The 121,067-nt window shown below is 53.2% G+C and overlaps 19 protein-coding genes and 1 non-coding gene across 20 annotated transcripts in view; 8 read left to right on the top strand and 12 right to left on the bottom strand.

Moving 5' to 3' along the window:
• The window catches only part of LOC34618985 (T-complex protein 1 subunit delta), a 5,071-nt gene extending 426 nt beyond the window's left edge, over positions 1-4,645 (top strand). The window contains exons 2-13 of the mRNA XM_026337698.1: positions 101-214; positions 447-499; positions 728-817; positions 1,069-1,227; positions 1,459-1,599; positions 2,061-2,235; positions 2,420-2,610; positions 2,921-3,088; positions 3,248-3,334; positions 3,675-3,802; positions 4,081-4,172; positions 4,434-4,645. Of these exons, the coding sequence (XP_026193483.1) occupies positions 101-214; positions 447-499; positions 728-817; positions 1,069-1,227; positions 1,459-1,599; positions 2,061-2,235; positions 2,420-2,610; positions 2,921-3,088; positions 3,248-3,334; positions 3,675-3,802; positions 4,081-4,172; positions 4,434-4,645 (1,610 nt within the window). The remainder of the gene's footprint in view (positions 1-100; positions 215-446; positions 500-727; positions 818-1,068; positions 1,228-1,458; positions 1,600-2,060; positions 2,236-2,419; positions 2,611-2,920; positions 3,089-3,247; positions 3,335-3,674; positions 3,803-4,080; positions 4,173-4,433) is intronic.
• A 1,079-nt stretch (positions 4,646-5,724) lies between these two features.
• LOC34618986 (deoxycytidylate deaminase) lies at positions 5,725-10,177 on the bottom strand. The gene is made up of 11 exons (XM_026337702.1): positions 9,783-10,177; positions 9,240-9,356; positions 8,788-8,893; positions 8,309-8,357; positions 8,069-8,137; positions 7,678-7,780; positions 7,283-7,313; positions 6,861-7,014; positions 6,548-6,627; positions 6,018-6,086; positions 5,725-5,799 (listed from the first exon to the last, which is right to left on the bottom strand). The coding sequence occupies exons 1-11, from the start codon at positions 10,175-10,177 to the stop codon at positions 5,725-5,727; spliced, it is 1,248 nt and encodes a 415-aa protein (XP_026193487.1).
• Positions 10,178-12,764: 2,587 nt separating this feature from the next.
• On the bottom strand, positions 12,765-18,471 carry LOC34618987. The gene is made up of 8 exons (XM_026337703.1): positions 18,268-18,471; positions 17,903-18,032; positions 16,949-17,060; positions 16,288-16,388; positions 15,894-16,005; positions 14,843-15,137; positions 14,132-14,586; positions 12,765-13,758 (listed from the first exon to the last, which is right to left on the bottom strand). The coding sequence occupies exons 1-8, from the start codon at positions 18,469-18,471 to the stop codon at positions 12,765-12,767; spliced, it is 2,403 nt and encodes an 800-aa protein (XP_026193488.1).
• Positions 18,472-26,148: 7,677 nt separating this feature from the next.
• LOC34621838 (tRNA (guanine-N(7)-)-methyltransferase) lies at positions 26,149-29,149 on the top strand. Its single transcript, XM_026337704.1, has 12 exons — positions 26,149-26,220; positions 26,456-26,576; positions 26,775-26,810; positions 26,975-27,049; positions 27,321-27,379; positions 27,501-27,563; positions 27,737-27,805; positions 28,020-28,090; positions 28,203-28,261; positions 28,494-28,637; positions 28,739-28,818; positions 28,931-29,149. Exons 1-12 carry the CDS (start codon positions 26,149-26,151, stop codon positions 29,147-29,149), a joined length of 1,068 nt encoding a protein of 355 aa, XP_026193489.1.
• Positions 29,150-34,306: 5,157 nt separating this feature from the next.
• On the top strand, positions 34,307-34,378 carry Trnap-agg. The gene has a single exon. It is a non-coding gene; the product is annotated as a tRNA-Pro (tRNA).
• A 230-nt stretch (positions 34,379-34,608) lies between these two features.
• Positions 34,609-36,883, bottom strand: LOC34621842. The gene is made up of 5 exons (XM_026337705.1): positions 36,661-36,883; positions 36,475-36,543; positions 35,790-35,890; positions 35,318-35,583; positions 34,609-35,017 (listed from the first exon to the last, which is right to left on the bottom strand). The coding sequence occupies exons 1-5, from the start codon at positions 36,881-36,883 to the stop codon at positions 34,609-34,611; spliced, it is 1,068 nt and encodes a 355-aa protein (XP_026193490.1).
• A 2,400-nt stretch (positions 36,884-39,283) lies between these two features.
• LOC113147375 lies at positions 39,284-40,909 on the bottom strand. The gene is made up of 4 exons (XM_026337706.1): positions 40,844-40,909; positions 40,143-40,487; positions 39,646-39,723; positions 39,284-39,448 (listed from the first exon to the last, which is right to left on the bottom strand). The coding sequence occupies exons 1-4, from the start codon at positions 40,907-40,909 to the stop codon at positions 39,284-39,286; spliced, it is 654 nt and encodes a 217-aa protein (XP_026193491.1).
• A 2,110-nt stretch (positions 40,910-43,019) lies between these two features.
• On the bottom strand, positions 43,020-46,757 carry LOC34624578 (lipoate-protein ligase A). Its single transcript, XM_026337707.1, has 10 exons — positions 46,657-46,757; positions 46,180-46,284; positions 45,710-46,061; positions 45,216-45,365; positions 45,024-45,072; positions 44,660-44,805; positions 43,647-43,928; positions 43,430-43,529; positions 43,223-43,273; positions 43,020-43,090 (listed from the first exon to the last, which is right to left on the bottom strand). Exons 1-10 carry the CDS (start codon positions 46,755-46,757, stop codon positions 43,020-43,022), a joined length of 1,407 nt encoding a protein of 468 aa, XP_026193492.1.
• A 122-nt stretch (positions 46,758-46,879) lies between these two features.
• Positions 46,880-52,692, top strand: LOC34624577. Its single transcript, XM_026337709.1, has 12 exons — positions 46,880-47,016; positions 47,299-48,112; positions 48,308-48,550; positions 48,858-48,920; positions 49,478-49,522; positions 49,887-49,972; positions 50,078-50,217; positions 50,861-51,019; positions 51,128-51,612; positions 51,772-51,946; positions 52,116-52,238; positions 52,610-52,692. The coding sequence occupies exons 1-12, from the start codon at positions 46,880-46,882 to the stop codon at positions 52,690-52,692; spliced, it is 2,553 nt and encodes an 850-aa protein (XP_026193494.1).
• Positions 52,693-53,538: 846 nt separating this feature from the next.
• On the top strand, positions 53,539-56,633 carry LOC113147376 (putative uncharacterized protein DDB_G0271606). Its single transcript, XM_026337710.1, has 4 exons — positions 53,539-54,263; positions 54,473-54,611; positions 54,781-54,905; positions 56,309-56,633. Exons 1-4 carry the CDS (start codon positions 53,539-53,541, stop codon positions 56,631-56,633), a joined length of 1,314 nt encoding a protein of 437 aa, XP_026193495.1.
• A 3,280-nt stretch (positions 56,634-59,913) lies between these two features.
• Positions 59,914-62,554, bottom strand: LOC113147377 (the record flags this gene model as incomplete). The annotated part of the gene is made up of 6 exons (XM_026337711.1): positions 62,489-62,554; positions 62,188-62,390; positions 61,993-62,105; positions 60,427-60,476; positions 60,128-60,195; positions 59,914-59,992 (listed from the first exon to the last, which is right to left on the bottom strand). Coding segments are annotated over exons 1-6 (579 nt in total), but the record flags the coding sequence as incomplete, so codon positions are not given.
• Positions 62,555-63,586: 1,032 nt separating this feature from the next.
• Positions 63,587-72,101, bottom strand: LOC34624397. Its single transcript, XM_026337712.1, has 14 exons — positions 71,808-72,101; positions 70,917-70,964; positions 70,538-70,687; positions 69,507-69,582; positions 69,178-69,232; positions 68,869-68,975; positions 68,240-68,321; positions 66,973-67,868; positions 65,651-65,695; positions 65,292-65,544; positions 64,982-65,084; positions 64,815-64,897; positions 64,002-64,697; positions 63,587-63,935 (listed from the first exon to the last, which is right to left on the bottom strand). The coding sequence occupies exons 1-14, from the start codon at positions 72,099-72,101 to the stop codon at positions 63,587-63,589; spliced, it is 3,237 nt and encodes a 1,078-aa protein (XP_026193497.1).
• A 4,148-nt stretch (positions 72,102-76,249) lies between these two features.
• Positions 76,250-81,441, top strand: LOC34617674 (DEAD-box ATP-dependent RNA helicase 53). Its single transcript, XM_026337713.1, has 12 exons — positions 76,250-76,424; positions 76,628-76,952; positions 77,215-77,332; positions 77,555-77,789; positions 77,952-78,237; positions 78,898-79,191; positions 79,373-79,626; positions 80,103-80,170; positions 80,535-80,686; positions 80,818-80,866; positions 81,033-81,188; positions 81,337-81,441. The coding sequence occupies exons 1-12, from the start codon at positions 76,250-76,252 to the stop codon at positions 81,439-81,441; spliced, it is 2,217 nt and encodes a 738-aa protein (XP_026193498.1).
• A 1,495-nt stretch (positions 81,442-82,936) lies between these two features.
• On the bottom strand, positions 82,937-83,533 carry LOC34617673. The gene has a single exon (XM_022731033.1). The coding sequence runs from the start codon at positions 83,531-83,533 to the stop codon at positions 82,937-82,939; it is 597 nt and encodes a 198-aa protein (XP_022591900.1).
• Positions 83,534-84,636: 1,103 nt separating this feature from the next.
• On the top strand, positions 84,637-87,999 carry LOC34617672 (histone deacetylase 1). Its single transcript, XM_026337714.1, has 11 exons — positions 84,637-84,664; positions 85,018-85,130; positions 85,371-85,840; positions 86,012-86,182; positions 86,323-86,476; positions 86,593-86,701; positions 86,828-86,968; positions 87,128-87,239; positions 87,516-87,577; positions 87,721-87,780; positions 87,929-87,999. Exons 1-11 carry the CDS (start codon positions 84,637-84,639, stop codon positions 87,997-87,999), a joined length of 1,491 nt encoding a protein of 496 aa, XP_026193499.1.
• Positions 88,000-88,717: 718 nt separating this feature from the next.
• On the bottom strand, positions 88,718-91,191 carry LOC113147378. Its single transcript, XM_026337715.1, has 16 exons — positions 91,121-91,191; positions 90,851-90,895; positions 90,759-90,792; positions 90,654-90,702; positions 90,495-90,596; positions 90,294-90,335; positions 90,181-90,239; positions 90,063-90,114; positions 89,855-89,886; positions 89,747-89,796; positions 89,656-89,693; positions 89,488-89,585; positions 89,396-89,434; positions 89,243-89,339; positions 89,113-89,190; positions 88,718-88,995 (listed from the first exon to the last, which is right to left on the bottom strand). The coding sequence occupies exons 1-16, from the start codon at positions 91,189-91,191 to the stop codon at positions 88,718-88,720; spliced, it is 1,164 nt and encodes a 387-aa protein (XP_026193500.1).
• A 569-nt stretch (positions 91,192-91,760) lies between these two features.
• Positions 91,761-93,897, bottom strand: LOC34617671. The gene is made up of 5 exons (XM_026337716.1): positions 93,290-93,897; positions 93,004-93,188; positions 92,577-92,816; positions 92,245-92,385; positions 91,761-92,020 (listed from the first exon to the last, which is right to left on the bottom strand). Exons 1-5 carry the CDS (start codon positions 93,895-93,897, stop codon positions 91,761-91,763), a joined length of 1,434 nt encoding a protein of 477 aa, XP_026193501.1.
• Positions 93,898-97,628: 3,731 nt separating this feature from the next.
• Positions 97,629-102,117, bottom strand: LOC34617670 (3-ketoacyl-CoA thiolase, peroxisomal). Its single transcript, XM_026337717.1, has 12 exons — positions 101,905-102,117; positions 101,410-101,798; positions 100,156-100,218; positions 99,937-100,004; positions 99,657-99,758; positions 99,378-99,515; positions 99,074-99,237; positions 98,819-98,947; positions 98,553-98,682; positions 98,217-98,387; positions 97,997-98,116; positions 97,629-97,792 (listed from the first exon to the last, which is right to left on the bottom strand). The coding sequence occupies exons 1-12, from the start codon at positions 102,115-102,117 to the stop codon at positions 97,629-97,631; spliced, it is 1,851 nt and encodes a 616-aa protein (XP_026193502.1).
• Positions 102,118-108,932: 6,815 nt separating this feature from the next.
• LOC34617668 lies at positions 108,933-111,304 on the top strand. Its single transcript, XM_026337719.1, has 4 exons — positions 108,933-109,109; positions 109,543-109,680; positions 109,921-110,035; positions 110,370-111,304. The coding sequence occupies exons 1-4, from the start codon at positions 108,933-108,935 to the stop codon at positions 111,302-111,304; spliced, it is 1,365 nt and encodes a 454-aa protein (XP_026193504.1).
• A 2,098-nt stretch (positions 111,305-113,402) lies between these two features.
• On the bottom strand, positions 113,403-118,269 carry LOC34617667 (coiled-coil domain-containing protein 61). Its single transcript, XM_026337720.1, has 12 exons — positions 118,171-118,269; positions 117,531-117,841; positions 117,043-117,344; positions 116,693-116,817; positions 116,415-116,504; positions 116,081-116,203; positions 115,884-115,933; positions 115,551-115,748; positions 114,971-115,125; positions 114,235-114,604; positions 113,579-113,970; positions 113,403-113,425 (listed from the first exon to the last, which is right to left on the bottom strand). The coding sequence occupies exons 1-12, from the start codon at positions 118,267-118,269 to the stop codon at positions 113,403-113,405; spliced, it is 2,238 nt and encodes a 745-aa protein (XP_026193505.1).
• Between the last annotated feature and the right edge of the window lie 2,798 nt (positions 118,270-121,067).

A 121,067-nucleotide genomic window follows, 5' to 3' on the forward strand; every position in this document is an offset into this window, starting at 1 on the left:
CAAGCCCCAGCGGCCTTGGATGAGTGAATAAAGTGTGCTCTTAGATCCTTAGCAGGTGTAGTTGAACGGCCGCGTTTTTTTTGTTTTGGGTGTATTGTAGGGCCCAGCGCCGCTGCGCCGAGAGCTGGTGGCATAGCGAGTCAGGAGAAGTCGTCTTGGCAGCATGACGAGAAGCAGCAAGATGTACGGAGGCAAAATATCTGCGCTGCAAGAGGTATGTATGGCCAGTAGAGCTACGGCGGCTTCTGGTGTAGCTGCATCCTAGGAGATACATGTCTAACTCACTGTGCTTCAGCCCCTCTCCTCTCGGCCTTCACAACCGACAGAAGCCTCACCAGAGGTTTCTATCCAAACGCTTCGGAAATGACGATGTGCGCTACTGCGCTTGCCGCGTTCCCCCACCTGGCAGTTGTTCGCACGCAAATGTGTTCTATGCTTTGCTGCAGCGGTCAGCGACGCCATTCGCACCAGTCTTGGCCCTCGTGGAATGGACAAGATGGTCAGTTGGTAGTCGCTGTCGGCGCTTGTTTTCTGCTCCCTAGCTTGCCTGGTTTGCCGCTGCAGCAATGTTGCCTTTATCAGGAGGGTGCAAGAGCACTCCACCGCTACTCCTTCGCAGCGTTAGTGCCCCAGTCTTTTATTAAGCGCAACTTTTTTGTAGGCGCTTCCAGATTATATCAGCGTCCTCTGTGAGCTTTTTCCCCCCCCCCCCCACACACACATACAGATCCAAGACGCGCGAGGAGGCGTGCTGATTACGAATGACGGCGCGACAATTCTTGAGCAGATTTCAGTGATGCACCCGGTTGCCAAAATGGTAATTCTCCTTCTTTTCCTTGAGTCAGAGGACTCTCCCGCAGGAGTTGTGTGCTCTCGTTCATTGCTTGAACTCGCCCTCTCCCCCCTCTCCTCCCATCAGCTTTCGGCTGCCAAGCCGTCGTCGGCGTGTCAACGCTTGGCAGTCCACTGCGTTTCACTCTCTTTGTGCCTCTCAAAGTCTGTGCTTTCCCCCTCCCTCTTTCTCTCAAGGCTTTGGCCCCCCGGGTTCCTGCTTGCGACTCCTCGCAGATGGTGGAGCTGTCGAGAGCTCAAGATGTTGAGGCTGGCGATGGCACAACCTCGGTGGTTGTTCTCTGCGGAGCACTCCTTGACGCCGCACAGCAGCTGCTCGACAAGGGCATTCATCCTCAAACCATTGCCACTGCATTCGTCGATGCTGCTGGGCAGGTGAGGTGCAGTCAGGAAGGAGTCGGGAGCTCCCACCTCTCGATGGACCCTTGCTTTCGTTGAACGGTGGCGTCGTGTCTGCATGAGCATACATGCGAAATATATATACATGTATATGTATATATGCACTGCAACACTGACACAGCGTCCTGGAACGCTTGCGGCGTGCGTCTTTCCCCCCTCCCCGCCTCCAGCGCTGTCTCTTTTGGCATGCGTAAGTGTTGTGCTCAGGCAGAGCCGATTCTGCGCTCGATGGCAGTTCCGGTGAACCTCGCAGATAGGGAGAGCATCATTCAGACGGCATCCACCTCTCTTCAGTCCAAGGTTGTTTCTCAGAGCGCAGCGCTGTTGGCTCCGATTGCGTGTGATGCCGTGATAGAGGCAAGACACACACACACACACACACACCCTGCACCCTGAGTTGCCTCCTAGTCTTTTTTTTCGCTCTTGAACGGGATACGCAATAATATATGATGCTTCTCAGCTGTTTGCATGTGCTGTGGTGGCGGGAAATGGAACGGAGGCATTTTTCTATTGATACTGACAATCTGCCGTTTCGGTCCCTAGTGATGTCTAAAAGTGTGCATTGATAGCTGCGCTTTTGCGAGCAGTGCGGTTAATGTTGATTAGTGGGTATACACACTTCCCTATACTCATGTTATCGCTTGTGCAGTTGTTAGCGATTGTTACAAAGCTTATCTCCCTCTCGGGTAGTGGTATCGGTAGTTGTCTTTCATGCGGGGTGTGGATCTCTTGAAGAAGAGAGCGCATGTCTCACTTTTTCTCGCTCACTTCTCGGTTACTCCTGCGTGTCGCTGTATGTGCTCACTTAGGTGATGCGGCACGACACCGGCTCAGGGCCCCAGGTTCGCCTGCAAGACATTCGCATTGTTAAGAGGTTGGGTGGAACTGTGGAAGACTGCGAGTTGGTGAAGGGAGTTGTGCTTGCACAGCAAAAGGTGGCAAAGCGGGCTAACGGTCCCACCCAAGTGCAAGGCGCCAAGATTGGTACGTGCATGTATCTAGTCGACGCCAGTGCGTTTTGTGCTTCCTCTAAACGGCCTTCCCTTTTGTTGGCGGCGCTTCCCCAAGCCAAACCCGCAGTTGAGAGCCGCCGATTTCTCTGCCCTTCGATGTCAGTGTATGTATATTTTCTTCTGTGTGAGTAATCGCATGCGTCTTCCCCCGCCAGGCCTTATTCAATTCTGCTTGTCTGCGCCCAAAACCGACATGGAAAACAACATCGTCATTACGGATTACACTCAAATGGACCGCATGCTGCGTGAGGAGCGACTGTTGATTGCGAAAATGGTGAAGCAAATCGCAGCAACTGGCTGTAACTGCCTGCTTATCCAGAAGAGCATTCTGAGGGACGCTGTCAACGTACGCCCACGCACAACGCACGTCACGTCTCCTACAGTACTCAGTGCCTGGGGGATTGAAACCGTCTATACTGTGCGCGCGTTTTGCTCGTATCATGAGGCCGTTCGCACTCGGGAAGAATTTTTATGGCAACCGGTGTTTCAATAGGCATGAAGCTCGATTGCACTGCTGATTCTGCATCTTTCACTCCGCCGGAGGGTGGTTCTAGTGGTGGGGTTGTTCTTGGTGAGGGGTTTCAAGTTGCTGCATGAAGTTGTGGCACATTGAAATACCGCTTTCATGCGCTTCTTCTTCCGCCTTCCTCTCTTAGGACCTGTCCCTTGACTACTTGGCGAGAGCGAAGATTCTGGTCATCCGAGACGTGGAGCGGGAAGATATTGAATTCCTGTCCAAAACCTTAGGCTGCTCGCCTGTCGCCTCTCTGGACCACTTCACTGCGGATAAGTTGGGTCGAGCGGACCTTGTACAAGACGAGATGGTGAGGATTGCAGAGGAAACGGGCAGCTGCGTTCAAGAAGCACTGACTGACTCATGAGAACACTTTGGTACACTGACGCGTCGTGTTGCATGCGCATGGGGGGCTCCCGTTTCTCAGTGTTCTTGTTTTCTTCCGCCTTTCACTCTTTGGCTTCCACAGATTCCTGGTGGAGGTCATCTCGTGCGTATTACGGGCGTTCCTGCCCAGACGGCAGTGACGGTTCTGCTCCGCGCGTCCAACCAGCTGGTAACCCTTTTCTTTCACCCTCAAGCATCCTATGGCACCCCAGGGCTCTTAATTTTTGAATTTCTGCGTGGTTTGCTAATTTCTAGTGCACCCGCGCAGTTGACCCTAAATTTCACTGGATGGGGGGAGAAGGCGGGAGCGGGAAAGCGGGGGATCGTTTCCATTATCACAGCGGCCGCATCTCCTCGGCTAATTAAACTGGCTCGATGCAAGGTCTTCACCCTTCATGCATCCCTCATCTCAATTGCTCTACCGTTTATGTTTCATTCCCGGTTTTTTGCATTTGTATCCCATTTTTAACGTGGTGAGTTCTTGTGAATGCGAATACTGGCATGTGCAGATGCTGGACGAGACGGAGCGGTCTCTACACGATGCGCTCTGTGTCGTCCGCTGCCTGGTGAAGAAGCAGTTTCTCCTTCCTGGAGGGGGCGCTCCGGAAGCGGAGTTGTCTCTCAAGCTTCATGAGTGGTGAGAGAGACTCTCAAGATTCCACACGGTTTACCCACGACTCGCCCACCCCCGTATACCCGCCAATCCTAGACGATCAGCACTGACGGCGGGCCTCAAAGACTCACGGCGAGGCTCTTATATCCGCCTCATGTGGTCCTCAGGCCGGCTCCTAGCTATAGCAAACTGTGGCTTCGTGGTTTCTTTTTGTAGCATTCAATGCGTAGCTAGGCTTGGAGCGAGCGGAGGAACACCCGTTCGTGTTGACGCTGCATGCGTTGTCGTTTTGTATTTTTTAGGGCCCGTACTCTTCCGGGTGTCAGTCAGATGTGCGTTAAACGCTTCGCGGAAGCCCTAGAAGTAGTGCCTTATACCCTTGCAGAGAATGCAGGTCAGTCTCCTCTTAATCCTTGTGTTTCCCTTACCCGAGGCGAAAGCGCTATCGTAAACTGTTCAAGGCCCTTGCGTGCGTGCTCTCCGTGAGGCGCTTGTCTGTTACACCCTCGGAGTACAACTCGTATGAGCATATGCAAATGTGCATGCGTTTGTATTCGTGAGTACATTTGCATGCATGTCTACGTATGTGCAACCCGAATTTCCCGGTCGCCTCATTCTCGTTTTCCGTTCTCTTTCCTGCCTGTGATTTTGGCAGGCCTGCAGCCGTTGGAAGTTGTGACGGCGCTGAGGCATCAGCACGCTGCGGGTCAATCTACCAGCGGCATCGACATCCGCAAAGGCTGCTTGTCTGATATGCTGGAGCGCCAGGTGCTGCAGCCTTTGCTGGTCACATTGAGTGCAGTGCAGCTTGCGGCGGAGGCTGTTGCCATGATCTTGAAGATTGACGACATTGTCATGTGCAGATAAATAAGCGGATAAACAACACTTGCTGAGGGGGTAGTCCTAAGGATGGTGGTTCGCGGGCTAGCTCGCTGACGGCTAGGCACGTTACGTAGCGCAAACGATGTTTGGTGTCTTGGCTGCGAGGTCACCGACTTATTCTAAGAAGGAGCCCCTTTCGCAGTGGTGGCTTCTCGCGGTGTCCCCTCCGGCGCCTATAGATGGATCCTGTGGGTGCTGTAGTCGGCCAAGGACGTTGGTTAAATATAAAGGGTGAAGACTAAGTGCGTATTTCTTAAGTAGCGCTGTTGGACGTTGGTTGGCACCGAGACAAACGCGAATGAGTTTTGGGCGCTGTTGGGAGACGTATAGGTGGGGCAGCTGTCCCTGCGCGGGTGGAAAGTCATCGGTCCCTGCCACTGTTTATGCTGGGTATAGAGGGTTGACGTGTTATTGAAAAATAATGGGAATTTTAGCTCTTTCTTGGTAACCGCCTAGAAGGGGAAATCGCCTTCCGATGTCCTATTGGACGGGGGGAAGGGAGGAAGGGGGGGGGGCTGAATACGGCCACTTCATAGGACTTGTAGTAAAAAGTGCTCTTCATTATGTAGGCATACCGGCTAGTGCATGCTGGGTCGCTAGGAGTTCGTGTAGCTGCTGTCTTCTGCACCCCTTTCAAAGCCACTTGGCTCTGCGAGCGTGGCTTCACGTTCTTGTGGCTAGCTGGTGGGGAATTCTCAAGACACGTGCATGGATACAACCCTGATTCTATGTTGACAGACTAATCACGCCCAAGGGGCTACGTGGACCCTTTCCCTTTATAATCACGTGCACGGCCTTTTCGACCCAAGTCCTGTGTAACCAGCTTCCTACTCTCCTCCCATGGAGAGACCGCTAGCACTGCTAATCGGTGAGCGCCTGAAATGGAGGAGGCCGATTGCGCAGCGTCGGGTGCTATGGAATAAATGAGCTGTATGGACCGTGCATGCAGGCGCACGGCAGAAATGCACAGCGACACCTAGGCAATGCATTCCACACCCATACTTGTAGCCCTGGCGTATCGCACGCATGCGCGAGCTCGTGGTGCACTGCCCTCAATAGTCCCACTACTCTGCGAAAGACACAATGGCGTGGGGGATGGAAGGGTGACGATCCGAGAACCTGTAAACCTCTAGGCCCGCCTGCAGAATTCAGCACGCAGCACAATGGTTGGCCAGAACACCTCACAGACCCTCGTGGACCCCTTGTGGGGTGCACTGAAAGTGCTGCAGACACTCTTGTCACCCCGGTCCACACAAGCATGCATACACAACCATTGGTGCTGAGACTGAACAAATAAGTCGCAAAATGGGAGAGGAGGGAGGACTGGACATGGTGCCCGCTAAGGGTAGAACTGTACATTTCTCAAGAGCTCCAAGGAGCCGCTTTGGGTGTCATAGGCCTCGGCATATACCACACGCTTGATGCCCTGAAGTAGCGGAAAGCAGCGCAGCCGGTTCTTTTGCACGATTCGAACATAGGAATCCACGCTACACACTGGTGTCGAGAAAACGCGCAATGCGGTGCACACACATACAAGGAGACCAGAAACAAGGCATATACGCTCAAATGCGTTTCTGCAAACACGGAAACAGGATTCATGTACGTCCGTTTGGCAGAGCGTTCAGAAGAGCTCTCCCCAAAAGCCATCGATTGCGAGAATTTGTGTGGAAAGCAGAGCTTATCTTGGCCCCTGCATGAAAAAGACCAGTGGTTTTATCTCGAAATTCAAGTGCTTGAGAGCCCGTGCACAAAGGAAAGCGGCTGGAACGTTTTGTACATAGAGGTACTCCCTAACACAGCCATCCGCCAACTTCTTCGCACGCGCAACCTCAAGGACTTGTGTTCTAGTTGTACAAATTGAGAAAGCAGCAACGGAAAAGGACTCACAGCTTGAATGGTTAACTTGGCACAGCTCAAACAGGGGAGCAGGGTGACGTAAATAGCGCCCCCTAGGCACCGCTCTCGGCCTGATGGAAAAAGATCGCATGTCATCGAGGCGGTCTTGTAACTTTGTTGTGAGGGCCATGGATCATTACCCATTTAATACAAGGGCTACGGCCGCAGTATCACATGCGTGCATCTTTTCTTGGAAATACGCCTTGCAAACAGCTTGTCTTTCATTCAGCCTGGGCAGTAATTGGGTAGCTGCCAAGAATTCGGGAGCTTCTTAGGGTTCAGCACACAGGGCCTACACCCTCACCTGCTTCTAAGAGGGCGTTTGCTTCTGCGTGAATACAGCTACACGCTTCGAGCTGCCTTCCTGCATGCACTGTCGGGTCACTGCATCTTTCGCAGCCCCCGTCTAAGCAGTTGACTGCAGCAGAGTGCGTTCCATTGTATCCCGTAGACACCAGCTGACCACAAGGAAACCAAGCGCGCAACTGCATTATGATGATCTATAGATGGTTTCTAATATTCTCGCGTGCTGTGCTTCCGGATATAGGGATGACACGCCCAACGCCAATAGCGGTATGCACATATATGCACTGTGCGCAATCACCGGCTGCAGAAAACTCGCGGCTCTTGTACTAGCCAGATCGCTCGATAACACAAGCCCAATGAAGCGGCGAGCACAGAGTTCTCTGCAAGCATAAAGTGCGCTACCGTGGAGTGATGGCTCACTCGGTTGCTGCGGACCACAATTGCACCGACCCTATGCAAGCAGTAACACGCAAGCAAAGAAAGCCACCAGCTGTATGGACACATTTAGAGAGCGTAAACGCAGCTATTGAGTATACAAGAAGCCAAATTGCACCAACCCTAAATAAGCGTCAACATGCATGCAGAGAAAAGACACTCTCTGTATGGACACTTCTCTAAAGAGTACAAACGCAGCCATTGTCTATACAAGAAGCCAAAGGTGAGAACATCGTTAGAAATTGTTTTAGAGCGTTCGCGTGAGTGGCCATCTGGGGTCCACTCTCAGCTTGCATGCATTTCGCGCGCGATATTTGCCAAGACGAATATATATGTTCCTTTCCTGAAGGAATGGAGAGATTGTTGGTTGCAGCTCATACCTTCTTTTAAGACAATTCGCGCGGCTGGCAGCAAGCGAGGCGAGCCGCATGAAGTAAGCATCCCAAGATGGCCGGCGACGCTCTGGGTTAACAATATCCAGAGCTGCAACCAATAATCAGCAACAACCCTGTTGCGCAACTTTGCATTACGTGAGTTTACCAAGTTCAGCGTGGCGTGCTTTTTCAGGCAGCCTAGCACGACCGGTATAACAATAAGCCTACGGGTGTGTGCGCGTAGGGATACATCCACACAGCTATAGAAGACGTTTGCAGGTCGATACGTGAAGGCAGATCGAGGATAAGACTAGCTCATGGTAGTGAGTTGCGCATGTGGACCCTTGCATAAGGGAAGTCTCGAACTTTGAAAGCCAATTTGCTGGGGGTGCCTCACCGGAGAGTTTTTTTTCTAAGGAGGCAAGGTCTCTATCTCCTAAAACGATAGCGTCTGCTTGCCGCATACCTAAAGGCGCAAGACATGAACACCTCAAGACGAATAGAAGAAGGCTAGGGATGCATGCTCTTGCCGCGGCGAGCAGCCTGTAGAGCTCTTCCAGCAGCAGCAAGGTGGCTAAACGATTTGGAAAAGTGGCATAAGGCCCCTCCCCGTTACTGTCCTGGGCAAATGCCGCACAAGCGTAGATGCCGTGACTCTCTTTCTCTGCGTCGCTACCAAACATCAGCTGCAAGCACAAATGCCAAAACACAAAGCCCCAGACTCTCAAGATAGACGCGCCTGAAGCTTTTTTCGCACTCCCCGGCAAGTGCTGCTCTGTCTCGCTGGTGCATGAGCGCCAAGAGACTGCATGTGTCCGAGCGGCTCAGGCGGCAGCGATTTCCAGCCAATTCGAGATGGACTACTACAGCGAATATAGGGCGACAATGCAGAGAAGGTTGCATACGCATGCAGCCTTCGGGCCACCTGAGGTGGAGTAAACCAGCGCAAGGCGCGCGGTGTTCTCTTTGCTGCTATAAACTCCGCACGGCGAACAAGCTCTCGCGATGAGTACCCGCATGCATCTACAGTCTTTGATGAGACTTTAAGGTCCCAAGAACCCCACAAGGCACCGCGTTGCACCGGAGCCAACACCCCAAGAGACTCGCTGTTCTCACTCGATCTTCGTGAGCCAAAAACGCGGAGACGTCTTGCGTCCCAGAGCGCCGCAAACGACAGAGCAGCGGCGCGTCGACAGCTAAAAGAAGAAAGATAGGCCTTTTCCTGTGTACAACATGCACCTCATCCCCATGGTGGAAGGGCAGCAGCTGCAGATGTGCGCATGCATGCATGCACTGGGCGATAGGATGCTCGTGTGCTGTTTGTAAAGATACCCCCACAGTGTCTCTCTATAAGGCCTCTAAGTGTGCGCAGTGGAAGAACATTCAGAAACACGCTGTGTCTACATAGCGGATCTACACGCACAAGAAGCGACACAATGGGCATACATACATACTTGCACATATGTATGTGTGTGTGCTTATGAGTACACCCTCCTCTAGATATTTTACCACAGATACACATGTATACGCGTTCTGGTTTAGGGGTAAAAGACTCAACAGCCTTTTACCGGAAGACTTTGACTTGTTCCAATGTTCGGAAACCCAAAACCAGAAAGTCTTCCCCCCAATGCTGCATGCCTAAAAGCAAATTGCAGGCACCACAGACGCCTCCGCATGTGGGGATACTACCATTTTGACATAAAGATATAAAATTTATACATAAGAATACATAGATAAATACATACATATATGTATATATCCGTACAGGCATTGTTGAACATTCGTGTGTCCCACGGAGTACGTTGCATGTGTATCCCTAAGGGTGTCGTAGGGAGATCTCAACAGATCCAATTAGTCATGTTATATGAATGTGTTTATACATGGGAATATTTGAATTTATTGGGAGGAAGTGGACACTCATGAGTATGCGTACACCTGCGCAAGTATTTTCGAGCGCTGTAAATGTCAAATGGATCGATTCATGCACAGAAATGTACTAGGTTTTCTTCATGGCAAATATATACTGGATGCGTGCGTGCAGCGTGAAATTACTCGAAAACCGTATTAGGTGTCCCAGCTGCTAATTATTGCCCTTGTGCCTTGTGCCTCGCCAGCCAATGGCTGCCAACGAAAGACCGCTTCTTTGAACAGTACGAAAAGCCGAACAAGTGCTCCCCACTGAATGGGTGAAAAGGACAGCAAACTTACAGTAATCCATCACGGCTGTGGCAGCTTCCGTTGCTTTACTTTCTTCATACGGAGCAACTGCCTCTCGGGCACCCGGAGTAGTAGCTGGGGTTGTTTCTGCTGTTGGTGCTGCCGAGAGCCTTGCGTCTGGAGTATTACTGGCTTCCTCAACTTCCTTTTTTGTGCCTCCATGAACGAAAACACCCTGAGGAGTGTTGCCACCTATGGTCAGGATTTTAAAGCCGTGGAGTTTCTGCAGGGTAGCCGCAACGGTCTTCTTGCCGCTCTGTTGAGGCCCCACGATACCCACGACCACCATTGCGCCCAGATGGTGTATAGCAGATACCAGAAAGCTGGAAGGGGGAGGAGAAAGGGGGTTCAATTGGTCAACGTGCGCGGACAGCAGGAGAAGGCCACTCCCTATGCCACAGATTTCATGATAAGGCATGCACCTCCACTGCTCTATGCCACGAGGCTTAGCCGCCGAAGGTCAGGTTTTATTTCAGCAGGCTGCAGTCGACAACCACAAGCCACTGGTGTGGGAGCAGTTGTTGGCGCTAAGCGCGAGCGACCACGATGCCATGGGAGGCCCTCCAGGGAACGAGCGCGAGACACAGAAGTCGAAAAGGCACACACAAGTCTCCAAGAGGAGGCATACTAAAAAGAAATGCTCAAAACACCAGAACCTCAATGTATTTGTGAAGAAGAAGGCCAAAATTCGCGTTAGAAGAAGCACCCTCCTGCGTCGTACTGAGGGGCGTGTCGGCCGCTGGCATGGCTGTACAGCATAGACAGCGGCAAAGAACAGATTGGATGCTGCATCTCTTCCTGGAATTCTCTGCCTGACTCCTATGGAATTCCGTGATTCGGGGCTTGTTCTTCGTCTTCTTTACCATTTTTCCCAAAACGAGTGATGCAGTGGTGCGCACCATTCAGATGCTAGATTGCCAGTGTCTGCCGATGGCAGCAACCCCGCCGTTCCTTGCCACTTCTTGACGAATAAAGGAGCCGGCTGAGGGACTGCGCGATCTAGTGGACAGCGTACCAGGGGCTCACTGCACTTGCTGCACAACTGTGGTCTTTAGAGAGGGGCGGTGGAGAGAGGAGCGAAGGGGCCCCCAAAGCTTACACTTCGGCACTTCCTTATGCACCAGATATACTCAGATTCAGGATAACTTAGCAACTACAGTCTGCTTGGCTTGGCAGCGGCATGGAGGTGTATGCTCTCAGTTGCATAGCATAGTCTAGTAGCTCGATGCGGTAAGCATCCAGCGCCCACCCGTGCGCTGTACACTGCTCCTAAAAAGGTACATGCTCCAAAGTCGTGAGAGGCATTGCCATGGTGCATTTGTCTTGCGGCAACCCGTGTTTCTCGTCCCTCACGCCGGTCCCATATGAGGTGAGGAAACGGGGAGGCAGCTCCTTCAACAGGGCATTTTTCGCTCATCTTCCATCAAACTCTGTACTAAGTTTGATGTTAAGGACGCCTTTCCTTTAAAGACTCTAAGTGGAGCGATACACAAACAGTACCAGTGCCCCCACATTTCCCCTGTGTGGGCAGCACTAGCAACGCGCTCTTAGATGTTACAGTGCAGGCTGCCCTCCCAGGCTTGTATTTACGAGGCCCCTTTTTCTAAACAACAGGCGGTGTGTGGGCGGAGTCCAGGAGACTCAGACATTGGCGGTCGTGCCGTGTCTGCATTGACGCACTCTAATTTTCCGCTTTTTTTTGCGCGTACCGGCCAGAGCTGGTTTCTAATCCGTTAGTTCATAGCTCCTTTGCGCTTGCAGAGAAAGTACGAGCCACAGCCAGCCGCGTCTCCGTTTTGCTGTCACTTAGGCTGGCCGCGAATGGGCTGTCACCCACCTGAGCTATATTTTGACCAGGTGGTGCCCGCTGTTGTGGGCGTCGCAAGCAAGGCAATAATAACGCTGTTTGATGAAGTTGCTTAACTCCTTTTGTGTCGAGATGACGCTTCATCCGGAGCCGGCAGGAAATTTAGGTAAAAGCCAAGCGCTGATGCCTGCTGAAGTCCGTGGCAAAACGGTCTCCTCCGTGACATCCACGAGCGGCTGTTCGTTCTGCATGCCAGCGTTAGTGGCCGTCTTATGCGACCTCGAATAACACGCGCACAAGCTGATGACATGTGGCTGTACACCCGTCGACACGGTTCCCAACCCTGCCCTGAAGCAGTCCACCAAAACGTCCGAGCAACGTAACACGAGGCTAAATACCTAAGAGAGCATCTCTTGTGCTGCTAAAGCAGCCGTTTGAAACCAAAAGACAGAGTTGCCCAAGAGATTAGGTGAGTTCTAGTTCATGAAACTACTCCACCTAATTTATTGGAGCTGGCAACGTGGTTTGTGCGACGCTGCCAATCGTCGCTGCGACTGAAGTGACTCCCGTTTATTCCTCGTTCCAGCTCCCTACTTTGCTATCTAGAAGGAGATATCCCGCAGTCAATATTGAATGCAGCACAATAGCTGGAAATCTTGTACATTGCGCCTAGGCATGGGAGCCCCTATATTCAAACGGCTGTCCTACTGCACAAGACTTTCTGGAGTCGCTCCCCATTCGTGAACGCTGCTGTCCTCCCCCAGCCTTGTTACACCCCTAAAGGGCTTCGAGTGCGCGTACTGTGCACCTAGGCGAGCGCATAATAGAGGCTTGCAATGAGTATGTGTGGTCACTAGGAGCCAGTGGCCGCGTGTTTCCTTGCACTGTCGCCTGTCTACATGCTGCCTTTAAGGCGAACTACTTGTCCACCAGCTAGCGGCAGTCATACGTGCGGCCATGGAGCTATAGGGTGCTCAAAATGAATTTCGAGCTGCAACAGAGGGCGAATGCTTGAGACCCTTGTTGCATGCAATTGAGCGTCCTGAATGAAACATCGACGGGCTGCTCGTCAAGATGGGGGGTGTGGCTCGCTGCTGCCAGGCGCCGAGCTGACAACGGTCACAGCTGGAGAGCCGACAGCGGGGGTCGTCTGCGGAGTCGCTTGTGAAGGAGCACTCGTGCAAGGAGACGCTACAGCTGTGTCCAGACATCCTCCGAGGACCTTTGCACGAGCATTGCCAAGCACCAGCAAGCGCGGCTTGGGAAGGGCTTCAGCTTCCGAAGAACTGATGGCGGCGCCTTCCACGCAAGACAGCCGAGGCTGAGGAGCACCTGCTTCTAGCTTGGAGGTTACTGCGCCTGCCATGGACTGCTCGGAGGGGCGGTAGGCAGCTTGTGGGGAACTGACGGCCTTCGGGAAAGACAGCACCTGCCCGAGCTCAGCTGCCGTAAACAGCACAAACGTTATATAGCCGTCGCTGCTGCTGCACACAAGAAGCCGTCCGTCGGTGCTCCAGCTGCAGTCCGTCATTGGCGCGAGATGCAGACGGTGCAAGACGGCCAAGGGCCTGCAAAGGAACTGTGTGTCGTATAGGAGCACGCTGCCATCGAGCGTACAAATCGAATACACGAATCTTGGGAAGACGCAGTCTTCAGACGCGCCACTATCCCACGTTCCGTCTAATCCGGCAGAACCGCCAAGCTCCGTGTCTAGATTCATGCCTTCCTGCAGCAGACTCTCGAAATCTGGCTGCTTCTGAGGCGAGTCCTTCTGCAATTTCTTCGGAGGGAGATTCTCCTGCCCGTCGAGTTTCTTCCGCGTGCCGCTCAGAGGCACCATGTGCTGCCGATCCTCACTCCTGAATAGCCACGAACGTGTTTTAGTATACTGTTCAGCAAGCGCTTCTGCAGCGGCCGCCTTGTCGCTAGAGGGAGCCCATGGGGAAGCTGAAATCTCTCCTAAAGCCGACGGTGGACACCTCTTTCCCAAAGCTTCAGGCATCGGAAGAGGGGCAAAAAAACACGGATTAAACCGAACGCAGATTGCGGGTCCTGTTTCCAGACTGCAGCACATTATCCCGAAAAACACATTCACATATATATATATATATTCATATATATACACATATGCCCATACACACATACGTATATACACATATGCCCATGCACACATACATATATACATATATGCCCATACACACACACACATACATACATACATACATACATGTATACATCCACACACACATACATATATACATGTATACACATCCACACATAGACACATAATGGCACACATGCACACCAGCATCCAAGGGGACCTTGAACCCAATTTTTCCAAAACAAGGCAGATCGCTCCCTCCCCAACAAAATTATACTCAGGGAAAGATGCTGCAAGGCATTGTTTGTGGATATGTATACCGTGGCTCTGCTTACCGGTGCGTAACAAAGGGAGATGTGCTGTGCTGCAGCAGTCGGCGATGGAAGGCGTATGCAGCATAGAAGGACTCCCCGGCGCTGTTGTTGCTGGTGCTGCTGCTGTTGTTGCTGGTGCTGCAGCCGCCAGCAGCGTCCTGCGCCGACGCGGCTCCCGTGGGGGGGGAGGCATTGAAGGCACGAGGGGAGATGCTTGGAGAGCCACTGCTGCATTCCCCCACAATATCCACAGTGGAGCTTGGACTCGGCTCGCCTTCTGTCCCCGACACCTGTTGCTGCATCCCCGCGGGAGCAACCAGCAGAGATCCGTCGGGAGACCAATCGAGGCGTCTAAAGAAGGAGGGCAGCTGATTCTCCGCGAGAAACAATTGACGCAAAGGAGCGCCTACCCGACCAGGCCCCCCACCTGTAGCCGCTGAGGTGCCTCCGTTCCGCTGCTCGTTTTCTCGATCTTCCTGTGACAGCACGAAGCGAAAAGCGCGTGGAGGCAAATGCAGCAACAACTGCCGACTGCTTACAGCGAACACACCGCCTTTGGCCTGCTGCGCTCAGAAAGCGAGGGAGGCTGTGTAGAGAGAGAGAAAGCTCTGCACGGAGAAAACCCTTGGGTGCAGTCTCCATAATACTGCGCATCATGCATGCGCCAAGGAAAAATATCCCCCTCAATAAACACGCTTGCCACGCCACCCCCCAGCAACCACAAGCTCTCACTTGAAGCGCGTCCACATCCCGCGCTGATCCAGGCTTTGACCAGCTCTTGATGGCCGCTTCGCATCGCCACACTGGAGGACGGCCTTGCGCAGCAGCAGTTGGTGCTGCTGCTGAGGCTGCAGGAAGAGGCGCACTGCCGGAAGAGACTTCTGCAGCAGCAGCAGCAGCAGCAGCAGCAGCAGCAGCAGGCTGCAGCGGCTGCGGCTGCTGCGCTGGGCCTCCTGCCGCAGCTGCCGCTGCTGCAACGGGAACCCCTTGGGTGCCAAGTCCAGCTCTACGGGACCAAAGGCGCACTCTGCAAGAGCAGTGCATGCATGCACACCGCAGCAAAAGTGTCGAGGAACGCAGTGCATGCACGCATGCATACATACACCACAGCAAGAGAGTCACAGACAGTCGATCCTGCGGCAAGGAGCTCTTCAACAAGCCGCTCTGAGGTCTTGGGCGCCCACGCAGCATTCTGTGCCTTCAAGGAGGCCCCATATACATATATATACATATATATAGATAGAAATGTATGCACATATACATATATATACATATATATAGTTAGAAATATATGCATATATACATATATATACATATATATAGATAGAAATATATGCATATATACATATATATAGATAGAAATATATGCATCTATACATATATATACATAGAAATATATGCATATATACATATATATACATGTACATTCATAGAAATAAATGCATATATATATAGATATATATATATATATATATATATATTCATAGAAATATATGCATATATACATATATGTACATATATTTACATAGAAATATATGCAGGGTGATACGGGATATTGTGCTGTCAGCGGCGTTCCTAGGGCCTTTAGATTGCAGCCAGCCGGCGAGACAGACTTTAGAAATGGCAGGGGAAAATGCCGAGACGCACAAGGTGGCCTCTGCGGATCTACAAGCGGCTCTCCATTCCAAGCAAGGCATCCCAAGAACTATATATAATACACTTTGTGGTGTGCATGCACTTGGGAGTGGGCAGGCCATAGCACCTTGGAATTGCAGACACCTACGTTTGATCGCTACTCTGCGAGGCAATGTATTTCCCCAGAGGGTCAAAGGAGATTCCTTGAATGATGTGCGAGTGCCCTTCCAGCACACGAATGGATTTTGTAGCGAGGGTGCCTGCGAGAGCAGTGGACAGCACACGCTTCAGAAGGTGGCCTTTAGGGGGAAAAGGGAGAAGACGCAGACGCACACCGTTTTGCGGGAAAGGCCTAGAGCGCAGGTGAAGATTAAGAAGGACCAAAGTGTGAAAAGCCGGCAATATCGCGTTGATGCCTCCCTGTCAGCCCCCAAGTCGCCACTAGTATGCGACACAGAGGCCTCCTGAAGCCGATAAGCGGCTAAGTTTAGCTCTAAAAGGCTCCCTAAATCGCAAAGAATTAGCCAACAGCGCGATGTTACCTCCAGTAACGTCGCACACAATGACGCGTCCATCCTCGCAGCCGATGGCGAGCTGGTTTCCCGAAGGGGACCAAGAGAGGGTGTTGACTGCATCGCTCCTCCTGCAAAATGCAGAGCGCCACAGGCAGCGCACTGTACGTACAGAGGGTGAGCGAGCGAAGAGACAGGATCTAAGAGGCCTCGCCAGAGCACACATGCAGCCCAAACCCTCGCGCTGCAAAAACTGCACAGATAGCGCCTCAACGCGACGCCTAAGAGGCTACACCCTCCGTCTCCCCGCAGCAGGCAGGAGGGCACAGCGTGACAGCCTGCGCGAACGGCAATTTCCACAAGGCTGCTTTCAAGAAAAATCTTTTTCAAATGTAGAGCAAGTGTGTGAGAGGCCTTTTTGACGCGAGAGTCGCCGCAGTATTGCAGCGGCGACCATCTCGGAGACAGCTACACAGGAGGTTTTTTCAAGGAACTGGACCTCATTCGGCTGCAAGAGGGATTCTCGCCCCACCCGCCATTTATTTGCCTCTCGACAAGTGTCAAAAATAAACATTTGGAGAGCAGCATCAACAAGCGGTTCTGCGGCGGGAAGAGCAGCAGCAGCAGCCAGTCTCCCTCCCAGCTCGGCGAAGGAGGACAGTAGCAGGCTCAATTTCAAGAGACAACACACCTCAAGGAGGACGTGCGTGACCACCATTCATGGTACTGCAGCACTGACGCATCGACGCCAAGAGGCACCGAGTCTGGCTTGTGGCTTTTGACCCACAGACAGACAGCGTTATCTGCATTGCATGCATGCACATACACACACACACACATATACACACATACATACATACATACACACATGCACATATGCATACATCCACATACATCCACATCCACATACATACACATGCACACATACATACACATCCACATACATACACATGCACACATACATACACATCCACATACATACACATACACATACATACACATTCACATACATACACATACGCATACATACACATCCACATACATACACATGCACACATACATACACATACACATACATACACACCCACATACATACGCATACACATGCATACACATCCACATACATACACATACACACATGCACATACACATACATACACATACACACATGCACATACACATACATACATACACATCCACATACATACACATACATATGCGCACATACATGCACATGCACACATGCAGGAAATCCTCGCGTGTCACAGGCTGCTCCCCACGTCTCGCCCCTGTCCTTCCGCCTTCGGTTGCAACGCGCGGGGGAAAGATCTATGGGTTCGCGGCGTGGCTATCACCATGAACGAGCGCGTAACTGAACACGAGGCATCCCCGCGACAGGGAAAGCGAGATGAAACAGACACCAGGAGACAGCCCTTCCCTTCTCTAACTCCCGCGCGGCGTTCTCTTGCACTTGTGGTGGAAAGTGCGTTCGCTGCCGGCTATATAGCTATACAGATATAGATATATATAGATATATATATATATATATATATATATAGATATACGAGGCGTGCCCCCTAAGTCCCTCCCTCCATTTCCTCTTGGATCTGGGAGGGCAGCCGAAAAGCATGTCGCACTAACGCACCACTTCCTCCAGATGCAAGAATGGTTCCCTCAGGATTCCATCGAACGCAGTTCACCTCTTGTTCGTGGCCTACAAGCCGCGAGAGGCACGTCACTGCCAAGGATCCTGTTGAGAAGTCGACGTTCCACAGCTGCAGCACGCCACGAACACAGCCACGCGCGCAGACGCACACGCGTGGGGTTGGAGATCTTTCCTTGGAACCCCCTTCCTGCGCTGTATGCAGTCTTTCGAGCGGCAACAGGCCGTGGTGGGTAGGTAGGGAGGTGGGTGCATGCTCACTGCTACCCTTCTACCCCTGCCACTGCAAGACTGCGTCGGAGCGTCACAGGATGGAAGAACCCAGGAAGCACGCCGCGAAGGCCTACATGAATGAACTCATCTGCTCCTGCAGTGGCGATGCGATAGCACTCCTGCGTCTCTTCTTCTTGGAGATCGCGTCTGAAGGCATCGGCGCTGTCGGCTTTAGCAGGCCGCCTTGCCACAGGCTGTACATCCACCGAGTACACGCGATCCGCGAGGCGGTTATTCTTGCAGTGCCACAAGACTTGGGGGAGGAAAACGCGGGGCATTTTCGTGAGAATCCTCAGGAGGCGGAGAGACGAGCAAGGCGCTGATGGTAGAGGGGAGGTTGCTCCAGCCTGGCAGGCTGCAGAAACGTCACACTGAGCTGGGAGATTCGCGGATGCCAGCTCACTGTAGTGCCCTTGCTAGCATGGTGGTACCATCGCTCGTGCGGCTGCTGGATGGATGTGTGTGCCTGTGTCTGTGTCTGTGTGTATGTGCAGAAATTCGACGTTTGCAGTCGTGGATCGGAGGGGCTGAACACGGATGCTCTCCTAGCATAAGCGGTGGTCGCCACTGCCTTGCTAGGCGCTCTGCATGCCACACTGCACAGGCCGGCGAAGCGAAGCTATCTCGTTAGTTCTAGGGAACCTTCCCGCCGCTTTCGCGGTATAGGTCTCCCTCGGCTGCAGGGGGCAACAGGCACTTCCTTTGCTCCTCCGAAGCTGTTTCAGCTGCCTTCCTTCGCAGATTTCACTTAATTAGGCAAGAGGCGGAAGGGATGCGGCTGCAGACCTCGACCAAACGCCTGCATGTACACGAGGGTCGGGTGGTGTTTCGGAGGGGTTGACGCCCTGACAGCGGACCACACTGTGGGGTGTGTCTGTGAGCGAGATTCGCCGAGACGCAGATACGTCGGCTGTCTTTTTATGAAATTAAGCTGAAACGATTCTCCTGGGATGAAGGTAAATCAATCAAAAGGGGACATGGAGGTGTCAGAATGCGCTACACATGCCATCCCACCAGCCACCCTGTTTCGATACGCAGCAGAGGGAGGAAGCGCATCGTATTTCTTCCTGTGCATAGAGACCAAATGAAAATTGGCAGGCATACCCGGTGCAAGGGAAGCTGCGGTAATATTGCTGCATATAGATTGACGGCGCAGTATCCCTGGGACTGCATCCAGGGTGCCCGAGATGAACTGCCAGATGTCAACACTTTAGGGTGAATGTTATTACCCTTCCATCATTATTCGCATCCTAGCCAAATCTTTGATAGCTTAAAGAGCTGAACAGTCAACAGGCGGCTCGGCATCTTGACGGATTCAACAGAAATGCCCTTTGGATGCACACACTACTGCTACTTTGTGTGTGTACAGCGTGTATCCGTTGTTCAGCAGCAGTGCTCGGAACATTGCAATGCAGTGTTAGCTCTCTTAGGCAAGGTGGAAGGGACTTTGAAAATCGGTGAGCAGGCGGTGGCGTCGCAGTAGAGGAAGAGCGAAGTGTATGAATGCACATCCCACACATCATAGGATTCTGAAAGCAAACACAAACACTTGGACGCTTGTTGCAGACCCTTTACCTTAGCAGAGCACAAACCAAAGAAGTGACACGAGCAGAGAAACTTTTGAGTGTGCGCCCTAGGCAGGCACTTTTAAATCCCCAAATCGAACAACAAAACATAACAGAATGTTACCATGTGTTCCTTCGGTAGAGCTCTTTTTCCCCTCCACCGGCCGTGTCCATAAGGGTCCCAGTATGGTAGGAGTGGGTAGAGGAAAGAAAAAGCTAAGCTGCATGGGTATTGCCACACCCTCGAAGAACTCGAAGTATTCATTTACACCGCTTCCACGTATCGGCCTTGAGCGCACAAACGACAATATCTATGCTTCTAAAGTATCAAGGTAATTTTACTCTACAGCAAGGTGTATTCTAATAGCTAGGCCATATGGCCCATTCTTCAACTAATTCGAAATTCAATTAAGAATGCAAGAAAAAGTGCTGGAGCGTATCATAACCCGCCACAATCACAGTGCAGCGGCTGCATACTTTGGAGTTAAAGCGGCTAATCAGGGCATATTGGCTTCAGCGGCGGATGAAGAGCTAATACAAGCTATAATGCGGAACTGCATGGCTAACGTGCGTGCAAAAACCGCTAATCAAAAATTCAATCGCAGCGGTAGAGCGGATTTGCTTCTTCGTTATGATAGGTAGATTCTGTTCGCACTTGACAATAATTTAGTGTGGTTACATGGGTCAGATTTTTGCTATCAAGCCCACTATGCTTCATATCTGTATGATGAAGGAGCAAGTGCTAATGACCAGTATTTTTTGAGTCCTTGGGCCCTGTTCGGTGGCAGTTGTTGGGATCATTAAGACTAGGAAGCCAGCTTGCAGCCCTTGCGTCTAGCTGCTACTTGGACTCGTGGCAAAAATGACGGAGACTTACGTGTGGGTAGTCGTTTCCCCAAATTCATGCTGGATTACAGCCATTTTTCTATTCCATGGACACGTACATCGGCTGCTTGAGATCCTCATACTTCTTCTTTGCAGTGGAATAATAGTGAAGTGCAGGGAAGCAGATAAGCAATATTATGTTTATCAACTTTATGCCACTGTTTCGCATGGCAACTAGGGAATATTCTTGTGACCGTTGGGCGGTCAGCCCAACATACACCGACTCTTTACAGGTCCAATATATGCCACAGCGCTGCATCGCGCACTCACAACGTGTACGTGTCTGCAAAGAAAGTGTATTTGTTGTCTTAAGCCCGTCGCAGCTGCAACGCAAAGAAGCCCTACATGTCCACAGAATGCCTCCATGGGTGGGCAGTTCTCAGCACTTCCTTACCAACTTGCTTTGCCCATCTGCAACTTTAGCGGGCCTTACTACATGGGGGCGCTGCTCCAGTTATATCTATACGAATCAACCAGAATGATTATCTGGCTTGGCCCGGCAGTTAGGTACTATGCACATTGGCTCATAAACACACAGATTCACTAAATATGTAGCTGGCTGCACCTTGAATGCGCCCGGAGTTCTGAGTGCGCGAGCCATCACACGCTCCAGCTGTCTCTCTATCCTCTCATGCCAGAACCATGTAAAAGGGCGAAGGAGTTCTTCTGAGGTGACATTAACTTTCCGGTAGTTGTACTCGTTTGAAAGCTATAGTTTTCTTCTGATGGGGACCCCTGGTGGCGCGCAAAACGAGGAGAGACGCGCAGGAATTCAGAGGTGCCTTGACTGCAATAGCAGTGGCTGGTTGAGTGCGAGGCTGGAAGTATTATACGAGACCCCGCTCGAAGGCCTTAGCGAATGCAGTGAGAAAGTAAGAATTGGGAACTGCTTCATCAATCTTTCTCCCATGCAGTACTGCCTTCCTGGATCTCTCCTATACTATTATTCCTTCACAGGACAGGGATTTTGGCCGCAAAGAGGATTGGAAGCTTTTTTTATGCGCTCGACACTGGTGCCTGACGAACTGGAAGGCAGCCATCTCACAAACTACCGTACCTTGTACGGACCAAGGCAATGTTTCCCATACAGAATCCTGGCTTGGCGGCAGCATGCCTTGACGCTATCCAAGCGTCAACCCGAAGCTGTCAGCATGTGCCAATAGCGCTACAAAAGTGTGGGGCAGGTTCATGCCGGCAGGCTGTTTGCATTCGACTTTCTTTAGCTTCTATTGGTCTGAGGCACGCTATTTTCACTGCATGGCTGCTACCCAGACTAAGTAAGAAATGCACGAGGAACAAAGGGGAGATCAGGCCAAGCAACGTGTGGAAGTATACTTCCACATGAGTCGCAAAACACAAGACTATGAGAACAGCCGGACCTTACTGCAGTCAGTGCCTAACTAAACTTTGTATGCCGCCTAACAAACCTGGGTACCTACTGTAAGTGCTTATGATATATGGGTCAGTGCGCTGAGTTACCGTTTGTAAGAAAGTCCTCTTAGGGTCCTTAAGGGAGATTTCGCACGATGCAAATTTCTTGCAAGTGCTCTTGTTCTTTGGAGGGTGTCGTTGGAGCATAGCTGACCCCATCCACGACGCTCACCCCAAAGCCTCCGGCGACGGTGATGAGAAGACAGCTGGAGTGCACGCTGCTCCACCCTTGCAGATTTCAAGTGCTCACGCACCTAGCTGCCCAAAGCAATTTACCCCTTAGCGTGTACGAAGTTCATTTTAATGACTATGGAGCTCCCTAACCCTACTTTGCAGCACAGAGCATCCCGACAGCCAAATCAACCAGTCCACCCTTGCCTAACTCTTGCTTAAGTATATCCAATATGGTGGAAGGTTCCTGGCTGTAGCATGCCCCGGCACAGATTGAGGATGTGAGCGCGTGGGGTTCCATTGGAAGCCTCCGTGCGGGCACAAGCCGAGACTCAGTGCAAGCTTTGTAGAAACGTCGATGTGACCTTAAAATAGACCTCCTGCTTCCCCTGCGTGTGCCCGGCACTTCCTGACATGAGAAGAAAGAATTATCGAAAGCCCGCTTCGCTGGACTTTCGAAGCACTTCGAGCGTGTACAGTTGGCTGCATGTTGCATCTCGCGCACACGCACACATTACGGCAGCTTCTTGTGTCAAGCTAACAGGCCTTTGCAATAAGCGAGAAGGGCAAGCACATTACCGAAATAATGATTTTTGTACTAGTCCTTCGTTGCTTGTAGCCCGTGTACAAGCTTAGTTTCCTAAACATACGTCGAGGATTCTGACGGGTGTGGGCAGGGGAAGCAAACGTTCTCTTGAAAAACGCTCATCACGTTTTAGACAGGTTTTGATCGAGTTTGGAGTTGAGTGCCTTTCTGTGAGGCTTTTCGGTGCAGCTCTACCTGTACTCTAACCGGCTACAGCGCATTTGTCCCATAGAGAGCTCAGCCCCCCTTCCCACTTCTGGCTGGAAGCTTGTAGGGTTGGTACATTGAGACAGTGATACCCTAGAAGAAAGCTTCTCATAATGCTTTTTTTTGTTGCCACAGCTGGGCAGTTAGGAACCCTCGTGTGGAGACGTAAAAAGGGCATTGCATCCTCTTTTTTGAAAGCGGGGTAGTGCAGACGTGGTGGTTTGGAGGAAATTGAGCTAGTGCAGAGAGAACAATTATGTACTGTGTTCCTGCAGAGGTGATGCTGACACTTGACTATTTTCCTGTATTCTGTGCTATTGAAGTCTAGTTAATTTCAAACAAAGCACCTATAATAAAGACGGACCCTTCGCTAAGCGCCCCCTTGAAGCAAGCGACTGACTCAGAAATCGAAGTAGTTTATGGCATCGATTTTGCTTGAATGCGAGCTGTGACATACAAATGCTGAGTGACATATGGAAGTGTGCTGCTTCGCGAGGTGGGTAAATATGCGAAGGCCTGAAGCATGAAAGAATAAATCCTTAATTCGGGGAACGTGAAGCCTAGCGCCTGAGTGTGAACCCGCAACGCCAAGTCCGCAAAGCCTAGAGCCTGAAAATGTGGATCCTTACATCCAAGACCACGAAACCTCAAGTCTGAGAGTGCGTAGTTTAACCCAACTAAAGAGAAGCGTACAGTGTTACAGTTGTTCACCCTGAATCCCAACGCTGATAAGTGTAAAGCCTAAGTCTAGACCCTTGGCCCAGACCTTGGAGCCTAGCGCCTTATACTTTAGACTACAAAGCTCTTAACCCACACGCCGTGCATCCTACTGCCTGGGAGTGTACAGCCTGAACCCCAAGACATTATGTCCTTGACCCCAAGTACGTATAACCTAGCGTGAAAAAAGCTGTCATAGCAGGACGATTCTAAGCGCGTCTTCTGTCATTCAAGGTGCTGAAATAGGGAATCAGTGCAGGCTCAATGAAGCGCGGTTCAGCACGACTCCAGCTGAGGGGGCCAGAAGACGGCATATGACTCCAAGCCTTGGCGCGTCGCTCCTAGGGTTTTTATGCATGCCTCGACGTCCCCGGAGGCCCCTACGGATGTCAAGCCATTGCAACTATTAGCCCGGCCAGCCGCAGCAACACTATCAAGGGACAGAGCGGCAGGAGAAGTGCCAAATAAGCGCTGTAGCAGCAAACGAAATACCATTGCGCAGCCGCAGAGATTCAACGGAGTCTTTAACTCCTCAGTCTCCTATCTGAAACCCTCACTGTGCTGGCTGCTGCTCCTACAGTGCACGAAGAGCGGCCACACTCAGCGGCAAGGCCCTTGAGGGTCTCCTTGGCCTAAGGCCTCGCGGGTGGCACTTCAAGACACAGGCTGCTCCCCTCGCGCAGAGCAGGCCTGCATCAAGACAGAGCGTCATGACACCTCGCTTCTCACTTGCTCGCCCCTCTAAGACAGCGCAATATAGGGGGAAGTAGTGCTCGTGTAGGCCAGCGGAACCTGAGCATGCACGCACCCACTGCCCCAATACTTAATTGGCAGCAGCACCCGGAGTCTTATTCACAGCGAATCGCTTTTTTCCGCTTTTCTGGAAAAGCTCAAGACCCACTGTGAAGATGTGACACCCTGAGGCTCCATTATAGATTCCCTCCTGCAACTTACCGCTGCGAGACACTGCTGCCTTAGAGCCTTCTCACAGACCCCCTCTGCTCCAACTGTCCTCTTATACTGCTGCACAACCTGCAGCAGCAGCCGCAGCAGCACTCCCAGCATATAAATCGTTCACCAGGCTTCCTTGTCGATGAGGACACACGTAATGAAGAGCCCCGCCTTAATCTACCGAAACGCCTCTCTCTACTCCAAAGTCCTTACCTCTCTTGCAAGCTGCTTCCAATGCATGCGCTTCTCCGGTTGCTCCTTCAGCAGCGACTTGACGGCTGCAAGCCAGCACCACTCTGAGGGGGGAAGGCCTCCATTGCGTCTTTTCGCTTGCGTCTGCTGTTGCTGCTGGCCCTCTTTCTCGGGGTCTGCGTGCACCTTCCGCTTGCATCCAGCGCCTTGTTGCTGTTGCTGTTGTTGCTGCTGCTGCTGCTTCTGCTGCTGCTGCTGCTGCTGTTTCTGCTGCTGCTGCTTCTGCTGCTGTTTCTTGGAGCCCGCCGCGAATTTGCCATGGAACTTCTGCTCCTCTGCACCCGCAAACAGACCGACACGGCAAAAACCTGCACTCCGATATCCCGCATCCACAATGCGACACCCGAAAGTTTGGAAGTTGCGCCATAGAAGGGCCCCACCTGTGAGGCACTGCGTGTGATGTTTGATGCTTTGATGGGAGAATTGCTGCATGCAGTCCACGCAGCTGAAAGTGGCGCCAAAGCAGCCGTGACATTCGGCTGCCTTCTTCTTTAGGGAGGCTTGGCAACACGAGCAAACGAAGGTCACCATCCTCAGGTTGCCGTGTCCTTGTTTCGATTGTGGCAGTTGTGTTTCGGTTGTTATTGCTGCAAGAAGGGCAGCCAAGCGTGCCAAACGTCTAAACGGAATGTTGCTGCTGTCGCGCGAGGTGCTGGCTTCGCTAAGCAAATGGAGTTGGCTTCCTGCGTAAGGCCCAGCACGATCCTCCTGCCGTCGGACCCTCAAACATTGAGCGCGTGCGCTACAGCCGACAAAAGGCACATCCCAAGACGTTCTGAACTGTTAGAGGGAAGGCTTTTTGTTTAACGAATTTCTCGAGAAGGCGCATGCGGCCAGAAGGCCGGGGGGCCCTTTCCCGCCCCTGGCATCCCCAATGGGGGGGTGTCGGGCAAGTGCCCTCTTTGGCATTAAACGCTCACTCTCTTCCAAAACCTTGATCCTTAATACACAGGCCCTTTGAATAGGCCAACCTGAGCCTCCGATCGAGCACAATTTTCAATGCGAGATCTGTCGTGGCTTGCGTGCCGGATCGATTGAACCGTTATCGGTTCTGCGTGGCCGTGCCGTCGCTCGCACACTCGATTTGAAATTGAAGCCCTGAGACTCGAAGCGAGAAGATATTCTCGAAACACGCACCTGGCTGCGGCGCTGGGGAGTGGTGGTCACGACGCAAAAAGAGGCCCTTAAGAATGGGGGGGGCCTCCACGGCGGAAACTTTGGCGCACAAGAAGCCTAAGAAGGCGGACTACCGACAGAGGGCTGTACGTACAGCAGAAGGCTGCTTTAGGCGCGGGGGTCAGGAAGGGCGGGGGAGCCGCCGTTCCCAACCCCAGGGGTAGAAGCTGAAGGCGTCTCAGTATACGGTGTATCGGCGGGTTGGGGAGGCAGTTGCGGCACAGCAGACGGTAGAAAAAAGGCCTCTCGTGAGTTTTGTGCATAGCCACTGCAGCCCAAACACTGCCGTATGGGTGGGCTGCTGTCTGGACGCTGCTGCAGCACTGCAACCCCTTGGCAGACTCCTTCCTGGCCTATCCACCGTCTCCAGAATTTGTGGATTGGAGCATGCATTTTCCAGGGCCCCTCGGAGTGGCCTCTCCGCCTCGCCTCTGCCTCAACAGTACGAAAAACACCCGACCAGATGGCGTGTGTGGGCGAGTCTTAGGCCAGGGGGAATGCACTTTAAGGATCTGCTGTACAAAAACAGGGTGCAGCGTCGCTGCCACTGCTGCTGCCGCATATCCACAACCAGAGGCTTCTGCCGAGGGGTCTTAATCAACTAGCACGGCTCTACGGTATGCGTTTCTCGTTCGTGCAGCTACAGACTACCCAATCAAGTACGAAGCTCCTGTTGGTACGCTTGGCCACGTGTGTGCTGCTGCCTCTGCAGCCAGCATCACATCTGCTGCTTTTTCGTCGCGCTGCCCTCTTCCAACCCCGCACGGTTTATCACACGTGCTGCCGAGACTGATTCTGCATATTACTCGGATGTTTGCTGGTGCGCTGGCTGCTTTGCAGCGGCAGAAAGAAATGGCGAAAGTGGGAGATCTCCAGACTTTCTCGACGTTGGCTGCGGCTTTGGGGGCCTCTTGAGTGAGCTGCAGCGGCGTTTGATTTGTCTGCTGGTGCATGCACGTCTTGCAATCGCTGCTCTCCCTTAATGTGGCTCCTGCCTCTGAAGCCCTTCATTGTATTGTTTCTGCTACTGCTAATCCTGCTGCTGCTCTTGCTAGTCCTGATCCTGCTGCTCCTGCTCCTGCTCCTGCTGCCATTGCTCAGCGGGCCCTATTGCGGCTGCATGGGCTGCTACAATATCCCCCATTTAGCTGTGGCAATTCGTGCGTTGCATATTATGCTTCTGCAGTCTCTTTGGCTCCCCAGTTCCCCCAGTCCCTCATTATGGGCCTAGAGATCAGAGAAAAGGTCAGAATGCTGGCGCCTCTGTCCACGAGAGGGGTGTGCGGCAGCCGCTCCTAAGGGTGTCATAGTTAGTGCTTCTACTGCTCATGCAGGCTCACGAGCGCGACACTTGCCTGCTGCTCAGGTTACGAATTTTGTTGGCGAGAGGATTCAGGCCTTGAGGGAAGAACACAAGGAGGAAGGATTGGTGAGGATTTGTGGCGGCTGCTGAAGCAACGGCAGCTGCGCTTTTCAACGCGTGCTGGTGATTCTCGCTGTTTTCCATGTAGCAGCTGCCGCAGCGAAAGCACCAAGGCTCAACAGTGCAAAATACCACTGAAGTGTTTGGACACCCGCCTGCTCGCGCGTATGCTGTTGCAGTACCAGAACGTCTCTGTCATCAGAACAAACGCAACAAAGTTCCTTCTCAATTATTTTAGGAAGGGGCAGGTGGGTGCCGGTGCGGTTCGTTCTTGCTGCTGCTGCTCTCACTCCGTGGACACGCGTAGTTTGACTCTGGCTGCCGCTTTCGGCTTATGCGGCGGCTTTGCCGCTGCTTCCACGCCGGCTGAAGTACCGCATCAAGCTGCGCCACCATCGGCGGAACCATTAGTACTGAATTCACGCACTAATAGGCGAGTAAGCGGAGGTGGTGGATTCTCAGATATCGAAGATGTTCTTTTGCTTCCCTGACCCCCACTTCAAGAGGACCAACTGGAGGCGGAGGATCATCAAGTAAAACATGGTGCCCTAAAGATCCTTAGCAGAGGCATTTTACGGAGAGGTGTATTAATCTGAAAATGCGTGGCGCTACACAGCGACTCCTGCAAGTGTGTTGCTGCTGCAGCACCCCTCTGCTTACGCTCTATGGGTACATCATGAAACCGGGGGGACTCCTCTATACCAGTGAGAAAAAACTTAGGTTCCGGCTTTTGTTTAGCTATGAAGAGACAAACGAGGGGCCTCCGTTGTACCTGCTTGTAGAGCTGCTTCTCCTGCCTTTGCTCCAGCTGGTTGCAATGACAAAAGCCACCGGTGCCGCCCCTACGCGGCTTGTGTGGCTGCTGCTACCACCCCTGTTGCGCTTCCTCTTGTGTCTATCTTGATGCGCATGCGAGCTGTTTCTAAATGGTTTCAGTTACGGACGTAGAGGCCGTACACCACTGGATGGTCCACGCGTTGCGGCACCACCCGTTGTTCGCTGAGCAGTCCCTGGAAGCACTTTCGGGGGACCCTTGTCTTGTGGCTATCCAGAACCACACGGAGGAAGGCATGAAGGCAAGTCGCTCTTAGCTTAGAAGGGCCTCTTCGCCCTCCGTCTGCGTTTCTAGCAGTGTGTGCTTACTTACGCTCACGATTACAGCGCCTTTAGCCCCTTCGGAGTCACTTGTGATGCCGTGTGCCTACCTGCGGGGAAGCTCGCCGCATGTCTTGAACCACAGTTTGGATGCGCCTCGAATCAGGTCGCCCTCTTCTACGGGTTTAGGGCAACCGGTCTGCTTCTGCCTTTTTCTGCTCCATGGTTCGCATACAACGCGCAGGCAAAGAGGGAGGGGCGCCTGGCCTTCATTGCAGTCTTCAGGCGGATCTAATGAGATGCGCCTGACAGCCATCCTGAAGGCGCTACTATCACCGACGCTGAGAGGCAGTTCGTGGACAAGGCTCGTCATGGGGAAAAATTTAGGCGCCTTAACGACTGCATGGCCTCAAAAAGTCGAGGCGACCCAGTCTCTCTTCTCTCTAGCCGCCCTTGCCCTTCATGCTGCTTCGTTCAATGCAGCAAGGAAACTATAGCCTAATTGGAGGCCTCTTGCAAAACTAAAGGGGCCCTGAGCAGGCGTGGCCAGCGGTGGCGTGGGGGGACTAGGGGAGCTCTCAGGGGCGAGACGGTAAAGGCGCCACCCTCAGGAGCCGGTTGTTGTCTTGCCGTATGCACTAATTGACTGCCGAGCGAATTAAAAACCTCTCATACTCCCTGAGGGCGCTCAATACCAGAATTAAATGGAATCCAAACGACAAGGCACGCGAAAAGAGTACCCTTCAACCTCAATTTTTTTTCATAAAAGCAAAACCCTAAAAGAACCAGCCGATTCAAGCTTACAGCGTTGGGCCTAGAGTTCTCTGCGCCTCACCTGAGGGCTCCTTCGTCTAAGTGTAACGCTTTGTCAAGGGGCAGGACCCTTGTTGGAGAGACACTACACTATCAGCTGCGCCGTCCACTAGGACAAGGCCGGCCAAGGCCCTGGGAGGGTCTGGAGCCTTCCAGACAGATATACCTCCCCAAATTCGAGCTACCGCTTTCTGATAAGATTCCTCGCAAAACTGTTCAGCGACGCCCCAGAACACAGTTCCTAAAACTCCTTGGTAAGCTTTTCAGAGATCCCTGCATAGAGCGCTCTCGCTGAGGATGCCCAGCACAAGAAGCCCTTTGCAGGGGAGACGAAGGAGGCCTCGACACCCCCGTAAGGAGTCTCTTCGCGAGCCAATCGGTGGTCAAAGCCAAACACAACGCTGAATAAGGAAACCGGTAGAAACTGATTTGCACCCTGCTCCCAATGCTTAGTTGACAGAGGTAAAGGGGGCCTGGGGTCTCCCAAATGGGCTGCAATATTGGCGACTTTAAAGGGCCTTGTGGTGGTGCGGGCGCCGCCTTCACGAGCATCACTGGAGAAAGCCCTCGAGCTTCCTGAGGGGGTGGCTCTCAAAAAGTGCACCAGGGGCCTCTCTCTTCTATTGTGAACACTGCGGTTGTTGACCAGCTCTGGTTGCAGTCTTTTCGGTAAAAAAGATATCAGCAAAAGGACCTCATGGCAGCCCTCGTTGAGGACTCGTCACCTCGCAAGAAGTCCTACTGCGCATGGACGTGGAGCAACTATGCACTAGGGGCCATCCGGCAAAGTCGAAGGAACTGCGGCGCGCCCTACAGGGGTTCTGTGAGTCACTCTTTGTACTGTCCGCCGTTGGAGGGCATGGTCGTGCCAGGGGGTTATGTGAGAGAGGCCCTGGAACCTGCGGCGCTACACGCGAGCTCGGTCCTTTTGGACGCTGGGGTAGAGGAGACCTTGGGTTGTTGAAGCTTGTGGATGGGTTCTTATTCCTTTTAGCGCATGTTGGTGGCTGAAGTGCTGCCAGTAGCACTTCAGGTGGCTAATCTTGGAGATCGCATAAGGCGGTGGACGACCCTGGATGATACCGTAGGAACAGAACCTGCCGTAAGCAGTGCCCTAAGCTTAAAAAACGGGCTTAGTTCTCTGACAGCTCCCGCGGCTATGGGACGAAGCTCTTTGAGCACTGTGAGGCTTTTCTATGCCCTTGTGGGTGACTGAACATAGGAGCGGAAGTTTTCTGGGGCTGCTGAGGGATGGCAAAATGCCTTTCATGAACTCTTCCAGGCCTTGATGCTGACTCGCGGAGCTTCTTGTGAAAGCGGGAGAACCTCCAAGCTCCCATTACACATGTCTCTCCCCGGGGAACCCATATCCGCAGGGGTATACCGAAGAAGCAGTGGAACCGCACGCGGGACTGACAAAGGCTCCCGTTGCCTTGGGGGCTGTTAGGGTTTGCAGCTGAGCTTTCCCAATGGCAGGCCTTGGCAAGTAGTTGAACTCCCGGAAAATCTTCGTGACAGTCCCGCCGGCTTTCCAAAAGGCAATCAAGGCTAACCTGTATGTCGTTGGCGTTAAGGAAGGTGGCCTCCAACAGGGTAGACAAAGGTCCTGCTGGTTTACCTGTGGGCGCTTTTGGCTTGTTTTGCCTGCGTTTGGATGTTGGTTCGTTGCCGTGGCGTTCAGAGGTAACAGAGGACCCCAAGCCTTGCGGATTTGAGGGGCTCTCTGCCCTTCGTTTTGGAATGCATACTAGCGTCGTCTGCTGGGAGCATCTCCTGTACATTGATAAAGTCCTTCTATAGCCTCAAAAAGGGGCCCCTCAAATGGCTTCGGGAGGCTGACGAGCGAGGCTGGAGTGCTCTATAATGCCCTCCAGGTAATTAAGGCATCCATAAATGAGCAGATCTTCAAGATGCATCTAGCCTCTCCCCATGGGGAGACTTAAGGGCTCACCTATGCCCTCTCGGGCTAGAGTAGAGCCCTTTTTCGCTGGCTTCTTCTGAAGAAGCATGTGGCGCTTTGGAAGGCCTTGCTTCTTTTCTGGTTGCTTTCTTTCAAATATTTGGGGTGGCCCGTGAACACAACAGGGGGTTTTTTAGGCCCTTGAGGCGTCTTCGAGTCATTCGGAGGCCCAGAGGTTTGCGGGTGAGGGGAGTGTGCTTTGGAGGAAACCCGGCGTTATACTCTGGCTCTGGCTAGCCTTGATGGGAATCGCCTTATAGAAAGGGGAGACATGACCCAAGGGTGCAGGTAGCTACCTAAAAGCTGCTGGAAAATCAGATGGGTCAGGCAAGTTGTCCTCTTCCTCTGGCTTGGAAAAAGCAGCCCTCCCTCCCCCATCCCCCCATCGGGAGGCCTTGCCACAAGGGCTTTGCGGACTCAAAGATTATGGAGACGTGCCTTTTCTTTAGTGAGCAGCAGCAACTGAGAAGTTCATGAAGGCTTTTCGAAGAGAGTCTAGCAGGCTACAAATGGACCAACACTGAGCAGACCTTCGGGGGAGGCGAGTGTCGCCCCTTCGATGGGGCAGCAGGGAGAGCTTGGGCCTTCCCAGAGGCACACCAACATTCCAGGAAGAAAGACTGCAAAACGGCTTGCTAAAATCCCTGAAGCCGTATACAAGAGAGGAAACGCGGATGTGTAAGGGAAGCCACTGGTGCTAGGTAAGCCTTCTGCAACGAGCGGTCCGACCGATTAAATTTGTTCCTTCTTCAGGACCGTTGCGGCCGGCTTAAGGGCCCTGTCTCTCTTTTGCGGTTTGCTTGTGGGGCGGCCCCTGGGAGCCTTTGCAGTATATTTAGCCTTGGTGATCCCAGGCCCCCGACATTTTTGCGCCCATTGAAATCATAGGCATTGTCACATACGGCCAGATGTGAGTTTCTCGCTGCCATTAGAGGCACGTTTTACGTTTGCTAAAGCGTAGGGAGGCATTCAGACCTTGCACAAGGAACTCAAACACCACTGTCCTGTTTGCTAGCTACGTACATGCCTGGGGCCGAGGGGCTCTAAAATGCGCTGAAATGACTCAGACGGGGTGGATGAACAATAAAACTACCTATTTTTGGAATTGGAGTTTAAGGTTCATGTTTTTGCCGGAATGTTTCCGGTGGGCTCTCGGAGGGTTGAGCACGAGTGACTTTTCGAGGGGGTCTCGAATGCTTTCCTCGCTCTCTAATCCGGCTAAGCACTGTCGAATTGGTCCAGAAAAAATACAGTGGTGCTACACATCTACGCATTCGATTCTCTCTAAAGTTAGTTCTTAGTTGCTGGCGGCAGACGGGAAGTGGATTCAAGGAGAGGGCATACTGAGGGGGGCCCCTGCTCCTGCGGAGGCCAGGAACCCAGTGAGGGGGAGGGGCCCTCCCGCAGCTCCTCATTCGGCACTCTTCCATACTTGCTGCGCCTTACTGCCAGGGTGCGCGGTGTATTCGGGTGAGTACAGAGCTTTGTTGCGCAACAGATTTAACGGCAACCATACGGAGTCTGAGAGGAAGCCCTGAGTTCCCCGGTTCCCTCTGTGTTCGGGGGCCTAACGGGTCCATAGAAGCACCAATGCCATCAGTGTACCTCACAGCGGCACATAGCAACTGCTCCAACAGCAGCAACTGCAGCTAAATCTAATACCACAGACGGCAGCAGTGGCTGGCAGCACCCGGACTCGCGGGGCGGCCATGATACGTGGTTGGAGACATGGGCGTCTTTTGAGCCGTTTTGCACGTTGTACACTCGTATAGGGCTTATCGCACTTTGGAGCTTGTGGGAATGGCGGCGACTCGACGGGTGGAACGGCTTATGGCCTGCGGGGGATGGGCACTCCCGGCCGTAAAAACACTGGCAATACACCTGAAGGGAGAGGCAGCCAGCCACAAATTGTACAGGTCGGTGAGAAATTAGGGTTCAGACTTTGCCACGGGAAGAGACCCCAGTGATTTCGGTGTTGCGGAACGAGGTTTAAGGCTTCCCAGATTGCAGTCACCACATGCGTTTTTCTGTGCAGTGAGTTTTCCAAGGGTTTCCTGCCTGGCCTTCGACTGGCGAATCCGTCGGTGGAATTCGTTGTGTTCGAGGGGGCGCCAACTAACGCGCTTAGCATGACCCTCGGTAAGGCTTTTGAGGGCATTGGAGTGCTGCTGCGAAGGATCAGACACTTCCCATGCTCTGTAGCCAACTTGGGGGACCCAGCTGGTGCTAAATCTGGTGCTGCCTGCGGCAGTAGCTTGTGCGACTGCTCCTAACTCCATGCGCTGCGAAGTGTTGTTCCTTCTATGCTCGTTGCAGACAGGGAGGGGCCCCCAGTGATGCTGAACCTCGATTTGTACCGTCAGCCGCATCAATTGGTGCAGCGCATCCTGGACTTGCAGGCTATCGTCCAGGCTGTGCCATAGTGCAGAGACCGTCGCCTTTTTTGTGGAAACAATCAGCAGCGTCAAGAGCACCAAAACGCTGCATGGACAAGTAAACTTGTGGCAGCTTTATTGGTAGCGCTGCGTTTGCAGGTTGGTCGCTCACTTTTCGGCAGGACTATGGGTAGAGCCATGGGGAAGAAGAGGCAATGCAGGATAGAGTTTACAGGGGTTGTTTGGGCCGAGGCTTCAATTTTAGTTGGAGACTCTAATGCAGCAACAGTGCGACAACAATTTGACAAGGCTCTAGATGCGGTTGGAGTGTACGAGTGGGGCGGCACAAAGAGCGCGCCAGAAAGGATGAAACGGCAACCGGCGAAGGGGGAAATAATGAAGGAGGCAGCGGCAAAATCAACCCCACGAAGAACTCGTGGCACCAAGCGTCGAAGTGACAGCGTGGAGCATTTTATCGTTGCTAATTGGACAGCAGGGATGCGCCAGGCTGTTTAGTCTAGTGGTATGATTCTCGCTTAGGGTGCGAGAGGTCCCGGGTTCAATTCCCGGAACAGCCCCTTTTTAAGCCCTTGCGTCTACTTGACCTTTTATTTTCCAATTAGTGCGAATCTGTGCACGTGCTGGCTAAATATTTTTGCTGTTTCATTGCAAGGGGCTTGGCAGAGGAGGGGGAACAGGGGGGTGTATCTGCTCGCGGTACTGGGGCACGTGTGCGTCACGGCGTTTGCGTGCGAGGACACCTCCACACGGTTCCCTTTATAGTGCAAATAAAATAACATTGCTAATGCTAAGTAATAATGTTTCCAACTTCTGGCGCTCCTTCCTCCTCTCCTCGCTCTACTTTCCGTCCACCCGCCAGCCCCCCCCTGCTCGGGGAGGGCGCGGGCATGTGTTTCTTCGTGTGTCTACGAAACGCATCCCAGGTGAAACGCGAAAATACGAATAAATGCGCATTTAAGGATACAGAGTGGTCACTTTGGCGTTGAGTCGGAATTTCTACCGGCGCAGTAGTCGTAAGCGAAGATTGGCAGTAGGCCTTCCGAGAGGCTATTAAGGTAACCAGAATGGAGGGCAGGGAAGGGACAGGGACGAGGCCTAATCTCCTCTTGGGCATGACTCTGGCGACACCATCATGCACATTCGTGCCGTTGCACGGGGACTCGTCGTGGCTTGGTGCATACAAAACCCCAGCCATGCTGAGGGACGAGACATTGTATGCAGACAGGGCCCCTTGGGAAAAAAACGCGCCATATATTTCATGCCGGAGCTACGGCTTCAGGATTTTGCGTAGCCTCGTGGCCTCCCCCAAGCGTAACAGGTGTTCTTCAGGGGTCTCGGTGTTACTCAGCACAAAGGGAAGAATGTCAGAGTCAACGTCTCTTTGTCACGTGACATCCGGTGGAGTAACAGAAGAAGAGGGAAACAGTGTAGGCTCGTTTGAGAGGCCCTCGAGTATCGTTTGTTGGTAGGTACGGTTATGGGTGCTCGTCACTTGCTTGGCGTCGTCACTGACCGTACACCCCACTGCCTGAATGACGTGGATTGGACCACTCATTTTTTCTTCCCCTAGGAAGGATCCAGTATAGGCCTCCGTTATCTCTACCCCTAGCAGTACGGACTTGTAGGCAAGGCAGTCATCGATCAGCGGCTTAGCTTGCTGCAGCAGGGCAGTCTCCGAACGGGGGATACTCAAGCCCACGCGCCATGGCAGCTCAAACTGCACGTTCGTTCCGTCACGGCCTTCGCTGGCGCATACTTCGAGCTGCGCAGAGCAACCACAATGCGTAGTTCACCAAATCGGGGAGTCACGGAAACACAAGAAACTTCCCCCCCTTCCTAGCTGAGAGCCGGGCAGGGCAACAAAAGAATAGCGTAGCTCCCCCTCCCCCCCTCATTCCCCCCAAAACCTTCCATTCCCCAGTCGCTGCACAGCCAAGATCTCGCCTTTTAGAGCCAACAAAGACCGACCTCGGTGTCTGGTTCCGCGAAGTAGATCCAGGGATTATTTGTAGGCGTGCCGAACTTTTGTCTGTAGCGAAATACGGAGTTCGAAGGGTCCAGCAGTGTGCCTGCACACAGCAAAAGCCGAGCTCACACGCCATACTGCCTTGCGATGACCAACGCGTCCGGAACGAAAACGCTGTCTACAACATCCGTCCTCCGTGCCTATGGCCTTATGCGGGCTTTGGGGGAAGCAGCCTGCGTGCCGTCTTTCAGACACAGAAGTTCTCGCGCACCTCCGTGATACAACAAACACTGCCGAGAGGACCCTATGGGATAATAGTACACGTCAAAGGCGGCCACTCTGAAGGACAGAGTGAAGGAAGAAGAATTGCGCAGATAAAAGGGGAAGAAGAGCTGTCCTCCGAGCTGCAGCGAAGACGTGTCGGTCTTGACGAACAATGTACTGGGCGTAGCTGTACGCAGGCACATCGCAAGCACACCACTCCTGAGGGAGAGATTTTCCCGCGTCTGCGTAGGCAGAAAAAGGTGCAAGCAAGGCTGCGATCCGTGTCTCATATCCAGCAGCGAGGATGCTGCAAAGAGGCAGCGCGAGCCATGCAGCGTGTGAGCAGCACATCGCTGGAGGGGACAGCCGGGATAAAGGCGCTGGCTGGCTACTGCGGTAAAGCGCGTGCGTAGGGCTTTTTACTTGTGGCGTCGACGTCTGCGTCGATGGGCTTCAGCTGGGGCGTTGAAATATATATTCCAAGGAAGCAGCCTGACAGAGGAAATGCGAGGGGAATCACTGCGCCGAAGATTCAGAGCTTGATGCCTGGACCCCTTTATCGTCGCCTCGGGCGAATTGGGCAAACCCCCCTCCCTCCCCCGTACTGACCACCGATCGCGCAGGCCAAGAAGAGCAGAGACAGCGTCGCAGTGTAACAGGAAACGATGATGAGCCTGGAGGCACTTCTTCGCCTGTCGATCACAGCCTCGTCAACCTCAGGGGGTTCAAACACCGCATCGGCAGTGCCCTGGCGCGTCGGTGGATCGAGGCCTTCCTCAGGAGGGCCTCTAGGAGATCCCCCATCCCCTACATTCCGCCTGCGCAGTACCATTGAAGGCGTGAGCAGCGAAGGCTTGATTTGCACCTTGAACTCCCCGCAAAGGCCCTTGCGGATGCCAACTCTGCCGATTGAGGCCAGGGGGTGGTTCTCCGCGCGCTGTGCAGCTGCAGAGAGCTGCCAACCCTCCGATAGGATTTACTGTTTCCGTCCAGCTGGCGCGCCGAAAGACATGTACAAAAGCAACAACACCAGGAGGGGGGTCTATGGGAGAGGAGAGGGCCCCCAGACCGGAAACCCACCCCCCACCTCCTTACATAATGCGGATTTAAAGGACTCGCTTCCACAAAAAAATGCTGAATATAGAAAATTACGATTTTTTTTTCTGGCGGGGCGGTACTGAGCAATTTTCACAGGACTCGACGCAGTGGGAGAGCGAGTAGCAGAACCGCCAGCGTCGGCTGCGCCGTGTATCACCAGCAGACAGCCCGAATCCCCGCGCCGTGCGCTGCGAAACGGCCATTGTGCTTTTTCTCATGCGCGATAGCAGTAATAACGGCATAGAAACTGCGGTGTGTACCCCTGCTCGCGAAGCCCTCATCCCTAGGGAGTTCGTCGTTGGTCTTCGCAGTCAAAGGCGCATTCAGGAATTGTTACTGCGCAGCCTTGCAGCCGCGCAGAGCAGAGGTACCTTTAAAAAGGTGTCACTGAGTTCTCCGCGCCCCCTGGATTCTGTAGACGCCGATTAAACACTAAACTTCGCACTGTAGGCTGTAGGCCTAACCCTAGGAAACGGGGTCAATCGCGTCTGCGCTGCTGCTGAGCCTGGTTGTCACCACATGATGCCATTCTGCATTCTTTATGTAAACACCGGCATCCAGATCAAGCAACGTAAGGGGTTCACAAGGCCTGGCAAATATATGCGTGCTCCTTCCGTAAAGCGTGCCAACGTCTTCCCCGTTCAAAAGCTGCCATACTTCCCTCTGCCCTCCCCCAAGCCCTTAAATTGCCGCTGGTATTGCAATTAAGGTAGAGGGCTATACAGGTACCTCGCGGCCACCACAAAGGCTCTTTCGGCGCGCAGGATAGCCGTCCCGTAGCTAGCCAGACTGCATTGTTCTCGTGCCCGTAGCTAGCCAGACTGCATCGTTCTCGTGCCCGTAGCTCTCGGCCACACAAACCAGTAGAGGCTTTACTGTACCCCAACCAGCTACCCAGTCAGGCGGCTAGCTGCGCATATCCCGTACATGTAGCTGGAGACGTGTGTCGCCTCTACGTAGAGTCCGTTCGTCCCGTTTAACAAGGCAGCCTTTAGGAGGCTCTGTGCCGATTAACTGGCTAACTAGCTGGCTAGTCGAGGATGAGAAAGGTTCCATCATCCAGGGCAACTGTGTCTTGCGTCCTTTCAGACGGGGAACACGGCGGCTCCGTCTCCTGGTGTTGCTGTGGACCCTGCAGCATTGGCAAGAACGGGAGAAGCTCGAAGCGCAAAAGAGGAATTATGAATATCCAAGAGACTCCGCAACGGAAATTGGCACCGCACGCGGCGACAGCTCTATCAAGAGCGAAAAATATTCTACGGCGCAAGCTTCAAGAAACGCACATGTTGATGAGGTAGATGCTTCTGTGGGGAGGGCAGCAGCACGTCAATCTGCGTGCCCTCCTCCAAGTCTAGCGCTGAGCTCCCTGGAGAAAACCGTCATCGCACCAGAGCCATCAGCAGAAGCACAGCGTTTGCGAGCGAAAACAGCAGCCACAGCCTAGGGGGGGTGCTGCTCTCTGCAGGTGACCTCCTCAGAAGTACGACGTGTAGGAAGCCACACTAACCTATTTTGGTGGAGTGGGGATGACGATCGCCATCGACAGAGAATTGTACGAACGGCACGCAGCAAACAGGGAGAGCTAGCTGCTCTGCCAAGGCAGCAGCGAGCTCCCCCAATGACGCCTCCTGCAACAACACCCACAAGCGCACGGCGAAGACGACGCTAAGGGTGGCAGCAGGCCGTCATCACCAGCATCAGCAAGACACGCTGTGCGTGTATCAGCTCCTGTCCTTCAGCTGGCGCTGGCGCTGCTCACAAGAGGCATTTTGACGCGAGAAAACTCCTTTTTCTTGACTTCAGAGCCATCTCGCCGCAACACACCAAGCCGAACGCTGCATCAGCAACAAAAACCAGCAGTTTGCTTCTTCGTGCCGAACGGAAGCTACAGGGCGGGAAAGCCTTCCGAGCCGCCGCGGAGAGAGCAACAGAGAGAGGACAAGCGAGGCAAGAGAAGTGGCAAGAAGGACTAAATTTCGCATAGAAAGGCAGCGACGCACCTTATATGTGGACCTGGAGTGCAGCCAAGTGGCTGCCACCTGCAGGAGCAGCACAACAACAGCCGCAGCAGCGCAGTTGCAATTATTCTAAGGAGAAAGACACACTCAGAAGCAGCAGCGGCCCATTGCAAAGCTCATAAAAGTTCGTTAAAGTCTCCCCACTCGTCTTCCGCTGGAATCTCGGCAGCAGCGGCTGCCGCTGCATCCTGCTGCTGTAGCTGCTGCAACAGCACGGCCTTCCATTGCTGATGCTTGACTTCTTCGCGCTCTTTGAGCTCCTCAGCCTTCAAAACCTCGACCTAGCAGCAAACGCAGCAGCAGAGACGGAGGACGAAACGGAGCATATGTACCTGCTCCTGTGTGTTTTTGCTAAACGATCCGCAAGAGAGGCCACACGCATGAGCGAGGCTTTGCTACACCTCCGCCACGTGCGCGTTGCAAGCAACACAGCAACAAGAGTAACTGGGGACGGCAGCACAGTCGTGAGGGGGTGCACCTGTTTGGCAAGCGTTTCGGCTTCTTTTCGAAGCTGTCTCTTCTTTTTATTAATCTCCAAGCGCCTCTTCGCGCTGAGCTTCGGAGTTCTTGTCACACACACACACACACCCCAAGGCAAAAGAGCGAATTGTGATTTTTAAAGGAGGCGACGGGGTCTTTAAGGCGAGTATCTTAGCTGAAGGCTGCTTTGAAGGCTTACGCAGTGGCATCCTCCACTGACGGAAGACTGCTGCAGCTGCTGCTGAGGGGTTGACTGTTGGTGATTCTGTCGGAAGGAGGAGCTGCTTTACTGGTGGTGTCTTCGCTTGTCTCGGCAGAAGAAGACAATCCTCCCCGAAGCCGCTTACGCTGCCTGCTTCCCCGTGTGCTGGGAAGGATGCGCGGAGCAGCTTCCTCACAAGAGCCTGCTTCTACTGTTGCTGCTTCTGTTGCTGCTGCTTCTGAACCTGCTACTGCTATTTTCCGATGCTTCCGCTGCTGCTGCTTCTGTTTCACTCCGTTTGGTCGAGCGGCTGGAGAGAGGAGGAAAAAAGCATCTAGAGGCACATCTTCATCAAAGGTGTTACTGCAGTCACCTTGTGCCTGTCTGGCAGCCGCAACAGCAGCTCGTGCTGCTGGTGCTGTTGCTGCTGCCTTTTCAGCCTTGTTCTCGTCGTCGTCTGCTACTACTGCCGATTTTGCTGCCGTTCTACTGCCTTTCCGAGGACGCCTTTTTGGAAGCAGTGCAGCCGGTGGAAGCGATGGGGTAGCTTCCCTCTTGCTGCTCTGCCCATTGTTAAGAGGCGTCCCTGGAAGGCTCCCCACAGCCTCCTGTATGCCAAGATCGTCGTCAGAGAGTGACTCCAGTGAAAGTTCATCGCATCCCTGAGACAGGTGCTGTTGTTGCTGCTGTTCTTGCTGTTGCTGCTGTTGTGGCTGTTGCTGCTGTTGTGGCTGTTGCTGCTGTTGTGGCTGTTCGTGTTGTTGTTGTTGCTGTTGCTGTTGCTGCTGCTGCTGTTCTTGCTGTTGCTGCTGTTGTGGCTGTTCGTGTTGTCGGTGCTGTTCGTGTTGTTGGTGTTGTTGTTGCTGTTGCTGCTGCTCATCGGCTCTCACCACGTCTGCGGGGTGGCTGCTGCGGCAGAGCGCCATGCTGATGGATGCTGCTACACCCATTGAACGCCTAGGGGAACGGGGGGGCCCTTGTGCCGACAGCTCACCTCCAAGCACGGGATACCCTGAATGACGGGATTGTGGCAGCTTTTAGTTTGGTTCAGAGCGCTCATTAAAGTCGCGCTCAGCGTCTAATTGTGTTCAGAATCTATGCTGCTGCTAGTGGCTCCCTGCTGCAAGAAACGCCGGCACTTCACACGATGCCCTGGTTCTGCGTCTCGCACCGCAAAAATTCGTCCATAATGAGGCTACAGAGAAAAAAAAGCAAAAGAGACAGGTTTTTCTATGCGTGACTTCGCAAATGCTTCTCAGACATTGCTCGTCAGTGTCTGTGTTACGCGAACGGGGGGCCCCCAAGGCCCCCCCTCCCCCCTTGCGCCTCCTTCCACCGCGCACTTCGCTAACGCGGAGTTGGCCAGCCATTGCTAAAGTGATTTTAGACACTTCTTCATGTCCAAGATCAGGTAGAAACGCAGATCTAGCTTGTTGGGTTGAAGGCTGTAAGCCTGAACATCAAGCGACCCCGTGATCGCCCGCACACCAACGGTATCTTCGTGTCCATAGGGGCCTTCTCGGAGGCTCCGGCTCTTCCAACACATTTCAGCCTGCAAAACATGTGTGTGCTGTGAAGGCGTTTCGCGCGCCACAGGCCTCTTTCTCGCTAGGGATCTAGCAGTAGGGAACTGTTGACCTGTAGGTGATGTGTGGTCGTTGGCTGCTAAGCTTCCAAGGCGGCTCAAGCGTTTAGCAGCTCAGGCAAGTGCACGCTGCCTGTATACGAACAGCATCAGGCATCTGAAACTCCCGAGTGAGTGGGATAGCAACAGGGTGCGGCCAAGGGGCCGCGGCTTGCCGGAACCCCAGCCTCTGTGCTCGATTCTGCCTTTCTTTCCTTCCAGTGCTTCACATACCCCCCACTGGAACGCCGCTTAGACGCCTGGAAAACCGCAGCAAGGCAGCATCTCAGCACAAAATGGGCTGTCGCTTGCAAGCGGACCTACATCCAGCTCCATGACTCCCAACACAGATGGGCATGCGCGTCCGTAGTGTTTTCATATTCACGACAAATTTGCACGCCGTAGCGTTGTTACAGCGTAACTGCAGGAGAGTATTCAGCACTGCCCTTTAGAGGGCTGGTAGAGTGCGGGTTTTGACGCAAACACTCCCTGAAAACAAGTCTGACCCGCCAGTAGATACTTGAAAGTCATTGGTGCTGTCGCTGGTGGTATTGTCGCTGGTATCACGCATGACTTCAAGTCCACTTGCTTTCCGATCCTTGCAGCTTGTATGCAACGACCAACAAATAGCCCTTAACTGCACAGCCGTTTCCTCCCGTACATTAAAAGATCCGTATCGGTGGCCTGCTGCCCCTACGGAGGTCCATTAGGGTCTGTGCATCCTCAATACAGTAAAGGGGCTTTATGTAATACTACAACAGATAAAACGAAGGACGGAGAGACGCGACTAAGACGCAGAAAATACCGGATCAACCATTTTATTGTGGGGTGAAGGTAACATGACAGCTAGGTACTGCGGAGAAACGGGGAGAAGACTTGTGTAGCAGCAGCCCGCAGGAAAAACGGGGTAGCACGAGCACCCCGATGCACATATGACGGTGTTTTGCCATATTTTTGAGGTACATTTACATCCGTATATGGACATTCCAAACAAAAATATGTGGCAATACATACGTATACTTGGAAAATGGTAGGTCCAGGCATCTCTACACACACTGCTTCTCTCACATCGCCAAGCGTCTGCCTCTTTATGGATAATACGACTTGAGCAATTGCACGCAACAGCCACACATTTCTACACGGTGGTGCTCCTAAGAATCTGTCTGTGCGGCGCTATGTAGAGTGGGGGGTGTCAAGGCATGCAGACGCAGGAATTTAGCAATGCTGGGGGGCGCACGTAACGTCATTCCTCCCTGCCGACACCTCAAAGTACTAGCAAGGTGTCTTTGTACTAAAAGATTTAAGCAGAGCTAGATGTACCTGTAAGTACACACAGCAGGCATGCATGTATGTTGGTGAATGCGCATGCATGAGTGTGGACACCACTATGCACGTGGCCGTTTCCCGCATCCTCGCCCTCCCTCTTGCGCATGTCATTCTATACAGCTCAAATCGCGAATCCTCATAGAGATGTGCCGTTGCATTGACAAGTGGGTAATGAGCATCCGCAGGATAGCGGCCTTGCGCCGTCGGCCGTCAGTATTATCTACGATTGAGATGCCTCAACAAGCCACTCCGCGAATTCTTCAATCTTGTCAGTGAGTCCAGGGAACTTGGCTGCAAAAACGCAAAACACCAGCCCCTAACCCGAAAGGCTGCGTTTTAGGGCCTGACAAGAGCTTAAATCGGCTACCAGAAACAGGGAGTTTTCGAGTCCAAAGGAACCCTTGAAAGTTAGATTTGGCGTACGGCGTAGAGCTGTTAGTTTGCTGTGCATCACCGCTGCCGTGTAGGTGGAGCCTGAAAATAATCGGCAACAGGGCATCTGGAAGAGTTGGTGCGCGTTACAGACGCTGTCTATCTTCGCGGCAAATCGGACTGTGAGCGTTCACTCCAGCAGCCCCCTCCCCTCCCCCCAGTCTGACGTTAGACTTTCCAGCGTTGGCGACCACCCACCACTGAGTGCATCCGAAAAGGCCTGAATGAGATCGGGATATAGAGCGTCACTGTACACCTCGCAGGTCGTGATCGTGCCGTCCTCCACACACAGCCCTACCTCCTGAAAACATCGACACCCAACAGCAACTTATTGCTTCTCTTGCAGTTGATTAACTGCGGCCTTTGAGAAGGCCAAGCCAAGTGTGCACCTCCACTCCACTCACTACCCGCACGCCGAAGGCGGCCCCTGCCCCCAAGCCACCCCTACAACACGATGCAAAGGAGCAGCTCTCACCACTGAACCCCAGTCAAATCGCGTCTGAAAATCTAAAGTAAACTCCGGGCTTTTCCCATAAATCCAGTTCCAGTCCGTAAGCGTATGAAGGTGACCCGTAAAGAGTGGACTAAGCACCAGCGGCTTTCCGCCAACAATAAACCCCTCCGCCTTCTGAGGAACAACTGAGTTCTTGGGCAGCCCCAAATGGCGAAGAAAGGAAGCCGCCAGCGCCTCACACAGCTGCAGAATCGAACGCAACGGAAATTCGACACAATCACAAAACACCCCTTCCAGCTCCTCCAGGCCCCCGTACCACACATATGCAGACACGCACACAGAAACAGCAAGACACACACACACACACACGCACGCACACAGACACACACACAGACACACACACGAACACAGAAACAGCAAGACACAGGAACATCAAGACACAGAAACACCAAGACACAGAAACAGCAAGACACACACAAACAGTAACACAAACACGAGCAGTACCACGAACAGAAACACACAAGCACCCACACATAAAGAGAAACGCACACACATAAACAGAAGCTCAATTAGAAACACAAGCAGAAAAAAAACCACACACAAACAACATACAAACACAAAAACAGAAACACAACCAGAAACACAGACACAAACACACGCATAGAAGCCGAAGCAGAAACACACTGACACATAGACACACAGACACACACAGACACACAGACACACACACACACAGACACACACACAGACACACAGACACACACACACACACACACACACACACACACACACGCACACGCCCTTGCTAAGACCCTTTGTCAGCAGTCTTCTTCGGCAGGAAAGGCGCAGCACGCATTATGAGTACCGACTTGAAGGATATATAGCGACACCTGTAGATCTTGGATACAGTATCCCTCTTCCTCAATAACCCCCTACCCCCGCTGTCCCTCTTGAAATGGGGTTGTAGGGCATACATTTTCGTGCGTGATACTTGGATTCAGCTCTCTGAGATTGACAACCCGTGAAGTGACGCTTTCAATGCCCTTACTGCGCAGTTTGGCCTTGTTCGGGGTTAGCAAGCGCCCAAGGGCCTCCATATCGACGTCTCGCATTAAAGTGCCTGTGCGCCATCAAAGAGTGACACCAAAGCCTTGAAGGGCTTTAAAAGGAGGTACGTTGGAGTGCTCCACGCCAGGCGCACCATGTTTGCGCATGTGCATCCCGCGCGGGAACGCAGCCTGAAAACTCGTTGATACCTCTCGGGAGCAGCAGCGGTAGACGCAGCGAGCAAGAGCGAGCAAGCCTATCAGAACGTACTACAACAGCAGGCTCACTGACCATGGTGCAACCAAACGCCTCCAGACGTTGCAAAGGCGGCCCCCGAAAACTGCATGTCCACAGAAATCGTGGGAAGGTTGGATTTGATGCGCGTATTGCGAGGCTCGTTGGCAGCGCCTAATGCCGTGGAGGCGCTCTTTCACATGTGGCCTGCTGTGTGGAGTGGGTGAAGGGATGGTCAGAAGGACATACCTTTCTTCCGTCTTTGCTAACTAAATCGTTCCTTCCCTTGTGCTCAGCATCGATGCCAAACGCTTCCTTGAGGGCGGAGAGCAGGAAAGCGTTGGTTTCGTCTTTGCGAGATCCTCCGGATATCACGGTGAAACAAGTATTGCCGAGGTCCTTGCACAGGCATTCCCCCACACGCAAAAGGATTTAACGCATTGACACACATACATATATATATTGCTAAATGCAGGTGTCTGTCTAGTAGAGCTGTTAGGCTGCATCGCAAGGCTTTCAAGGCCAGCAGGCATCCTTCTCCATATATACCTATGAATATACATATGTGTCTACATGTATATACATATACGTATACATGTATGTATGTACAAGTACAGATGTAGTTAGGTATGTCTATGTGCGCAGGAGGCCATCATAAAAACAGTGCCAGGTCGTAAGGTTACTTAGCGCGCCTCCCCGGAGATCAGCGAGTAATTTTAGATCCTCCGTAGATCAAACTGTACCTGATAGACGGCCCCGCCTCCGCTGTAACGTCTGGCAAGTTTGACGCCTTCTTTTTGCAGCTGCTGAATGTTTGCCTCTTTCCAGGCGTTCTGGTGTCTTCCGATCACAATGGTCTTCTCGTTCCTCCACAAGTACAGCAGGGGCCCAAGGTTCTGTGGATGTGGAATCTCTTCGGGAGGCTTTGTAGCGGGAGTGACGCCCCTCTCTTTCGTTGGGCTCACTGCCCCTTCCGGGGGGGCCCCTCCCCGCGTCCACACATCCTTCAGATAGGCCTCCACCGCAAGGTTGAAGGTGATGTCTGTAGAGGTTCCCAGCAGTATCGTTGCCTTGGGAGCCGCCGTTGTTGCTGCACTTGCGAAATGGCGGACAGGAAAACTCCGCTGAAAGGAGACTCCTCGGGGAAGGGGCAGCACGCGGAAGAAAGGCAGTCCCCTCAGGGCACAGGATGCATTAGAAAAGGCCATCGTACCGCATGCAACCATTGGGACAGACACTGCAAGCCCATCTAGGCGTGCTCGGGGTGTAGCCGCCAGGTTGATGTTCTCTCCGGGAGCGGAGGAGGTCACACGCACTCCTAGCCCCTTTTTAGACAAAGAAATGCCGAATTCTGGCCTGCACAACTCGAGAAGTCTTTATTAGAGAGCTTCGACAGGAGGCGGTGCTGCTCCTAGCATCGATGTGTATGTACAGCCCCGATGGACGCTCCGCGCAACAGGGGGGTGCAGCAGTCCCCTGAGCGGAAGAGGGCCTCGCCTAAAGAAGGGGGGCCCCCTGCCTACCGCCTTAGCCTCCAGTTTCACGGAAAGTTTGCTGCTACTTAGAAAGCTAGCTGCTGCCTACCAGATCCACACCCGTTTGCCGCTAAATCTAAGCGTCAAACTCTCTGTGCAACGACACTACGCATCCCGAGCCTTCCTACTAAGCCAAGGGCCCTCCCTCTCTGTACCGTATAGGAGGCCACCCTGCCTTCAGCTTTCCGTGCGTTTTCTTTTTTTTCTCTCTCTGTCTCCTCCCTTGGGACCTTCTACGCCAAGAGCTTCGCGTCATTCCCACTGCGCTGTTTCGGAGTTTCGTGCAACTTCCGTTTAGGGGTTAAGAGCTCGAGGGGGGAGTCGAAGAGGCTGTAGAGTTGGGTGCGGTGCGCCTTCCCCGTCATCGGCATTCTGCCCATGGACAGTGAAGCCGCAGGGGAAAGGGGCCCTAGGGGCCCCTCGCAGGAGGCCCCTAAGGATGTCTCACGCCTCCTCCTTGCGGATGCGTTGAAACTCCTGCGGGAGTCTGAGCCGCGCAAGAAGTTCGCAGGTATCCTGAGGCTAACACAGCTTCTCAGAGACAGCAGCAGCAGCGAAAGCAGCACCAGCAGCAGGGGCGAAAGCGGCAGTACCACGGGGGGGTTATTCTTAGATGAGCGGACTGCCCTAGAGGTAGTGAGAGCCGCTAGGCCTTCCTTCCTGCGAGATCTGCTTCTTGCTGCTGCTCCTTACAGGGCAGTCTGCTTGCTCCTGCTGCAGCTGGTGCTGCAGCACAAGGCCGTAGTCTTGCGCCTCCGCTGTTGCCTTATGCCGCTCCTGTGGCTGCTGCTCACACAGCAGCCGCAAGTTTCCGACGTCCTCGAGCCGCTGCAACTAAGCCCAGAGGAGCAGGAGTTGCGCAGAGATCTCAAGGCTCCCCAGACTTCCGCCTCTGCAGCAGCTTCTCCCGGTGCTCTCGCAGGCTCTGCTGCTGCTGCTGCTGCTGCCGCTTCAGAAGCAGAAGGCGATCCTGTGGGCTACGACCTCACCCTGCAGGATGCTGCAACTATTGCCGGGGTGCTGCGGCAGTTTGTATACTTCTGCGGATATAGGACAGTGGCAGCAGCGGCTGCATCTGCACTTGCAGCCGAGACTGCGGCAGACGGCTCGCTGCTGCTGCCAGACATTGCAGCGGCGCATCAGCGGCGGCAGTTCGAGGCAGCACTCACGGAGGCTGAAAGGCACATGCAGGAATGGGCAGACGCCGCTGCGGAGGAAGCCGGCTCGGCAGCAGCGGACAGTGCAGCGCCAAAACGCTCACCTGCAGAAGTTTTCGATGAAGAGGAGGAGGCAGAGGAACTGGATATTGAAGGTTACGACCTCCACAGACAGTGGCTTCAGTGCCTAGGCGCGGCAGAGAGGGGCAGAGGCTCTCGGAATGCGGCAGACGACGAGGCGGAAGGTCGGAGCAGCACACACACAGACAGCGAAGGCGAAATCAGCGATGGCAGCAGTGACAGCAGTCAGGAAGACTGCACTGGTGTGCTGTGGCTCGAAGGAAGGGCAGTCGGCGGAGTCGACTGTTTGGCCGTGGCATGCAGCGCCTTGCTGCAGCAGCACGACACAGGGCCTCTTTTGCTCCTCTCCTTGCTGCTTCAACATGTACACCCGGTAAGGCGCTCCGTGCCTCGGAGAGGTATCGTGGGGAAAATCCGACCGTCGCGGTGGAGCGACTCGCGCGTTCTGCAGCACGCAACTTGCGAAAAAAATGCCTTGGGCTGCCGTTCGAGAGGCAGGGCCGTCTTAAAAAGGTGTAGCAGTAGCTAGCACTGCCGTAATAGAAAGGGGCCTCTTTTTGCGCTTCAGGTGACCTTATCCTTTGTGCGTTCTTCGCTCACGGAGCGCCTTTGTGGAGGGAAGGGCCAAACCTGCGATCTTATGGCCGTAGAACTCCTTTCCCTGTGGCTTGCTGCCCTTGCTGACGCTGCCGACGCTCAGCAGCAAGGGCAGCCGCTGCAGGGGAGACAGATGGGGAGAGTGGACCGCCTGCGGGAACGCGCCGTGCTGGCAGCAGCGTGCCTAGAACGCTTCAAGGAGTCCGATCTGAAGGTATGCACCCGCCATTTCACGCTCACGAGTTTTTGCGAAAAAGCGAGGCACTCTCACATTTCTAGCGCTGAGGAGACAGACGCCGCTTCTGAAAGACAGTGCCCCTTCTAGCACGTTCGAGCGCCTTGCCGCAAGCGTCTCGGCGAGAGGAGGCACACAGGCAACCCTCCAGCTCGCTAGCCACCTGCACTTTCGGGAAAGAGAACTTTCTTGAAGTAAATAACGCCGACTAACGGCGTGAGGCCTTCCCCCCAGGATCGGCTGGAAGGCAGACTCTGCATCTCGGAGGCGCATCGCCTGTGCGCAGGTCGTGTGTGTGGCTTTAAAGACGGCCCTCAGCAGCAAGCTGCCTCTACAACAGCGCGGAGATGCCTTGCGCTGCTGCAGCTTGCTCTTGATCATCTACGGCTACCACTGTTTTACCGTACCAGGTCCGAGCTGCAGTCCCTCGGCAACAAGGAGCCTTGGATATGTTCCTCCTCTCAGGCGTTTTAGCGCGCTTCCCTCTCTGATCCATGGACTTAACGTCGCTAGCAATCCTCCCTTTGATCCATGGACCTAACGTCGCTAGCAATCCTCCCTTTGATCCATGAACCCAACGTCGCTAGCAATCCCATGGTTTCCTGGTGTGCGCCTGCAGACTGTCTGCACCTCATTAGTGTGTGCTGCCTTCTGTCGCAAGTAGAAATCCAATTGTTTTTTGACCGGTGCAGCGCTGCTGCGAGGGCGGCAGCAAGGAAAGCAGCAAGCAGCAGGAGCAGCAGCAGCAGCAGCAGCGGAGTGCTGATGAAACGCACATGGGACCCCCGCGCGATTATGCCTAGAGAGATCACGGCAACCGAGAAGGCTGCGGCTGCTGCTGCGACAGAAGCAGTAGCAGATGCAGCCTTCACGTTTTCTGTCTGCTGTATTCGGCTGATGGGGCAGCATGCAGAGGCGCTCGAAAACGGTCCCATCAGTGCTAAGACTCTTGTATGCTCTCCCTATGTGATCCTTTTGCTAGTACTGCTGCCTCTGCCGTGGTTGCTGCTGCTGCATTGCCAGCACGCAACAAACAGCTAGTACTGCTGCCTCTGCTGTGGTTGCTGCTGCTGCATTGCCAGCACGCAACAAACAGCTAGGACTGCTGCCTCTGCTGCCTCTGCTGCTGCTGCATTGCCAGCACGCAACAAACAGCTGGGACTGCTGCCTCTGCTGCGGTTGCTGCTGCTGCATTGCCAGCACGCAACAAACAGCTGGGACTGCTGCCTCTGCTGTGGTTGCTGCTGCTGCATTGCCAGCACGCAACAAACAGCTGGGACTGCTGCCTCTGCTGCGGTTGCTGCTATTTCTGCAGCATGACCTGTTCCAGTCCTTTCAGGAAGCGGCGCTCGCAGCGTTGGACTTTGCGGAGGAAAGCTTGGACAAGGCAACGAACTGGAGGTTAGCAGCATCGGCTCGCCGCTCCCGCAACTGCCCATCTTGAGAAGGGCAGCAGCACGTGCTTTTTCATATCCTATAGCTGAGTGTTAGGCCCGCTGTTTTCAGGCCGGCTGAAGTATTGGAGGGCTTAACTGCAGCGGCGCGGCTACTAGGGGCATGGATTTCTCTCGAGCCTTCGGAGCACGGCACACGCGTCAGCTTTTTTCTAAGCGTTTTAAGCCGCTCTTTAGCGTGCATGCCACGAGGCGCTGCCTTCACCTTTGACACGAGCTCTGGCTTCTCAGCTTACCAACGAAAAAAGAGGAGCTAGCCACGAATCTCCCACTGCAGCGGGACCGTTCAGGGCATCGAAAAGCTTCGAGGTGCCCTACACACGATGCGCTTCTGCAGATGCTGCGATTGTTGCCTGCCTTCGTTTTGACGCTGGAGCCTCAAGACGCTGCGCCACTTCTTTCCGCCCTCTTGGCCTTCTCTCCGTGAGCACCACTGATGGCCCCTCCCTGCTCTCCCTCAATTCATTCTGTCATGTGCACCGAAGCGCCGGCGGCAAAGCCCTCCCACGTTGCCCATGAAATGCGTTTCCTACCCGCCACAAGCGCTGAGTTGCGCTGTGCACACATATATGCGGCGCAGAGATGATTGGGTGGACTGCGAGGGAGTGCTGGACTTGTTGTTGTCGCTCCTCATGCAAACGCCGCAGGCCCTTGCGGAGGGTCAGTACGCACTGATATCTTGTTGTGGGCGCTGCACGGCCTCTGGCGTATGTTCACACCCATACATATATACGTGGTAGGCATGGGGATGTGCAGACGGTACTTGGTGGGCGCTGCATGTGCAAGTTGTTGCAGCGCATCAGAGAGTAGAGACTTTTGCGTATGGCTGCCGCAGCATCCGTGAGCGACCTGGGCTGCCTCTGCAGCTCGCTGATTGCAGCGGCCTTCTTGTCGCCTCTCGTTGAAAATCCCAGCAAGTATATTCTGCAAGTTGAGAAGCACCGACGGCAGCAGCAGCTGCTGGAGCAGCAGCTCGATGCAGCGGAGGGCCCTCTGGTAAGGTGTCTCCTGTCTAGGACTGCTGCTGTTGGTCTTCCTGTCAAAGACATCCCTTCGAATCGAAAACTGGATGCGCTGTGACCGCTTGTGGCGCATTTCGATGCTGCACGTTCTGCGCTGCAGCCGACTTCGCCAGCAGCAGAGAGCAGCCGCACTTTGCAGGCTGCCCAGCTTCTTCCGCCGTGTCCGTTCCCGTTGCCAGCAGATGCAAGTCCCCTTAGAGGCAACGCCTCAGCAGAGCTGTGTGTGAAGACTGGGGTAACTGTTCATCGGGCGTTGCTGATGCTGATGAAGAGCGGCAGCAGCAGCAACGTAAAGGCGACAGCAAGAGCCGTTACTGCAGTTGCTGGCGCTGCTGCCTTTTCGGCGCAGACTTTTGCACAGGCAGCGGCACTGCAGGAGCAGCTGCTCCTGCACCCTAAGCCCTTCCGTTCTGTAGGGGTTGGCGTCGGCAGCCTGGCTGAAGTGAAGAAGTGCCTCTTGTGGATCTCGGATGTCACCAGCTGCTGCGCAGCCCTTGTCGGCCTTCGGTGCTCGGCAGCAGAGCTGCAGGAGCTGGTGTCTCCTCATCAGCAAGAGCTGCTTTGGGTGCTTCTTGATGGGCCTGTTGCACTTGAGCTGCCCAATTTGCTACAGGACTGTCCCTCAAAGCTCTTATACTTCACGGCATGAGGCCCTTAGAGGACCGTGCAAAGAAGACGCTAAACACCAGACCCTCCGTGTGTGGTGCCTTGTGTGGCTGTGCAGCACTCGCTAGCGTCTCAGTTGATTCTACTCCGTCCCGATTCCCCGACAGACTTCCTTGGGCACCTTGACGAAAGCACAACATTGTGGCTAAGGGCATCGAGAATAACTCTGTTTCTTTCGCAAAAGCATCCCGGTGTTTGTGGAGCATTAGCCATTGCTATCAATCAATGGAAACGCGTAAGGAGCTTGTCCTATGCTGCTTCCCTCCGTGTCGGGTGCTCCTGCCACCTGCTGTGCGGCTGCCAGCAATGTTGCTGGTGCTTAGGCTGATTTGCACGACGGCGCGAGTGTGGATACTTCACCCTGCTGATTTTTTCATGTGGGCGCTTCCTCTGGAGCCGCAGCACGTGCCACTGGTGCTCTTGTGCTACAGAGGAGCAAGTGCAAGGCCTTCCTGTGCGGATCGCCGGGAGCTTCTCAGGACGGTGTGTGGGAAGAGGAAGACGACCTCCTCCTTAGAGCATTCGGCTTACTCGTGCACTCGGTAGCCCCCTAAGCTGCATAGGGAAGGTTTGAGGGTTTGGGGTAGAGAGAGAGCTCTCAGGACTGCGAGGCAGTCGGCTGCGCGAGGCAGTGATAAAGCAGAGTGAAAGGGCCGAGGCTGCCCGTCTTCCCCCACATGCGCTCATGACTGCAGTCGCAGCCAGGTCGATTCGGGTTGTGCCCGCCAAGACTTTACGGCGACGCGCGCGTGTGCATGTGCGTGTGCATGTGCATGTGCGTGTGCGTTCCTCTCTCTCTGTCCCTGTGACTCCCACTATCGTTTAGCCGGTCAAGGGGGAGAGAGATCCGTGATTGTTTTTTATTCACATACTTTCCCTCTGTTTAAGCAATTTAGGGGGGTTTCCTAGTGGATTTTTACCGTTAGCTGCACCTACTAGCAGGACGGGTGAGGCCCCCCCTCGTGGGGGTTCTCTCTGAGCCTATGCCTGTCTAAGTGTAAGAAGCGAACACCCTGCGGCGAGAACCATGATAACCCAAAGGTCTCTTTTGATCGCGCTTTTTGGCAAGGGCGGGAAAGGAGAGGGGCGAAGAAGGGATGCTGCAAGAGCAGGCGCCTGCCTTGTACTGGCCTGCCCGTCTGTCCTGCTCCAAGTAGGTGGGAACTTGCCGTCCCGCCTCGTGGGAAGGAGAGTCGAAGCGCCCAATAAAGCGCCAAATACACACAATTTGAGAGAAGAGCTGCAGTTTCATTCAAAACAAGGGGCCTGTCACCACCTGCAGCCGAGACATCCCGTGTGCCCCCTGGCGCGCCGAACTTCTCCTGGCCGACAACTGCCTCGCGGCTGTCCAGCACGCATTGTTCCCGCGAAAAGGAATGAAAATGACTTCGCCATATATAGCATCTGACAGACAGGAAGGCACCTGCTCTTGCAGCATTCCTTACGCGTGCCAGATGGTGGCGAGGGGGTCGTTGGACGTCCCACGCCAGCGGCGCGACGCGGGGGAACGGGGGGCCTTAGCGGCGAGTGAGCGGCTCCCTGTTTTCACTGAAACTGCGGCTTCTCGTTCAGCTCAATGTGTGTACTTTGGATTTCATGGGGAGTTTCACCTTCATTAAAGGTCAAAACGAGCCAATGCGGAGGACAGGAGACTGCTGATCATGCAGAGGCCGTCGTGAGCGGCTGCAGAAGGAGCCGCCGCAGCCTGGGCCCCTGTGTATGCATCTAAGGAGAGCCTCTCTCTTCGGCATCATGCAACTGCTTCTCGCGCTTGCTGGTGCAAAAATCCCCTGGATGTCGCTGTCTTTACTGGCGTTGCCGCAGGATGACACCCGACTGCCGGCCGGTTCCCCCTGTGGTCCGCCTAAGCCGCAGACTGCTGCAGCTGCAGCAGCAGCTGCCTCACCAGCAACAGCAGCAGCTGCTGCAGAGGCTCTTGCAAGGCCAAGACAGCAAAATAGTCGAACTCTGTGACGAGCACACTCCTTCCACAAGGAGCCCGACGGGGTCGGCTGTGCGCCAGCAGCAACGCCAATCTCGACTAGCCAGCGGCATCAGCAGCAGTAGTAGCAGGCACCTACAGCGCGCTTTAGAGGAGGCAAGACAGTTGATGCGCAGCTTGTCGCTTGTTTCAGGTAGCAGCAGCAGCACTAGTAGAGTCAGCAGCAGCAGCAGTAGTAGTAGAGGCAGCAGCAGCAGTAGAGGCAGCAGCACAAGCTGTAGCAGCAGTACCAGTAACACCCCGAATGGAAGATCAGTGCCTTTAGCACAGCCAGCTCCAGGGGCAGGGATTCCCGACGCTGCAGAGAGAGAGAGGGGTGTTGACGGGGGGGGTTCAGCCCCCCCTCCCCAGGGAGGGGCATCTCTGAAGGATTTGCAGGTGCAGCAGCACGCTGCAGCAGGTGTCATTCGAGATCTAATGAAAGGCGTAGAGAGACAGCACCAGCTGATACAGCAACAGCAACAGCAACAGCAAGAAATCGAGGAGAAGCGGGAGCTTCTCCAGCACCGATTAGACGAGCAGACCGTAATCGTCCGTCGTCAAGAAGCGTAGGCATCGAGTCTCTCGAGGCGTTGGCAACAACATCGCAGCAACACTGAACATGCGCTTGCGACATTAGCCCTATGCTGCCTTTATGGATCCATCTTAACCGCTGCAGTGGGGTGCTCTTTCACCTGCTCCGTGATGCTGCAGACCTTGATGTCTTGCACTTATCTTGACTGGCTTGCACTGCTGCGGCTGCTGCTGTCACTTTCAGACTTATAAAGCAACATGAGGATCAGCTGCGGCGGCAGCAGCACGAGGCTGGAGCGCAGCAGCGGCTCCTGCAGAAAGCTCAGCAGCAGCTGCAGCAGCATGAGCGGGGAGAGAAAACTCTTGCCATGGAAGCAGATAAGGTGAGCAAGGTCGCCGTCGAGCGAGCGCTTGCTTGCCGATTAGCGGCTGCATCGGTAGCTTGGCGATTCTCTGCATTCGTGTGGATGTCGCTGTGGTTCCAGTTCCTGCAGAAACTAAGGAGCCAAATGCGCAGGGCATGCATGCGCCTCTGCACTGCGTTCGCTGCAGCTTAGGAGACAGCACAGAGACAGGGAGACTGTCTGGGAACGTCGAGCTGCTGCAATGCAGCAGGAGCTGCGACGGGTTGCAGCAGAAGTAGCAGCAGCAACAAGAGCCAGAGGCGCTGCTGAGAGGTTTGCCGCTCGCCTACGTCTTGTGCTGTTTGCGTAGGATACTGCCGCTTGCTGAGGTGAGGTGCCTGCAACTGCTGAGCTCTCTGTCGCTAGTGGGATTTGCTGCTCTTTTTCGCAGGGAGCTTGCGCGCCTCAGAAACGCGATGGCAGCTAGCAGTAGAAGGCTTTCTGCAGCTGGTTCTGCCGCTGAGGGCAGTAGCCGCATGCCAGCAGCACTCCATGGCCTCTTTTCGAGCCGCAACTGCGCGAACAGCCGCTCGGTAAGCGACGGCAAGTGTGCAGCGAAGGGCTGCATGCCGATTACCAGCATCCAAAGCAGCATGCACTGCAGCAGCACCAGCACAGGCGAGAATCAGTCAAGCAGCGGCAGCTGCCGCAGCGGAGGCAGCAGAGCAAGTCCGGATACCCCTGCAGGCAGTCCCTCTCTCTGCCGTGTTTCTCGAAGAGCTCATAGATCTCTCCGCTGCTGCAGCGGCTGCATGTCAACAAGCGTCACAGAGGCAGTCGCTGCTGCACCTCCCCTCCTGCACTTCGAGCAGCAAAAAGACGTGCTGCTAAGGAAATGCCGATTGCAGCAGCAGAATCCGAGGCTGCAGCTCCCGGAGAGCTCCACGAAAAACGCTGCAGACATCGACAGCAGCGGCTGCTCGCCAGCGACGTGCCCTGCTGCTGCTGCTCTTACTCGTGCTCCTGCTTGCTCGCTTAATGCAGCCTCAACACCGTTGCAGCTGCAACAAAAGCCAGCAGCAGCGGCACAGCCTCATGCATAATACAGAGAGAGCTGTCTTAGGGGATACGGAACGTTTGCACACTTCCGCGAGCAGAAGGCCCCCATGCTCACCACCCCCTCCGAGTATATATATATATATATATGTATATATATATATATATGTATATATATATACATACTCGCGCAGAGGCTCCGTCGGCGTAGTTTGATTTGTTCAGCGCCCCTCAGTGGCGCCTTAGGCCAGCGCAGATCCGCTTTAGATAAGCCTAATTATAAAGGGCAGCAGAATCGCACTTTTTCCGGCTGCGGCTCGGAAGATTTTCAGCTGTGGTGTTGGTCGCAAACCTAAAAGACAGCAGCACCGAGCAGACAGCGTTCCCGAGTCGTTTTTTGTGATGCTAGGGCCTGAAGAAGGCACAAAACTGCTTTCAGCCAAAGGGCTTTACGTACGCAGGGAGAGGCAGGTAGTTAGTGCTGCATCCTCTTTCTTTCAAAGTCTCCTTAGAAGCGCACTGCACGCAGGCGATATGCAATACAAGCTTGACGAAACGATACACTAGGGAGTACTCTAGAAAAATTTCCCCCGTAACATCGCCCGCCCCCTCTAAATTCCCGATGAGGGTAGGAGAGGGCCCTGCAAGTAGGTAGATGCGCGTCGCCGCACCCTCTCTAGGCACGCCGAAAAGCATGTACAGCAGCCAGTTGACACACGCATGCACACCCACAACACTGCATCTCGTGGAGACCAGCTGACTCTGCAAACGGATCCGACAGCTCTTTTTGCTCTTGCTCTCATGAGCGAACTCCGTGTAGGAAAGTGTGCATACGGGAAGGTGCAACATGGAGACCACCCCTGGCAGGAAGCACTACGAGCTGAGGGGTGTCTCCGCCCATTGGCAGCTTTTGCGAGGCCTCAAACCGCGAACACGAAAACGCTATGCTCTCTTAGAACCCCTCGCAACAGCAACTCTCCAAGGCAGTGTCTCATGAGCTCCTAGCAGTTGTTCTAAACCGTTTGTGTGGCGTTGCATGTAACGCCTCCCCTAAATCTGAGAAGGCGCTTCTGGAGTGCCCTCCCATCGTGCCAAAAAGCCTCCCGTAGCGGCCTTTTTTTCACCGGCAAAACGTGAGGCTGCCGAATCTGTAGGGAGCCTTTTTTATGAAGCGTCCAAAATAATTTGTGTAGAGGAAGGCATCGCTACGGCGTTCAATTTGCGCGCTCCTACGAGGAAGAGCAGCAAAAAGCGCAGTCCGAGGCCACACGACTTGAGAGGCTGCTGCTGCAGCTGCTGCTGCAGCTGCTGCAGCAGCATCTCGCTGTGGGGAGTCGCTCGTATACGCTGGAGCAGCTCGGCTTCTCCCTGCTGCAGCCACAGGCAAAGAGTGCTCAGTGTCGGCGTTGATAGCAGCAAAATTTGCTGTGGGCTTTGCTGCCGCGCAAACAGGGGAGCACAGCGAAGCACGCCAAAGCCTTGCAGCAGCAGCAGCAGCGCTCTCGCAGCTGTTTCCTTCTGCTGCTGCAAGCACAAAGGGCACAACCCCCCCGAAAAGCCACTCCCCCAGAGCCACCGACTGCAAGGGCAGCAAAAGGCAGACAAATTCTTCGTGTGCTGCGTCTTGGGACTGAGCAGCTCCTGCAGCACCTCTAGCCGCTGCCGATGTTGCTGCTCTGCCAGCTCGCTCCGTCTGTCCTCCCCCTCACGGGAGAAACCTTCACCTCCTCCCGTTGGCGAGCAGTCTTTGTGCTGCTGTTCGTGCATGCGTCGAAGCCGCTGCATCGCGCCTGCCTCTGCCAAGGAGAGCAGCCGGGCAGCTGCTGTCTGCACTTCCCGCAGCTTCCGCCGGGCTGCTGCACCTCTAGCTGCTGCTGCTGCTGCAGGAGGTTGTTCGCTCTCTTGCCTACAGGAACGCGCTGCAGGAGCGGCAGCAGCGGCGGCTTTCTCAGCATGCGCTGCTGCTGCTGCTGCATCCGAAAGGGCAGCCGCTGCTGCTGCACGGCGTTGAAGCCAGTGCAGCAAATAGCCCTCAAAAGCGGCTAGCAGCAGCTCCTGATGTAGCATCCCCTGCTGCTGCACCTGCAGCAACACGCAGCGAAAGAGGCTTTGCACTTGCTTTGGCAGCGCGACGGGCAGCAGCAGCAATCGTCTGCTGCTCTCAGATAAGCCGACAGGGTGCTTGCTGGGTAGACCTTTGAGAACTGCTGCCCCTCCTGATGCTTCCGTTGCTGCCTTCCGTTGCTGCTGCTGCAGCAGCCGCTGCAGCAACAGCAGCCAGTCGCATGCGAACACGACCACGTCTCCTCGCGGAAGCTGGGGAGTTGGCAGCAGCAGCAGGTGCTTCTGGAGCAGCAACAACTGCACGTATTGATGCACTTCTGTGCGACTGTCTTCATCGTGAGAACTGTCAAGAGCAGCAGCTGTGGAGGCAGCAAGGCTACTCAGCAGCCTGCGCCGTCGCTTGGAGGTGCGGATGCGACTTGCTTCAGCTGCTGCTGCCGCTGCTGCTGCAGTGTCTTGGGGGCAGCAGCGACAGGAAGAACTGCCGCAAAGAGCGCTGGTTGCTGCAGCAAAGCGGTCCAGCTCTGCTGCTTCCGCAGCAACAGCACAGCTTGGGCGGCTGCTCCGAGATGCTTCCGATCCCCCTGCAGGTGCAGTCGCATCTGCGGAAGGCGCATGCGCGCTCAGAGTGCCCCTGTCGCTGCCTCTCCGTTCTGTGGAATGCAGTTCATCCTGCTCCAGCTGCTGCAGCAGCAACAAAGGACACCAAAAATACCGCAGCAGCTGCGGCTCGAACGCAGCGCGCAAATGCAGCAGCCGTTTCAAGGAGTGGCACCAAAGCAACCCATTCTGCTGAAGTCGCTGGATATGCGGCAGGTGTTGGTGCTGCTGCCGTTGCTCTTCGGGGTGCTGTTGTACTTCTTGCCGCTTCTCTCCTTGCTGTTGCTGTTGCTCTTCGGGGTGCTGTTGGTGCAGGGGTTGTGGCAGTTCCTGGTAAGGGTGACTCTCGTGAACGTGCAGTTGGTGGCTTGCTCCCGCCGGCTGCTGCATCGCCTTTAAATGCCGTGAAGCATGAATTCAGCGTTCTCCAAAAGATCCTCCGTTCGCTAGTGGGAGGCGCGTTAAAGGATCTCCTGTGAGGTGGCTCTGGTTCGGGGTTAGAATGCGCAAGCGGCAACACCGACAAGGCAGCCGCTATATAGCACCATCGCTGATATATACACCAATAGGCTCACAAAAGAGGCGAAGCCATGTGTATGTGAGTATATATGTGTGCACACGTCATGGATGCTGCGTATTTAGCATTAAATTAAAAACTATTGACGATGTTCACGCTGCGGCGGGGGGCCCCTCCGGCCCGCCGGAGGGGCCCCTCGCCGCAGCGCCGGAGACACGCGCGGCGGTCACATGTGGCAGCACAAAAAATGGCTGCAGCAAAGCAGCTACTCCTCCTGTAGTGACGCTGTGGAGAATCTTTGATTATAGGTATTTTCATGTCCGTTTTGCACCCTCCAGGAGCCGTGAAAAACGCAGTACACATCGCCAGCACAGGCGCATTCAGAGCAGGCAATGCAAGGAAGTGCCTAGAGGCCCCCTTCTGCACGCGCATGGCTTTCCCGGCAGACAGCAGCCGAGACGCAGTTGCTGATCTTCATCTGCAGACAAGGGGAAGCGCCTTCTAGAGCAGACAGGGGTACTTTTCGTGGCTCTTGTTGCCGCTGTCTGCTACACGCACTCTGTGCGGGATTTTCAATGCGCGTGGTTGTACTGCGTCGCCGAAGCGTCTGCACTCACAGGGAGTACCTGCTGCGCCTGCCCTATCTGCTGCCTGGTGGCTGTTGCTTGGACTCTGCTTGTAGCGGCGACGGCGGCAGCAGCAGCCGCCAACTCCTTTCGGAGGAGCAGCAAGGTTCAAGCACACGAAGAACGCCGTAAGACCACGCGGCGAAAGAGGCACAATAAAGAGGCCTTTCACCGTGATCGAGGCTGCACGCTGGAAGTTATCGATGCCTCTACAGGGAGACTCCATCCAGCATCCTCTACCGCCCCCCGCGCCTCCTTCAGGCACGGCAGCTGCAAAGCCAGCAGCAACAGGTGCAGCAGCAAAAGGACTTGCATCGTTTGCTGCGCGTTTGCAGGCGGGAGCTCGCAGTAGCGGAGATCTTTTCCACTCTATAGCCGGCCTTATTCCCGCTGCTGCTGCTGCCGATCCAGCAGCGGCAGCAGAAATACGCCCCCCCCCCCCAGGGGGTTCGTCGGCAGCAGCAAACGCAGCGGCAGAAGAAGAGGAGGCAGAGGCAGATGGCGAGCAGGAGGAGGAAGAGTTTGACGACTTGGATGCTCCCCTGCTGCTGCGGCAGCTAAAGCAACGCGATGCGGATGCAAGGCTGCTGCTGCGGCGCAGCAAGCATGCGGAGGCGTCGGCAGCAGCGCAGCGGCAGCAGTACGACCAGCTGCTGCAGAGGCAACAACAAGAGCACATGCTGCTGCTGGACGTCTTGCAAAAATTCGGCGTTATCGATGGGAAGCTAGCTGCTGCTGTGTCTGCGGATGACGTCGATGCCTCGGGAAACAACAGCAGCAGCAGCTCCATCACTACCACTCCTACTACCACGAGCCGCAGCACCAGCGGCGTCGCAAACACTGGGATCGATGTCTTCGTATGCATCCAGAGACTCTCCACGCACCTTATGCGGCTCGAAAGAGACAGAGAAGCTCTTGCCTCCTTTTGTTTGCTGCTCTTTCCCCATGAGCTTCAACTCCAGCGCATCGCTGCCGCTGCAGGGGCAGCGACTGCAGGCGATGCAGCAGCAGCAGCAGCTGCAGCAGCAGCAGCAGCAGCAGCTCCTCAAATGTCTTCCGAGAGCTTGCATCGGCGCTACCTTGAGTGCGAGGAGGAAAAGCAGCTAGGGGCCTCCTGTTCAGGTGCGCAGCAGCAGCAGCAGCAGCGCGAGCTGCAGCAGCTGCAGCAGCAGCAGGAGCAGAGGATCGCCGAGATGGAGCAGCAGATTGCTGCTCTCACCAAGGAGAAGGCCGCACTCCTTCTACAGTTGTTGCAGCAACGGAAGGCTGCAGCAGCAGCCGCTGCAACAACTGCCGCAGATGCCCTTACAGACCGCTACTTAGGGAAGTGCAGCAAATGCCACCTCCTGGATCTGCAGCATGAGGCAGCAGCAAGCGCCGAGCAGCAGCAACAAGAGCAGCAACAAGAGCAGCAGCTCCAGCCGATGCTTGACACCGGTGACCTCAGTCAAGGCAGCAGCAGCAGCAGCAGCAGCAGCAGCAGCAGCAGCAGCAGCAGCAGCAGCAGAGACGGTACCAACATGGCGGTAGTTGCGGGTGCGAACTGCGAGGGGCTTGCAGAAGAGCGGCAACGCCTTGAGGAGCTGCAGCAAGAGGTGGAGCGACAGCAGGAAAGGGCAGATATTTTGCAGCAGGAACGAAATCAGCTGCAGCAGGAGCTGCAGCAGCAGCAGCAGCAGCAGCAGGAGCAGCAGCACCAGCTTGAGCAGCAGAAGCAGGCCTTAGAGAGGCACAGGCAACATGCCCGTCTGCTGCTTGATAGCAAGGAGGCTGCCATTAGCAAATTGCGCAAACGGCTGCAACAACAGCGGGAAAGTGCCGTCGTTGAGCACCAGGACGCAACGGACTCCCCTTACCAGCAGCTGTTGTTGACGAAGCAACGAGAATTCGATGCGTTGCAGCAGCAGCACGACTTGCTGCTGCTGCAACAAGAAGAGCTGCAGAGGCAGCACCTGCTGATGCAGCAAGAAGTCGCCAGGCTCAGTAAAGGGCGGTTGGAGCAGCAGAAACCTCTGGATACCAGCAGCAGCACCATTAGAAACACGGAGGACAGAAATAACGTCGAGGTTCCTCCTCCTCCGCCCCCTCCTCCCCCCCTTGGCTCTCCAAAGACCGGCATATCCTGCACTGCGAACGGTAGCAGCAATAGCAGCAGCAGTAATAGTGCCAGTAGCAATAGTACTAGTAGCCGTAGCAGCAGCAATAATACTAGCAGCCCGGTGAATATGGAATACGTTAAACACGTGCTCCTGAAGTACCTAGTCTTCCTGAAGAAGGGCGACTCTGCAGCGCAACAGCTGCTTCCAGTTCTATCGGTGCTGCTACAGCTCACGCCAGAGGAGCAGCAGCAGCTGCTGCTTCTCCAGGATATGCCTGCCTGGTGGTCAGCATAGCCGTAGTTCAGCGCTCCAGTGTCTTACGGGCATTGGGGGAGCTACAGCATACAGCACAGTGCGTGTTGTGCCGAGTAGTACAGGAGCTCAATCGCTGGGAGTTGCTGGTGCAGCCGCTGCGGTCACTCTGTAACCGCAGCACAGGTGGCTGCTCTTTTTAGTGCGTTGTGGAAGGGTGCTGTTTTGCATGCGTGCCTTGCCACATGCTATATAGTTTGGAACGGCAAATCTCTGAATCTCCGACGCTTCAGCAGACGGAGCATCCCCAGGAGCACGGCTGTAGCAATATCTGCATCTCGAGATATAGCATCTAGTTGGTAAAAGGGCCTCTTTGTAAAGCACCTCGAGTCGTTTAGCGCCTTCCAGAAGACGGGGGCTTGCTGCTGTGTTGAAAGCCGTAGTGCGTGTGTAGGCTGTCATGAAATGCCTTTGCATGCGGCGGAGTGAAGGCAGGCAGGCCTCCAAGCCCACCGCGTAGAACGTAGCCTGCTGAAAAAGCGCATGCAGTCTCCCCCTGCTTTCGGGGAAAGAAACAACATCCTGCACAACACCAAAAAGTCAGCTTAAAAGCCACGGCAAGGCGGTATTCCGGATCCCTTCTTCCCGAGGCTGCGTTTCAGGGTCCATCGCCCGCTGTGCATTCTCCTGCTGCTGCTACGCCTGCGTTGTTGTCGCATCTCCGCGAGCAGACGGCGCATAGCTAATATAACGAGGAGCCTTGACCATGCGCAGCGGAAGCGCCTCGGCTGTGGCGGATCACATGGGGGAAAGCAGTAAAGAAGGTACGAGGGCTTCAAAGGGGGGTGTGATGGGTAGAGTGTGCTAAACACGTGTGTTTGTTGTCGGCTTGAGAGATGATGGCGTCAATATTTTGAAGTGAGGGGCCAAAGAAGCGGTCCCTCATACACCCAAATCCCTGAGCCTTCCTCCTCTACGTTTCCTTAATTCACGCTCCCCAGCCACTGTTTCCAGCTGGCGGAGCAGCTCTGCTGCGCGTGGAGCAGCAGCTCAGCTGTATGTTAGAGGCTCTCGGGGCCCCTCGCTCCGCATTCGCATCGCTGCCAAGAGTTCGAATCAGCATGCCTCAACAGCTACGCGCTGTCTTCCCGCGCAGACACGAGAGCGCAGGTCTAGTAGCAGCAGCAGCAGAAGAGTAAAAGCCGACGACTGAAATTTTTTAGACGCCGCCACAGGAAGAAGGGCCCCCTGAATTTCCTGTCCTTGAGAAACGACAGACCTTTGGAAGCCACAATGTGGCGCGTGCTCCTTCCTTTTGTGTGGTCTTCTGGTGCGAGAGAAGCAGTTCTAAAAGCTTGCTCTCGCCACTTCGAAAGGTCACAGCGTTAGGTGCACTGCGGCGAAGTTTGGGAAGCGTGAAGAAGCGTTGCATGCGCGTGTCGAGGCCTACGCTAACGAAAACACCTAGGGAATGCCCGTCTCTCTGCGCTTTCTCTAACGCTAGGTGATGGGCGTCCACTCAGTGCTCGGATCCAATTTACGCAGGTGTAAGGCTAGGTGGTTTCCCCTACGTGTGCCAGCCCTCTCTCTAGCCTATGGCCGTTGCTGGGAAGCTTTCTGCGTAGTGCGGGGGGAAGGTGACTACCTTGAAAGCAGCTCCTTGAGTACGTTGGCTGCAGTCCCACTTAAGTCTGTTGCACCCCGTGACGGGAAGATATCTCCCGTCGCTTACGATGTCGTATCTCCGTCCTAATGTGCGAGCGCTCTTAGGTGGCCAGCGAAGAGGCCTCTCTGCGAGGCTCAAGGGGGCCCTGTTCCCAGCCGAATGCGGGGTCGTGCATGCAGCAAGTCGAACTGCCACACGCGGCACTGACGCAGCAAGCGAAGCACCTGCTGCACCCTCTGAGGGTGCAGGTCCGCTGAGAAGCCTGGTACTCTTCCGCTAGCACCTGCACGTGGTGCTGCTCCTTTTGCGTCGTCGCCTTCTGGCGCCGCTCCACTAGGAACGTGCGAAAGGAGAGCGGCTGCCGAGAGGTAGTGGCGGACATGTCTATCAAAGGCGGCCAGCTGTTGCACAGCAGCGGCAGCAGCAGCAGAAGGAGCAGCGGCAGCAGCAGCAGAAGGAGCAGCGGCAGCGGCAGCAGCACCTCTGGCCGCTTCGCGCGCTGTCTGAGTAGTCGCTGCAGCGGCAGATGCAGCAGGAGCGTCTGTGAACGCGGCTGCACGCAATTCTTCCTCCTCCCGCTTGGTTCTCTTAGCTGGGGGCACAGCGCCTTGTGCACTTTGCTCAGGCAGCTTCGAGGAAGGACCCCCGAAAGGCAAATCGAAGGCGATGGCAGCTGCAATGGGAGCCGCAGCTGCAAGAAGAGGAGCTTCCAATTCCAGCGCCAGAGGCGTGCAGTACAACAGCAGCAGCTCTTCGCTGCTGCGATATTCTAAGGCATGCAGCAGAGCAGCGAACGCAGCACCTTTCTGAGACCAGCGGCTGCAGCAGCAGCTGCTGCTGCTGCAAACGCTCGTGCTGCAAGGCTGTAGAAAAAGCTTGACGTGTCTCCCAAGCGCAGCAAAGGGGAGTGGAGGGCGTCCTAGCCTGAAGGATATAGACTGAAGCAGCAATGTTTCTTTTTGCTTGATAAGGCTGCTAAGATGCCTAGAGCAAACACCCCCGTCTCGAAGCAGCCACACAGACGACGAGGATACGAGCTGCTGCAGCACCTGCTGCGCCTCGTGTAGCGAATGCTGAGAGTTTTCCTCCTGCTGCGATTCTATTGGCTCCCTCGACAGCAGCTGCTGCTGCTGCTGCTGCTGCTGCTCTCGTAACAAGCGATAGGCTGCAGCCACTTGGACTGCTGTTTGTCGTTGCGAAACTCTGTAGAAAGCCCTGGCGAGACACTGCACCCTTCTCTGACTCCTGAGTACACGGTAAAGCAGCAGCAGCAGCAGCACCTTCGGCAGGCAGGCGCGCAGCAAAAGCAAGCAAGCTGCCAATTGTGCTAGCAGCAGAAGCACCAGCACCTCCACAACGTACTTGACGGGATCATTGTCATCAAGCAACTTCCACGCAAGGAGAAGTGCAGCTGCAGCTGCAGCCTTCCTGTTTGTCAGGCGGAGAGAGCGGTGTTTCTGTTGTTGCTGGTGCTCTTGTTGCTGCTCTTGTTGCTGCTCTTGTTGCTGCTCTTGTTGCTGCTCTTGTTGCTGCTCTTGTTGCTGCTCTTGCTGCTGCTCTTGCTGCCGCTCAGCACCCAGGTAGAAGAAGCACAAGGCCGCGCAAATGCAGTCTAAGGACAAGCCTAGACTCCTGATCCACAAATGCACCGACTCTCGAGACAGCACACCCTAGGAAATACAGAGAGAAAGAAGAAAAGTTGATTTAACGGCGCAGAGGGAGTACAGGTGCAGAACGCGCCTAATACACATGAGTGAATATGTGTGTGTGTCTGAGTGTTGCTGGTGTTGTTGGCTTCGTGGCAACAAACAACAACTGCTTATATCGGTTTAAATTTACCGTCCAAGGGTGGCTAGAAAGTTGGCGGTTCCCAAAAGAATCATTCGTTCGGAGCGATCGTCCAAGAATCGACGGGATAAACGCAGGCGCAGCACTGTTGCTGCGGGGGGTAGCGGTGCTGCCTCCTCTGCTTCTCTTGCTCCTGTTGCATGCTCTGCTGCTGGGGGTGTGTTATCGCTGTGGCTGCCAAGGGCAGCATCGAAGTCACGCCTAAGAAGCAATAGCACACGCCGCTGCACTTCTTTTTGCTGCTCTTGCTGCTCTTGCGGCTCTTGCGGCTCTTGCTGCCCTCTCCGCTCGTGCTCCTCCTGCTTCGCCTGCTGCTGTTGCTGCTGCGGCCGGTGCTCGCATGCAGGTACGGCTTGTGCTGAAGTAGGGGGTTTCGGCGCTGCAGGGGGGCCCCCAGGGGCCCCCACTGCCTCGGAGGCAGCAGGAAGCATCCTGGGGCCCTCCCCTGCTGGTGGCCGCTGCAAGGCAGCAGCAGCTGCTGCCCCCAAGAAATCAGGAAAGCCTTGCTATGTGGATAAAACGGATAGTGCTGCGCTTTGAGGCTGCAGAACCAACATGAGCAACAGGCACGCGGGGGCCCCCCTGTGGGCCCTTGGGGGTTGAAGATGGGGTTCACTCATGGGGCCTTGGGTGTCAGCCCTCTAGACGGCTTTAGGCCTTAATTTGCGCGAAGCACTTTAAGGTGCAGGCTTTGGATTTGAGACTTGATATTAGAGTTCTGCTGTTTGCCTTCCCTAGGGTGTAGGCAGGTGCGAGGACTATGTCGGGAGGGCGTCGTTGGATGGAAGGGCTGCAGAGCTCAACACTGCAAGTGACGCCTATGAAGCAGCAAATCCCTCTAAAATACCCAATTTGGCTTCGGCGTCCCTGTGTGCCCACAAAAACTGCAGGAGGAGAGCCAGTAGAGGCCCCCTGTAGGGGCCCTTGCAACGGCCTGCTCTGAAGAGCCGTAAGGAGGCTTCTAGGGGCCCTTGACCCTACCAGGAGGAAGGCTAGGCCTTACAGGCAACAGTTCGTCATATCTACTCTGTAGAAGAAGAGTGCAGGTGTATCTGTAAACGCGCAGCTTAGCCCCCTCAAGGGTGGTAGGGGGGACTTTGGCTCAAGGGAGCCTCTGGGAGGTCAAATAGAATTTTCTGCGATTGCGTGCGACGGGGCAATAAAAGAAAGGGCCTCTGAGGGGGAGGGAGCTAACGGGGAGAGCTTTGTTGCTAGTCAAGAGAGAGGCCCCCCGCACAGGGCGGCTCCTGAGCAAGTCCCTCCGTGCCTCTCTACCAAAAGTAGCTGATCTCAAAGAGCGAAAGGCAAATCACTAAAGTAAATTACATTGGGGGAGTTCCCGCCGCACGGTAACCCCCATGCGGCATTTCTCCAGAGGCACTTCCACGTGCTCAGCTATGTGCACGCACACGCGAAAGGTCCAAGCTGGAAACGGGGGGCCTACCCGAGTCTGAACGCACATTGGGGAGATCTCGAGGCGACTGAAGCGTCCTGGGGGCCCCCGGTGAGGCTACCAAGGGAGATCGGCTAGAGGCCCTCATGAGGCGCTGATCGGGGAGCTCACCAGCATTTCTAGTGTACCTACTGGCACTCTCCCTCTGGCTAGGGGCCCCTGAGCCGCCATCTACGGAACCGAGGAAGGCCATAGACGCCTGCCTGCTCGGCATGTGGGCCCCTGAGGGGGGCACGCCAGTCCTGTACGACGATCGGGGAGACGCCACCTGAGGGGAGGGGATCGTTCTCGACCCCAGCCTTTGAAGCCTTCCCAATAGCTGCTCTGTCGGCCCTATCTCGGAAAGGCCCCCTAGCGGCGCCGCTCTTTGAGGAAGGGCCTCCTCGTCTCCCCACGTTCGCCTACGGTGCCCATCAGTTTCCAGCGGGCCCCCTTCGTCTGCAAAGGGAGGGCCGTCTGAGTGGACCGAACTGCCCATCGAGCGTAATCGGGAAGCCCCTGTATGGTGCCTTAAATAAGCCCCAGGAGCCTCTCGATACCCATGGGGGCCCTCGTCGCTGTGCGAGTGTGGAGCTTGAGGGACGCTTCCCGAAAAATCTTTTTCAGGGGAGCACGACCTAGCGAGGCGCTCGCTCTTTCTGTGCTCGAAGCTCTCTGATGCGGTGCTCTGAGGTAGGGGGCCCCAAAGACTAGCAGGGGCCCTAGCCCTCTCTCTTTCGATGTCTCTTTTTGCCTCAGGGGGGGCTCCCGGCGCCGCAAAAGCCTCTTTTGGCCTACGTCCCTGAGGCACGGCTGTATCTACCGAACAAAGCCCCACGACGGCAGTCGTGTTTCGCCTGTGACGTTGTTCCCTATCTACGGCGTCATTCTCACTCTTCCTTCTCCCCACAGGCGCATCCTTGACAGCAACCCCCCTAGAGGCCCCTTTAGCGGCCATCTTGGCGTCCGCCTTACGGCCAGGGAATAATCCAGAGAGGATTCGCGTCCAGACAGGCGTCTCCTCTGGGGCGCACTCTAAAGACTCGGTGCTTTCGCAGGCTTCTCCCTCATGCTCGCGATAAAGGTAAGTACCCTTTTCAGACTTCTGAATTGCCTTGCCAATTATGGCTTTGGCTCTGCAGCACACACAGCGGAGCGTGCAAGAATAAGTCCGAAAGCCTCTGACTCCCAATATGTACCCGCCTGCACCCGTTTACCACGGTACCCAACAGAAAAGCATAGCTTCAGTGAGGTTTTCATTAAAGGGTTCCCTCAACTGCGTTATTCTCCGTGTACGTGTGTGTGGAATGAAGCAACTGCATACCATCCAACTGCACCCACGCTCCAAACCCAAAACGCCCTACGGAAAACAAGAGCCAAGCTCTCTCTCCCCCTCTGTCTCTCTCTCTCTCTCTCTCTCTCTCTCTCTCTCTCTATATATATATATATATATATATATATATATTATATATATGCCATTCTAAGGTGGATATGACGTTGGGCGTACTTGTGCTGCACGGGGGCCCCGCTGTACTTCTGATGAAGCGTCCGAGGAGTTACCTTGGGGGGTTCCAAGGGATCCGCAAGGCCTGCAACACTCCACAGCCTCGCTTCCCAAGTCGTACTCTGCTTGTCATGGAAGCATACATACGTAACTGGCTCCACGTACCTAGCACCATATTCTCGAATCGATCAGGCATGTGTCGAAAGGCAGAAGCACGAAAAAAGAGCGAACCCCAAACAGGCGCCATGTAAAGTATCGAGTTGGTGGATAGTAGGGGCCCAAGCTTGCTACCGAGGAACGGAGAAAGTCAGAGCACGTGCCCTCTTCTAGACGTCTATTAGACAGAGGGGCACAGTACCATGAGCGAAGAAATACGCACAGAGACACCCCCTCCTGTATAGGGGAACGATTGAACTATATTCTGCACGGTGACCTTTGCATTTTCTAAACGCTTATTCCCGCGCCTCATTTAAAGCCTCCTGCTATTTTTTGTCGGGGCACAGCAGCCGGCACTCCGCGAATGCGTTTGTGCAAAAGTGCAACTCGCTAGATATGTTCAGGTGTACAGATGAAGAATTGGTTATCTAGCTCATGACCAAGGGCCTGCCGTATTGACAAAATAGCGAGCCCACCATCTTGAATCCAGTTTCCGTAGCGGCAAACGCCCCGCAGGCGCTTTGCCTCGTCTGCATAAACGTCTCGCTGGAAACGCAACTCGTCCAACTCGAGTTGCAGCAAACTGCAGCAGCACGCAAAGCGCACTGGCAGTCTATTTTCTCGCTCCCACTAGCAGCTCCGCTTGCTCGATGACGTGACGAGACAGGCATATACGCTTGTGCGTGCTCCCTGATGAGCTCAAGCCTTAAGGCTGCGAAAAAGCGAGCATTCGTCCATACACTCGATGGAGAAACCATTCCACCCCATCCCCTACAAAGACGCACGTGACGATTTTCTTCAAGTCCTTGACTTGCCCCATCAATTTGGACTCAGCGAATCCTGTAGAAACAAACACACAGACCCTCTGGTGTTTCCCCAATACTGCAGATGAAGGCTGCGAAGGAGAAGCGGGATGACAATAAGCTTTCATTGCGAAATCGCTTCCCCTGCGCTCACCCATGAACGCCCTTCTGCGGCTTTACCCCAACGGGGATCTCTTTCTGCGGTTGTCGGGCTTCCCTCCCATTCGAGCACAGTCGCACTGGCCCTCTCGTGCCCTTTCGCATGTTTACGTATTCTTAGCAACCGCGCTAAAAGCCCCTCAGTTCCTCACCTTGAGCCTCCAAAACCATTGCGTCGTATCCGAGAGAAAGTTCATCCAGCTGACGCTGCAGTGTATTTTCCGTTTTCTGTGAGAAATTCCACCGCACGGACACACCAGCAGGGTTGATGCAAGATGCACAGCAGCGGCTCCATTCACTGACACAGAAACTGTGCATGAAATTTCCAGGTTCCCCGACAAAAACTACACACCGCAAGAAGGCAATAAAAGTAGAAGCAGAACCCTTTGCCCCTTCGTTCGCTCCTCCGACAGCCAAGCAGCGTCATCCGACACGCGCGCATCATGCAGAGAGGCACACCGAGAGATAGAAAGATGCGTACAAGGGGAGGCATATGGCCATTCACACCCACTGGAAGCAGCAAAAAACCTCCTCCTCTCCCCCGTTTTCCCCCCCTCCCCCTTGGGCCCTCCCACAAAGCAGATGAGAAGAGAGGGGAGCGAAAAACGGGCTGTATTCAGGAGAGGAGCAAGGTCAAAAACACATTTGCGAAAAACGCAACAGAAGTGTAGAGGCTAGATGAGGGAAAGAAGGTAAAGGGAGCTGAAGGGTTTGGAGAGGAACACGTAAAGCTACAGCTAAATAGGGGTGCACTGTCCAATATAGGAATACACGTACATACAAACGACAGGGGCCGACACGTTGACACGTGCATAAAAGGCATACATACACATATACATAAAGACATTTACCGCCAAACATTAGCGAAATACGACTTGCAGCAGCAGAGCGAACGAGCCATTCTTGTGCAACCACCAGCAAGGTCACCCGGCTAGGGAGGAACAGAACGTGCAGAGAATCCTGGAGAGCAACGCGTTACACTCGCCAGAGTAATCAACGTTGCAACTCTGTTTGTGCCTGCTCTACTCTCTCATTTGCTCTCTCTCTATATAAATATTTCGGGATTCGCGTAATCTCCTTCCCTTGGTGAATCCACGGTCCAGTTGCACTCTGCCACTGCCTCCATACTCTATCAGCCTCGTTCTGCAGGGAGACTCGCTGCGTTGCTGCAATGGGCGTGTACCTGAATGCGTCTGCAGTCTTCTTGGAATTCAAGAAGCCTCAAATCCAGCCCCCTCTTGATGAAGAGCAAGTCGTCGCTCAGAGGCACAACTGGATGACCGTCACTGTCCACATAAGGCGCCAGCATGGCTGCCAACTGCTCCTGGTCCGTCTGAACAATTGATATTACGAAGCACACATCACTTTGAAACGCATCCTGGATTGCTGAGCAAGGGCTTCCCCACCGGAAAGCTGCAACAAGCGTAAAGGGGCATGAGCAAGGAGCTGCCCGCTTGCCGGTCCTTGCATCTACTAGGGCAGCGGCTACACAGCAGGCAGTCAGGATGCATGGAAGGAGAAGGCTGGGTGAGTGCGCATTGGGTGGAGGGTTGAAGGCTTACCAGGAGCATCGAGTGCGCCGCGCTCAGCTCGACAAGCTGCTGCTGATACTGGAGAACACGAAAAGAGGGGAGTCACACAGAACCAAGAGCATGCAGCGAAAGCCATGGGGAGAGAGAGGGGGAGAGGAAAATGCGAGCACACGGGGTGAGCGTTCCAAGACCGGGGTGTTCATACACCGGAGCACACATCCATATGCATACACATCCACACACGTAGATACACGTACATATGTACGCATACACAGACACACAGGAATATATACAAATATACACACATACACATAAATATATATAGATATAGATATGCATATGTTTACATACCGCTACATACCCATACTTACATACATGCACGTGTAGAGGGGAACGTCCTGAGGGCCCACTAGGGCAGCACGAGAAGGATGCACTGGACGTGTAGGCAGCTAGTCCGCCGCGGCGAGATGGGAGCGAGGGGTAGGGATGGTGAGGCCAGTGCAGCAGACAACGCTTGCAAGACCGAAGGCACGGCATGCGGAAAGCACACGCAGTGCGTATACGAGCACGCAGAAACAAGACGCAGGAGGTGGCACCCAAGCGCCAAGGGGTGCTCCGAGGCGGGGAAGGCGGGTGGGAGGAAATACTGGACACAGAAAGAGGGGAATAAAGAAAGACCTTCTAAAAGAGAAGATTGTGATACAGGCTGTGTTCTTAGAAGGGCAGACGGCAGCATTCGGAGAGTGCAGGGGATTTTTAGCGGCGAGCTTGAGAGGTCGTAGACGCAGTGCAACGCCGAAAGCCGCAAACAGGCAGACGCCGCGGCAGGCGCAGCATGCAACAGAGGGGCACGGAGCGCGTCAGCAGATGAGCCGGCGACAAGGCAGTGGATGTCGGCCAAAAAGGCCTTCAGCAGCGCACCAGGTCCATTAAAGCCGAGATTCGCAGGTTTACGGCTTCCAACTGAGGCGTTTGAGGCACCCCGGGAGCTCCGAGTGCTCCAGGGGGCACAGGCGCGTGGGAAGGCAGGGGACCCCCCTGTGGGTAGTGCAGCATTGGAGAGGACGGCCATCCTTGGAGGCCTGCAGCAGCAGGCGCAGCCTGCTGGGCGGCAGCAGCGGGAGAGACAGCGGAAGCGTCAGTTGACGCGTTCAATGCTGCTGCTGCTTGTGCTTGGTCTGTGAAGCCCCTTGCAAGGGGCGGAAGTACACTCATAGGCACCGCGTCGTGCGTGAGAGGCCGAAAGGCAGGCGGCTTGCTGCTGGGTAAGTAAGTGTCGAGCCGCGTCTGACTAGCTGCCTGCAAGTGCGGATTAGGGCAGCCTGAAATTGCATGCGCTTAACTGCACACGCAATGCAAGAGCTCTCGAAGACCAGCGGTCCAGTGTACGCATCGATTGCGCAGGGCCCCTAGAGCCCGAAGGCTGCGGACGAGGATCAACTGGCGCGATCAGTGCGGTATACAGGATCAAATAAAGCGCAGACGTGGTTTTATAGGCGGCTTAAAGAAAATAAGTGCGAAAAACGGCTTCTGCATCCCGTCTAGTCTCACAACGGTCATGCGCACCCGCAACAGCGGTTGCCGTTGCAGGTAGAGCGATCCTGACTAGTGCACTTGCTTGCTGCTTCTTGACGCCATACACGCGTATGAAATCAAGTTTTATTTGCGGAAGGAGCGGCAACACGAGGAATGAACACCCAGAAGGATGGAGGAGAGCTCATGCTGGCCAGGGCCCTCCGACTGTCGGCAGCTGTCCATGCGGTTGCTGCTGTGTTGCTGCTGTGTTGCTGCGGCAGCAACACAGCAGCAACCGCGGCAAAAGTGGCGCATTTCCAGAATCATTCCGGAGAATCTCCGTGGCTGCTTCTAAAACTTGAGCGCAGAGGAGAACGACTCCCCAAAAGCCGCAACACCCTACCCAGACACCCACGATCCGGAGGCTAGGTGCACCCCCACCCACGCGCCTACGCACTGAGCCTTGCCAGCCATTTACAGCGGAATCCAGGATCCCTTTGAAGCCTCACCAGCGCTCCGTTAAGTCCTAGGGGCACCTCAAAGTGTGTGTGAGAACTCTTAAGGGGGCACCATGTTCGGCATGAGTGCGCAATCAATGCTGAAACAGAGCGCAGAGCCCTCCCTGCATATCCTCCAGGGGGTCTCGGCAAACGCGAGCCGCTGCGGGTGGCCCTTGAGAGCCTCGAAATCTCTTGGTGAGCGCTCGGTCCTGAGCAGCTGCTGAATCGTCGCAACGACCTGCGGGGAGGAAGAGACAGCACAAGAGCAGCCGTTCTAGACTAAGGAAGAGCGGTGGCTGAAGGCACTGCAGCCAAGGTAGCGCTGCAGATCTAGGGTTCTTGATGCTCCAGTGTGTAGTAAGCAGGCTCATTCCGTGTAATTTCGCGCGGAGGAAGGGGAAGCCCGCACCTGCATCTCCATGCGTGAGGTCCTACCGCGGGGGCCCTTCGGGCTCCCTTCAACCTGATCGCAGCAAAAAAGGGATTATCAGCACGCACTTCCCATGAAGTGCTGGAGAAAGGCTTGCAGAAATGCTGCATTGCCAGATAAAACCCTTTAAAAACGGTGCAGACAGCGCCAACAGGCGCCGCGGGAGGCGCACATCGCACACCTGCGCTAATAGCCACTGCAGTGTGTGCAAGGGCAGGTCCTCGAGAAGGGTCCTCAAAGAGTTGCTTTCGAGAGACTTCGCGTTAGCCCTTGACACTCCTGGCGGCTCAGCAGTGCTTCCTGCAGCAGCGGAGGCGGTTGAGTCTGCTGCAGCTGCAGCGAGAAGCGCAGCGACAGCCTGTCTACCCTCCGACGAGCCAGCCAAAAAGTTTCTGTATCCTAGGGGTCTGTGAAGGGGGTCTTCAGACTTTTCTTCTGCTCGAGAGGCTCCACGCAGCACCTCGGCTGCTGCCAGCGCACTCAAAGCTGCACGCAGCCATAGCATAGTGTGTTGGAATGCCGTTGCTTGCAGCGTTGTTCGCCCTAGAACACCAGGCTGAGTAGAAGAAGGCGATAATCCCCCAGTAGCCCTCCGGGGGATCTGTAGGACGCCTAGCATGACGGAGCACGCGGAGATGGCTGTAGCTGCATCTGTAGCGAGGGCATCCGCTGCTACTTCTTGCAAGCCGTGTGCGGAGTCTCCCCGACCCTCACAAGCGCTACACGTCCCCTTTCTGCTCCCTGTGCTGCCTCCAGAGCTTGGGATCACGCAGAGAGGATTACTAGCAGCGAGGCGTGTCTCCGCCGCCGCGAAGTGTGCCGCGAGCTGAGGCGCGCAGGCATGCCACAAAAGCCTCAGCAGGGTCCTTTCGTGCAACTTCGCGAGGCATTGCAGCACGCTGCAGCAGTCTCGGCGAGCTTCCCGGCTCCAAGCGAAGGCAATGGACGCTTCCGTTGGATCGCCACTGGCGTCCTCAGTGGCTCCAACGCGCGCGAAGGCTTCGGGAGGAGAATTCAGGGGCCCCCCCAAGTGACCCCCCCGTGCATCCGCCCGAAGGATTTCCTTCTGCAGGGCCCCCCTTACGCTGCGCGACAACGGCAGCAACAGCCGGCTGTGCGCGGCAAGCAGCGAAGACCACTCTCTGAGGCTCAAGCTGCGGCATCTTCCGCCAGCTGTGGAGGCTCGTTCCCCTCCTGCTGCTGACCTTGTTGCTGAGGAGGAGGCAGAGGCTCTCCAACTCGAAACATCCGCAAAAGGCGCTGTCGCAAGCTCCCCAAGGCGGCAAACGAGAGGCCCCACCACATGCGCGGTAGCTCGAGATCTTAGAGCGGGAGAAACGATGCCAGGCACTGCACCAGGAGGCCCCTCGAATTCGAGGTAGCACTTGCTGCGAGGCAGCAGACGACTCACACCGCTTGCTGCCTTAACCAATGCCAACGGATATTCCAACAACGCTGCCTCTGTCGCCGCTGCATTTGCTGCTGCTCGTGATCCGGCCGCTGCCGGGAGGATGATATCCCCGAGGCGCTGCACAAGGGCCGCTGCAAGAACACGCTTTGCATCGCGCCAACTCTCCGTCTGCTGCTGCTTTTCGTTCTGCTGCTTTTCGTTCTGCTGTACTCCCGCCACTTGTGCCGTCGCAACGAGGGGGGGCACAGGAAGGGCCCACTCCTTTGCGACGCGGTGAGGCGGCGCGTTGACTGCCGCTTGGCCTTTAAGGGTCGAAGCTGAGCCGCAAAGACAGCCCTTGTCGCAGCTTTCCCTGAGGCTGCTGTCGCCGCTGCTGCTGCATGCAGTGAGCGCAGGAAGGGTCCAGGAGAGTCTCAGCAGGGCCCCGAACGGCAGCACGGGGAGAACATCAACAAGGGCCCTTAGGAGAGCGGCTGCACACGTCTTTCGCGGCTGCAGATCGACGCCTTGCAGCCGCAGGGGCTTGCGTTGATAGAGTTCGGCTGGAGGGGGCCCCCATGCCGTGCTGTTGCGGGGGCTTGTGTGCGACTGCCTGCGGGAATCCATTTCCAGCACACACAGAAGCAGCGCGCCGCTCAGATGCGAGGGCCCCCCTCTGCAAAATTGACAACTACATCCGGGAGAGCGACTCAAAAAAACCTCCGCGGAAATCCGCGGGAGGGGCCCCCGAAGGCGCTGTGCAGCCAGAGGGCGCTGGAGGTTCCGCGAGAGCAATCGGTTACTCGCTCTGAAGGCGTCCATCGCCGTCTGAGGGACAGGGGCCCCTGTAGCTCGTATTTAGCGCTGGTTCGCTGCTGCCGATGGGGGCCCAGGGGCCCCCAGCGCAGGGGGCCCCAATACCCCTTTGGCTGGCGCCACGCCAAGAGAAAACCGAGAAAACCTCCCAATGAATTGAAAAGAAGGCGATGCAGGAGTTCGAGAAATTCGACTCCTGGCGAAGTCGGAAGCACCCTCCCCCCTGAAGAGGGGGCCCCTCTGTGTAGTGGAAGGCGGAGGTCCGCTGGAGGACCTGTAAGGCTACGCGGGAGCAGAAAAGAGTAGCAGCGCTACAACACACGCATATTTTAGGCGTAGAGGCGTACGAAATATAACGAAGCAGTCGCAGGCACTTAGAGCAAGAGTCGCGAAAAAGTGGCTTGAGGGAGTCGTCGATCCCCTGCCCCGCGAGCGGGATAGGGGGCCTCTCCCTCTCCCCAGAGGGCGGGCCCCCCTTGACGGCGAATACTTCTTCCTTGACATTGTGTCGTTCTTGTCTTTTGTCTGAGGTTTCTCGTGGATTTCCCTCCGATTTCAAAGGACGTATCCACTCGCTTCAGAGCTTTCGCCGCCTGCTCCCCCAGAAACTCCCCCCTCTAGGGCCCTTCCGAGGCCGTTTCTCGCTGCTTCTCGCGCATTTCCCCTGCCTTGAAATCAACACCCCCGCAGCTTCCGCAGAGCATGCAATCAAATGCGTATTGCCAGAGGCCCTTCACACCGAACCCATACCCCAGGGCCCCCCGTTAAATGCCTCATCTGGGCACACTCCCGGGGGCCCCCCTCGTCGACGGGGGGGCCTCCCGGAACGCTCCCTGGGAGAGGCCTTCCGGCGCGTCAAATAAAAGGCCCTTTATGGCCGCTCACAGGTCCCTAAGATCTGCAGCGATTCAGTTGGTTCTTGTGCTGCTTGTGCCGCAGCTCTGCTGCCCTTTCCTCTGTACTGCCCTCTCTCTGCCGCTGCCTAAGGGGGGTACCGCGGCGAGTCCGATGCCACCGCTTCCTGGAGAGCGCTGCGCAGCGAGGCCCCCCTGGGAGGCCCCTCCGAGGGCCCCTGCATTTCTTTCTGCAGGGAGGGTTCTACCCCACTTGCTTTCCTCAAGTAGGGCCCCCAGAGGAGAGGGGGCCTTAAGGACCTCCTTGCGTTCCTCGGTATTTGCAGAGACAGAAGGAATTCAAACTGAGCCTCCTGAGTGTCTGACGGCAGCCGTTTCCGCGCTGGCGAGGAAAGAGCTTACTCCCCTTTTCCCAGAACTGCAGGTTGCACCCGAGGCGAGTTGTAAACGCCAAACTCCCCAAACAAACCCTGCAGAGCTGATCTCCAAAATTCCGAGAAAGGTCGCTTCTTATCATAGTCTGACCAATACGCTCCAGCTTGTAGGGTGTGGGCCTGTACTGTACGCATGGATGTATGTGTGTGCATGTGTGTGTGTATGTGTGTGTGTATGTGTGTGTGTATGTGAATGCGTGTGTGTATGTTTGTGTGTGTGTGTGTGTCAGTCCACGGCCTCTTCCGAGCTCACAAACATCAAATTTTCGGCGAACTCGCAAGTCCGATGCGTATTGCTGGCTCGTTTGAGACCTGAGGGCTGAGGGCGGGAGGGGCTTTCGCGTGCGGCTATCAGAGTGTGGATATGTTGAGCTTGTAGCGTTTGGAAGGGTGGTGGAAGCTCGAGACTCTAGGGTGTGGGATTGTGTGTGGTGCTGGCTGCAGCTCAATCCACTGTTTGCCGAAGCGCTCGCGAAGCGCGGGATTGAATATATGACAGACATCCAGGTAGCGGAATTTCCAGAGCCTCGAAAGGCCTCAAGCTATGGGTTCCAAAGGGGGGTTGCATACACCGTAGGCTCTCATTCCTGGGGGTGTAGAGCGCACGATGTGGGTAGCATGCGGTCTGAGCGCAGCGGGCAGGAGAGTCGCGCGGCGCCTAAGGGCGATCGCAAGCGGAGGCTTGCTCACTTCCGTGCAGCTACGAGGCCTCCACTCTGTTGCGTGCAGCTCCGCTCATTCGATCCGATCCTTTCTGGACAGGATTGCATTGCCCGATCCGAGACGGGGAGTGGGAAGACGCTGGCTTTTGTGTTGCCTCTATTAGAGAGTATTCTCGCGCGGCGCAAGGCCGCGTCTCAGAATGCGTTCTTGCAGTCAGGTGGCTCTCAAGAGCAGCCGCTGAGCCTGGGCAGTCGCGGAGCTCAAGTTGCGCAGCCGCAGCTGCTGGTGCTCGCTCCCACACGTAAGTCCCTTGCGACTTGGTGAGGCTGCTGCAAGCTCGGAGGGTCTGGCGTGGGGCTTTCTTTTGCGTCCTCCCCTTCGCCGGAGTTGCGCGCACGTGGTTTGCACCGCTCGACAAGGTCCGCTTCACACACACACGCAGATGCTGGCGTTTTACGCGCAGGAGAATTGGCTCGGCAGGTGCACAACGAGGTGGGGGCCCTAGGGGCCCCCTTGGGTATTTCCTCTGTGTGTGTCTACGGTGGAGTTCCCATACAGCAGCAACTGCGGGAGATTCGAGCTCTCCTAAATCCGCGACGCCAACACCAGCAGGGGAGGCCTAATCACGAGCATCTGGTGCCTTCGGAGGGTGCCCTGGACGTCGTTGTCGCTACACCAGGCCGCTTGATGGACTTGGCGGGGTTAGGCGAGTCTTCAGGCCGAGAGGAACACTTTCAATCGATACTCTCGTGAGCTGCGGCTTCGCGCATCGAATGACGCCTGTCGAGAGCACGCCAGGACAGGATACCTCCAGTGCAAACTTCTTCTGTGCATGCTTGCTTGTGGATATCGTGAGAGGCGCCCACCGACTGGCTTCATTCTCCGCCGCTTCACACGCACGCCTCTTTTGTATTCTACACGAAAAAGCTCGCGCCTAAGCATTCTCCGGGGCCTGTGCATTCCGTCCATCTTTCAAGCCTCCCATCCCTTCCCGAGAACGAGTCTGTGCTGCTCTCCTGTCGGGCAATCGGCGTGTCTCCGCAGCTTTTGTGGGCCTCTCTTTTTAGAGGCGCCCGTTTGCCAAAAAACCACCAAGCGTCTTTTTCTTTTTCAGTCTGCCTGTGCTGCGGCCACCCCTCTACCGCCTGCTTTCTTCTCTCTCTTTCTTTTCCTTTCTCTCTCGCTCTGTTTGTGTGTGTGTGTGTGTGTTCAAGTGTATGTGTATGCGTGTGCGTGTGTTCCGAAGAGTATCACGCGTCTCCTGAGTCTCCTGCCACACCCCTGGCTGCCGTAACTAGAGTAGCCCCTTTTTCTGCCTGCCTCTCTGCTGGTGCACGATGTCCGTTCCGAGCGCGTGTGGCGCCTGTGCATGCGACGCATCCCGGGGCCTGCTGTGGTTTCCTTTTCAGCCTGCAGTCCATCAGACACGTAGTGCTTGACGAGGCCGATGAAATGCTCAAGTTAGGCTTTGCTGAGGCTGTGGACACGATTCTGACCGCTGCTCTAGCCATACGAGTTTCAGGGGAGGGAGACACACCCGACGTTTCACAGGCGAGCGCCTCCAAGGCAGGAGCTTCGCAGCTCCCTCGGCAGCAGCAGCTGCTGCTCTTCTCCGCAACCCGGCCTCCATGGGTTCAAAAAGTCGCCACCAAATATCTGAGGGCACCGCTAAACATTGATGTTATGCATCAACGAACGCTCAGGTCGGCCTTTCTAGACAATTCGAGGCCACAGCACTTGGTGGCCTCCTTGTAGAAGGGGTTTTAGGCCCGCATGCGTTTTGAAACAGATATAAGAGGACAGGTGGCCATCTCTTGACTCTGGCTTCCTCGTGAATGAGCAACTCAAGCTTCTGGCCAGCAGTGCTGTTGCCCCTTTCCTCAGGACGTCTTCCACGGTGGCGCACATGCGGATGGAGCTGCCGTTTGGCCTGTCTTCCAGCAGTTTGTCTTCGATTCTAAAGGATTGCGTGCTGTGTTTGAGCGGAAGAGACCGCCAGAGCGTTGTCTTTGTTCCCACGAAGGCCGAAGCGGATGCGCTAGGCCATGCGGAGGGCATGGGCCTCCTCTCTGCAGCAGTGCTGCACGGAGGCATCGAGCAAGAAACCCGAGAAAAAGTGATGCAAGGATTCAGGAGTGGTAAGTCCTTAGATCTGGGCTTGTACGCGCAGCCGCTGCCACTGCATGCAGTGCAAAAGGCAGTACTGCAGGCTCTCCCGCGCTTCCCCAAGACGTCGGCATCCCGCACGCCGATGCAGAGAAGGCTGGACTGCCAGTTCAGGAACCCCACTGGCAGAGAGCAACGAGGGGCAGGCGAAGGCTCCGGCTGCACCCGAAGTCATTATAGTATCATTTTGTCGGTGCTCTCTCTCTCTCTGCGCCTCTCTGAGGAACCCCTCCACAGACCGCTTTGTGGTCGCGGTCCTACGTAGCTCCACGCAAGCGTAGGAGGAGCTATACTTGGAGAACCACCTCGCATGCTGCATGAAGCATGCTGAAGCTTGCACAGGATGGCATTGAATGTGCTTTTGCAGGTGGCAAGCTTGTCGCTCTGTGTGCCTGCATATCTATCTGTGTGTGCCCGTCTATCCGTCTGAATGCGTGCTTGCACTCAGGGCGGTACAGGGCCCTCATTTGTACGGACGTAGCTGCAAGAGGCATTGACGTGGCCAACGTGGATCTGGTAAGCTCTCGGCTTGTTGCTTTTCATGGTGGCAGCGGCTGACGCCCTTAAAGCGCGCCTTCAGGAGACGAGCAAACCCTAGCCTAGCCTTGTGCTGGTGTATCTGTGCGGTTCGCCAACACCCTTGCCCTGCCGTCGTGTCATGCGGACCAGCGGTTTCTGTCGCCTCCTTGGACTAAAAATGCTGCCATGAGACACACACACTGCGAGCCACAGGAGGAAGCGGGCACACTGGCGCCCCCTAGAGGCAGTGAAAAGCAGAGAAGGCGAGACACATGGGGAAGCACTTTCGTGTGTTGTACGTGCCCAGCGCGTCTCCTTTGCTACACGGGCGCCCGTTTGTATTGGGTGTGTCTTGTACTAGGTGATACAATACGGCGTGGTCCCCGACAGCGACCAGTACATACACCGCAGCGGCCGCACGGGCCGTGCGGGGAGGCGTGGCGTTTCGCTTTTGTTGCACACGCCAAATGAGCGGCGGGAGGCAGAAAGACTGGAGAAGAGTTGCGGAATCCGGTCAGCGGCGCTCGTTTTTGAGGGCTCCCAGCGTCCTTTTTCAAGCTGGATTGCGCGGAGAACAGGGAAATGCTTCGGGGGAGAGGGGGACAAAAACACGCTTCTGTCATTCTGGCGTGCGTGCCCTGCAGATTCGACCGTAGGGAGCTGCCAAGTGTGGAGGAAGTACTGGAAGCGACGGTGGGTGTGGCCAGTCTCCCTCCTTGCATTAGCTGAGTTGGAAAGAGCACCTAAAGCGTGATGCTATTTTTGGGGGGGGATCCTTCCTGAGAGCGTTCAGTTTGTCGGTCATCTCACTGGCAGCGCACGCGATTGGGGCGTGTGAGCATGCGATGTTGCACCTCAGTCTGGATGCGTGAGCCGGGAGCTAGACTCGGTTTCTCCCTCCTTGATGCCCTTCTTTTTATCGGCGGCAGCCGATGTCTTGAAGAGGGCAGAGCGAGAAGGCGTAAATTTACAACAGGTTGTCGCTAGAGCTCTGGCGGTTGCAGCAGGAGTCAAGGTACACCCAAAGCACCAGCTGGCCCCTTAGGCCTTAAAACATAATGTCTCACCGACCCAACGGAGTTCGAATAGCCTCATAAGCGGCTGCAGGGTGCACTCCGCGCCGGCCCCACGGAATTCGAGGCACAACGTCTTTTTTCCTTCAGGAGTTGCCGAGCCGATCTCTGCTAACGCTGCGTGCCGGAGAGAAGACCTTAGAACTGAAGAGACTCACAGATTGGGCTTCCGCCCGAGAGGCAGGGGACTGGTAGGGCCCAGCAGCACCTCCACGACCAGCGGCGCTCGGGTGTCCATTTACTCGTGGAGCAGACTCAAATAAGAGGCGGGGACGCACTGACAGACCCTCATACATCTCCCTAGATGCTTAGGCATGGAAACTACTATGTGATCCTAGCACAAGTGTAAATGGGTGCGTTGTGCTCTCCAGGTTTACGCGTGTAATGCGCCAGAGCGAAGATCAGCAACTGAACTTCAAATTCGGGGAGCCGCGGCTGCACGCCACCGACAAAACGTGCGCTCGTGTGGCTGCGATGTGTTCTACCATGACTGCTTTTTGCTAAGTTGCTCTCCGGCCTCTCCTTCGTAGGTCCTACAAATACTAACCTTCGTCCTTCCCAACTCATTTGCTGCATGCAGAGCGGCCTACCTCGACATCCAGGAAGGGGGCCTTGATGAGGTTGTAAAGGCTGTGAACATCTGGACTCAACTGCACGTGCGTTCCAAGCCCTAAGCCAAAGCCCGCTCTGAACCCTTGGCTTTTAACACGTGTCAGCTGACATGCCCAGAAGCGCGAAGCTGCAATGTCGCTGTACGCATGTCCTGTACGGTGCAGCCGCATGATACAGTGCGGATCAGTCTCCCCACTACGCGCCCACTTTTGGAGCCTCTAAGAGTTTCTACCATTTCTTCCCCCCAGCACAGGCCTGGGGGCGCTCGCCGCAACTGGGGAGGCGGGGGGGGCCGTCCGCCACGGAGCTTTCCCTTTGAACGGAAAGAAGGACGACCAAGATTCTCACAAGGTATGCCACAAAGTGCGAAAGCTTTTAAGCCAGACCGGAAGGGGCCCCTTGTACAGACCTAGAGCTGGATGCCCTTGGAACGTCTGTGTTGCTACAGGCGCTTCGTATTCGGACTACTCGTCTGATGGCTTAAGGGGTCAGAGGCCCTACAAGAGAAGCCGCTAAACTGCTGCCCCAAACCCTAGTAGACTGTTTCTTACTCTCGGTCGCCTAGGCTCCCCTCTCCCCCACATAAAGGCATGCAGCGGACGCCTCTCTTAATCGATTCATAAATCACTTGGTGCACAGTTCCTCACTGCGATATCTCAAACACTAACATGCCCTTCAATTAAAGAGCGAAGGATGTCTACTGGGGCTACTGTGTAGACCCTATGACTCGAGGTATTGCTGATGAGGCAATAGGGTTCGCCTTCATGGCTAGCTTCTTCGTCACAACTTCCAAGCGGGAGGCCTCTTTCTTTGCCAGAACACAAGTGTCATTCAGGCCTATGGCCACCGCAGTTGTAATTACTCTGAACAGCAAGTCTGAGTCAAAAAAGACCAGGCAACAGACCACTATCAAGCCACCTGCCCCCGCAGGATTGGCTAGGCAGCAAGCCAATCCTGACTCCAGACTTTCCAAACATGCTGGCCACTAAGGCCCCCGGTACCGACCTACCGAAAAATTGTAAAGCCTCCTTACAGGACCGCAAATAAATCCGCTTCTTTCTTCGTTTCGCCTAATCTGTTAACCGACGATGATCGGGTTCACAGGCGTGTCATTCTTTTCCTCTTCCCCCGGGAAGTTGCCTCCCGACTGGTCCCAGTGTCCTCTGTCTCTAAGGTGCTCCTCAAAGTGCTGGTCGTCCCTGGGAATGTAGCCACAAACTCTACAACGCTTCTTGGGTTGCCACTTGGTTTTGGGAAGAATGACGTTCGCTTCAATCAAATAGAGCATCTTTGCCTCCATCCCGTGTGGCACCGACTGATACAACACATGCTGGCCGCACTCCTGGCACGCGTGGTAGTACTGTGTCTCGATACCCTTGAGCCTTCTGATTTTTGCGGGCTCTTCTACAGGCTTGGTAAACACCTTAACCGTCGCCTGGTCGGTGCAAAGCACCGGTGCATTATCCGTCCTCCTGCGTGGGAGTTTTTCTAGCTCCGCATCCGTGATAACTGCGTTGACCGTGCACTTCTTGCAGTGTATCACCTTGAATTTGTCGTCCATGACGTACTTGTTCACATTTGTGAATACCCGAGAAGTGTATTTCTTCTTATTGAAACGATGGGCACGATCGGCCTCACTCTCACGCTCACGGCCCGGGGGGGTCTTGTTCAACATTTCTGGAAATAGAAGATACGGAGATCTGGGGGAGCCTCTTGCAGAGGCAGAGGCGGGGAGAAGCGACACGCAGCTGTGATCTAATTTCCTCAATGCCTATACCAAAGAAGCCAGAAAGGTAAGTGAAGCCAAAAGAAAAGGCAAAACTAGAGACGAAGGGCCTAATCGGCGCTGGAAGTTAAACGTAAGGGATGCCGGAGGCAGAGAAGCAGTATGCCGTTTCCGACTGCGATCAATGAATACGCCCCATCAAAAATCTGAAGGGATGGACTCGTCAAAAGGGATGAAGCATGAAAATAAATATCTGGTTTTCCGAAATAGTTCAAAAGTCTTCCTCCTGTCTGTCCGCGCAGTCCCAACCCAGCCCGCTGCGTGCAGTGTAGGGGGGCCCGGGGGCACGCGAGATGGTCAGGTGTGGTAGTATGCGCATCATAGCGTCAACAGGGAAAGGGCTGCATTTTTAAGTGTTCACATTGCGGTGGGCTCTTGATTCTCCCCTAAGTAGGTGGCGTATAGTTGTTGATGGTCGCGTCGCTCTCTTTGTACACACACAATCCAAACGCCTGGGGTTCTGGGGGGCAGCCGAGATCGGATGTTTTCTCAGCAATTCTCCTTCTGAGATGTATTGAACTTGTCTCCCTCCATGTGTCTGTGGACTCCACCCCTTTCGGCCGAGTCTAAGCAGACAGAAAGTAGTAGCCCTTGTGTATTCCATCTAACGCCGCATCGAGTTGAATAGGAACACCTACTACACGGAAACCCTTTCTCCTCCTTCGCTATTGGGCTAACTCCTTCGCCTTGCAGTGAAACGGACTGCCTTTCGGTTTTTCGCCCCTCAGACGCAGACCGAGCTCTTGGTCCGCGCAGCCACATTCCAGTGCCCCTCATACCGCCGCAACACGTACATCCCACCGATCTGTAACCTTCATCCTTTGTCACTACATGCCCGAATCCTGTATACGCCAATCACAATTTCTGGGGTACGAGCCCCTCTCATCGAATGGACCGACGGAACAACCGTCGCGTCTTGCTACCCAGGCCTCTTGTTGGTGGCCGGATTGCTCTGCATGCTACCTAGCTGATTTCGAGAACAATAAACAAAGATGAAGAACGTCCTCTACTTCTACGATGGTGTGCATCATCACAAGTTCGCTTTCAACCTCGCAGCTCCTTTGTTTCCCTGTTAATCCCCGGGTTTTCCATAGCTTCTGTACTATAGTGTATTGAGTTCATGTTTACGCACCCGATAGATCCTTCGCCTCCAAAAGTTATACTTGCCGTCCTCCAAAAGCGAACTTCGTAGAAGGGCATGAACTTGGCTTGTGTTGGCCTTTCAACATGCATGCGTAGTTCAAAGGGTGTTGAATCCTGCAAGCCGTCGGGTTCTCGTGTGCAGTATCTGTACTTGAACGTGGCTTGTGTACTCATCTTGAGTGCCTCTATTCTTGCCTTCGCACTCGTTTCCGCTGTCCCCATGTTCTTAGAAGAAGTTGGGAACTTCTTTTATGGGCCAGGTCACCCCATGAAGCCTCACCGCGTCCGCATGACACACGACCTCCTGCGGAGCTACGGACTCTTAGACAAAATGGAACTGATGGTGCTTCCTCGCATTTAGCCCTTGCACAGATTGCCGGGACGCCTTCAGCGTTGAGGACTGGGCATGCGGCTCCACGCAGAATGCCTCGCCACTGAGGCTGCCAAGGAGACATGGGGGTCTCCTCGTATAGCTACCATTTGCACGAGTAGCCCATTCCTTGCTGCTGCAGTCGCTACAAAGAAGGACTTTTGGGGGCCAGCTTTATCATGGGTGTGTATCACTGTGCTGTGTGCTGTGCAGCTCCCGCCCCATCCAACGGTAGAGGCCCTTACGCAGTTTCACGCCAACGACTACATATCCTTTTTACGTTCGACCGCAGAAATGTACCCGGCCTCTCTACCCAATGGGGCAGGAGATTCAGGGTCCCCCTCTCCTGAGTTTCGATACGCGAATTCAGCCTCTAGCCCTTCTGGAATCACTTCTGCCGTTTCCCCAGGCTCTTTGCATGGCTTGCCCGTTACCGCGGCTACCTCCCAGGGCAGCACTCTCTCCCCTGTGGGGTTTGGTAGCAGCGGCTCGAACGGCAGCCAGTCCGAAGGAGGAGGCCCTTCAAGAGCTCCCGCCTTTGTGGACCAGATCAGCAGGTTCAACATTGGAGAAGACTGCCCCGTCTTTGACGGCCTCTGGGAATACTGCAAGACCTACAGTGGCGGCAGCATCGAGGGTGCACGACGAGTCGTGCAGGGGGAGTACCAGTTCGCCATCAACTGGTAAGAGCGCCTACACTTCATATGCGGCATGCGTGGTGGACCCGATGCCGATGCATGATTAGTGGTGATGGCCTTCTCGTTGGGTGGAGAAGGACTGCAGAATATGCATGTGTCACGGAGTGCAATCTGCAATATGGGCGTTGTGCGGCTTGGCCTATGTGTGTGCCTCAGGGCTGGAGGGCTCCACCACGGCAAGAAACACGAAGCAAGTGGCTTCTGCTACATAAACGACTGCGTTCTCGCGGCCCTCGAGTTCCTGCGTTACAAACACCGTGTTCTATATGTAGATGTGGACATACACCACGGTGATGGTGTCGAAGAGGCCTTTTACACTTCACCGCGGTACGGCAAAAAGGGTACCGCTGTTGCCCCTTATTTCCGTCCAGTGTTGACACCAGGGCTGCCGCAGTAAAGTAGGGTGTCTCCCTGCTTGTCCTTGCAGAATGCTCGTGCAACTGAGTATCGTTGTTGCCGCTCTGCAGCGTTCTGTGTTGTTCGTTTCATAAGTACGGGCACTTTTTCCCCGGAACGGGAGCGCTGGATGATATTGGGATGGAAGAGGGTCTTGGATACAGCGTGAATGTGCCACTTCACGAGGGCATCGACGACAAGATGTACTCTTCTCTCTTCAACCGGGTTAGATTACCCACGTATCACGAGGCCTTTCCTTCCCACGGGTTTTGTTTCAATGCGTACAACAGCTTGTGAAGGTCTCGGCGTTTTTCTGTGTGGCTTGGGGTGCAATAATACAGGTTATGGACCAAATCATGGACATTTACCGCCCTGAAGCAGTTGTTCTGCAGTGTGGTGCTGATTCGGTTGCGGGTGATCGCCTGGGTTGCTTCAACTTATCCCTCGACGGTGAGCTGCACCTCCCATGGTTTCCGTGGGCATTGAACCCTGAAGAATACCACTAGGAGCGTCATAACCCTCAGCTGAGGAAAACTCTCGTGAGCTGGCTTGTTTCTGCTGTTTTGATGTGCGAAGGCCATAGTGAGGCTGTCCGCTACTTCTGCAAGGCTGGAGTGCCCGCAATCTTTCTCGGTGGTGGCGGTTACACCCTCGGAAACGTGCCAAGGTGCTGGGCCAAAGAGACTGGGTACATCCTGGGTGTTGACCTGGATCCAAGTGCGCTCAGCCTCCCTATAATATTCCACTACTTTGGAGCTTATGAAAAACAGCGGCACGGCTCGCCGTCATGTTCTAACACGTGCCCTCCGCGAATCAATTCGCTGAGTGCTACCATGGATAGGAGAACTGCATGCTATGCGATGCTTTACCCCGCAGAAATTCCTGATACCAGCATGTACCGAGGGTATTACGGCCCCAACTACGAGCTCAATATTCGAACAACAAATATGGAAAATCGGAATGAAGAGAAGTATATTGATTCTGTTGTGTACGTTACAGACGTTTTCAGTCATTCTCCCGGGGCACGTTTCTCCCTGTTGATGGACTGTGAGAAATTTTGCCCAATATTTAGTGTCGAATGTGTCACTGCCCCACAATTAATCACCAAGTGAAGATAATTCTGCTAACCTTTTGAAGCATCTACGTAAAATTGCGAGCGATGTCAAAGACTACATCTAAGAATTATTTGTACACGCTCATATCCGCTTATATAGACCATTCCTCCGAGTAGGGTCCTCCCTCCTGTCTGGTTTACCTTCTGCAGGCAGAAGATAAGCACGACTCTGCGGCAACACGTACACCCAATCGGAGGGCAAATATCCGCAAGTGTGTCGCATATTGCTTTGGTCCTGAGGTCACACTCAAGGCCTTTTTATAAGAATTACTGCACCAATTAGCGATGTTGTCATGTTGCCTGTAGCTAGCAGTTTTCAGTCGTATACTACTCTGTCATCGTTATTTTTTTGCAGACTTTCCTGATGGCGCAGTCGAAACCGGAGTTCATCTGCAAAGGGAAAAAGAGGATATCGGTCCGTCTTGTTTACTCCATATTCGTGCAACCTAGGCAAACCCAATGAGTTGCTGCTCTTTAGAACCGTACACCTGCTAATACAAAAACAGTAGCAGGCTTCGGCAGGACTGCCTTGGCCTGTCCATGCTGTTTTGTCTTTCGAGCAGAGGATGAAAATGGCGACACAGAAGATGCCACAGAGCATTTCAGCAAGACTAACAACCGTGATCGCGGGTAACTCGAGTCATTCCGGAAAGTACAAAAAAAGGAAACCATCTATTCAGATGGCGCTTGCTGCGGGTAGGGCATCAGTCCGCTCGATGGCTACGCAAGGCACGACTTCTCCCGGTGTTTTAAGGGGCCGCTCCCAAACGATGGCTAGCCCAGTTGGCCAGTTAACTAAAGCGTTTTCTGCCGCATTGTGTGTAGTCAAAGCCCTCTAGGAAGGATCGCTTCCTCCTATAGTTAAGGCCCTCGCTCGTTTCCTGCCTCAGCGCCATCTCAAGATCGGGATGGCGCTCCTTCAGCTCCTCATCTCGGTTATTGACAGGCGTTTGAACGCATTCTCCATACTGGTGTGCCATGCTAGACCCAGTTAGTGCGAGAGTCTGTAACGTGAACACATTAAACATATTTACTCATGAAATGGGCTCAACGCGCTCCTTGGCCATTTACCGCTGATGGCAGCGAAGAGACGTAGGGTACTTTAGGGCACGACGGCGTCGAGGTGTGGCCGACTTGAAAGTACTCATGGATAAACGCCGTCTCCTTAGGTCGAAAAACAGCATTTTCTGTCGTCCAGGATGCCTGAAGCAGGCGCACAACGCCTGGACCGGGTTTATGCATCCCAATAGCAGTGGCAGGCGAGCGGTTTATTACCTGCATGGTCGCCACACCCCACAGCCTGAGAGTGCTCCATCCATTTTTCTGGAACCATCCAACAGCCATTTAATTTGTCATACCATGTTTTCCGCAGACATCTGGAGAACCTCGACGTTCTCTCCACAGAGATGTGACGACACACTCCCTATGTACTGACCATCTTCTAGGGAGAAGAAGAGGATGTTTCTGTCCCCTGAATTTTTCAAGCCTCTCTTGGTAGGTTCGCCAAGTTGGTCAGGGACAGGTTCTGTAGGGTGGAATCCTTTGAGTACTCCACCAGGGCGCTTGAGTTGATGAAGCTCCAGAGCACTGACAAACGCTACATCGGAGCTGCCTGAGATTTCACATTTCACTCACAGAAGAACCAAACAAGAATATATGTTTGATCTTACATTGCACGAATGACTCGCTGTTACCTGAAACACGGATGTGAAAAGGCTAGATAATGCCGATATGTAACTCAGCCTACTATTTTGTCCGTGCGATGGGCAGATAGCCAGAAGGTTTGTACCCATGCATTGCTGGCACAAACCAGCTTCTCGAAGTCCTAAAGGAGCAAGTTTATGCGAGGAAAGACTGCGTTCACGCGACACGCGTACCAGGGATCCTAATACTGTAGAGTTTATCGAGCCTGTTATGCTCGAGTATCCAAAACTGGACGGTGTCCAATGAAATAGTAAAAAATCTTCTGGCCCTCTGGAGGTTGACACTGCTTCATCCTATTTTTTCGGTGCAGGTGATCAAAATCGTACTTGGTCCAGGTACTTCTTCCCCATGACTCTCTCAGGAACCTGTCGGAGTCTATTTTATACTGTTAAAGCTGTTTGTATCAAAAAAGCTCTACCTCGAAAAAGACGAAGCCAACTGGTGAAAACGAGTCTCGCGTGTGTGGAACCTTAATGCTTGCTCCATTGTTCAATAGGTCAATAACGCGCAGACTCGCTGTAAGCAAGTAGCACGTCGCAAATATTTTTACAAATATATTTTGTTGGTCTACCATATTTGAACCTACCGCGCTCCTGCTTGAACAAAAGTTTTGATACCAAGAGCCTGAAAAGCATCCCCTCCAAAGTGTTGATTGTGTATAAGGATGTTGGTCTCACTCCAAAAATTCCACGCGCCTATACTGATCAATTGGGATGCTTATTTCGGCCTGAAGAGTCCCGCTTTATGCACGTGGGTGTGTGCAAGAAATAGTAAAAATAATGTACCACACGTCTTCCATCTTCAACGTCAAACACCGACGCGGAAAAGCACCTGGTCCCCGTCGGCTTGAACAGTGCTGCGAGTCCATGAGATATCCTGAGGTCCGGTATCTTATGCTTCATACGTTCCGCTTTTTCATCAACGAGGTAGTACCTGACTTCTAGTCAGGGAATGCAAAGAACGCGAGTCGATTACAGCTACGATTAAGCTTACCTTCATACTCCTCCCCATGAACAGAAAACACCAGCTTGAACTTGGTGTGGTTCTAAGCAGACCAGTGAAAAAAATGCTTTCCATTTCTCCTTGACGGGAAAAATAAAATTCAGCCTACCCAAAATTGGAATGACTGGACGTCGCCTTGCTGGGCAGCGAGGATCACTCCGTTAGCCTCTAGAGTGTGGAAGTAATGCGTTTTAGTGATTTGAAAGCTGAGTGCAGGATTACCATCGAACTCGAAAAATGCGGGGTGGGATAAGACGACATTTGCTTCAAAAAGATATAGATAATCCGGCCCAAATGCTTAAAATAATAATATTTTACTGAAATCCGACGATATCGCTGGAGTCCGCAGTTGTCCTTGTTCCAAATACTACCATTCGCTGTTAGCAACACGTTGGGTAAACGAGAGTTTGTAAAGATGCGAACTCACCGATGCAATGAAGACCTGGCACTGCAAGCCACCCGGATTCGGTTCAAAGACAACTACGACTGTGTCGTTCTTTGCATGATATATTGCAGTTGTGATCTCTGGGGTACAGATCATCCAATACAACACACGACGAATTTTTCTTTATTTTGCCTTACTCTTCCATGGAGCTCCAGGATTGAGGTCCGCTAAGAATCTTGTAGACTTCTGCATCGTATGAGGTGAGGATTTGTGTACTCTAGGGACCTTCAAAAGATATTCACCGTGTCGTAGGCTCGGCAGACACCACCTTCAGTCCTGTGCAATAATGCATTATTTCATCTGAATGGCTAATTTTCCACCAGGCCATACTTACACGACAATCACGCATCTTCCAGCAAAAATTATTTCCTTGATTTTCCTGTACAAAGTTATCATTTGCATCGCGGAGATCTATCTCCGCCAGCGAAGCTTGTAGCCTACGTGCTACCCAGGAGAGCGGATTCTGGTAATGGCTCCTCGAAAAGGTCAATTGTTTTTACCTATGAAATCGTAGTGAAGGAGGATACACCGTTGCGTGATGAAGCGGTGTACACTCACTACATTCAGTCTTGAGACAATCGTCCTTTCTTGGGCCTTTCCTCGCTTCTGTTCTACCACCTTGGAGCGCGGCAGAAGGTGCCCGTGCCTCCTCTGAGTACGAATCTGATTCAACATCATCACAGTTCCTCGAGAGTTGCAAAAACTTTTTGGGAAATCCTTTTCCCCAAATTCTGATCGACTAGATCAGCATTTCTTATGTTTCCCCAAAATAATCAGAAGCAGATAGCACCCAAAAGTTTTTAGTGCTCTCCTGCAGAGAGCTTGAGTACTTCTTGACAGGCGAAATACGTATGTGCCAAGCGGGCATTTTGCCAGCGATTCCGCGCTGTATATACAGTGCAATGTCCACTATCTTGCATCTAAACTACTAAGGTATTTCTCTGTGAGAAAATCGTTAGAACAACACGCATCTTTTTTTTATATCTCAGTCATCTGTAGCAATAAAGCTTGTACCGCCACTCGCGTATCGCCACCTGCGCGGCCCCTCTATTGAAAATCGGATGGCAACACGGGGAGCTGCGATAGCCATCTAGCGTGTGTACGGGAGATTATTATTAGCCCACTAACCCATGCATGCAGTTATTTTATTGCGAATGAGAAGTACTTCACGCGAACGCAGCCGCGAGAGCCCTCATCTGCCCCTTGCTCGACGTGCAACGGTGTCAGTCGCTCAGCGGTGCGAGTTACCGGCGCCGCATGAACAAAGTGAATACAAATCTCACCACTGCCCTTGCAAATGTGCGTAAGGCAGTAAGCTTGATCATTCTCCAAGCAATTTTGGCATGTTCGCGAGCAGCCAATAAGAGTTGCTGCACCGGATTGGAGACCTCCATGCCAGTTCTCATTGAAGCCCTTCTTTGCGATTCCATATGTTTCCACTCATCGTGAAAGGCCTGCTGGTGTGCCTGTGGTCCACTTCTGGCTGTCCTTGAAGTGTCGAAATCTGCATGGGATGTAGCAGTATGAAGAATACATTGCATAGTTGTGCACCGAACAAGCAGCTGAGTGCAAATGCAATTGCAGTGCAGCTTCGCGGCGTAGTGCCAAAGAAGACGAAACGTAGGGCAAGAATGGCTATATTAGATAAAGCCGCCCCACCAGTACAAGTGTTTCGTATCAAGATACGGCAACAGGCGTCTCGCTTTCAGATAGTATTTGCTGGCTCACTTCTGTCTGGCCCTATATCGCGCTCAGTCGTTTCGGTCTTTACACCGCCTCCAGGGAATCTCTGCACAGTTATTCTTCTCTCGATAATCCTTCCCCCATGAGTGTAGTAGCTAACTTGCGTGCCGGTATCTGGTCGTTCGCCTGTGGAAAACAACCCATGGATAACCCTGGTAGTGCTCTCACCAATAACAGCTTACACACAGGATACGCACACAAGTATACACACTTGAGCACATGTGTATCTTTATTTGCCGCAACAGACTTTCCAAAATGCTTCCTGCAAAAGTTGTTCTGAACCTGCAGTCTGGTTGTCCCCGCAATATAGTTCCTACCCGACAGGCCCCTCAAGATCGCATATATTTCTTGATCATCAAGGAAGCTCGTAGACGGACGAGAGCCCATCCTATGTTCGAACATGTCATGCCGCTGGTATGGCAATCCGCCATCCCACCGGGAAGCTCCTCGTTGGTTGAGTGCTTGTTGCAAGATCTCATCCAGTGAGACACCACCAAAGGCTCGGCGAAAGAGAAGCTCAGCTTCTTCCGGCGTGAGGCTTCCAAACTGAACACTCCCTACGGCGATTTCGTAGAGCAAAAAGCGGTTGCTCGTATTACACGAATATTTATATATGTATATATATTTTGTGCATTACTGTGCTGAAATAGTTACCCGGAAAACCCGTTGTTTGTGTACCACGTATGAAACTACACAGTTGTACTATATTCACATATGTTATGCGCATTAACGAGAATGCTGTACCTCTATTCGAGCGTGTCCTGAATTCGAATGGCTCACTGTACCCTGAACGGCCACTTGCATGTTGGAATGATGCCCCATCCAACGATGCATCATACTGCGCTCGTTTAGTGGGATCAGAGAGCGTCTGGTAAGCTTCGCTCGCCTCACGGAAACGTTTCCCAGCTTCTTCTCTGTTACTAGGGTTCCTGATACGCACAGGTAGCCACGTACACACTCATCATTCATTGAATTACAATCCTTGCATATCCGCGTTTGGCATTCAAAAACCATCATGTTGACGCCATACCGATCTGGATGCCACTGCAGTGCGATTTGCCGGTACGCCTTCTTAATTTCATCTTGAGATGCAGCCTTTTTGACTCCCAAGATAGAGTAATACTCCGGAACGGAAGACGTTGAGTAACGCCGGGCAAACACTACAGGTACTGCCGGGCCAGATCCTGCTGGCCACGTACAAAGGGATCCTGCAAACGTTCCGAACGGCAGGTGATGCCAAGCACCAGTATGAAACTTTGCACAGCTTATCAGTGACTTCCATGTCCGTCTAACTTCAAAAGAATCATTAGGATGGAGTAAAGCGTCCATGGGGGTAGCATGCTGCCTAGGTGCTATGACTGCTGGGCCCTTAAACGGCGGCTGTGTACTTCGCTGAATGGAGCAACCTTGGTTGAGAGCGCCATCGAGTGAGAATGCGGAATCTGCACACCTAGAAAGTACGGTGGAAGTTGGGAGCCGCAGGCACGATCCTCGTGGAGGGCAGTACAGTGTACCGGTGTGCGGCGATGCGGCAAAAGGTTTTATACTTAGATCAAAGAATTTATTGGGTCCGATTTTGCTGCGGTCTCGTATGGCTTTTAAAATGCAAAGCCACCTCGAAGAATGTACTGTCTGCATTTTCAACTGGTATGCCTCAGTCTCCAAATTATCCCTTCATGCTGCCTCTGGTGCTTGGCTTCTGCCCAGCTTATTGTGGCGCTTGAGGTGCCACGGCAGGTCAGACGTAGTGGGGGCATTTGACCACCAGGCGTATGACCCCCGCATTTGGATGCTTCATTGAATTATCGACCGGAAAAATCAGAATGTTGGGAGCAGTGGCGGACTTATCCACAACACAAGGCTAAATCTCGAAGAAGTGCTCCTGTCGTACAAAGCATACAATATTCGTCATATCTAGCTTTTGATAGCTCAGAAAATCACAATTTGTCGCTACGGCAGGTGGTACCCCGAGGCCGCGCTGTGCCGACGTATTTTGGAAAAGGGGTCTCAGCCGAAAGGTGAAGTACTCGCCTACGGTATCTGGCAAAATTTGTCGATATGGAAGAGATTGTCAAAAGAGTGCTAACGGTGCATCCCGAATTATGGCTCGCCTAAGTTCCTTTTCAGGTTTTTCAATCCCGACCTCACTACCGACACTGCCGGCCCCACAGTATGTGCCTAGCGTGCAGTCAGAAAGTCAATTTTCCACCTTCGTGTGTTCACCCTAGTTTTCGATTTATTATGTAATGATGTTTTAAAATTGCGCAGAAACACCACTGGATTTAGAGCCGAGCTAGAACTGCAAGATTATGCCTTCCCAAGGACGAAAGGAGTGCCAACACAGACCACAAACGAAAAAATTGATTCCACATGAAGAAATCGACGAGATAGTCACAATGAGACACCACGTCTTGGGGGAAAAGGGATGCAATGCTCACTTTTAGCCCTATGACACGCTCCAGCTTCCGCCTCGGGGATTTGCCCCACGCGCAGAGCCACAAGCGTTGTTTTCGAGTTTCCAACTGCAGGCACAGTTAGCTCCTAAAAGTATGCTTCGACCATCCCAGGAAAAGGGGTTTGTGGCTTGCATGCCCCAGACATCCTCAGAGATTGCTACTACAGGGGGAGCAGGCAATCGGGCTGTGCTACCGGCTCACATGCAGAGATAGAACCACTCTTTCTACGCATACACTAGTACAACTTATGCGCGACTGTGCAATTGCTCTACAACACAAGCTTTCTCTCCCAAGTCGGAAGCTAACAGCAAGTGCTCAATTATCTTGTGCTCCGGGACGCTACGATTGTTGAAGTATCCGGGAGCCCCTGTTGAAAAATCCTGATAATAGTTTGTCCCTTGTTGGTAACTCCCAAATGTTGGAGCAACGCTTACTCATGACAGCGCGTCGAACCGGTTGAGATTCCATTACCTGAATGTATGGATCAGATTTGACTTAGAGTAATGCTAGACTGAATGGCTCCGTAGTGGAAGGCGACGGGGGAAGAATCTTGCCTAATGTGTAAGAGCAAAGTGGCTTTACTGATACGTTTCTGGGACAGCGTATCAGACAGGAATCTCGAAAGCTTCCAAGTGGCGGAGCCAACCGATGCTAGGACACGCTACATGCGGAGCTACGTCGTGCTTAAAAGGCTCACAGAGAGCCTACCGTGGGTCTTGCAACGGATGCGGTGCTTGGCTAGGTTGGATTTCAAGCTGGAGAAAGCTGGGGGCTTTCGATGTTCTAGTGCCTTTATCACGGACTGCCTGGTGAATTTATACCACTCTTCTCTGCCGGAGTTACCCATTGTATGGCTACCATAGAGTGTTCGAAAAGAAACATGAATACACTGATAGATTGTGGTGTCTGCGTAGGAGTCCATCCACGGCCTTCATAACGAGACGCTTCGCTGTATACTTCGTACAAACTTTATTCGAATTTTTTTTCGTGGTGTTTCAAAAGAGTTCCTTGTTCCGCTGCCCTCACCCTTCGAAGAGTTCAAGATAAAGGAAGATGGACAGCTAGGGTGCGCGTAGGTGCACCCTCGGACCGCTACGGGCTATCACAGCTAGCTGCACAGAGCATCTAGCGCAACGCAACAAGAGTGAGTCTTCATCGATAAAATCAGCACCATACTGGGGTAAAGTAGCAAATCAGTCAATTCTCGACTAATTCTTATTTGAATGTAACCAGTATGATAGAGTCTTCCCTAGTGCACTGTTTCCCGTGACAGTAAAAGAAGCTTTGGGAGTACCAATCTAGAGTTTTGAGCCTATAAGAAATAAGAGTTCAATCGGATACTTTGCAGAGTCTCACCAGTAGCTTAGATCACGGACTTTACCACCGTTCAGTAAGTCTGACGTGTAACTTGTGACGCCCACAGACCCCGAACGACAGCCTTATACCCAAGTAATAACTGTGGATGGCGGGTGCAGGTCGGGCATTATTCCCCGCGCTCGATTTGCTTTTCTATATTCGAGAAACAAGTCAGCATTGACAGAGAATTAGCGGGACTACACGGACCAAGGCCGGTCCTACTCGGGCAAGTTGGTCTAGTGACCGAGTAATGAAAAGGCAACTCACAGAAGCCGTAAAGTCCTGGGGAGATAGCTGTGGAATATGCTTTGCTTGGCTCTAGCTTTGTCGAGCTGCTATGTTTTGCTGCATGCAGGATTTGGAACTGGCGAACCACCCTACCCCTTCACTCTCTCGTTATGAATCACTGAGGGGGAAAAGCAACTAAGCAAGCTAGTCGACATATGAAACGTACCCGGGAACAAATTGTTGGCGTTAGCCCTACCTTCTCGCAGCATATGTGGAAGCTCGTTGATGCGATGCACGTAGGCAGTGCGGTGGGTGGTGCGCCCTTCTGCGTGATTTCGGGTATTGCATTCTCCTCTATGGTGAGAGAAACACTGAGAAGGTACCAGGATCTTTGAGGGAGCTCACGATGGAAGTAATTCCACCTATGCGGACTTCAACATGTGCATGATCATTTAACGGCCGCATCCAGTAGTATCCTCTATGCAAATCGTGCCATTGTTGCGATTGTCACGTCAATGCATTCAAATAATTGGACTGATTATGAACAGATCGACAATACATCAACTAGTTGGCAGATGGGTACAGAAGGACAATATGCGAACCAAAGATGGGGCCACTAAGTTGCTCTTTCTTGACCTATGCCTACACATGGCTACGCAATTCTTAGTGGCCCAATATCTTGCCGATTCCTTCGATCAATCTAAACCCTCTAGACTGCTCTGTATAATGGAGACGCACGTGTATGGCATCAAGCGTAATTAACCTCTTATTTGGTTTCACTGGGTATTTTCCGCTTGTACAAACTGGATTACAATTTATGGGTTGTATCAAGCATGGGAATAAAGACCTTACTACATTGAGGGTCAGGACGGGACACTTTTTGTTGGGTCCTGTACACACCCCTCCTTGAATGAATTGTGAATAGAGCGCAGCGTAGCACACAAGGATAACCCAACAAGGTTTCTAGGGGAGACCCTTGAAGCAGGTGAAACACCTTACCATAACTACATTTCACGAGACAGTACCAGTTGAAATAAACGGACTGATTGTGTATTGACTAGAGGCGTTGAGGATCCAGTTCTGCATAGGATATTCTATGGTTATCCGAGCTTAGACACGAGAGGCTGCGAACTGCAGCCCACATGGCCCAGTGCTTAGCCTCAACATCACTGGTGATTCACGAGCTGCTTCGCTGAAAAGATATATTACCACGAATATTTGAATACTCTCACATATTCCTTTCTCACCAAAGCTATGGTGAATTGTGCATAGGGGCCAGAGATAGACTCTCCAGCGCGGAACTGCTTTGCTGGGTATGTCAGTCATATCTCATTGGGCCAGATTCTCTATTACAGCCGCCGCGCCCATGCCTGTGCCAATGCACATCGACACTACACCGAAACGCGCTTTCTTCCGGCGAAGCTCTGGTAGTAAAGTTGCGATCTGCCGAGCGCCAGTGCATCCTAGAGGATGGCCTAGGGCAATTGCCCCTCCTAAAGATGCAACCAGACAACCAATAAAAAGTGATACGCCTCTGTGTACCTATTACAAAATGCCATGCACAATTAACCATTCGGTGTTTGCCGCATTAAACGCAAGAAGCTGCATTCAACATTAAGAAGCAGAATGCCTCATAACTTCCCATTCTTAGGTGCGGGTCTAAAGAAAGCAACAAGACAATCAAATCTGAGATTCACCATTTGGATTTAGCTTCTCCTTTGGCACTCCCAACTTCTTGATGCAATATGCGACTTGAGAGGCAAAGGCTTCGTTCAACTCGAAAACGGAAATGTCATCCATGCGTAGTCCAGCTTTCTCTGTAGGGCGCCGCCACAAAAGGACAAAACAAAGTTCACGCGTATATATATGTCATTCAGTGCTAATATAAGCATGAGCATTAGCACAGGAAGACCTTACCAAGTGCCTTGGGAATAGCAACAGCTGGCCCAATCCCCATGATCTCCGGGTCAACACCAGCGACAGCAAAGGAAACGAAACGCGCCAGAATCGGAAGTTTTAGACGAATTGCAGCGGAACGCCGAGCCAAAAGGACGAGGGCTGCGCCATCTGTCACTTGGCTGCTATTTCCTGTATGGTGAACGCCCCCTCGCACACATGATGATTTAGAGTTCGTTTGATTTGCTCACTAGGCAAATTCTCGTTTTTTGTGATTAGTAATGCAGTTAGCTGTCCAATCGCTCCCACTAAAATCTGTTTAACTCCCTCATTGAATTAGGAGGCAGTCTGGCTTACCTGCTGTAGTCGTTCCCTGCTTATCAAACACAGGTCTTAGCCGTTGGAGTGCATCCATGCTAGTTCCTTTCCGAATACCGTCGTCCTTGTCAACTGTGAGGATTGTCTCGTTGCCTTGCGCATCCCTTACCTATACAGAGCGAAACGGACGCAGGGAAACCTATCTCATTGGTCTGAAATCGGTCGGGGACCTGGCATTTCTGGCGCTCCCCGCGTTGTCGGCAGGGACAAGCAGCAGAAGGCAGGCACTGTATGTGAGAGAGCACCTTAACAGTAACTGGTACAATCTCTTCTCGAAATCTGCTGCTTGTTTGCGCAGCCCATGCTTTGGCGTGTGACTCAAATGCAATTGTGTCCTGTTCCGCCCTCGTGATGCCAAACCGCTTCGCAAGTATCTGCGCAGTCCGTAGGCTCTATTCAGAATATGTAAGTTGTATTGTATATTCAGTGGCCATACAGCAGCCCCAACACAGCTTGCTGCACAGATAGGGCCCGCGCGAAGTGGATAAACGATACCGTACGTCTGAAGTTACGCCCATCGGCAGCAAACAATTACGCGCTTGTTCTTCTTGGAAAACCTTCTCCGAAATTTTTTCGGGGTTCAGCACAGAGGTCATGTCGAAGTGTGTCATGGACTCGACACCCCCCGCGATGCCAATATCAATATTTCCTGCTGTTATTGACCCTAACAAACAAAGACAGTCCCAAACTCGATAGTCTCATGTACCCCGCTTTTTGAGCTCTTCCGATCGACGGCAACCGTGTACCTCTAGATATGAAATCAATAATAGTGACCCTCGTCATAAGCCAGACATCTCGAAGTACCTGCAATTGCAGCCACTGCTTGAAGCCCGCTGCTACATTGTCGATTGACTGTGTGCACAGACGTGGTGCGAGATAGTCCGCCCAGAAAAGTAGCAATGCGAGCCCCAAGCGCCCCTGCGCCGGGCTGAAGGACATTTCCTATAACGACCACAAAGAGACGGTAGCAGAAGCAGAACAAATCAGAAACTCCCAAGAATCCTTCTCGGCAGGCTTTGTTATTGGAGCCAAATGTAGGTGGAATCAACATAAAGCAGGTCAAAAATCGCAAAATTAGCTCACCAATGCACACGTCTTCAATCACCTGCGGATCGATGTTCGTTTTGCGGATCATTGCCGCGAATAGGGTGCCGAGGAGCGATTCCGGGAATTCATCCTTCAACCCTGTGAGCAAGCACGCCAGAAATGCAAGACTGTGAGCATTTAGAAGCTGAACAGTTCGTGCTTCCGTTGGAGACGAAGCGCAACAGGTGCTGCCTCAGGCCTCCCAACAGTTTTTGCGAAATGAAGTATTGCAAAAGTACCGATAGTCGGTAAAGACACTAGGGAAATGTGAAAACACCTCCGCGTTTTGCCTTCGTGAGGGGTGTGCGGATAGCGCAGCAAATGACCACATCATCGGGTGCAGCGCTGCAGGAGAAATCAATCAGACAGACAGGGCGACAGTGAAAATAGCGCGCAGCGATGGAATAACGAGCACTTCTATCTCCGGGCTACACTAGTATAATTGGGCATACCATTAGTATGTATTCTATGGAGGAAGCAGTTTCTGACTGCTTACTTCGGCGCTTGAGAAACTTGGCGAGTTACCGCCTGGAGCCGATGCATTGCGAATTCCGTTTGACTCACATAAGGGTGTCAGTAGGTACAAGATCAGCCTATTAATCGAAGAATCGCTAGGGTTTCCCCACTGATACGAGTAGTGGTAAAATTCACACAACACAGTGGCCAATAGCGCCGTCGTGGGCAGATGAGCACACCAGCAGGCCGCGGGTAGCTGAGAACCAGATGGTTAGCAGTGCTACTGCCTGAATTTGAGCCTGATAGAATATAAGCTACTCGAAAAATACAATGATACCACTCTGACATGGAGAGGAGCCAACTTTGCAAGTGTGGCGGTGACAGACTGCTGCTGCCCACTGGGGCGGGAGCACAGTGGTCCGCTACACCAACCGAGGGACAAGCAACATTTACTCGTTACTTTATATGTTCAGTAACTACGAATACAGGAGCATTTACAATGTTCAGCACGTTCAACGTATGGATTGGGCCTGCTGCCTCGCGAGAAGCGAATTTAGCCCCAGCTACACGAACGAAAACTACTGCGCTCTCCCTGAGGACAACAGCATATTACTCAGCTATGCTAGGTTCAGAAAATCGGAAGTGATCCGCAATAACTGCATACTGAAAGTCGAATGCTTCCCGCCTTCGTACTTCTACTAGACATCTGGCCCCGCCGTAACAAATGACATCTCACACTAGTCAAAGCACTCGTCCTGGCCCTAAAATCACTCACCATAGAGGCCCCACTGCAGATCAGCTTCTACCGAATTCGCCTACCCCAGATTAGTACTACCATAAACCTTACTAGGCGCACCCCTCCTAAGCCCCTGTATCAACATTGCATCTGTTTTTAAGGCTGTCGCAGCTCAGCTGCTTCGTATGCCACATAAGAGCACCAAATCACTTTGTTGCCGCTTTTATGCTAGGCACCAACCTTTCGGAGCACTGAACAGCTGCGTCTGGTGTCCACCTTATTCCACCCTGGCGAAAGACACTCAGGGCCCCAGGTACAATTCACGAAATTGTGTAACTCGGCATCGGGACGAATTATATGGCTTCTGTTGCTGGGGGGCGCATTCCATGTAGAAAAATCTCCGGTATAAGGAAGAGATGCGCCCATATCTAATACCGGAGTTGCAGAATATTTCGAGCATCATCAGCCCCCAAAACAGAGCTGCTTCGCAATCAGCTAAGCGCTAGGGATGGTCCCGGAAACTGTCATTATCTTGAAACCCCTTTGTGAATTTAGCGCGAGCCGTCGTTGGCTTCTTCTATCATTGGCTTTTCATGTGGAATTTGGGGAGGCGGTGTGCCCTTCCACTGACCGACCCATTTTTTCACGTCAGCTAGCTCGGGATCCAAGAGGAGTTCGTTGAAGGAAGCAATGCGGCTGCTGCCGCGGAGGGCTGGAGCGACTACATCCTTGTAGAGGCCAACGAGTGCGTGCCACACACCAATGTCGGCTGCATCCTTGGGGTGCTCCGGAGTTTTCATCCACCAATCTAGTAGAGCAAAGTAGAGCTCCATGGTCAGCATATCCCATGTCTTCTCGTTGACGCGACCATCGAAAATCTCCGTCCTGATCTTACCCATGATAAATTGCGAGAGCTTTAAAACGTCGCCATGTTTAACACCGGCAAGCTGAGAATCAAACATATCAGAAGCGACGCAAAGCAAAATGAAGACTGTTTAAGGGGGGAGAACTCAAACGGGCAGGAAAGAACACGGATGCACCTCTTGTTCTTACCGAGTAGCGGAAACGGCGCACGGCCCTGCTGCCCTTGTCGTGAACGAGGTATGCGTAAAGATCTTTCAAAGCCTCTTGCAAAGGAGTTGCAACCGCCGTCCCTACCGCCTTCTTAAGAGCTATATCGGCGGGAAAAGGCAAATCTGCGGCGAGCCCGATGGAGATGCACTGGAATGCACCCAGAACGGCCACAGCACCAAAGCTAAGCCTCATCCTGACAAAGAAACGCACGAGCACTAATTGGGCAAAAAGAAATTGTCAAAACGTCATACCTGGTTATCAAATAAACAATAGGCGAAGAAAATGAAGTGGGATAGGAGGGGCCTGGTGCAGAACAATTGGAGGGCTTGGAGTGCGAAGAGTGCAGATCTGTGTGGGGAGATGTTGTCTGTTGTCGGGTCTTTTTCTCTGTAGAGGCAGTACAGTAGAACGAACCCCTTTTAAAAGCAAACCATAGGACCTCGTACATTGTTCAAATTCAGCCTTTTTACCGACAGGCTTAAGCTCGTAGTAATATAACGTGCCTTTTGCCAAGCCTCAGGAGGCGTCATCACTCTCGGGGAACAGTCCTTTCCGCCAGTGCGCTTTCCCCGGTTCCCCTACTTTCTTTCAGAGCCAGGATAAAACTAATTTAGGGTTTCTTGGCTAGATTAGTTAACAGTGCGTCCTGTTCCTCCCCACAGGAGCAGGCCTTCCTGGTGTACCCGTGTCCTCTCGCCCCACCACTCATTGTTCTCGGGCTACGGGCCCCTGGCGCTGCTTAAAATCTACGCAAATTACTACTTCACACATAAAGCACGCTATCTGATATTACTTGTTCCGAAGGGTGTCAATTACCAAAGCAGGCTTTCCCCTAGGGGCTAGGCGCCGAGCTGTGGGGAACGCTATAGCGGGCTAACCTACGCTTAGACATTTTCCAAGGCGTTATGTATTATTTAATTGATTATTAGTAAAGATTTGGATTTGGTTTGTCTACCCGTATTTCTTAGTTTTTCCAGGGGTGCGGTAGCTTGACGCCAGGAGATGCTGGGTTTGATGTGGTGTTCGCCCGAAGGAATGTGCAGCTTTATGTGAATATTTGGAATGCTTAGAGAGCGCAGCAAAGGAGTGTAGCTGTGCTTTTCTCAAGCGCTAAATATATTTTTATACAGGTTTCATTAAGCCAAAAATGTCTCCTCATACCGACATTAGGCGGAACGTTACAGTTGATAGCATCGCATGGTTCGAAGCCGCCCTTACCTGCTCATCCAGTTGCTGTGGATGCAGTAGGATGTCAGCTTGTTTTAACAACAATAGCTGTCCGGTCTCGCTCAAGGTATTTAATAGCCACATTATATTATATTCCGTGAAAATGGGCTAGAAGAAGCTTTTGAAGGTAGAAGTTGACGGTGGCACAACGCCTGCTGGGACAAATGGGGCCGGCATGCACACTGATGAGAATGCCGCAGCTCTGCCGCTGGTAGAAATGTAATAAAAGACAACAAAATCTCTATGGATACCAAGATAAGGTTGTGCCATTAACAAAGGTATGACGGCCGTCAGGATAGGTAAGTACTCGAAGAGTCATCAGCCATTTGAAATTGTGCCCAGCTTTTTATACTAAGATAAAATAGACCAGTGCTTTAAGCGGCATTATTACTATAGGGAGATGCACTTCATTCGTGGCTTTATTAGTGTCGAGCTACTCGTCTTGATAAAGGTATGTTTACAATTTGGTGCTTTATGCGGGCTCTGACTCACTGATCCACGCCGAGATCAGCTCAACGGCAAGCATTTGGAGAAGTAAGAGGGCTGAAGCAGAGCCAACAATGAATGTCAGTATATTGAAGGATATGAAACTCTGGATTGCAAAAGTCACAATGTAAGCGAGTAGCTGCCTTGTCAGTGATAGACCTCAGGTCTACGCGAAGGGTCACGTCAGGTGGTTGCAAGATGAGCAGCGGCTCAGCGGGTTGCCGACCAGTAATGCTTTACAAAAGATGATCAACTTGAGGTCTGCGGGAAAAATGAGTGCACCTCCTAGGCTTTTGTTGAAAGGGAAGTTTAATGTCAGGATGTATAGCCTGTGGATATTCAGGGTGTGGGAGCTGGCCCTGGCTTACAGTCTAGCGCGGGGCGACAGAAGAAAGCCAAAGCAGCCTGCTCTCCTAAGCTGCCCAAGGCATGCACTCAACGGATCACCTGGCTCTAAAGCAGTAGAAGGGCCATGTGATCAAGAACTGAAAATTCATGCCAAAAGCCAAGGAACTTCAGCAACACCACAGGGACTAACGGATGCAGGCCATTTGGCAAAAAGAAAAAGGCATTAGGAAAAAGGCAAGCTCCATACGCGGGCTGTGGATCAGCGAAGGGGGCTACAGAGAAAAACGATGCAGCTGGGGGCCCGTCAAGGGTTAGCTGGGACAACTGCGAATTCTTGATATACGATTGTTTTCGTAAGTCGGCATTAATTGTCAAATGGAACTTTAATTGAGGAGACGACTCAGCAATGCATTATTCTGTCCATCCATTGGCGTAGCTCGTTAGATTCAAGCTCTTTACAGGGCGGCAGAACACATGGATTGGCAAGGTTACGCTTGTTAGTTGCTACGTTGTAGTAAAACTGCATCCCATCAGTGTGGTCAGCTACTTTTACCGTTGTCCCGTGCAACATAACGTTATTCTATTTATACTATGGGTAAGCCAATGAAAGGCGCCCATGAAGCCAGAGCTACGCGTTTTGGAGAATAGTGTACTAGGAAGCGCTCCAAAGAAGCAACTCGCGGCTCAACTGTAGGAGTACATGGTTCCGAGCATACGATCCGTTTTCCTGGCTTTCAAACCAGTTTTTAAAAAATATTTATACTATGATTTAGCTAAGGAACAGTAGGGTTGGGAAAATACTCAGGAGCAGCTCGCCGATGTGCTGTAGAATGACAAAGACGAGCTTTCGGCAGGTTGGCCATCTGCTGGTCGTCCACCGCGTTTTTGTGAGCTAACACCCAGGTCAGCCTCAATCTTTGTTTCAAAATATTGGAAGTCCCTTCAGCATGAAAAGCATATTGAGCGGCAGGCGGAGGATTTGTTCAAAAGACACAGTTCTAAGATCAACAAGCCCTTTTGGGCATCACTCGTCGGCGGGGGAGGAAGGGGGTTTATTATCTCCTAACAGGCGACGGGCTCATCAAGTGTCGAATAACTAATTTTTGTTCTTTTGTTCCTTCGAATTCGAGCAGTGGCTAGCAGTGGATAAAAGCTCTATGCGGGGTGGTGGCGTGTGAAAATTGCCGGCGCTATCTATCTGGACACCCATTTACTATCCGGACGGACAAGCAGCTGTTATTGAATTGCATGGAGAATTTTCGGAGCTTCGATGGCTCTAGAGGTGCTCCATGGCTTGTTTAAGTAGAGGATAACTTGATGGTAATCAAAACAAAGCGGGGACTCTGTCATGCACTCCGACTTAGTTCCGCGTGCCGTTTTGCGCAATGCACAAGATCATGTTATTTCGAGCCACTGTGGGATCCACGCCGCAGTGAGAATGCCGTGCTCGTTTCTTGCTAACTTGGGATGCATACCGCGGGCAGAAGAGTGTTCACTGTCGTGCTCATGTTGTCAGCAGGAAAACTCGCGGAATTCGCCTACACCTGGCCACTTACAAAACGTTGCAGTTCCTTGAAAATTTGGACTAAGCTGACAATTTACATCATCATTAGGCTGCCGAATATCGAGGGTCAGCACAGCGAATACGTTGCTTTGAATAGACTAATTTAATATATCTTTTGTCCCCTGCTTCAGGTCTGGCACGGCTCAAGAAGTCATTTAATCATTCATAAATCGTGACTGGAAGCTTCATGGACTCCCCAAGAGCATCATTACGTATAGGGATCCGGATACTTTATTACGTTTTGGAGTGGCTTTATAACCTGACTACGCATTGACCATAATTTGACTCCTGCGCACCACCCTGAGGGAGAGACTACAGACAGAGTGCACCAGCCGAAGTCTTCTGCGACATTAGTTACTCATTGCTCACGAGATTAATTGGCTTGATTTTCTTCCGTGCGCTCAGTGAATTAAGAATATAACGGATTATTCGTCTAAACGCTCCCCCACACTCCTGGTATGCACTGAGGAGTCCTCTGCTATTTGGGCCTGGACCTGGTCTGGGGTCACACACCAACTTCAGCAGTCGAGTAATTCCGAGAACAGCAGGCTAGTGTACGCGAGTGCTCGCACAAACCTCTTGAGAGACGATTATGTCGCTATATTACGCTTCGGCAAGTTGAGTATATCGGGCGTGGAGGTTCTGTCTGGTGGATGGCTAGGTGGTACGAGGTGTGCCAGAAAGTGACCAGACGGAGTAGTTTGCAGCCAGCTGGCTAGGCTTATCTGCGAGTCGTATGAATCTATGCTCTTTCTTTATCGATTTCCACAAAAGTAGAAGGTGCCAAAAAATCAATCCTGACTCCCTAAAAGGTTTCAAAGCTTCCTAAATTATTCATGAAACTTGCTTCGCTAGCAAATAGCACGTGTGGAGTTGGAAGCTCCGCAGGGAGCTTTAGAGACCCTCGGTTTTAAGAATAAGAAATGCTCAGGACAGACCTGCATGGTGGTTTCAAGTGGATTGGAGTGGGAATCATCAGGCGCAGTGGTTGACAGAGGACACGTTGCGGGCTTGCCTGTTTGCAAACGAATTTGCCGCTTAGTTTGGCGTACAGCGCTAGTGGCCGTGGACGAGGATCCGCTCGTTCCTTGGTTGTTTTCCCTCCCCAACGCATGTGCTGCCTGAATTAGTTAGCTTCACAAAGAGGTGTTGCTAGAAACGTTCCCATTTATTCCTCTTTGTGTTTTCTACAATTAGATGCATGCGCACGTACTGTTAGCTATGTTGTCCCTACGTTCTTGCTCTCCTATCTTTCGCTGCTCTCAAATGGATATGCTGCATGCAAATATCGTATTACATAAGTTGCTGTGCGAGGTGCGGAGGAGCCACTGAATAAGTTTGTAATTTAATATCCTGTACACACTTTACTTGTGCTCTGTTAATCTATAGCAAGAGGCTCGCACAGTTCAGCGCTGAGACGATAGCGGGCCATCGTGCTGCTCTGTTTTGTTGGCTTGACGCCGCATTCGTTGTTGTATAATGTGATCACCTTTCTTCTCTTCTCTTTCATCTATTCGTAGAAGGCACACCATGCGGTTTTATTCGCATTGTTTCCCGCGTTGTTGCATTCCTGGGGCGAGAATGGGGGACCTTTTCGGCTGTCCTGCATACATTTGGAGTTGGCGGGCAGCTATGCAATACGAGGGTATAGGCTTTTAAATGGAGATGTAGCTGGCTAAACTTCACCTTTTAATTTATTTACACCACAGCAATTATGTTTAATAAGTATTAGTAAAGAGTAGCCCAAAGGGCTTTTCTGTGCGTACATCTAATCTAGTGCGAAGGATTGATGCTCTAGAGAACAAGATGTGCTGCTTGGTCTGTGAGCACTAGAGGCTATGTGCAGCGACATGTATACCCTCAGAGGGCGTAGAGGGCGCAGCTACGCGCGCTCTAACCATTATCCCTCTCTCCTTACGTCGAGAGCTCTGAGGTGCGCTGGAAGGTGACGGTACAAACGCTTTTGTGAAACACTCAATAACCTTTCATAAGGTCTGTATGAGTTCTACGTTCAGTATGTCCGTATAGTGACCTGAAGTGGAGCATGAGCATAGTACAATGTGCCGAGGTGCAGATTAAATCGTTTCCCACGCAAAAGGATATGGATATCCATTTTAGGGAGAAGCGATGCTCGCGGATACGGTATGCATCATGTCGATAGAAGTCACACATTTACTTCTCGCGAGCTGACACCAAGCCAAACCTATCGGAAAGCGAACGCGCGCAACGTAACGCTTCTTGAAGGTCTCCGTAGGGAGACGCGTGAATCCGGACTCAATCCAAGCTTAATAGAAAGTTGTAGGGGGTACTTCCAAAACCGCTACCTCCTTTCCCTGCCCACACGCTCCAGATCTTTAGACATGAACGAAGGGGCACAAATTGGGAACGCTCAGCTGCCCTTCCTATGCTTGCCGTGCATTCACAGACAGCTGCCCCTTTTTGTAGGTTGCGCAGATGCACACAACATTGCGCCTTGTTTCACTGAGCGAACACTACTTTACACAAAGCAAATGGGGTCACGAAAAAACCACATAACCAATTGTTCGTTAATTCTCATTATATATATGTGGGTATATACATACATTAGTGTAGGAGAGAGTGTCTGTATAGGTTAGCCCATAGCACTTCCCCCAACAGTGGTACGGGCCGCCCGGTGTTTGAGTATTTACCCACAGTTCGTTTATTTTAAAAGGGTATAACACCCATTCTACGCGCAGTTTAGTCATTTATGCAGAATTGTTTGGGCTTGTATGCGCGGTCTACTGTCCCCACACAACTAGCGACCTGTACCTTGTACCTTGAATGCGAGAAGACGACAAAAAAAACTTTAGGAAAAGCTGTAATGAAAACAATTTTGATCGATCTTCTAGTAACACACTGGTATATAAAGGGATATTTCAAGACCTTCTTTCCTTACTGAAATTATTGGCGAAGAGTCGGTGCGCTGTCTACAGCATAACAGGAAGAATGCCAGTCCGATGCGCACACGCGCTCTTTCCTGGTGTACAACCGATTACGAGAAAGAAGATTCCAGGGAGCCAAGAGGTCTTAGTTTTAATATCTAACAACCGCGTTTTGCATCAGAAGCCTTCTATGCCGGTGCTTCTCACAATGTCCATTGGTCATCCGGGCTGATGCTTCAGGGCTAGTTTCCGCTGCCTGCACGCACTGATGGGTTTTGAACCTAGCCAAATTCAGAAAGTTTCTCAGGATTATAAATAGGGACGATGGAGGTAAGCCTGACAGAACCCAGCTGAGATGTAGCGAGTCGCGGAAGGCAGCAGAATTTTGTGGAGTGCATGAATGGGGACACCGTTGAAAAACGCGTAGATGCTTTCGTAGACTTGCAAGTAACTTCAACTGCTAGATACTAAAGTAAGGAATGTCACAGCATAGGAGACGCGTCCCTATTTCGAGTCTTTTAATGGTATCGAGGAACGCCGCTGGGGTCAATCGATGTGATTCCTCTCTTCGTTTGCCTTGTGATTTCGTTTCTGTCGAACTCAGTCTTGAAACTAATGGAGCAAAAAAATTTAAATCTGGCTGGATAAGACCACAGGTAGTGCTTTTTATCGCTATATTTCCTTTCGATTCAAGTAAACGGAAGAAAGACGGAAGAGACAAGACGGAAATGGAGACATCACCAATCCGTGAGCTCTTCAATGACTTTTGATTTTCTCCTAGTTCGTTGTGGCAGATTATGTTTGAGGAGCATCAGTATGCAAAAATGTGTGTCAAAAGAAGTGTGCACAAGAACCAGCAACCTACTGCGTGCCTGCAATTTCAAAAAACAATGTTGAGTTTTCGTGATTATTTCGCATTAAGGAGATCTAGATTCTATGTGCATTTCGATTCTTACCACTAGATGCTTACAGCTCAAGCCAAAACATACAGAGCATGGAATTTCTTGTTTTGCATCACCACGCCTGTTGGGGAGGGACGTGTTGAAAATCAGTCGCCTTTTGGCCCACATTCTGTGGCTTCCTCTTTAGGCCAGCACCGTCAGAGAGATCAGCCCAAAGGTAAAGATGGACTTCGGCAAAAGGAAAAGCAGAGTTTCTCACCGAAGTTCAGACCCGTGGACATCCGAAGCACTCAGCGTAGGGAAAACGAAGCAGCTTAATGCTGCTGTAGCCTCCTTCACTCCGCTTTTCTTTTCGTGTGCAGTTTTTCTGCGCCGGATCTCTTCGCTACTCTTTCGATACACGCTCGCATTCGCGTAGAGGAAGGAATAAGGCTGTGTTGGGGTGCTAGAAGAAAAAAATAACATGCTGCACGGCTTCCATTCCTCCCTCTGTGGCTGTTTGGTTACCTTATCGCCACAATACGTGATTACAGCTCTTCTTTGCTCTACTTTGCTAATGTGTTAGGGCGAGAGTTTTAGGGCTGTTCTCCTGTCCGTTGAGTTGGTCCCTGTGTCAGGCTCTCCTCCCAAAACCCCTCCAAGACCTTCAACTCAGGCCTTGCCCGCTGCAGGCAATCTTGGTACACTCATTGATGAGTGACGCTTAGCATGCGTTGAGTTTGCAATGTTCAATCAGATTAAATGTGCCAACCGGGGAATGATTCGGGTGCAGTGTAGCGTTTAGTGTCCAATCGTCTCCGTTTGCCTGTGGCACTCCGCACTTTTTCCCAAAGTGTACATCGCTATCCCAAAGCTTTCTGGCGGTTAGCTGGTGTTGCACAATCCATTTATGGAACTTAACCCTGTTAGCTCCTGTGTGCCCGTTGTGATTGTGTCTGCGTCTGCCTTCAGATGCACAGCAGCGCCTTCTGGATGAAATCAAGTGCGTTTAATTCCTGTTTTTGCAACACTCAGAGGCGCGCATGCAGTGTAGTTTTTGTGTTTGTGTAGTGCCGAGGGAAAATAGTAGAAGTTGTACTGTTGCTGCACTCCGCCCGGGGAGGACGCCTGTAGAAATCGGTGGACTCCAAATGCATTCTGCAAACTCCTTTGCTGGTGCTTGCGCTTGTCCTAGATGCTGTCACTCTGAGATATCATCTTTGAAGCAGATGGTGTCTTTTTTGACGGACGGTGCCACCCCTCTTCCTGTGCCCCTTGAGGTCTTCTACACCATAGGCCGGCAGTACATGATGACGCACCCGCACTTCTACACTTTGACTCTGCCCCCCATAGATCAGCTCCAAAGCATCACCACAAATGTTGCAAGGCTCCATAACGGCGTTGCAGGAGTGCTGGCAGATGCAGGAGAGGCAGAAGCAAAACAGCGCGAGGTGGCAGAAGCAGAGAGAATCCGACAGCAGGCGGAAGAAGCAGCCATACAGGAATTGATGAAAGAACTACATAGTCGCGAAGAAAAAAATGAAAATTTAGAGCAGTGCTTGAAAGAAAAGGATGTACGGTTGGAAGGAGTAAGCAAGGAGCTGGTGGAGGAGAGAGCAGATAAGCGGCGTCTGGTTCTTGAAGCGCAGAAAAAGGAAAAAGGTGCTGCAAACGCTTGTGAACGGCTAACGCGCGAGGTTTCCATCAGGAAAAAGCTGGCAGATGCTCTGCAGGAGCAAAATGAAGTGCTTCAGGAAAAGATGCGGCTGCTGAACAAAACGATATCGAAGAGAGAGAAGCAGGCAGAAGCCGTGTCTGATGAGCTGCAAGTTCTCGAGAACCAAGTTCTTAAAATAGCGAAACAATCGGAGACTCTTATGGAGAGGGACGAATCCAACAGGCAGCATATGAGAGAATACCTCGCTGTAAGCTTGACTGCCAATCCTTTCAGATGTGCACACACCCTGTAGTGTGCTTGTACTCCTGTCTCAGCTTCCTTGTACGCTGTAATGATATGCCTTATCTTTAAATAAACCGTGATGTTTTCCGCTTTTTCTCAGACACTGAAGGCAAAGCAAAGATTGAAAAATCAAGAAGAAAAAAATGCATATGAAGCTAGCAAAAACCGCGGTGTGACAGTCCCTGTCCTTTTTTCTTTTCTTCCAGTTGAACTCTCTCCCCTGCTTCGCCCCTTGGCACATATTTTGCAATCAATCTTTGGCCCTGTCTACTAACGGTTCAAGGGCGTGGGGCCCGCCTGTGCCGTTTGGATTGACTGGTTGGACTGCAGCTGTTTGTCCAGTTTTTTTTGTTGTTTATTCCTCTGTAGTGTGCGTTTGGACTCGCAGCTGCGTCCACAGAACCACCCGAATGCAACAAGATCACTCCGGATAACCGTGGGAGCTCTGTGAGGCACTGTAAACCTTTTGTTGTTCTCGATCTCTTTGGCCAGTCATCCCCTGTCTTATCAGGAGCGCTTTTTTCTTTGCTAACTTCTCTATTTGTTGGCTCTCTATGTCTCCCCCACTGCACTCTCTAGTGCCACGCTGTTAGGGCCATCATTTGGCATCCCAGTTCCTTCCATTCCCCTTGGAGCTCACGAAAAGTGTTGCCGGCGTCCCAATAATGGGTGGTTGGTTGAGATAACCTTATATACTTCGTTTGTTTCTCATCCACAGCTTTTTCGAGTGGAATTCCTACACTCCGACAATCCAGTTTATGCCCTTCAGCAATGGTGCGCTGGCTTGGTCCTCAGCTCACTAAAACCTGTTAAAGATACACTGAAAACCTTTCCTTTCTGTGTGTTGTTTCTGCCAAGGACGATCCTATTTGCCTTACATTATATTTCACTGCCGTCATCCCCTTCTACAACCTGCATGCTGAAGCCCTGTAACTTTCCCCATTGCACGGGCATCTGATACACAATATGTTCTGTGTGTTTAGCTACATGCCGAGATAATCCTGAAGCCTGTTGCATGCATCCACGAATCGATCGTACGCTCAAGCCTGTGCATCCCATCCTCGGCACTTCCCTTTCGACTCTACCCTTCTTTCTGCACACTCCCCCTGCTTCGGTTTTTCTATGCATGATCTCAGTCAAGACACTTCCTGGCGTCACCAGCTAAGCGATCCCTTGAATGGGATGCCTGCTCCCACTTATCCCCTGACGAGCTTGGCACCGTGGTCAAACGAGAGTTATTTGGAGTGCCCGCAGATAATTGATTCATCCCAGATGGCACAGACGCATCCAATGAACGCTTCGGGGAGCTATCTACTAAGTCCTTCCTCCCACACGGCTTCTCGCAAAGCCGAGATACACCTGAATGCATCTGTTGGCAGCCCAGTCAAAATCGGCGGCCGCCAGACCACGCGGTCAGTGCGCTACGCGCCCGATACGTGCAGTGGACCTGTGCTTCCCGCCCATGCAGAGGGGGGCAAGAATACGCTGCCTAATACAACATGCACGAGACAAGAAAAGCGATGAGGCGGCTACCTGGACAGTGGCATTGAAGGAAAGGAAAAGAAGCACTCAAGCACGAATAGTAACATCCCCGCAGGCAACACCCGAAACAGTAGAGAGCGCTCACTTTCAGGATTCAGCTTTTCTTTAAAACGTTATTTTATGCACGTGTCAAGCTTGTAGAAATGACAGCTCATCAGCTGTCAATTGTTGGTGCTTAAGTCTCCTCAAGTGCTTTGAGGCAGGCTGCCCGCCCGACCCCGCTTTCCCATGGATCCTTTAAAGCCCACGCACACCCTCATGTCCATAAAAGTGATAATCTGAAATAAGGCGCACGTTGTATTTCCCAGAGAGCCCCTAGACTGCCTTTTTGCATGCCCGCGATCGACAAGTCGCTATTCACAGAACACCGTTCTGCAACCGAACTTGACCGTGGGGCTGTCCAGTAAGCCAATGTACGGTGCCCCAGACCCCCATAAGGCAACAAAGCACTTCTTATTGGTGTACAGACCACACCTGAGCCTGTCGTCTTTCCCTAGATAGTATCTATAAGACTTTTGGATCAGCAACAAGGGATTCTGCAAGAACCTAGGGACAACCCTCCCTCGTCAGCCGGGTTCGAGGAAATACTCTAAAATCATAGAAAGCCTTTCACAGCCTGATGGCCGCTCTCCGAGCCCATTACGCGAGAATCCCCCCATAGGCGCTAGTTGTGTGTGCAACAACCGTGCGCACATGAAGTAACCGATATTAGGGTTCCTCGGGCAAGCCCGCATCTACGTACCCAGCGTCCCGCTGTCCAATCCATTTTCCATAAGCCGGAAACTCTCGCGGGTGGACCGCAGGAAGCGCTGGAGGGCAGTCAGACGCTCGTCGATCTCAGAAAACACCGCACGGCCACCAGCCACTCCCTTAAGTGCGCGTCCTCCGACCTCCACAGTCGCGTTGGAGATTCCTTGCTCGGAAACTTCTCCTTGAAAGTCACGGTCGTGCTGGGAATTTCCGCAATCAGTGGGCTTGAGTCCGTCGCACTCTGGATTTCCTTGCAGCAAAGGAGGGGCCGTGAAGGATTTGGTGCGGGAGCCGTGCACAAGAGGGGGAAGTGCAGGCTCCTCTGGCCCCTGGGAAACTTCTGCAGAGAGAGTGTCATGCGAACTGGCGGTAGTAAGGGCCGAGTTCATTTCCTGAGGTACCCCTGTTGCTAAGGACCCCTTCCGATCGTCCATTTTGTTGCCACTTGCTCTCCAGACGGGCGCACTGCCGTGTGCCTGTTCTTGCAGAGGGCACAGCGTGAGGGGCTCAGGCAGCATTAGGCCCTCCCCGACGGCAACACTTGCAGCTGGGGAGCGACAAGGACTCTTTCGAAGCTCCTTTCCACTCTGCACATGCCTGGACAGCTGCTGTTGCGCCTGCTGCGGCTGCTGAGGCGCCTCGGTGCTGCCTCGCTGCCTCAGCCTTTCATATTCCTCCGCGGATAACACGACAAACGATGAATGCTGAGGCTGTTGCAGCAGGCAGCGCTTCGCTTGCAGCTGCTGGTTGGGGTGCTGATTTTCAGGGCCTAAAATTCCACAGGCCGGAGGCAGCGCTTCTCCTTCACAGCGAGCCTCAGCAGCGAATGGACTTTTTTCTCTCAAGCTGCAGTTCCCAGGCGACCTCGCACACCCGGCGTTCCTCACGGCAACCTTCTCCGGTACTGTAGAAGAAGGGGCTCTATGGCTGTTGCAAGAGCTAGGGCTTTCCGCCGCATTCTGTGGCATGGCAGATGCGAGGGCCTGGTGGGACGAACACGGAGGAATCCTTGCCACAGCTCGGTGGCGACATCTGCGCACCGGAAATGCAGGCAGCAAGATACAGCAGCCATCCTGTCTCATGGACTGAAGCGCTCATCTCGCTTCAGGAGTGACACACACATCCAGCACTGGCCGACAGATGGACAGACACGAGACTTACGCGCCAGGAGCGTGGGCAGCGCCGCTCCGCTTCGCGGCAACACAAGGACTGGAGGGGCCCCCCCCAGGGGGCGGTCTCCAGCCAGCGTGAGGGCTACGGAGCGCCTGATGGTGCGTAGTGGGGCGCCTAGGGGGCCCCAAGCTTTTGCAAGGGGCCCCAAGGCGCCCTGATGGGCAGCCACAAGAAGACGCCAAGTAAGGGCTGTGGCTGCCACAGTGGTTACTGCCGCGGCTGCTACTGCACACAGAGCCGATCGAGTCTGACCGCTGCCGCGCTCGAGAAGAAGCAGTTGATGCCATCAAGGAAGCCGACACCCTGGAGGGGCCCCCTGGTCTAGCCCCTGGTGTGCCAGACCCTTGTAGGCTTTCCCCCAAGCCTCTAGGGTGTGGCGGTCCAGAAACACGAGACCTGAGCATACAAGGACCACCCCAGCAGGCGCAAACGCAAGGGTGAAAGCTGTCTTTCCTTCATGCCTCTTGTAGGCTGGAGACTGAGTGCGTAGTGCGTAGCAGGGATGTGGATTGAGACAAGTTTGGAAGTGCGAGAGAGCGGTGCCTGTCCTAGGAGGCCCTCGAAAAACGCAGCACCCCTGGAAACGCTGGAGGAGCCCTCTGCACTCCAGAGCAGCCATGTGGGGTCCGACATACTGCTGGAACGGACGGGTGGGATAGGGGGAGAGCGACCTGCCCCTCCTCCCTGTTGGAGCTAGTGGACAAGGCAGCAGCCTCGCCGGCCGAGGAGATATGGGGGGGGCCCTCATGGGGGGGGCCCCCCTTCCCCTGCCATCCGGAGCCTCTGCATACACAAAGGATCCACGGACTCTGGCACGCGCCACAGAGGCGGGAGGCCCTCCTCTGGAGACTCCGTCCACGGGGTGGTAGCCAGAAAGAAGGCCTACTCTGGCTTCCTTGCACCGGCTAGCCGCATTGGAATCGAGCGATGAACAGCGGGATGAGGCGGACGGAGCGGTCGGGTGAAGTGTTTCAGAGGAGGCGAGAGACCTATTCAGAGCGTAACAAAAAAGAAACATCCCAGTCCGCTGCGCCTGAAGCGCCACTCCTGAGGGGCAAGCCCCCCGAACAGTGCTCTGGTATCCGGAAGAGCTCAGTTAAACGAACTTTGCCAGAGTCTCTCACCTCCTCAGACGACAGCTGTGAGCGCGTAACCGCGCCTCTAACTCTCGGACCTGCAGCAGGCTACCCAAACGCACAAATCCCCCACATTGGACTCTGCAGCACGTCGTGCACTGCGCGAAAGGCGAGGGCGCGCAGGGGCTGCAGAGACACCCCGTAAAAGCTATTCAGGCCGCTTGTGGAGGATGGGTGCTGCTGACTCGGGTCCTGAGGGAGGCCTCAACTCTCCTCAATTTGTCGATCTCCGTGCGAAACCGCTGTGTCTCCCTAGCCCGCAGCTGCCTCTCCGTCTGCAGCCGCTGCCTTGCCATAAAAAGCTCAGCCTGAAAGAAGCCCGCAGCAACAGTGATCTCAAAACTCGGCGCTGAAGGAAGCCCTCGTAACCAACGATTCCTTTGCTAGGGGTTCCGTGCCGCTACGCCTCCTCGAGGCAGTGCCAGTGGTGCCCCTGTCTCAGATGCGGATGCAGACGTGGTCGAATCCCCTTTATTCATACAAAAAAAAACACAGAACAAGCGATACAAAAGGGCGTACCTCCACTGTATGCAGCTGCGTCATGAGACCCTGGGGATCGTCACAGTCTCGCCTGAAGAGCGTGCCTTGCAGCTCCCGACGGCATGCCGCCTGCAGTTGCAGCAGCAACAGCACTTTGGCTTAACATAGGATGCATTCAGCAGCATTGGACGGACGAAGGAGGATCAGACGAAACCCACGGAAGATTTCCCCCCTTTGCCTTCCCCCGCAGGCACATCGTCCTCATCTCCAACTACCCCCCCTTTTTCCCGCACGCGTTGAGCACAAACGAGCCTTACGCTCTGCCTCTGAGCTTCACGCAGAGCCGCCTGCTGCTCGGCGACAAGAGCCCTTAGCCGGCACAGCTCTGCTGCGGCTGGCAATTCTGCTGGCTTAGCAAGGGCATCCTCTTCCAGGGGATGCTCTAGAGATCCCCGAGGATGCAGAGATTCAGCACTCCCCAGAGGCGTGCAGCAACTCCCCTTTGGGGGGCCCCAGAGCCTCTGGAAATGCCGATGGAGGTCGTCGGTATCTGCTGCATCGTCACTTGTTGCGGCGCATGCAGCGGGAAACACATTTTGCTGCTGCTGCTGTGGCTGCTGCCGCGCTTTCCATTGCACGAGGGTGCTGGCGTGGCTAGGCCGAGGGCTCACGACGTGCAACAATGCACGTGGTGTCGGTTGCTGTTGTTGTTGTGTTGGCGCTACTGAGGTCGCCTCTCTGCAATTGCTCCTGGGGGTTTCTGTAGCGAGAGACGATGTAGGGGCAGCAGCGGAAACTGCTGCTGCCCCTGCCTTGTTCGTTAGGGCGAGTGGATAGTGAACCTTCTTTCCGTCCACAACCTTCGTAACGATCAAAAACAATTTTAGATCCGAGGGAACCCCCTCGGAGGCCTCCTCGGAGGGTGCCAAACCCCCCGCTCGCCGTTTCAGAGTCTCCAGATCTGCAGCGCTGCAGCAAGGAAGAACAGGGTGCAACGCTGGAGGTTGTCAGCTCTCGACTGCTAGGAAGCAGGGGGCCCGCAACTAAGTGCTTCCCGAAGTAGACGGCAATGTGGACTGCCGGAAAGCGGCAACATCAAAAATACGGGCTGGATCGTCTAAAGGCGAAAGGAAGAGTTCCTCCTTTGTGGCTCACCTCCATAAATTCAGAAACGCCCCAACAGCCTTCGCATGTTCGGTGAAGGGGGGAGCTTTCTCTTGGGTATTTGCATCCTTCTCCGCAGCTCGAACAGCCACTGACAGTAACTCCCAGAGGCCACGAGGGGCCAGAGGAGAGCCCGTGCGGAGGGTCAACTGCTGAAGAAACGACTCGGTGTACTCGCCTTCCCAGCGCGCAGAGAGAGCTCCTCCGTTCCAGGGGGGCCCCACAGGAGAAACCGCCACTGTCATCAAGCTCTGAAGGATCTGAGGATTGGTCCGCCAAGATAGCTCTACACAGTACTTCGCCTGAAGATGACAGGTACAAACTCGTTGAACAAAGAGGCACTCCAAGATGCCGCCGGCGTGAAACACGCGGAGCCGATACGACTTACACAGCACTTTGAAACGCGTCACCAAGTCATGATTTCTCCACTCAAAGGCGCTGACGCAAAGGAACATGGTAACACGCGTGGAGGGCTTCCCGAAGAGTGTGCTTTATAAGCACTAACGCCGTCCAAGAGCCTTCAGACCAGGCTCCCCCAAAATTCCACACAGACCACTTCCGAAGCCTTCATGCGGATTCAAGGGCTCACTTCATGGACAAGGAGAGGTCACCGTTTGCATAAACAACTTGCCTGTCTTAATAATACTTGGGCACTCAGACTCTCCACCTCGGGGTTCTGGTTAGAGGTGAGAGGCCCCACGCCGAGCGGATCTGCACCATCTTCTCCCATTTTGCAGGTTACTGTGGAGATCTGAGAGCACTGAGGGCCCCCTAGGGGGCCCTACGGGTCGGCCTCGGCTGCTCCAACTGACGACACTTAAGGTTGGTGGACGAGGGAAACACAGCAACGACCCGGTTGTTTTCTGGGAGTAGATATGCTCCGTTATCTCTCTCTACTATGATCTGTCAGAGTAACTGATTTGAAACAGTGACAAGTTTGACCCGAGAGGGAGAGGGCAATGACTGCGGAGCAGGAAAGCGTTAGGACCCTCCAGAGGCCCCCGTGAGTTTCCATGCGCAATGATTCTTCCTGTGCTTGTCTTTGAGCCACGAGAAAGGCTGAAACAAAGCACCCCTTCAATTAAGAAGGGAAAAGGAGTTGTAGGGGAATTTTAGGGGAATTGCGGGAAAATATTGTGATGCCTTTGGTGCTTGGAACAGGCGGGAGGGCCCCCAGGTAAGTCTAGGGCCTGGTGGTGGGAAGCGGGCTGCTATCCTGCCACGATACACTAGAGAAGGAGAAACAAGGGATAAGAAGCAATATGTTTATGTAAATAGTGAACGGCCACTAATGAAAAACGGTAACCGCGAGCACTCAAATACCCCGCACTTGCTGAATCAGAAATGGACTACAGCTGTGGTAGTGATGGGGAAAGGAGGCAAGTTAATAAGCACCATGGTAAAATTATTGTCCTAGTTGCTAAGCATCCGGTATGAGGCATATTTATCGAAATAATCGTCATGTTTGCCTTGCCATAGTGTCTGGCAAACAGACGCCAGAAGTGGAGTAGTCCAGAAAATGACCATATCTTGTAGTAACCGTCTCAAAGTGGCTGAACTCCGATAAAGCAAACCTATCTTTTCTTGATCCGGATGCATTTACTAAGCCATTTACTTTGCAGGCTCTTATATTCTACCCTTTGATGTAAGTACCTATTTAGTATAAGATCGCCATCGCGTTGTGTTGCAAGCAGGCTTACTGGTAGGGTGCTGTACTTTCCCTACTACACTGTCACCCTCAGACAAGTTGGGATTCAGCTACGGTTCAGCGCACCACAATGCGTGGTGTGGATGCTCGTATGCGATGTACACTTCGGCGCACACCTAACTTATGGCAGTACCGATCTTTGACTAATTCATGTGTCCTGAGCTAAATATGTGCAGTTATATACTGTGCCCCGAAGATTAAGCTAGCTGTGCCTCGACTACCCTGCTTTCCCTAATCCAGGACCACGTAGTATTGGGAGAAATGAGGAAGTGGTTTTATTTAGAAAGTACCTACTGAATATACGTATTTCAGTTGCAAGATCCAAGACGAACAGCGTCCTTTCTCTCTATTTCGCGAAAGGTAACAGTATTCTAAACGCAATTATACGATAAATGATACTATGTGTACAACAGTGTCTTACATGAAACCACGAGTACTGCGTGCTGGTGGCACTTGAAATTCTCAGGTGAACTGTAGCGGGGTAAGCTGCACTTCGCAATTTTTACTACAATTATCACATATACTTGGTAAATGGTATAGAATCGACTGGTTGGTTTGTCTCTTCACATATTGTAAATCTTGCAGAGTAGCACTAGCCCTCCACAACACGCAATACAATGTGCGTGCGCAATGCCACGTACAACTAGCTGAGGCTGCTCGTAGCGCGCAGAGGGTGAAGCTACGCACACCCTGGCTCCACTCACGAAGGGTAATATGAGGGGCGCGGGTAGGGGAGAAAGGAATTTTTTGGAAAAACTGTAATGACTGTAAAGTACCTGTTCAGTCTGGATTGAAGTGTTTTCTTCCGTGGTCACAAGATGGGGTGTTGCACTACTGCAATAGAAGCTGCCTAGGTGAGCTTGAGTAATTATAACGCTTTCTAGGAGTGAATGCAAAAGGGTCATCTAAAGTAGAGTTAGCTACACCATTAGAGTTGTCCTGGCAGATGTACTGCACGCCCAACAGTGGACAATCCGACATTGTATCGCTCCCTATTCGCCCTTCACGAAGCTCTCCGCAGCCGCTAATTGATTACCCCAAAGTAAACAACTGGCATTTTCGCTATACAAAAGGATGTTGGTCAGGTTGTTCATGTGGTAAGGCGCAGTTGAATACGTACCGAGTTGTCTGCTTGTCCAGTGTACGCGTTGCAAGCCAGGGCTAAGTGATACACAGAATGCTGTGTCTGAACACTAACGTGCTACATATAACTGTGTGGGAGTATACGGAATTCTCAGAGGGTTCTTCGATGTGCACTCGAGCTTTCCTATTTCGCCCAGGCCGGAACGCCGTGGAGTAAGGAAAAGGAGAAAGCGTTACTCTTTTGAGGAAGGTATTGTGAGATTATTCATGATTCTACATGCATTGGAATCTCAGAGTGTCCATAAAGAAATTCTGGGAGAAGCTTTGCGCATGCGATCCCAGGGTAGATGGGGAACGGCAAGCCAAAAAGTGCAGATCCGCTCTCTCACACACTCGAACTGCATATTCTGATCGAAGGAATCAATTCGAAGCCCTGAAATGATCTTATTTGCCATTCCACTGTCATTTTATTTACTTTGTCCTGCTTTACAGAAAAGCTTGTGTTGCGCTATCTACTGAGTATGTTGTGTAAAGAAGCCTTAGAAAGCCGAACGTTACAGGCAACAGCCTTCGCATTCACTGATCACTGCCCAAACCCATATAAACACGAATTTTTAGTTGAAACTGGGAAGAGAGAACAATTGCTGAAGGCCACGGTGAAACGTCGCGAAAAGCACATACATTATACAGGACTCGCTGCAAACCCTAACCACGAAAAAATCGGCAGTGGCCATCTG

Source organism: Cyclospora cayetanensis, unplaced genomic scaffold (genome assembly GCF_002999335.1).
Source record: "Cyclospora cayetanensis isolate NF1_C8 unplaced genomic scaffold, CcayRef3 CcayRef3_contig_2, whole genome shotgun sequence".
NCBI classification, from domain to species: Eukaryota; Apicomplexa; class Conoidasida; order Eucoccidiorida; family Eimeriidae; genus Cyclospora; species Cyclospora cayetanensis.

What these genes read in the sequence shown, in the direction of transcription:
- LOC34618986 (XM_026337702.1), bottom strand. Translation starts at nt 10,177, where the DNA reads ATGGTGGTCGTGGGTATCGTGGGGCCTCAACAGAGCGGCAAGAAGACC. An exon ending in CTTAGAAAAAAAACTCTCCG is followed by an intron (nt 7,781 to 8,068) that starts GTGAGGCACCCC and finishes TATTGGTTGCAG; the next exon opens with CTCTGGATATTGTTAACCCA. An exon ending in GCGAATTGTCTTAAAAGAAG is followed by an intron (nt 7,314 to 7,677) that starts GTATGAGCTGCA and finishes CTGCTTGCATAG; the next exon opens with GGTCGGTGCAATTGTGGTCC.
- LOC34618987 (XM_026337703.1), bottom strand. Translation starts at nt 18,471, where the DNA reads ATGCCCCGCGTTTTCCTCCCCCAAGTCTTGTGGCACTGCAAGAATAAC. An exon ending in TCACGCACGTCCTCCTTGAG is followed by an intron (nt 16,389 to 16,948) that starts GTGTGTTGTCTC and finishes TGCATTTTGCAG; the next exon opens with GAGGAGCGATGCAGTCAACA. An exon ending in TCTCCCTTTGTTACGCACCG is followed by an intron (nt 13,759 to 14,131) that starts GTAAGCAGAGCC and finishes AATGTGCTGCAG; the next exon opens with TCTGGAAACAGGACCCGCAA.
- LOC34621838 (XM_026337704.1), top strand. Translation starts at nt 26,149, where the DNA reads ATGGGGGGGGCCTCCACGGCGGAAACTTTGGCGCACAAGAAGCCTAAG. An exon ending in CAAGTACGAAGCTCCTGTTG is followed by an intron (nt 26,811 to 26,974) that starts GTACGCTTGGCC and finishes GCTGCTTTGCAG; the next exon opens with CGGCAGAAAGAAATGGCGAA. An exon ending in ATTATTTTAGGAAGGGGCAG is followed by an intron (nt 27,806 to 28,019) that starts GTGGGTGCCGGT and finishes GTGGATTCTCAG; the next exon opens with ATATCGAAGATGTTCTTTTG.
- LOC34621842 (XM_026337705.1), bottom strand. Translation starts at nt 36,883, where the DNA reads ATGGTACTGCGCAGGCGGAATGTAGGGGATGGGGGATCTCCTAGAGGC. An exon ending in CGCAGACGTCGACGCCACAA is followed by an intron (nt 35,891 to 36,474) that starts GTAAAAAGCCCT and finishes TGCTGTGTGCAG; the next exon opens with GCACACTGCTGGACCCTTCG. An exon ending in TCGCGGAACCAGACACCGAG is followed by an intron (nt 35,584 to 35,789) that starts GTCGGTCTTTGT and finishes TGCTCTGCGCAG; the next exon opens with CTCGAAGTATGCGCCAGCGA.
- LOC113147375 (XM_026337706.1), bottom strand. Translation starts at nt 40,909, where the DNA reads ATGAGCGCTCTGAACCAAACTAAAAGCTGCCACAATCCCGTCATTCAG. An exon ending in CAGCCGCTCGACCAAACGGA is followed by an intron (nt 39,724 to 40,142) that starts GTGAAACAGAAG and finishes AGAACTCCGAAG; the next exon opens with CTCAGCGCGAAGAGGCGCTT. An exon ending in CCGAAACGCTTGCCAAACAG is followed by an intron (nt 39,449 to 39,645) that starts GTGCACCCCCTC and finishes GTTTGCTGCTAG; the next exon opens with GTCGAGGTTTTGAAGGCTGA.
- LOC34624578 (XM_026337707.1), bottom strand. Translation starts at nt 46,757, where the DNA reads ATGACGCGAAGCTCTTGGCGTAGAAGGTCCCAAGGGAGGAGACAGAGA. An exon ending in TTAGCAAAGACGGAAGAAAG is followed by an intron (nt 45,073 to 45,215) that starts GTATGTCCTTCT and finishes GTGGACATGCAG; the next exon opens with TTTTCGGGGGCCGCCTTTGC. An exon ending in AGGCGTTTGGTTGCACCATG is followed by an intron (nt 44,806 to 45,023) that starts GTCAGTGAGCCT and finishes GATGGCGCACAG; the next exon opens with GCACTTTAATGCGAGACGTC.
- LOC34624577 (XM_026337709.1), top strand. Translation starts at nt 46,880, where the DNA reads ATGGACAGTGAAGCCGCAGGGGAAAGGGGCCCTAGGGGCCCCTCGCAG. An exon ending in TCAAGGAGTCCGATCTGAAG is followed by an intron (nt 48,551 to 48,857) that starts GTATGCACCCGC and finishes GCCTGTGCGCAG; the next exon opens with GTCGTGTGTGTGGCTTTAAA. An exon ending in CTCTACAACAGCGCGGAGAT is followed by an intron (nt 48,921 to 49,477) that starts GCCTTGCGCTGC and finishes CTGATGGGGCAG; the next exon opens with CATGCAGAGGCGCTCGAAAA.
- LOC113147376 (XM_026337710.1), top strand. Translation starts at nt 53,539, where the DNA reads ATGACACCCGACTGCCGGCCGGTTCCCCCTGTGGTCCGCCTAAGCCGC. An exon ending in TTGCCATGGAAGCAGATAAG is followed by an intron (nt 54,612 to 54,780) that starts GTGAGCAAGGTC and finishes CGTTCGCTGCAG; the next exon opens with CTTAGGAGACAGCACAGAGA. An exon ending in GCCAGAGGCGCTGCTGAGAG is followed by an intron (nt 54,906 to 56,308) that starts GTTTGCCGCTCG and finishes CACCCTCTCTAG; the next exon opens with GCACGCCGAAAAGCATGTAC.
- LOC34624397 (XM_026337712.1), bottom strand. Translation starts at nt 72,101, where the DNA reads ATGAGTGTACTTCCGCCCCTTGCAAGGGGCTTCACAGACCAAGCACAA. An exon ending in GACTTGAAGAAAATCGTCAC is followed by an intron (nt 68,976 to 69,177) that starts GTGCGTCTTTGT and finishes GTGCTGCTGCAG; the next exon opens with TTTGCTGCAACTCGAGTTGG. An exon ending in GGGGCCCCCGTGCAGCACAA is followed by an intron (nt 67,869 to 68,239) that starts GTACGCCCAACG and finishes TGTGTGCTGCAG; the next exon opens with AGCCAAAGCCATAATTGGCA.
- LOC34617674 (XM_026337713.1), top strand. Translation starts at nt 76,250, where the DNA reads ATGCGTATTGCCAGAGGCCCTTCACACCGAACCCATACCCCAGGGCCC. An exon ending in CCCTTTATGGCCGCTCACAG is followed by an intron (nt 76,425 to 76,627) that starts GTCCCTAAGATC and finishes TTCTTTCTGCAG; the next exon opens with GGAGGGTTCTACCCCACTTG. An exon ending in CACTTTCAATCGATACTCTC is followed by an intron (nt 78,238 to 78,897) that starts GTGAGCTGCGGC and finishes TTTCCTTTTCAG; the next exon opens with CCTGCAGTCCATCAGACACG.
- LOC34617673 (XM_022731033.1), bottom strand. Translation starts at nt 83,533, where the DNA reads ATGTTGAACAAGACCCCCCCGGGCCGTGAGCGTGAGAGTGAGGCCGAT.
- LOC34617672 (XM_026337714.1), top strand. Translation starts at nt 84,637, where the DNA reads ATGAAGAACGTCCTCTACTTCTACGATG. An exon ending in GCCTTTTACACTTCACCGCG is followed by an intron (nt 86,183 to 86,322) that starts GTACGGCAAAAA and finishes GCCGCTCTGCAG; the next exon opens with CGTTCTGTGTTGTTCGTTTC. An exon ending in GGGTGTTGACCTGGATCCAA is followed by an intron (nt 86,969 to 87,127) that starts GTGCGCTCAGCC and finishes TTTACCCCGCAG; the next exon opens with AAATTCCTGATACCAGCATG.
- LOC113147378 (XM_026337715.1), bottom strand. Translation starts at nt 91,191, where the DNA reads ATGTTGAATCAGATTCGTACTCAGAGGAGGCACGGGCACCTTCTGCCG. An exon ending in GGAAGATGCGTGATTGTCGT is followed by an intron (nt 90,793 to 90,850) that starts GTAAGTATGGCC and finishes ATTATTGCACAG; the next exon opens with GACTGAAGGTGGTGTCTGCC. An exon ending in TTGAAGATGGAAGACGTGTG is followed by an intron (nt 89,797 to 89,854) that starts GTACATTATTTT and finishes GGGACTCTTCAG; the next exon opens with GCCGAAATAAGCATCCCAAT.
- LOC34617671 (XM_026337716.1), bottom strand. Translation starts at nt 93,897, where the DNA reads ATGCAGACAGTACATTCTTCGAGGTGGCTTTGCATTTTAAAAGCCATA. An exon ending in GATCTTGAGGGGCCTGTCGG is followed by an intron (nt 92,386 to 92,576) that starts GTAGGAACTATA and finishes TGTTTTCCACAG; the next exon opens with GCGAACGACCAGATACCGGC. An exon ending in CGATATAGGGCCAGACAGAA is followed by an intron (nt 92,021 to 92,244) that starts GTGAGCCAGCAA and finishes CATCCCATGCAG; the next exon opens with ATTTCGACACTTCAAGGACA.
- LOC34617670 (XM_026337717.1), bottom strand. Translation starts at nt 102,117, where the DNA reads ATGAGGCTTAGCTTTGGTGCTGTGGCCGTTCTGGGTGCATTCCAGTGC. An exon ending in TGCGCCGTTTCCGCTACTCG is followed by an intron (nt 101,799 to 101,904) that starts GTAAGAACAAGA and finishes TTTGATTCTCAG; the next exon opens with CTTGCCGGTGTTAAACATGG. An exon ending in CAAGTTTCTCAAGCGCCGAA is followed by an intron (nt 100,005 to 100,155) that starts GTAAGCAGTCAG and finishes TTTCTCCTGCAG; the next exon opens with CGCTGCACCCGATGATGTGG.
- LOC34617668 (XM_026337719.1), top strand. Translation starts at nt 108,933, where the DNA reads ATGTCACAGCATAGGAGACGCGTCCCTATTTCGAGTCTTTTAATGGTA. An exon ending in CGAAGCAGCTTAATGCTGCT is followed by an intron (nt 109,681 to 109,920) that starts GTAGCCTCCTTC and finishes CTAATGTGTTAG; the next exon opens with GGCGAGAGTTTTAGGGCTGT. An exon ending in GCCCGCTGCAGGCAATCTTG is followed by an intron (nt 110,036 to 110,369) that starts GTACACTCATTG and finishes TGCAACACTCAG; the next exon opens with AGGCGCGCATGCAGTGTAGT.
- LOC34617667 (XM_026337720.1), bottom strand. Translation starts at nt 118,269, where the DNA reads ATGGGAGAAGATGGTGCAGATCCGCTCGGCGTGGGGCCTCTCACCTCT. An exon ending in AGGCCTCCCTCAGGACCCGA is followed by an intron (nt 115,934 to 116,080) that starts GTCAGCAGCACC and finishes AGCCTGCTGCAG; the next exon opens with GTCCGAGAGTTAGAGGCGCG. An exon ending in ATTGGACAGCGGGACGCTGG is followed by an intron (nt 113,426 to 113,578) that starts GTACGTAGATGC and finishes CTATGATTTTAG; the next exon opens with AGTATTTCCTCGAACCCGGC.